Source organism: Anguilla anguilla, chromosome 17 (assembly GCF_013347855.1).
Source record: "Anguilla anguilla isolate fAngAng1 chromosome 17, fAngAng1.pri, whole genome shotgun sequence".
In the NCBI taxonomy this organism is placed as follows: Eukaryota; Metazoa; Chordata; class Actinopteri; order Anguilliformes; family Anguillidae; genus Anguilla; species Anguilla anguilla.
Genome location: NC_049217.1, coordinates 5,919,924 through 6,064,102, shown reverse-complemented (window position 1 = coordinate 6,064,102; position 144,179 = coordinate 5,919,924). Strand labels below are relative to the sequence as shown.

At 43.9% G+C, this 144,179-nt stretch overlaps 6 protein-coding genes across 9 annotated transcripts in view; 4 read left to right on the top strand and 2 right to left on the bottom strand.

Moving 5' to 3' along the window:
* The window catches only part of LOC118216115 (interleukin-21 receptor-like), a 15,824-nt gene extending 11,526 nt beyond the window's left edge, over positions 1-4,298 (bottom strand). The window contains exons 1-5 of the mRNA XM_035397140.1: positions 4,186-4,298; positions 3,616-3,703; positions 2,970-3,106; positions 2,094-2,202; positions 769-953 (exon numbers count right to left, since the gene is read on the bottom strand). Coding sequence (XP_035253031.1) covers positions 769-953; positions 2,094-2,202; positions 2,970-3,027 — 352 coding nt within the window. The 5' untranslated portion in view covers positions 3,028-3,106; positions 3,616-3,703; positions 4,186-4,298. The remainder of the gene's footprint in view (positions 1-768; positions 954-2,093; positions 2,203-2,969; positions 3,107-3,615; positions 3,704-4,185) is intronic.
* An 11,724-nt stretch (positions 4,299-16,022) lies between these two features.
* LOC118217317 (ubiquitin carboxyl-terminal hydrolase 31-like) lies at positions 16,023-46,699 on the top strand. Of its 2 annotated transcripts, none has more exons than XM_035399219.1 (16): positions 16,023-17,940; positions 25,256-25,387; positions 26,000-26,091; positions 26,207-26,299; positions 30,527-30,662; positions 31,257-31,404; positions 31,853-32,021; positions 33,543-33,654; positions 34,191-34,285; positions 35,232-35,309; positions 35,442-35,571; positions 37,075-37,194; positions 40,038-40,263; positions 40,689-40,847; positions 41,671-41,823; positions 42,346-46,699. In XM_035399219.1, the coding sequence occupies exons 1-16, from the start codon at positions 17,422-17,424 to the stop codon at positions 43,926-43,928; spliced, it is 3,945 nt and encodes a 1,314-aa protein (XP_035255110.1). In that variant the 5' UTR covers positions 16,023-17,421; the 3' UTR covers positions 43,929-46,699. The 2 variants fall into 2 exon arrangements, with proteins under 2 accessions (XP_035255110.1, XP_035255111.1); XM_035399220.1 differs by having other exon boundaries at positions 17,422-17,940; positions 42,349-46,699.
* A 5,952-nt stretch (positions 46,700-52,651) lies between these two features.
* LOC118217319 (pentraxin fusion protein-like) lies at positions 52,652-54,575 on the top strand. The gene is made up of 3 exons (XM_035399223.1): positions 52,652-52,715; positions 53,065-53,137; positions 53,560-54,575. Exons 1-3 carry the CDS (start codon positions 52,713-52,715, stop codon positions 54,180-54,182), a joined length of 699 nt encoding a protein of 232 aa, XP_035255114.1. The 5' UTR covers positions 52,652-52,712; the 3' UTR covers positions 54,183-54,575.
* A 5,124-nt stretch (positions 54,576-59,699) lies between these two features.
* LOC118217318 (pentraxin fusion protein-like) lies at positions 59,700-61,580 on the top strand. Of its 2 annotated transcripts, none has more exons than XM_035399222.1 (3): positions 59,700-59,746; positions 60,072-60,144; positions 60,570-61,580. In XM_035399222.1, exons 1-3 carry the CDS (start codon positions 59,744-59,746, stop codon positions 61,187-61,189), a joined length of 696 nt encoding a protein of 231 aa, XP_035255113.1. In that variant the 5' UTR covers positions 59,700-59,743; the 3' UTR covers positions 61,190-61,580. The 2 variants fall into 2 exon arrangements, with proteins under 2 accessions (XP_035255113.1, XP_035255112.1); XM_035399221.1 differs by having other exon boundaries at positions 60,567-61,580.
* A 7,601-nt stretch (positions 61,581-69,181) lies between these two features.
* LOC118217051 (protein phosphatase 1 regulatory subunit 1B-like) lies at positions 69,182-94,240 on the bottom strand. Of its 2 annotated transcripts, none has more exons than XM_035398824.1 (5): positions 93,749-94,240; positions 73,534-73,617; positions 72,880-72,955; positions 72,102-72,212; positions 69,182-70,524 (listed from the first exon to the last, which is right to left on the bottom strand). In XM_035398824.1, exons 1-5 carry the CDS (start codon positions 93,860-93,862, stop codon positions 70,415-70,417), a joined length of 495 nt encoding a protein of 164 aa, XP_035254715.1. In that variant the 5' UTR covers positions 93,863-94,240; the 3' UTR covers positions 69,182-70,414. The 2 variants fall into 2 exon arrangements, with proteins under 2 accessions (XP_035254715.1, XP_035254716.1); XM_035398825.1 differs by lacking the exon at positions 93,749-94,240 and adding an exon at positions 84,715-84,993.
* A 14,545-nt stretch (positions 94,241-108,785) lies between these two features.
* LOC118216065 (neurogenic differentiation factor 2-like) lies at positions 108,786-117,010 on the top strand. Its single transcript, XM_035397077.1, has 2 exons — positions 108,786-108,941; positions 111,682-117,010. The coding sequence occupies exon 2, from the start codon at positions 111,689-111,691 to the stop codon at positions 112,769-112,771; it is 1,083 nt and encodes a 360-aa protein (XP_035252968.1). The 5' UTR covers positions 108,786-108,941; positions 111,682-111,688; the 3' UTR covers positions 112,772-117,010.
* The last annotated feature ends 27,169 nt before the right edge of the window (positions 117,011-144,179 follow it).

Sequence of the window (144,179 nt, the reverse complement as noted above, 5' to 3'; positions counted from 1 at the left end):
TGTACTCACTGTGCTGGTACAGTTTCAGGTATATGTACTCACTGTGCTGGTACAGTTTCAGGTGTGTGTACTCACTGAGCTGGTGCAGTTTCAGGTGTATGTACTCACTGTGCTGGTACAGTTTCAGGTGTGTGTACTCACTGCGCTGGTACAGTTTCAGGTGTGTGTACTCACTGCGCTGGTGCAGTTTCAGGTGTGTGTACTCACTGTGCTGGTGCAGTTTAAGGTGTGTGTACTCACTGTGCTGGTACAGTTTCAGGTGTGTGTACTCACTTTGCTGGTACAGTTTCAGGTATATGTACTCACTGCGCTGGTACAGTTTCAGGTTTGTGTACTCACTGTGCTGGTACAGTTTCAGGTGTATGTACTCACTGTGCTGGTACAGTTTCAGGTATATGTACTTACTGTGCTGGTACAGTTTCAGGTGTATGTACTCACTGCGCTGGTGCAGTTTCAAGTGTGTGTACTCACTGCGCTGGTACAGTTTCAGGTGTATGTACTCACTGCGCTGGTACAGTTTCAGATGTGTGTACTCACTGTGCTGGTACAGTTTCAGGTATATGTACTCACTGCGCTGGTACAGTTTCAGGTGTATGTACTCACTGTGCTGGTACAGTTTCAGGTGTATGTACTCACTGCGCTGGTACAGTTTCAGGTATGTGTACTCACTGTGCTGGTACAGTTTTAGGTATATGTACTCACTGTGCTGGTACAGTTTCAGGTATGTATGCTCACTGTGCTGGTACAGTTTCAGGTATATGTACTCACTGTGCTGGTACAGTTTCATATGTGTGTAGTCTTCCCGCTCATTTTTCTCCTCGTTGGGGTACTTCACTCTTGCTGTGCAATTGGTGCCAATGGAAATGATGTCACCGAAATCTTCGGGTTCCATTTGGCACCACGTTTGCGGAGGACTGATTTCACAGCTTCCATTCACGTAATCCACAGTATCCCTGTAACCATTCAATCATAACCAAATACATAAACCTAATCACTGTAACCAGTCCAATCAAATTCATAAACCTCATCACTGTGGCCCGTTCAATCAAATTCATAAACCTCATTACTGTAACCAGTCCAATCAAATTCATAAACCTCATCACTGTGGCCAGTTCAATCAAATACCGATATACATATATCAGCATCATGCATCTGACCAGTCATACTAATCATAGCAAATATGCAAATGAGAACAGTGTGGTATGACAGGAGATTGGTTTCCCTGCTTCCTTTCACGTGAATTAAATAAAACATATATTCTTATTATAGTTGTGTTGTTTGTAAAAGTTGTACGTTTGTATTTGAACTATATAATCAGAACATTAATCCTTGATACTCTTATCTACTATTACTTGAAAGTAATAATCCTTGGTAGTTCAGATAAAATATCTCATAGTCCATTATCGTATCTCATTAAATCTGAACTACATTCTTCCCTGTCCAGTGCCATAACTAATTAAATCTGGGCTATATTTTTTCCTGTCCAGTGCCGTAACTAATTAAATCTGGACTACATTCCTGCCTGTCCAGTGCTATAACTAATTAAATCTGGACTTAATTCCTCCCTGTCCAGTACTATAACTAATTAAATCTGGACTACATTCCTGCCTGTCCAGTGCCATAGCTAATTAAATCTGGACTACATTCCTGCCTGTCCAGTGCTATAACTAATTAAATCTGGACTTAATTCCTCCCTGTCCAGTATTATAACTAATTAAATCTGGACTACATTCCTGCCTGTCCAGTGCCATAGCTAATTAAATCTGGACTACATTCCTGCCTGTCCAGTACTATAACTAATTAAATCTGGACTACATTCCTGCCTGTCCAGTGCCATAGCTAATTAAATCTGGACTACATTCCTGCCTGTCCAGTACTATAGCTAATTAAATCTGGACTACATTCCTGCCTGTCCAGTGCTATAACTAATTAAATCTGGACTTAATTCCTCCCTGTCCAGTACTATAACTAATTAAATCTGAACTGAATTCCTCCCTGTCCAGTGCTGTAACTAATTAAATCTTGACTACATTCCTGCCTGGCCAGTGCCATAGCTAATTCATTCTGGACTACATTCCTGAAAGTGTACCCACCAGCATTCTGCCTCCACCCTGCAGGGTACCACGGGCCCAGGAGCTGAACAGGAGCAGTTTAACAGGGCTATGAAGTCCGTGGAGCAGGTCACATTACAGACACATGCGCCTGCAGACGAAGCAGAAGAGGACATGCTGTTAGCGTGGACTGCTTTCACTGGAATTATTAGAAGTATCAAAAATAATAATAATTCCGCACACTGTTACTTTTGCATAAATTCACTTATTTTGTTGTCACAGTGGCAATGCTTTGGCCTGAAGACCTTCAGCGAAGCATGTGCTTCTTTGAGAACACTGGTTACCTGGTGGGCAAACCATGTCCCTATTAGTGTGGAGGTCAATGTAATGTAATTCAAACACGTACGAAGCAGAGTTGGTCCTTAGCCACTCGTTCGAGTGTAGCCTCTCAGAGTGGCTTTCGAAGCCTGTATCAGGGCTTGGCATGAGCAGGAATACACGCCAAGCAGGCGTGCCAAGGACAACGGCCGCACTGCAACAAACGACGTTTGAAATGATGTGGCCCCTCTTTAGGCCTCTACCAGGACTGCACCCGTCACGGCCAGCGTGAACAGAACACAGAACGACAAACGCCCACCCCCTTACTTTCGCCTAATACAGGTTCCTGTCCTCAGTGTCCTGTGGTTTACACCCCTGCATCATGTGCTTAGCAGACAACAGCTCGGCCATTTTGTTTGCACTCGCTCATGCCCTCAGCCTTAGGGAGAGCCATGCTCCCCGCTGATTTTGGAACAACAAACTCGTCTAACATCAGCCGTAGTCTGACAGAAACTGACCGAATACAGGAACATTTGGCTTCGACAAAAATTTTATCTGGGAAATGATGAAAGCAGATTTATATGAAATAAATGAACCTACAGTGTTGGAACATGACCAAAAGCCCCAGGGAAATCAAGCCGGCCTGTTGGACACTCATAGTGCGGATTGGGGTCCAGATGCATTGATTCCTTTGGGAAGCCGATATATCACAGGTGACTCCAGACACAACTTAAGACCTGGAGAAATAAAAGAGAAATACATTATCCACTTCCGTCTGCTATCTTTCTCACAGGCTGTGTGGTCAATGTAATCAAAACTGTTATATTATTTATAGTATTATAAACCACTGCAATAATATAGTGCTATTTCCTTATCTGTACCAAACGCCTCTAAAATTGATGATGATGGTTATTTAGGATACTTTTGCTGTGCATTTACTCAAGCATAATTCCCATAATCATTTTCTGTAAAAAAAAAAAAAAAGAAAAAGAGAGACATTTTATATATGTACATAATTTGCTTAGAAAATACAGGTTGATAATATTTTGCTATTCAATTTACATCTTTTGTTTTAAGGTTATACACATTTTGTTATTTGTTAAACATATACATTTTGGAACTTGTACTTATGCGTACATTTTTAGCAATCAGAATTCATAATTACTTAACCTTATTTTTTTTAACCTCATTTTTTCCTATATGTGTTTCCAATAATAGATCATAAAAATAGTCCATTATCACTCACACAGATCCAAAGAATCCTCTAAAATGTTCATGCTTTATCCATCGGCTCCATCTTTTTCAAAGTTTGAATTCATCATCCATGATTGACACTACAACAAATGATTATTTAGGAAGGGTTTTAAAGACAAGCAAACTCAACCGCCTCTAACTACTGCGTAACTGAATACAAAACCACCGTCATTCTTGTTTCATTCTTGTCTGACATTTTCGAAAAATTCCTACTTGTCATAACACATTCAACACATTACTCATTCCAGGCAGGTCTATTTTTAAAGACGCATCTTCAATAAACAATACATTTTTTTTTCTTTTTTCGCTGCACTTTATCAGATCGTACCCGCCGATATACATTGTTCTATTTCAGTTTGCTTAAAAAGACAAATGAATACAATCACGATCACATGCCGCTATGCATTATTGATAAGTAACGGCAGAATGTATGGTGTTATCAGCTTAAATCATTAAACCACATGGAAAATACACTGAAGGTACCATGTAGTTATACAGAGTCATAAATTGAACATACATACATTCTCGTCTCACCAGAGTTATTAAAATGTAGTGCACATACCTTTATATCCTCATCAGATTGTTATATATAATTTTAGATATTGACAGGTATTGTGATGAGTAAAGCCGAAGCACTCCAAGCCATGGTCTGTTTCACTCACAGTTTGGCGCCCGTACTGTTGGGCTGTCTGCGACATCGGAGCAAATTGGGTACCACGTCACAAGGATGTGGCTTTGTGGTTTCCATAGAAATGTCCCTCAAACACGTTCCTGTTTTGCAGCATAATGTAAACTCTGTACTCGCGAAAACGATGAGTGATATAGCACTTTTAAATGTCAACAGAAAGAGTACTGTGGCTTTAAAACCATCAAGGCTTTCTTTAGTGGTATAAATCATCATGAAAGAGCAGTAAAATTTACACAATGAAATTATATTTATATATATATTGTACAAATATACTGTAATACATTGAATGATACATTTAAATATGTGGAGGCCGGTTTCACAGATACAGCAGTGCTACATCTTCACTGAAGCTGGTTCCACCGATTCAACAGTGGTACGTCTTCATTGAAGCTGGTTTCACAGATTTAACAGCGCCATGTCTTCACTGAAGCTGGTTTCACAGATTCAAAAGTGTTACATCTTCACTGAAGCTGGTGTCACAGAGTCAACAGCACTATGTCTTTACTGAAGCCGATTTCACAGATTCAGCAGCTGTATGTCTTCACTGAAGCTGATTTCACAGATTCGAAAGTGTTACATCTTCACTGAAGCCGGTTTCACAGAATCAACAGCGCTATGTCTTTACTGAAGCCGATTTCACAGATTCAGCAGCTGTACGTCTTCACTGAAGCTGGTTTCACAGATTCAACAGTGCTACATTTTCACTGAAGCTGGTTTCACAGATTCAGAAATGGTACGTCTTCACTGAAGCTGGTTTCACTGATTCAACAGTGCTACGCCTTCACTGAAGCTGATTTCACAGATTCAAGATTCAAAAATGTTACATCTTCACTGAAGCTGGTTTCACAGAGTCAACAGCACCATGTCTTCACTGAAGCTGGTTTCACAGATTCAACAGTGCTACGCCTTCACTGAAGCTGATTTCACAGATTCAAAAATATTACATCTTCACTGAAGCTGGTTTCACAGAGTCAACAGCGCCATGTCTTCACTGAAGCTGGTTTCACAGATTCAGATTCAGCAGTGGTACGTCTTTACTGAAGATGATTTCACAGATTCAGCATCTTTATGTCTTCACTGAAGCTGGTTTCAGATTCAACAGCGCTATGTATTTACTGAAGCCGATTTCACAGATTCAGCAGCTTTATGTCTTCACTGAAGTTGGTTTCACAGATTCAAAAGGGTTACATCTTCACTGAAGCTGGTTTCACAGATTCAACAGTGCTATGTCTGCCACTGAGCCCACAAGGCCTTCATATCTGTAGCATAAAGGGTTTATAAAGCTTTAGGGCTGTGTAACAAATGTAATAAAACCCTATGACACATATGGCATCTTGTTTTAATGTAGACCATTATGAAAGCCCCGTTATGACAGTTTGAAACTGGATATTATCATCATTTGGTGCGTTATAACTTATATTACAATATGCAGCAATGTATGGCAGTCTTGGTTTTGACCCAATTAAGGGACCAATCATTGTGTTAGGCTAAGAAACGGTTGATCAGTGTATTATGTACACCGGATACAAGATGGCTATCGAAGCACACCAGCATATGGATGCTCCAGTTTTTTAGGGCAGTTTTAACCGACGCAATTCACACGATGCGCAGAGTAAGAGTGTTCCTGGGTAGGAGGCTCTCTGAGGTCTACTTATGAATTTGCTGACTGCATGGTTGCAGTAAGGAAACGATGCATGTCGCAAGCGCACCATTGGTACGGAGGCTTTTCGGAAGCACCTGAAATATTAATGATGCATCTTATAACGGCTCTTGGAGCTAAAATTTGGAAACAGAGTCCTGGTTGTGTTTTGATCACACGCTTGAATTTGAAAGAGAAACGATACTGATGTCATCAATGGTTCCTCATATTCTAAGCAGATGGTGAGACTGTAATTTGTATTTATTAATGTGAGTAAGACATCTTGAAACGTTAAGGACAGACCTTGATCATATCTTGGTTTCAAAGTAATCAACAAAAATGAATACAACACTAATAGAACATTGTGTGGCTGTTAGAATATTGCTATTGTTGTGTTTAATTGTATGCCTGCTATGCCTTGAAGGTAAACAAACACACTGACCGTTGGCCTTTTGTGGGAATTTCTATTAAAAACATTCACATCCTCTCTTTTAGCTGCAGAGCCTTGTTCTTACAGCTTACAAAACCACAAGTTCCTCATCATAAACAAGGCTATGAGATTAGCTAGGGGATCCCCTTGCTGATAAGACTTACAGTTTTCTTTTTCACAGTTAGGGTTTCCCCTTGCTGACAGGCTAAAAGGGTCAGTTGCAGTGGGCTTAACCGAAGTTAATAGTTTAAACCTCAGGTTGACACCGGTGGTTCCCAAACTCAGTCCTGGGGGACCCCTGTGTGTATGCTAGTTTTCAGTCCAACCACGGTCGTAATCTCAGAACTGTTATTATTATTTCCCCTCAATTTTGGTTGGAACAAAAACCAGCGTACACAGTGGTACCCTGAGATCGAGATCCAGAACCACTGGCATAGACTACAGGACTGCATTGCAACTGGAACAACAATCTGAATCTGTGAAATAAAGATTAGCCATTCCAATTGTAATGCAGTTCTGCAGTGTAGAGATTAAAGCCTGAGGTTTTAACGACAGCCAATAATAGGATCAAATGCTGCAGTGTCCCTGCAAAACTGCAGGTAGGAACCTCTTTGGGTCATACAGTAGGACCCCCACCTGGTGACAGCTACCCTGTCTGATATTTATGTGCATCTCCTGTTCTTGTCCAGCCTTTCAGGGCTCAACTGGAGGCTAACATTTTAGCATCGCTCAGATCTGAATTACATGCTAACATACCCACCCAGCAGGTCCCCTTACTGAGCATGCACAAAAGAACAATGCAAAATGGAACAGAACATGATTCAAGGTTTTACATGAATATTTGATTTTTAAATTAACCCTCCCCCCTCCCCCTTCACAATTCTCTCTGCTCTCTGCCTCAGCTGTCTTACAAGAAATCGGCAACTTCTGCTGCAACATGGAAAGTACGAGTTCACACTTCTGCAAACGACTCTGCATGCAAACATCAGCCTTTATTAGTACCTGCCAATGTTAGCATCAAGCTCACACCAACTGAGGCATAACAATGCCAGACGTACGGTGAACGCTGGATGTAGCAGCTGGTCGTATGACCAACCTTAATGCAAACTGAGCCCTGGACGACTACATCTGCACAATCTCTTTATGTTGAGCCCTTTGATTTGACATTTGCTTCCAAATAACATGTTTTATTGACTGAAACTATTCTGGCGAACCTTGCATCAAGAATCACTGGTTTGGTGAATTGACAACTTAAATAAATGCATGGTAATGGATGGTGACTTCTCCCTGGGATTTCCGAACTGGTCACAAGCAATATCTTAAAAAGAGTTATCAATCAGTAACACAAGGATTTTTACTTCAGGTCACTTATAATGTTTCTTTTGGGCAACATCTAAGAAATTCACAATACTTGATTATTAAGTGCTGATAAATGTTCAACATATTAGTTAGATAGCTAGTTAGTTAGTTGGCAGTAGCAGTGGAGGCAAAATGCCTTCACAACAGTATAAATATAGTTTACACAATATAGCGTGGCAATATAGCCATTAGTAAGCACATCATTAGTGCTTATTAGTGTAACCACAATAAATGTGGTCACACAAAAAAAAAACTGGATTACCAATAATAATACACACGTGCATTTTTTTCCTTTATTTTGATGTACAACTCTGGTAAAACTTACACACAAAACCAAACCTCACTTTGTTTTGAAAAAAATCATGCAGCGTATTTGTCTGTTTTCTAAGGTGAGCTTCTCGTCTCCTCGGAGCCGTCGCGCCTGAACGTGCGGCTTTGTGGTCACATCGCCGAACGCCTCCCCGCCACTTTTTTCAAAGAACTGCTGCACTTCTCAGATTTTCAAGTAAACGCTGCAAAAAACCGCCTCGACGGGCAAGACATTGCGCTGTGTCAGGACTGTGAGTAACAAAAAAAAACGTACCAAATATGCACCCTATATGAAATTAGCCAAACGCATTGCATTATAGGCCCAGGACATCATAGACTGAGCAAACGCAGTAATAATGCACAGATTCTGGGACAGGACTTACACATGCCCAGTCAGTAGAAACTCAGGATCCAGGGAGTGATGGGACATGAAGTCCATGTCAAAGAAAAGAGACGAACTTATCGCATCAGCTAATACAGCTGGAAAAAAAACTCAGGCTTCTTCATTCCCCACTCCCCTCCCTTTTGATCTATGCACTGTGGGTTCTGTGAGTAGCAAGCTGCTCTGGTCAAATTCTGCTCACATACGTATGTAGCAGGGCTCGGTTTGTTGGAGATGTTCAGGGCAATCGAAGGATCATGCCTACTGGGAAGAGAGCACACTTTAAATACCTGGATTAATTGGTAATGCAGTCCAGGTGCGTGTGCCTACTTAACCAGTAGGCGTGGTCCTTTGATTGCCCTACAAATCTCCCACAAACCAGGCCCTGCCACAACGTATTTCTGAAGCACTATGTTGTAGAAACGAGGAAGAACGTATTTTAAGCAGACGGAACAGTCATCAGTAAACCAACTGGCATAAACATGAAAGTAAACACATGCGGGTGAATGCAAACCACAGAAAGATCGATGATGCAGGTGCACTGTGTATCTATGGCACACATTGTGCAGTATGCTCACAGGAGGACACAAAGTGCTGAACTAAAGGTTTATCTAGAACACAAAATAACCCACATTTGGGCCACAGAGCTGGTGTGTGGATTACACCAGATCGGGTGGTACGGAGTTTAATGTTCCGTGAGGGGTGAGAGTCTGTGGTCAGTGTAGTCATTCTGTGCGAAACCCTAAAAACCACAAAGCAGGGACCCACCCTGTTAAACTCTCAGTGCTGTATGGGTATGGGACCCACCCAGCAGCAGATTCCACAGTTAACTCTCACCTCTCTAAAGCAGCTGATTACACAAGTTTATTTAGCCTGAAATGCTTTTTGATTTTTAAGGTGGACATCAGTTTGAATGAGATAATCCTCACAGAACAGCTGCTATTCATTTGGCACTACGCTGCAGCATCCAGGTGCAGACCATAGAGGGTGCTAAAACCCAGGTATTTTTTGGTATTACAAGATGCTACATTTCTGACTTCAGTTTTGAGCACAATTTAAATCAGAATCAATTCAAGTAGAAAACCAGATCTGCGCATGCACATTACAGAGAATGCTCGTGGATCAAATCTCCACGTTTTAAAGGGTGCCTAAAGACTCACCTCCCGACAGAACTTATAACCTGAGCTGACAAACCGTGGTCCAGCACGGCTGCAGCCGGGAAGGTTTTGAGGCATTTTTAAAAATGTATTAAACCCCAGTAGCTTGGTTTCTTGATGCTGGTAAAGTTTAGCTGATAGGGTGTATTATTGGAATGTTAATGGCAGCAGGTCAGCACACTGAGCATTGAAGACCCGTCTGTCAGGTTTTACAGCTGCATCCACAAGCAGGTGTTAGTACACAGGAAGCACTGTCTGAACAAGACCTTCGCTTTGAGCCTGACCTTTCAGGGCTAAATTAAGTCTCGGGAGGGGAGGGGGGGGGGGGGGGCTGGGGTGCGATTTACAAAGCACCCACAATGGGTGTTAGGCCCAGGGAACTGCACTACCTGCGATGACAGATTGCACTGTCAGGGTCATGCATATTTAAACTGTGCTAAAATATGCATACATTTCAGTGCCAAAATGACTCGCTTCATCCAAATGGCGCTCAATACAGGACACAATCCGCAACGGTTGTTGTAAATTACCGGTAGTGATGAGCATGTGTTTCTCGCAGAAACTTGGGGGTGACGCAGCATCGGTCTGGCCACGGGCAGCAGTCAGAGCAGCAGGAAGAACACACCACTAACCTGTTCAGTGTGCAGCACAGCAGACCTGATTAAACGATTTTCATTACAGGCCTGCATGCAATACTAGATTCGCTTGATGACAAAGATGCAATTGAACCTGCCTTTTAAAAAAAAAAATTTTGCTTTAATTCAAATAGCCTAATTCATTATATGGACAAATATGCAGTCGATTAAGTTATTTTATTAAAAATGGTCCAAGTCTATATGAATTCAGATAGTAAGCTTTTCCAAGCATTCTGGTCATTCAGATGATCCTGTCTGTGGCTTCATGAGTCATTATTAATCCCAGTCATTATTAATCCCACGCCATTAGATGTGTGCAAAATTAATCCCTGATAAAATGACAGACGTTATAATTAATGCTATTAAGCCAGTTCTTGTTCAACTTTAAAAATAGCTCTGATCGGTACCAGCCTTTGACTGCATCAGTGCATTTGGATATAAACTGACTGACTCGTCTGTTAGTTACAAACTGTGCTCAGACAACTGAGATCAGGTTCAGCCTCCAATGCAAACTGTTGCAGATCAAACTTGTCGTCACCCTCGCTCAAAAACTCACCAATGCAGATCCGATTGCCGAAATGCAATGTTTTATGTGAAAATGTGATGTATCGTAGTCTAAATTCAAATCAAATCAAATCAAATTTTATTTGTATAGCGTATTTTACAGCAGTTGTCACAATACGCTCTACAGACAACCCTGGCCTAAACCTCCACAGGAGCAAGCCTAAGGCAACAGTGGCAAGAAAAAACTCCCTGTGGCAGATGGGAGGAAACCTCGGAAAGAACCAGGCTCAAGGGGGAAACCCATTGCCCGTAGTTATGAGTGTGTAAGTGAATGGTGTGTGTGCCCTATGATGGATTGGTGACCTTTTCTAGCATGTATTTCTGTCTCTCGCCCAATGCACGCTGGGATACGCTTTGACCCCCCGACAAGCCTGACCAGGAATAAGTGCGTTAGATAATGGTTGGGTGGATGGATGGATGGATGCATGAGCGCAAAATGATTGGGAGTGCTCATCTGATAACACGCAAATCTCAGAAAAACGCTCGTAGATTTCTCAAGACGAATAAGCCACTACGTCATCAGAAACAAGCCATAAATTAGCTTTCACCATGTGACCACGAATGAGAAAAAATCGGTCGCTTCCTATGCTTTAAAATAAGTGACTGGATTTTTAAAACAAGCCCAAAAAAGCTGCAACCCGTGACTTCGGAAAAAAGAAGCCCAAAGTCGCGTTTTATGAGTGGTCATGGCAACGCTAGCGTGCAGCTCTGTGACTTGATTTTTTAAAATTCCATATTACTTCCTTCTTGTCACTGCTGCACGCACGTGACACAGTGTGTGTTGTGGTAACAAGACATTTGCTAATTGCACCCCAACCGGCTAAAGCTTGAATGACACACATGTTCAGGCAAGAGAATAATTGAATATGGCGTGGACGTCGTTTTCTGCTGTCGCGCAATAAACAACGCTAACTGCCCTCGGTATTTCATTCGGTGGATTTACCCATCAGCCTCAGTGCGGCAATCCGTGCCAGCAGGGATTTTTCACCAGCTGTCACAGGCATGAACAACGGCAGAATATCTCATAGGATCCCGATCTGAAATCTTTATCACCTTCCGACGAACCTACAACAAAGCATCCATCACGCTGCCCGTTTTTCGAGAAATGAAACGCGGCCTGTGTGGTATTGGATTTAGGCTCTGTTTCACCTGGATCTCGTCCCTTCTCACAGACCTCACTCAACAGTGAAATTATTTACTGGCCTGATGATGCTCAGTCTGGATTCACCTTCCTGTTAGGAATGAGAAGTTAATGCGAGCAGGGATAAGAGCCATTTTTCAGGCTGTGCTGGTACCTTCTTCAACCGGAGGACAGGTGTTTAGACTGTTTTGTTTAACGGTGTTGAATCTACGGAGTCACCGAATCAAGCTCCTCCCTGCTTGTGTGCGGCAGGCCCAGTGGCCTTTGCTTGGAACTGAAAGACTAGTGGCAGACTATTCTGAGATTATCCTGACATAGCTCTCCTGTGATATGATTGGAGCTAGCTAGTTGTAGCCCGAACGGCGTGGTATGGGATTGCAGTGTTCCTGAACAGTGCTGTCTGGGATTGTGGTCCGGGATTGCGGCATTCATGAATGACACGTTGTGGGATCACGGAAATCCTGAACAGCTCTTTCTGGGATGATGGCGTTCCTGAATAGCACAGTCTTGAAACAAAGCATTCCTGAAATGTGCATCGTGGGATCACAACATTCCTGAAGAGCATAGTTTGGGATCCCGGGGTTCCTGAATAACGCATTCCAGGATTGCGGCATTCCTGAACAGAAATTTCTGGAATCATGGAACTCCTAAACAGTGCAGTCTGGGACTGCTCTGTTCTTGAACAGTGCAGTCTAGGATTGAGGCAGTCCCGTACAGTGCAGATTGTGGGACTCCTGAACAATGGTGCAGAAGAAGGAGGCTTTGATGAAGAAGAGGAAAAATAGAACTATCTTTGCCAGGAAACTCATCCCAGGAGGTCCACTTAGGTTGTACACTGCACAGACACACTGTTCTGTAATTTAAAGGTCAACTAATCTGATTGGCAGTCTGTGATGGGCGTGATAAAATATTTACCTGTGTGGTTTGTCTTCCTTGTGGATCTGAAGGAGAGATGTGAAATGGAGAGAGAGGCACAGGGAGGAGAAGAGAAGAGGAGGAGATCGGCCTGATCAGACAGTTATGCTGGCTTCTCAGGTCAGACTTCACTTGAGACAGAAAAGCAACAGTATGATCTTGATTTGCTAAAATCTCCATCAGATCGCTCTGTCTCCTCCTGATGCCAAAACTGCTATTAGCAAATTTCTATTTTCAGAAATTCAAGGTCAGTCTCAATATGCTTTGGCTAACAAATTGTTGAGTGTTCAGTGTTGATATTTTGTTGTTACACATTTTGCAGAGGTCTACTTAAAAAAAAGAAACATAAAAAATGTGAATGTTACTTGTTAAGAAAATGATAACAGAATGCATTATTCAAGCTTAAGAACAGAGTGCATTGCAATAGGGTCAAATCCAGGCCTGACTGTTTGCTCTCGTTCATTGCTTGTCATTGGGGAAACTGTGCTTCCTTGACATTGCGTCTTATTTTTCTTTGCCTCCAGGTGGCAGTGTGTGAAACCCCTACTCTTAGGGCTGAGGGAGGGGGGTGTAGGTTTTACCGAGGGAGGCGTGGGTTGGTGACATCATACTGAAGGTGAGGAGAGGATGTTGGTCATCTGAAGAGGATCTCACAGCCTCATCACCAACCCAGTGCAGCCACACCCCATCTCCCACGGGGTAGCTCTACAGGAATGAGAGATCGTGTGGAGCTTTGAGGAAAGCAGGTCAATGGCTTCACATCTGAGGATTTGTTCTTCACTCTACAACAACCTTCAACCTTCAAGATCTGTCTCTTCTGTCTCATGCTGCTGCTTTGCAAAGTTAAATAATTTTGACTGGATGCTTTAAGCCAAGCAGAGATAACTGTCTTGGCCATAAAATACTTTCAACTGACGCAAAGTGTTTTATGGGTAATTCGGTCTCTGACCGAAACGTCAGTAATAAAGTTTTGCAAGTGTTGCAAGTAAGCAGTGTGGCAGCACATATTTTTTTCACTTCATGGGTATATCATAGACCCATGAAATTATGGCTTAGCTGTTCTGTTGTGTACTGAAATTTGTGGAGTGCAGGACCAAATCACAATAAACAATTGTCTTTGTTCCAAACAGCATGGGTCCCACTGTTAATAATTTCAGCTAAATCTCAGTGTCTTTTCTTCTGTGGAGATGTGTGTGTGTGTGTGTGTGTGTGTGTGTGTGTATGGGTGTGTGCGTGTGTGTCTGTGTGTGTGGGTGTGTGCATGTGTGTGTATGTGCATGTGTGTGTGGGTGTGTGCATGTGTGTGTACGTGCATGTGTGTGTGGGTGTGTGCATGTGTGTGTGTACGTGCATGTGTGTGTGGGTGTGTGCATGTGTGTCTGTGTGTACGTGCATCTGTGTGTGGGTGTGTGCATGTGTGTGTGTGTGTGTACGTGCATGTGTGTGTGGGCGTGTGCATGTGTGTACGTGCATGTGTGTGTGGGTGTGTGCATGTGTGTACGTGCATGTGTGTGTGGGCGTGTGCATGTGTGTACATGCATGTGTATGTGGGTGTGTGCATGTATGTGCATACGCCTGCATGCATGTGGGCGTGTTTCAGGTTTTTAACTAACATGTCAATGTAATTGTTTAAGTATTGTCTCAATTTCACGGCTTCTTTTCTATCTGTAATTCCACATGTCAGAAGACAAAGAGGAGACGTACAGTTCTCTGCTGTCATACCCTCTCATTACTGAGGTACGGTTTGCAGGTGTTAGTTGTAATTGCTGCCTGGCTGGTGCAGAAAATTGATGCTCTCGTAGTGGATAAACAGGTTAGATGTGATCCATGTCTGCATGCAGAAGAATGATGGTGTTTATCCTCCGCAGATACATAACTTCATCAGTCCCCCATTGATAAGATTCCCCCTCATCCCTGTAAATACACAGACCCCCTCCACAAGATGCCCTGTCTGGTCTTAGACACCTGAAGCTGCAAGAGCACGCAGCTGTTTGCAAGCCAGATAAAGCACAGCACAGCGAAACCAGTTTCAGAAACCTTATGGTACTGGACCAGAAGACCACCGTTATGTTGACAGAACTGGAATAGTTTCTTCTAACTATCCACTGCTAAGGCTTCTAAAAGAACATGCAAAAACAACGGCACATTTTCAGGGAGTTGTGCTGGATGTCTGTCACTGTTTTCAACTATTGCCATTTGTATTGTGTATCATTGGTGAGTGTTGTTGTGTAATTCTAGTATTTATTTAAGTTCTGCCCTCATGAGCTACTTCCGAAGTGAAAGAGATGATATGTTTCACATTTCATTTTCTAGTTAAATGAAGGTAAAACAAATTATTCCCATTAATCTTGGTAATCATCAGACTTGCCACACATCCAATTATGAGTCAGAGTTCAGGACAGATGTTGAGGGAATCCACGCATCTTCTTTTACCAGTTTTTTTAAATGGTCATTGAATAATAAAATAAAATAATATTAATAATAATAATAATAATAATTATTATTATTATTATTATTATTAATACACTTTATTGGTAGAGAATCCGCCCCACTACCTTAATTCAAACTGAACTGCATGTCGTAAACTAGGCCCAGAATGAACCAATCAATCAATCATTACATAAATAAATGAATGAATGAATGAATGAAAGGTTTGCAGAGGTCATAAACTGCATTTAACTCTCATGTTCTCCCTTTAAAAGGCCAGCACAGACATTCTCCTGCACCCTGGTGTGAAACACTTTGTGTTGTTTGTTGGGATTGATAGGGTTACATCAGAACTTGTCCTTTTCACAGGCCTACGTGTCCGAGACACAAATGAACCGATAACTGTTTTGTACAGACATGTACAAGGCTTTGATGCCAATTAAATCACAAAATGCACAACTATTATACAAGCAGTGAATACTAGCTGATTTGATTGAAAGTTGAAATTAAGTTCATAAAGGTGCGCCAAATAGTTTGCATACACAAGTATGTTTTGGATGCATTTGTGAAGTATCCATCAAGAAAAAGGCCATTCTTCAGTAACACCAAGGTCATGCATGCCAGGATTTATTTCCAAAACAACCTTCCCGTAAATCTTCCCTCATTCATTTCAACTGCAGTAAAGATTGGTTCCAGAGTACCATATTATTAGGTTTCCCGGGTCGTTTGCGCTACCTGAAATGCACCCTGACTGACGCTAAAATGCACTGTATGAAGTTAGAAGGCTGTCGCGCTCATGTTGCTGACAACTAGGCTAGATGTATTTCAGTTAAGTTGCAACACGCAGAATTTCACATGACGTGAGAAAACACACTCGCTGCGGGTTTCAACGCAAGATCCTCTGCTATAAATCCGCATCTGCACCCGACACATAAGCCAATACAGGATACCTGCATCCTCATTGTCGGACTCTGACGTCAAACGTTACCACCGCCCTGCAGTGCCAGGGGTTCTAGTTGATGGAGAGGAGAGAAGCGGCCCTCGTTACAATGGACCAGGATTTGGAAACTAAATTCCTGCTTTGAGAGAGGGAAAAAAACATGAACGAAAGAGACCTCTCTCGGAAGCTATGCTTATTCGAAACCTGGAATACCACCGGAGTGTTCTACCGAAAGGAAGCAGCGCTTATAGCGTCTCATGTGGAATTTCAGGGGGCTTTCCTGCAAGAGCGGCGAGACCGGGGGAAATCTGCAGGAACATTTCATTTGCAAAACAGCAAAGTGATTGGCAGTCACCTTGTTCTGAAATGACTGCAAGAGCATTACGAGCTGAGGTGGTTAGCTACTAGTAATGACATTTCGGGGTGCAGCTTCAGTTTTTTTAATCATATACTTGAGCTCATTGGAAAAATAATATAACTGATATTTTGACTTTGCTGACATCAGCTGTTTAGCTAGCTAGCCCGCTAGCTGTTGTTTTGCAATGAAGGAATGTTAGTGGCTGCACGCTTGTGAATTCTGCGACATGGCCTGCTTTTTGCTGGGAAAACCCTTTCTTGCTGGCTTGTTTGTTATAGACACCTTGCAGTCGCCTAGCGTGCATGCTAATAATACAGTGCTGTAGCTTAGCTAGCTAACTACATACGAATAACATGGGAAGTATTTCAGTAGGAGATAAATTGTTGTTTTGACTGGCCAGCTATTTAAAATCTTTGCTTGAGTTAATCAGTCGGTGCAATGTCTATTAGGACCGTTGAGCCCAGCTAGCAGTGCGAACCGGCAAGCCTGGGCTGGAATATGCCTAAGAAGGACAGTGGCAGCTCGATGCTGAATGTCGTGTCCTGGCTGGCTTTTTCAGGGACGCGCACTAGCGAGAAAGGGAAAGGGGGCTATTACGTTGGTTTGACAGGTAGCCTGGCTGGGCTAGATGGATATCTTGCTATGGCTTATTTTTATTCAAAAATTACCATAAAAAGAGAACTTGCCTCCGACAAAATGAGCAAGGAATTTCACAGTAAACATCCAGATTCCATGATAAGGCACTGAAAATGTTCGAGCGTTAGACTGTCCGCTTATTCAAGCTAACTTACGAACATCTTGCGCTATTTTGTAATTTACAGCCTATTTGTCGTGGGTCTCCGATAATCGCAGTGATGTCTAAATCGGCGACTAAAGAAAAGAAATCTTTCAGCAAGAAGCTGTTCCGCAGGGGCTCCGTGCGCTCCGTGGGGAGTTTCATGAGCAGGGTGCTGAGGACTCTCTCTACCCTGTCTCACTTCGGCACGGAGGAACACGCCGCCGAACACGAGAAAGACGACGGGGGCTTCACTTTATTTAAGACTGGTGCCAAAGGTTCCGTCCCCTCAGCTGAAAGCGACTGCTTTCTGGCCGGAGACAAGATCCCCGGAGTGTCCGGGCTCAAGAATCATGGGAACACTTGTTACATGAATGCAATTCTGCAGTGCCTGAGTAACACTGAGCTCTTTGCGGAGTATTTGGCGTTAGAGCACTACCGGGGGGAGGACGCGGAGGAGGACAAATCCAGGTCCAGCAGCGTCTTTTCGTACAGAAAGGGTGTACACGAGAGGGGGGAGGTCACGGAACAGCTGTCCAGTCTGGTTCGAGCTTTATGGACCTTTGAATACACTCCGCAGCATAGCCGGGAATTCAAGGTATGTTGCTTGCTAGATGACACATCTGACAAATCTGTCTCCCTGCTGCAACGTTTCTTCAGTTGAACCGCGCGCGCGCGCGCGCACGCACGTTATAACGCTTGTGGTTGGGCGTTCGTTGAACATCATTTTCGTGTTGCTGACAGGCGCAATATTTAAGTGTTTTTGGAACTCATTTCTGCAGTTTTGTGCCAGCAACCATCTCTCCCGTGGTGCTAAATTTAAAACTGAATTTAAATGTGCTATGAGAACATTAGTGCTTTTCGGATGGCCCAAGTCTTCCTGCGGGGTCCCCTCATACAGTAAATCTAGCCTAATAATAAATAGGCTTATTAACCTTTTTCTAAACATTTTACATTATGCTTTATGTCACAGGTAATTATAAAATGAATTCTTTTTTTCAGAGAATGACCCCACGTGACCTGTAGATTCTCTTCATCATCTTATTGCACAGCTGCATAGAACAGATGTTCTATGCGACAGCTGTTGCCGTGGACCTGTCTGTTGACCTCCACAAGACCTGCACACAAACACAATTGTACTACTACTACTACTACTACTACTACTACTAATAATAATAATAATAATAATAACTGAATGTCACATGGGTCAAAGTACTCAATTCTTAAACAAGGTGTCCTTGCTTAAGACAAAAAAAAAATAGTTGCCTGTCACCTGAGGAAAAAGGGAGCAGCTTTCACTGCTGTTCCTTTTTAAAACATAGCAGCGCTGAATTAGGTTAGGAAAAGGACATTCCCAGACAATGTAGCCTAATGTAAGCTTTCCCTTGGACTCCTGCAGTATTGACTTAGTGTATGTGTGACCTTTTGTCATTGTTTTATGCCCACACAGTGAAGCAAGTTCAAAGACACTGAAAAGTATTAGCAGGCGTGTGTGTGTGTGTGTGGGGGGGGGGGGGGGGGGGCAGGTGCTTGAGGGCACCTGTCCCTTTTGCCCCAAGTGCCCAGTGTGTCCCATTGATTTGATAATAAAAATGTATATTTGTATTATTACTGTTGTTGTGATTAAATTTTTTTTTTTACTTCATTGACAAAATATATTTCGTACAATATCTGGGTGTCATAGACCAGTTTTTCTAGGTTGACGAGGCCTTTTTTTCTCACTTTGAGATTCTGCCCCTCAAAATGTTTCTGTACGGACCCGCTAATTAAATGCTCTTAATCCAGGGAAGTTGTTAATTTTTGATAGGACCTGGAGGCGGTATTCTCTTCCTTTCCTCCAATTATATTTTTAGTCATAAGTCTGAATTATTGAATTGAAAGAAGGAGAGTTTGTGATAGATTGCCTGAAAGATGCATGGAGTTCACATGATTTCTTTTTCACAATGTGACCAGTAAAGGGCTAGTCACATGTTGTACTTTTGGAGATGATGAGGTTGTTATTGTTAAAGTGAGGATGGGTATGTGGTAGGGTTTTCTGCCCAATAGCATTAGACTCCTCTTGTACACCAGTGCATCTCTGGGTTTTTATTGGTCTGTGAACTGTAACTCTGAGGATGCCGGTAGATTCAGCTGTGAAATTTCTGTCTACCATCTCACAGTGGTTGATCTTCCTGTTCAGCTGAGCCCTGCATGATGCAACCAAAATCTAACATTAGGATAAATAAATCCTGTTTAATTTAGCTGAATTTAGTAATTACTTGGGGCCTAGCATAATTGTTTAATGTCTTCCAGTGAGTTGAACCTTCATAGTCTCACTGTTCTCTGGATCACTACTGGAGTCTTTGCTTTTGTTTGAGGTCATTCACAAAAGTGAGTCATTTCTCTCCATGATTGTCCCCAACTGCACTTCCTCCTCCAGTCCAGGGAAATTTGACAAAGATGGCTGCCGCTCTAAATATTTTGGATTCCACCTGCAGGCTTGCTTCATAAGGCTGGTGCACACCATCCAAATAAGAAATTCAAGAGTCCGCCTCACATCTCAGGTCTTGGAGGTCCTTTAATTCCGTAATTGGATCAATAATGTTGCAAACTTGAGTCTTCAGTTTTGATATATGTTTTTGCCATTTTAATAATTGGGGTAATTTTTGTGTTTGATTTTTTGCTGGTTGCAGCATTTCAGAGGTTTATGCCTCACTCTCCTTTTGTGTTTATGATGCTTAAACATTGAAACTGATCATGCAGGTGTCCCATATTTGAAGTCTGGAATGTTCTGTGAAAGCATGCAACCAAAATAATACGGCAAGACAGTAAAGCACAGAATCTTGGAAACGGTGACTTGTCAATGCTAACACTAATCTTGATTCCCACTGTATCTTCCTCTGTAATCTTTGAGTAGTCCTTTGCTTTTGCTCCAGAAACTTTAGCATTGAGCTAACAAATGAGTGTTTTTAACTGTGATTCCAGCAGACTAGAAATAGATCTTTTTCAGCGTTCTGCAGGATTCATTACCATGTCCGCTCTACAGGTCCAGTGGCCACACCAACTCCTGCATGTTTTACTGTTAAACATGTGTAAAAACGTTAAAGGTGCACACAGTATGTAAGTTTGGAGAAATGAGTGAGAGAGAGCTAGATTTTGAAAAAACAAAAACATTCCTCTCCCTATAACATTTCCTGTACCAATTCGCCAGTGTGCGAAACTAATCAAAGCTATTAACTCACCGGTTAATAGAGCTTTTAGTGGAGATGTTGGAAACTCACCTGTCTATTACAGGTTGAGCATGGTCACATGATTGATTACTCATCTTCTCGTAGACAGCCTATGTTCTGCTCAGCTTAGTGTCAGTAACCAACCACTTACTACCCAACAGGGTCTGGATGAGATGCACAGGTGCACTGCTGCTTACAGACACCGAGCACAGATTCCATTTATCCAGCCCCTGATTTATACTGGCCCAAAATGAGACAGCAGGCACCTGAAGGACAGGCTTATTTATTAAGTTGCCTTCCTACACTGTAAAATATAGCATAGTACTGACCATTTTTCATTCTTTATATTTCTGTGCTCTTATTGATTGTAATGAAACACTAGGGGTAATGGTGAGGTTTGCAAACATCTGCAAGTGTTGGCACTCCTTCATCTATCCCACAAGGCTTTGTGCAAGCTATAAGTCATTGGGTGTAACTGAACTTTCATATAATACAGACTTGGCTAATGTTTACTCAATTAAAATGTAGTCAGAAGTCAATGAATGAAAGAGAGTATGTGTCGAAAAGGTTTATCCTGTGCTGTATAAGTGTCCAAAGTTTGAGGTGAAATAATATTGCGTCATATCATAATGGGTGAACAAAGGCATATCTAAAACTCATCTACGATATTGAAAGATTCTTTCCTGGGTTTAGAGAAAACCATTTGAAATGAATTAAGGAAGTGGGTGCTTGCTGGAGTCAGGTGGCACCTGCTTGGCATTCCTCTGCATCAGCCTCCGAAATGTCATAAAATATGATTTCAGTTTGCATCTAAGCTTCTATTTCAGGTACAGGAAGTAACTGCCTCTCTAGCGTTGACCAGCTACTTGTGTGTGGTTCTCTCACAAAGGGCCTCTCATCTCAGAGTGGGTGGAGTCAGAGTGAGCAGAGCTCATCTTAAAAGAGCCACGATGCATTTCATTACGTTACATTTATTTGGCAGACGCTTTTATCCAAAGCGACGTACAATAAGTGCATACCAAAGGTCACTGGAACAACTACAACGCAGGTCCGATAAGGTACAATGCTCTTTATGTAACAGTTATTCATAGCCATGAACATGTTAAGTCCAGTCCTCACAGTAAACAGTTACTCTGACCTAACCTATGCATTTCAGAATGGCCACAATGCATTGCAGAATGACCATACCTGAATTATATGAAAGGATACTACAGTACATTGTATATGATATACTTTACATGTTACTTCTGGAATGGGCCAATGAGCGAAGTCATGTGATTTCAATCGGCCAATGTCTTATTGAATTTGATTTCACCTGCACAGCTGGTGTTAGGCAGGGCTAGAAAAGTCAGCAGATTTGTGCTGTTAAAAAGATTGATGGATTAGTTCTGGTAAGTTTGAATAAAGAGGTGCAGTCTTCAGGAATACCTGCTATCCTTCTACCTCTAATGGAAAAGTAGTGCATGTGAAGGAGGTTATGTGGTTAGGGCACTGCAGAGAACCAGAGTCTTCAGCTGCCTAGCATGACAAGACATGACTGTCACTGTGGAAATGAAAATATACCCGAGAAAGCGTTCGAATGAAAGTGTGAAAACAGTGAGATATTTATTCTCACAGTCAAACGAGGGGAGATAAACGTGCTAAGTATATTCAGTCACGTAGAAACAGAGTCAAGCAGCCCAAAGAGCCTCACAGATGCTGAGCTGCACCTGAAGGAGTATTCAGACAGCTTGCCTGGGTGGCCTCTGTTGGGTGCATTTCGATGACTTGAGAGATATTGTCTGTGTGTAAAGCAGTGGGAAAGGGTGGATTGGCTGCATGTTGGACATGCACACACCCCCACTAGCTTCCTCCAAACTAAGTCCAAAGCAACTCAGTTCTACAAGTAGCACGCATCCAGCTTTGATATCTGTTGTCATGTTGTCGTTTGTTTTCATTAGAACATCACCGCAGTGGTGGAAGTACCACAGTACAAGGTGGAATTATTTAAAGTAGTGATATCCGTCTATTTGAGAATGACAGCAATTATACTGGGGCTTGTAAAACTAAGATGATCAGCAGTTGTGTGAGTGGATGGGTGCTTAGCAACAAACATGCAAAAAAAAACCCCAAAAAAAACAAAATAGGCTACTAGCTCAGCCACTTCCTGGAAGGTAATGTCCCCATATGACCTTTGGGCCTGAATTTACTGAGTGCCTGATTGGGCCTGAAGGAGACAGGTCCCTCCGCATAAGAGGTGACTTCAGGTGACCGTCTCCGTGGGGAGATCCTCCCCGCAGCCGGCCGTTTTTAACTTGCCCTGCTGCATCCTTTCTAATGAAAGCGTCTGCCAGATAAATGTAATGTAATGTAAGCTGGCCCGTGCAGATGTTCTGTTCTGGAGTTCCCTGCTGTATCCTAGTGAAGCTGGCCCGTGCAGATGTTCTGTTCTGGAGTTCCCTGCTGTATCCTAGTGAAGCTGGCCCATGCAGATGTTCTGTTCTGGAGTTCCCTGCTGTATCCTAGTGAAGCTGGCCCGTGCAGATGTTCTGTTCTGGAGTTCCCTGCTGTATCCTAGTGAAGCTGGCCTATGCAGATGTTCTGTTCTGGAGTTCCCTGCTGTATCCTAGTGAAGCTGGCCCGTGCAGATGTTCTGTTCTGGAGTTCCCTGCTGTATCCTAGTGAAGCTGGCCCGTGCAGATGTTCTGTTCTGGAGTTCCCTGCTGTATCCTAGTGAAGCTGGCCTATGCAGATCCTCTGTTATGGAGTTCCCTGCTGTATCCTAGTGAAGCTGGCCTATGCAGATGTTCTGTTATGGAGTTCCCTGCTGTATCCTAGTGAAGCTGGCCTATGCAGATGTTCTGTTACGGACGCCTCTGTGCCCTAGGGTTTGGGCTCAGCGAGACCCGCCTGTTTGGTAGGTTTCCACAGTGTGCGTAACGACAACAGGATGGACAGAGTCCCGCACTGTTGCCATGACAGAAGAGAACGTAATCTCCGGTATTGGTGGAAGGGCGCGTGCATTGGGTGATGCCGCCTGGTAGCTGCAGCTCAGGCTGTGTGCAATTTATCTGGCTGTAATTCAATATCTGACGCTCTACCCGACTTTTACGAGATGGATTGAATGCGCAGTTTTCTCCTCCGTCACGTGGAGAAGAATAACGATGCTGAAAACAAAGTGTTCACCCCCACAGGGGATGTGGGGATGCTATTGTAGCTTTATCTCATGGTATGTCATCACAAAACATAAAACATAAAACTGCGGAATCAGGATTTTCGTTTGCGTGTGCTGTTCTTCGAAATTGAGGTGCGTAGACCTGTAGAAACAGCAGCATTCATAAAAGATCCATACTGAACTATGAGGCTACCAAACATATTAACTTCCTCGTTAAAATGGCTGTGCGCGCTCATGGCAGCCTTATATACTCAACTCTATTGCCACAGGTGTACTAGATAATTTGAGAGAAGTACCAATCCAAAGCTGTGTTTTCCAGTTTGGCTTCTTGTGGCAGTAAATTAAAAAAGTAATACACGTTTAAATGTGCTGTGCTCTGATGTTAGCCCGTTGGTTTAAAAACAGAGGAGTGTAGATTTAAGGAATTCAGTTCGTAGGGTTATGTTTGTAAAAGGATCAGCATTCTTCATTTAAGATGAGGCTAGAAGTTTCAAATATTTAACCTTCATCAGTGTAATTGTGTTACCATATGGAGCTTTTTGTTTTCTGTACTACATTGAAGCTTGTAGTGCTTGTGCCCAACATAGATATATAAATTCTCACAGGAAAATGGGAATTAACATACGCCATAGATATGCTTTTACTTATTTTGAAATGCAGCCTACTTTTTAAGGCATTTATATTCTGCGATTTTCTTTCATATGACAATACAAGCTATGTTGCATCAATTTTATTCACCCAAAAACACCAAAACAATAGAAGTATTCTAGAACAAAAGAATGGCCAATCTGGCAATCAAAACTTCAAAGAAAAAGGAAACCAAAACCAGAAAAACCAGCCACACATCCTCCACACAGTGCGTTCCCCAGCTCCAAAATCCCTCCCTTCTAGGCCTGGGAGCCAGACCTCTTATACAGCCCATAATTAGGTAATAGGCCACAGCTGATGTGATTACAACAAATCTGGTGCACAGCACTCCCAGATAGCACCACCTAATGGAGAGATATTGAAATTATTTATCTATGCATGGTAAGCAGGATATGCTCAGTGCAGATTGCAGTTGAGCTCATAGAAATCCAGTGTTACTCCATTTTAATGCCAGTGCTACTCCAATGTAACACCAATGTTACTCCAGTGTAACTCTAGTGTTACTTTAGTATTACTCCAGTGTAACTTCAGTGTTACTTTAGTATTACTCCATTGTAACTCCGGTGTTACTTTAATATTTCTCCAGTGTAACTCCAGTGTTACTTTAGTATTACTCCAGTGTAACTCCAGTGTTACTTTAGTATTACTACGGTGTAACTCCAGTGTTGCTTTAGTATTACTCCAGCGTAACTCCAATGCAATGTTGCTATCATGGTTTTTCACTGGTGTATAGCATTCAACATGCTGCCCAAGAGGTTGGGAAACACTTTAAAAAAAAAAAATTTAATTCCAGATTGTAGTGACAGTTGGTGCTTGACACTGGTGCGCTGGCCAGGTGGCCGCGGTGTTTCCCCCGTCAGGCAGAGTGTGACCGGGCGCCGTGTGTGTGCTCTGTGTTGCAGAACGCCGTGTCCAAGAATGCCCTGCAGTACCGTGGCAACGCCCAGCACGACGCCCAGGAGTTCCTCCTCTGGCTCCTGGACCGGGTCCACGAGGACCTCCACAGCCATCCCAGCAGCAGGCCTTGCATGAAGGTACCGTCCGGTTCCGCCTGTGACAGAGACGCAACGGCGTGCCTCCAAGAAGCGCACGTGTTCAAAACACGTGCTGCAGCGCATTGCGTTTCCAGAGGGGTTTGAGATCTCCAGGGTTTCGTTATGCTGCAGCTTCATTCACATACCCCCCAACACTGCTCTTTTCTGTGAGCAAAGACCCTCTTCCAGCTAAATGCATGCATTGGGTTTTGCAGTTTTGGACGTGCAGCAAAGTGTGTTTTTTTTTGTGCCATTCATATTTGTACCATGGTGTATCAAAGAGCCCTATTTTATTTAAAGTTCAGAATTACTGTGTTCCTCCTGTTAGTCAAACACAGTCCTGCATAGGGCACCTGTCTGAGGTGGTGTGAGCGTCACGTTCCGCCCTCAGGGGGCGCCAGTAAGACAAAGGGGACCGGTGCTTAATTATGTCTCGGTTGAGCAGAAAAAGTTAACGGTGAACGTAACCGAGCAGAAGGTCAGTTCCGTGGTCAGGAGCCAGACCACAACCGTTCCTGTGTGTAGTTACGTGGTTACACTGTGTATTGCAGTAGAGCTTCTGTACGCCATAGCAGTCTGACTGATCTGAGATCTGTTGTTTCTGCTCTCCAGCCGCCCATAGAAGACTGCGGAGCGTCAGAAGGACCGCCCTTCCCCCTGACGGCCGGCTCCTTTGTGCAGGAGCTCTTCCAGGCTCAGTACAAGTACGGTCCTGGTCGGCGTGGGGATTCAGGCCATCGTGGGGCGACCGGGGCACGTGTATGTGTGTGTGTGTGTGTGTGTGTGTGTGTGTGACCGTCCCTGTTCTTCCACCCGCAGGTCCTCCCTCACCTGCCCCCACTGTCAGAAACAGAGCAACACCTTTGACCCGTTCCGCTGCATCTCCCTGCCCATCCCCCTCCCCCACACGCGGTAAGTCACCCCGCTGCCCATCCCCCTCCCCCACACGCGGTAAGTCACCCCACTCTCCACCCCCTCCCCCACACGCGGTAAGTCACCCCGCTGCCCATCCCCCTCCCTCACACACGGTAAGTCACCCCACTCTCCACCCCCTCCCTCACACACGGTAAGTCACCCCGCCCATCCCCCTCCCCCACACGCGGTGAGTCACCCCGCTGCCCATCCCCCTCCCTCACGCACGGTAAGTCACCAAGTTCCAGAACTGACTGAATTTAAGTATAATGGACCCCAGTGCTAGAATGTGGCAGTCCTAGATCAAATATGTCTTTGAAATAACTTTAACACTGAATATTCCGGCACAGTTTAAAAACAATTCTGCAGATCCCTGAGAATTTTCAGACACATCTTATAGACTGAACTGCACAGTCATGTGAAACAATATATTTTGTTCTGCGTATTGATGAATATTGTGTATTTTTAATGTGCGTGTTAAACCTATCAGCAACATGGCGGTATTTTGCTGGCCTCTAAAGAATTGAAGCATTTTGAGTAACTGTGTGGCCCCGGCCTGATCTGCAGTTCACTCGATGGCTGTGATGTCACTCTGTCCCTCTGCGCTCGCTGTCACAGCCTGGCTGCCGCAACATGGTGTCCTGTTCCCTCTGACGCGCGGCAGCAAATCTCCACAGCCTGGCACCGTAGAGCCCATCAGTCTGGGTCCCCCAGCAGGACGCTCTGCCTGCTCGCCGTGCCAACGCGCTCGCGCTCCGTCCCGTAACTCCTCTGACTAATAACCCCCCGTGCGCCCGCCATTCTCCCTGCCCTCGGACATTCCCCCGAACTGAAGCCGAATCGAGCCGCTAGCGCGGGCGCTATCTATTATTCATGCGGCCTGCGTCCGCTGCGCGCGCGCTCTCAAGGACATCCCGGCTGCGCTTGTCATACCGCGCGCGTTCTCCGCCGCTAGCTGCTCAAGCGTAAGCAAGGGAGGGGGTAAGAGGGGCACGTCCGGGCGAGACTTTTCTCACTCCCGCTGTGGGGCTGGAGCAGTTAGCCCGCGGCTGCTTGCACAGAGAAGCTGTTTCAGGCCTGAAGGACAGAGCATCTGTGGGGTATGGAGTCCCAGTTCATATCTCAGTCCATTATCGCAATGATAAATTCTAAACTTTTTGTGTGACTAACAGGTCAGCAGATGCAGGCTCAGGCAGAGGGACTGGGAATGTGTCTTCAGGGTCAGTAATCTGCCGCTAGCTATCCAACATTTGCTGTTATTGGACCACAGCGCTGCTCAAGCTCATTGGTCTGTTTTATGCAGCCTTGGCTTTTCTCTGCCTTTAATTGGCTGTGGGGACCTTATTTAATTGGGCTTATTTAAAGGCCTGAATCCGCTAGCCTTTTTCATTCAGTGAGTATTAATCTTCGACCTCTGACCCCTGACCCTGGGCCACTGTCGCTGATGCTGTTCTTTTTTAATTGAGAGTAGCATGTCCTGACCAGAGAATACATGCAATGAATATGGAAGAGAACATTCATGACGCATGATTATAAAGTGTAAATGTGAAAAAACAGGGCACTATGGGTACCAGAGAGCACTATGGGTACCAGAGCTGCGCTCACTTCCTAGCAAGGTGCAATTCCTAATAAAGAGATATCAATGGAACAGACAGACATCACAGTGTATACTACAGGTTAGGGAAGGTTACTGGAAACATTTGCAGAAACTGCTGCGCTTCTCCTGAAGCTGAGCTTAGTTGTTCAACCGTAAAATGGAAAGCGTGTCAGAGGTAAGCCTTATTGTGTGACTAGGGTTTTGTAAACAAAAATAAAATACATCAATAAACGCTGAACTTTCGTGTAAAGGTGATGACGTGAGCAGTGATTAATCTTGATCTTGTGGTTTTCATCAGGTAGAAAACCTTTGTGCTGTTACCGGCAAAATCAGGCACGTCATCAGAGTCAGCGTTATTTCCTGTGTACGTGGGTTTGAACAGAAGCGGTCCCAGCACACTCATACAGCCTGCACACGCGCTCTGTCCGTGGAGGTGGATTCGGGAGCTTGCCTCGGTTTCACAAGGCTGTGGTTTTGAGTTCCATGCAGGGCTCTGCTCTTGATCCCTCAGATCGTGGGGGCTCGCCTACGTTACTACCGGAAGTATTTAGCTGTGCAAAGGCCTGACAGAACAGGGAAAATGCACAGTATCCTCAGAGAACGCTATGTTATTACTGAACCTCAACACCACCCTTAACACCACCAGCCCCACTCAACATACCGTCAGAGAACGCTATGTTATTACTGAACCTCAGCACCACCCTTAACACCACCAGCCCCACTCAACGTACCGTCAGAGAACGCTATGTTATTACTGAACCTCAACACCACCCTTAACACCACCAGCCCCACTCAACATACCCTCAGAGAACCTGTTATTACTGAACCTCAACACCACCCTTAACACCACCAGCCCCACTCAACATACCCTCAGAGAACGCTATGTTATTACTGAACCTCAACACCACTCTTAACACCACCAGCCCCACTCAACATACCCTCAGAGAACCTGTTATTACTGAACCTCAACACCACCCTTAACACCACCAGCCCCACTCAACATACCCTCAGAGAACCTATGTTATTACTGAACCTCAACACCACCCTTAACACCACCAGCCCCACTCAACATATCCTCAGAGAACGCTGTTATCACTGAGCCTCAACACCACCAGCGCCACCCAACATATCCTCAGAGAACGCTATGTTATCACTGAGCCTCAACACCACCAGCGCCACGCAACATATCCTCAGAGAACGCTATGTTATCACTGAGCCTCAACACCACCAGCCCCACTCAACATATCCTCAGAGAAGCTGTGCTATTACTGAACCTCAACACCACCAGTGCTACTCAACATATCCTCAGAGAAGCTGTGCTATTACTGAACCTCAACACCACCAGTGCTACTCAACATATCCTCAGAGAAGCTGTGCTATTACTGAACCTCAACACCACCAGTGCCATGCAACATATCCTCAGAGAAGCTATGCTATTACTGAGCCTCAACACCACCAGCCCCACTCAACATATCCTCACAGAACACTATGCTATTACTGAGCTTTAACACCATCCTTAACACCACCAGCCCCACTCAACATATCCTCAGAGAAGCTGTGCTATTACTGAACCCCAACACCACCAGTGCCACACAAGATGTCCTCAGCTGTTAATTAAATTCCACAGTTAAATGCAATAGAGGGGGATATTTTCTTCAATAAGTTCAGTTATCACTAAAGTGATACCGCCAAACTGTGTTTGTAAAGGAAAAAAGAAATGCTTGGAGATATTTGTAGGTCAGCCGAGGACAATATCGATTGAACGCAGACCATTATAAAGCTGATGTGCGCAGGGAACTATTAGGGGAATTAATCATAAATTAGCCGGTTGTATGATGCTTCTGGTATCCTGGAAACGGTTGCCACTGTGGGGCTGGTTGCCGGGCAGAGACAGCCATTAAGTCTGCTGTAATTAACACGACAATAAAACCAACAGCAGCCAGGTATTTATCTGCATTTCCCAGAATCTTCCAGAAACTGCAGCTTGGGCCTGGACTTGGGAACCCTGATCCAGACTGCCACTGCCTGCTTAGTAAGATTTAGCGTAATTATTTATACATTAATATTAATATGACAAGTTGCTGAACACAAAAAACTGTAGCCGGTGTCTGTGTGGTTAGTAGCTTTTGAGTAATTTAGATTCCTTCCTGTCCTGCTTCCCTGGGCTAAAGGGGGGGTTCTTTGGTGCTGTGTCACTGGAGTTTGCGAAAGCAGAACATTTTGCAGATCGGGCCGCTGCCCATGTCTCTGACCCGACCTCCTCACTGTCCCAGCCACTACCCTTTAATGGAAGAGGAGACAAAGCGCTCACAGCTATGGCTCAGATTCTATGGAATTAACTGCCAGATTGTTATCAGGGCCTCCAACTCCATTTTTTTCTGCACTCTAAGAAACTTATGTTCTCTTTGAAACATTTCTGTACTGTTGTGACACATTTCTGTACTCTGAGGCACATTTCTGTACTCTGAGAAACATTTCTGTACTCTGATGCACATTTCTGTACTCTTGAGACCCATTTCTGTTCTTTGCAAGACACTACTGTACGCTAAGGCACATTTCTGAACTCTGGGGCACATTTCATGGCCATACACTGCTAAAGTAGGCTGTGTTGTTCTGTGTGTCCTCTGCAGGCCCCTGTACATCACCGTGGTCTACCAGGGGAAGTGCTCCCACTGTATGAGGGTTGGAGTGGCCGTTCCACTGTCCAGCACCGTGTCCCGGCTCAGAGAGGCTGTTTCCCTGGAAACCAAGATCCCCCCTGACCAGGTGCTACGCCCCCCACCCCCCACTCCTGACCCTGTCCATAGGGGTCACAACATAATGTCAATCTCAGAATGTCTGAGGCCAAAGCCGGTGGATTTAAGGCGGACATGGAAAACTTCCTATGTCGTACATTAAAATAACAAATAAAAAAATGACAGGTTTTTCCTTAAATCCAGGAACCCAGAGCTGCATCACTCAAACTCCTTTTTCCAACCGCTGGCTAAAGGCCTTTTCTCACACCAACTGAGAATGGTTTTTTTAAAAGTTTTTTGGTTGTCTTCTCAGACTATAATTTTGCACCACAAAAATATGGAGTCAACCTAACCTCTTCAAGTAGTGAAGCAACAAATAGCTCATATTTTCTCATTCAGCAGTGGTGTTGATGCAACTGCTGTGTATTTTAGCAGTGGTGTTAATGTTGATGCTATTGCTTTGTATTTTAGCAGTGATTACCGTTTATGTGCCAGACTTTATTGCCTATTTCTGTTTAAGTTTAGTGGTTGCTTTTACTTGCCATGGTCTCTGAGTAATTTATTTTAATTTATTATTATTTATAATTCATTTAATTATGAGTCCTTGCTGTCCTTCTCTGTGCAGATCGTTTTGACTGAAATGTATTACGATGGCTTCCACCGCTCCTTTTGCAACGACCATGATGACCTCAGCATCATCCAGGAGAGCGACTCAATCTTTGCGTTCGAAACCCCAGAGACATTTCGACTGGAAAGTATCCGCGCTCAAAGAGGTATTTCAATTTTTAAACTGTTTAATTTAGCTTGCTTCGTATGTAGACCAAATATATAACATTTACACAGGTCAGACTTCCGTGGACTTTGACATAGAAAAGAATAACATAAAATTGGGGATGCTCTGATGGATCAGGCACTGATTAATATCAGCTGATATTCATGCTAAAGTGTGGGATCGGTGACCTCAAATTGGATCCAAACAACTATGATACATGACTCAAAAAATGACCAACTTCTCAGCAGTGAGAAGTGCAAAGATGTCAGAAGAATGCTTTAAAGGCTAATAATGAGAGTTAAATTCTTTTGGTTAGCTTGGTTAGCTAACTTACTTAATTTTACTATACAATCCTCGGGCTAGCAGTTGTAGTTTCTGCACGCCAAAAATAGCAGCGGTTAAAGCTGAGAATCACCTGGACAGTGCCTGAAGCTCCAGGTTCATTACAGGAAGCCTGCTGGTCAACCTAAATCAGAACAACCTGAAGTACGGGGCAGAGAACGCCAGGACCTCGTCATTCATGCAGGGGGCGATGCTGCCGGCCAATAAGAACACGGGATCCGAAAAGATGATCCTGCTAGTGTGCAACCGGGCCTGCTCCGGGCACCAAGGACGCAGGTACAGCACAGGGGCCGCTGGAGAGCTCTGGCCCTTCACCTCATCTTACCTGTACAGCACACCTTTGACTGATTCACCAGGGTCTCTGTGCAGCACACACTGATTCAGCAGGGTCTCTGTACAGCACACCTTTGACTGATTCAGCAGGGTCTCTGTACAGCACAGCTTTGACTGATTCAGCAGGGTCTCTGTGCAGCACACACTGATTCAGCAGGGTCTCTGTACAGCACACCTTTGACTGATTCAGCAGGGTCTCTGTACAGCACAGCTTTGACTGATTCAGCAGGGTCTCTGTGCAGCACACACTGATTCAGCAGGGTCTCTGTACAGCACACCTTTGACTGATTCAGCAGGGTCTCTGTACAGCACAGCTTTGACTGATTCAGCAGGGTCTCTGTGCAGCACACACTGATTCAGCAGGGTCTCTGTAGTGCACACACTGATTCAGCAGGGTCTCTACAGCACACCTTTGACTGATTCAGCAGGGTCTCTGTACAGCACAGCTTTGACTGATTCAGCAGGATCTCTGTGCAGCACACACTGATTCAGCAGGGTCTCTGTAGAGCACAGCTTTGACTGATTCAGCAGGGTCTCTGTGCAGCACACACTGATTCTGCAGGGTCTCTGTACAGCACACCTTTGACTGATTCAGCAGGGTCAGTACAGCACACCTTAAACTGATTCAGCTGGGTCTCTGTACAGCAAGATCAGCACCTATCAGGAAACTTTTAGGGAATGACCCTGTGTGTTTAGGGAATGAGCCTGTGATGGATGCATGATTGTTAAACAGAGTTTAGTTCAAATAAATATTTAATTGGGCCAGGTCTGGCACATCTAATGAATAGAACACAAGGAAGGAGAATATATGATGATGAGAAAAGGCTGTTTGGGACCTGCTGAGCTAGCTAAACAGAACTCGCCCTGGAGAGCTCTAGGTTCTGCTGCATTTAAGTGCTACTCAACATTTAATTCAATCGATTCAATTAATCAATTCATGAATCAATACAGATTACTAACTCAGGTAACTCATCTGACCTGGTTTCTTTGGGTTTACATTAATAGCTGATTTTAAGGTGGAAAGAGCAGCAGGCCCTGTGGCTCTCCAGGACCAGGGTTGAGGACCACTGCTGTGGACAGACTCCAGCACTGCGTCACCCATAGAGGCTCTACTGTACATGGCCTGCAGAGCTGTTTCCTCTCTGTGTGAATATCAAGCCTGGCAAGGCCTGTGGGACCAGGCATGATAAAACAAGAATAAGGTCATTGTGATGTCACCTTGCTGATACATAGCAGAGAGGAGCTCCACCAGTCACTGGGTAGGTTGGTGACAAACGAAAGAGCAAAACGGATGGTGATTGGTGGATACTACTTCCTCTTTCTCCTGTTACCCACTGAGAGCCAGGAAGATTAGTCTGGACACATCCACCCGTCACCGTCAGTATTGTTCTATTAGTTTGTTCCGAGGTACTGTGTGATAACTCGGGTCTGACCTCAGTCAAAACTGTGTACGTTTTCTCTCAGGTTCGGCAATCCGTTTGTGCTTTACCTGGAGCGAACTGTGACCTGGGACGTTCTTCAGAAAGAGATTCTGGAGAAGATGCGACACCTGCTCAGGCCGGGGGTCTTCGTTCAGGTGGGCAAGACTTGGTAAAGGACTGAGACTGTGGATACCTGTAGTCTGTGTGCAGGTGTAGCTGGTGGTGAAGGACTGAGACTGTGGATAACTGTAGTCTGTGAGCAGGTGTAGCTGGTGGTGAAGGACTGAGACTGTGGATACCTGCAGTCTGTGTGCAGGTGTAGCTGGTGTTAAAGGACTGAGACTGTGGATAACTGTAGTCTGTGAGCAGGTGTAGCTGGTGTTAAAGGACTGAGACTGTGGATACCTGTAGTCTGTGAGCAGGTGTAGCTGGTGGTGAAGGACTGAGACTGTGGATACCTGCAGTCTGTGTGCAGGTGTAGCTGGTGGTGAAGGACTGAGACTGTGGATACCTGTAGTCTGTGTGCAGGTGTAGCTGGTGGTGAAGGACTGAGACTGTGGATACCTGTAGTCTGTGTGCAGGTGTAGCTGGTGTTAAAGGACTGAGACTGTGGATAACTGTAGTCTGTGAGCAGGTGTAGCTGATGGTGAAGGACTGAGACTTGATCACTAAAGTCTGTGTCTGTGTGCAGGTGGGTCCCTTCAGTCTACGGGTGGTGGGTCTGGTTGGAATCACGTACCTTTTACCTCAAGAGGAGCAGCCCCTGTGTCACCCCACAGTAGAGAGGTACGGCCACACCCTGTCAGTCATCCTGGCAGTCAGTCTTCTTAGGTGGAGCAGCCCAAAGATTATTCCTTCAAAGGTTCTGTTCATCTTCAGTTGGAACTCTTAAGTTTGAGTCTTTTTTTACTTTTAATTATTTTTCATTGAGCTCTGCAGTTATATTTGTATCTGACTCAGGCTTGGAATGGTAATGTGCTCATGTTCCTCTCACTGTTCTGGCTTTATGTAGTCAGCTTTAATGGCACAGTAAGGCATGCAGGAACAGGTTTAATGACAGGTTAAAAACACGAGAGAACTGGCTAGTAAACTCTGCGAGCGCAAGAGAGCAGAACACCAATTTTCAGCCTGGAACAAAGGAACAAGCGGGCTATATATACCAAAGAAACGAGACGCAGGTGCAGATAAATTAACCAAAAGAACAGAGCAATGGCGGCCTCTAGTGGCCGGTAGTAGGAGTCATGCCATTTGCATTGTGCAATCTGACAATCTAAAATGTCTCACTGAAGAAGCTACTAAACTGCTGTTTTAAATAGATGCCCACTCAAGGCTTTCTCTAAAATGGGATTTTTCTAATCGAGGTCATAAAGGTCAGTGTTGCTCTCTGTCTCACTGAATGTCAAGAAGGCAATTAACAGCAAGCACGCTGCGGACAGGGGGGCAGTAAGGCCATACCCAGTGAGACACTATAGAAGAGGTGTAACAGCAGGGTGAGCATGTGTGTGTGTGTCTGTGTGTGCGTGCATATGTGTGTGTGTGTGTGTGTTTGTGTGTGCTGAGGTATATGTGTGTGTCTGCGTGTTCGTACACACACGTATGAGTGCGTGTATGTGCTTGTGTGCCCGTGTGCATGTATGTGTGTGTGTGCGTTTGCCGTTAGCCTGATTGACGGTGCATCCTGAGCTGAGACTGAAAGGCTCTGTTGCTGAATCCTTTAGCCTCTCCTCTGCAGGGCGTACAGGTCCTGTGGGCAGGGAGGTCCTCCGCATGTGAAGATTGTGGTGGAGTGGGACAAGGAGACCAAGGATTAGTAAGTGACTCTGTTTCTCTGTTTTTTTTGTTGCAATAAGAGCCCTGATATCATGACATCACTCATAGCGCAGTGTGTGGTGAGCTGAGTTTCCTGTTCTGTGATTGGCTGATGCCGTGTTCCTTGCCGCAGTCTGTTTGGCCACACGGAGGAAGAGTACATCCCCGATGCTGAGAGTGTTCGGATCCATAGGGAACAGCACCACCACCCCCAGGCCTGCACTCTGGCCCAGTGCTTCCAGCTATACACCAAAGAGGAGCAGGTACTGTAACCTTACACACACCAACCAATCAGGAGCAGGTACACACCTTACACGCACTAACCAAACAGGAGCAGGTACACACTCCTTACACACACTAACCAATCAGGAGCAGGTACTGTAACCTTACACACACCAACCAATCAGGAGCAGGTACACACACCTTACCCACACTAACCAATCAGGAGCAGGTACTGTAACCTTACACACACCAACCAAACAGGAGCAGGTACACACACCTTACCCACACTAACCAATCAGGAGCAGGTACTGTAACCTTACACACAAACCAAACAGGAGCAGGTACACACTCCTTACACACACTAACCAAACAGGAGCAGCTACTGTAACCTTACACACACAAACCAAACAGGAGCAGGTACACACTCCTTACTCACACTGACCAAACAGGAGCAGACACTGTAACCTTACACACACTAACCAAACAGGACCTGGTACACACCTTACATGCACTAACCAAACAGGAGCAGGTACACACTCCTTACACACACTAACCAAACAGGAGCAGGCACTATAACCTTACACACACTAACCAAACAGGACCTGGTACACTCCTTACACACACTAACCAAACAGGAGCAGCTACTGTAACCTTACACACACTAACCAAACAGGAGCAGACACTGTAACCTTACACACCCTAACCAAACAGGAGCAGGTACACACACCTTACACACACTAACCAAACAGGACCTGGTACACTCCTTAGACACACTAACCAAACAGGAGCAGCTACTGTAACCTTACACACAAACCAAACAGGAGCAGGTACACACTCCTTACACACACTAACCAAACAGGAGCAGACACTGTAACCTTACACACACTAACCAAACAGGACCTGGTACACTCCTTAGACACACTAACCAAACAGGAGCAGCTACTGTAACCTTACACACAAACCAAACAGGAGCAGGTACACACTCCTTACACACACTAACCAAACAGGAGCAGACACTGTAACCTTACACACACTAACCAAACAGGACCTGGTACACACCTTACACACACTAACCAAACAGGAGCAGCTACTGTAACCTTACACACACTAACCAAACAGGAGCAGGCACTGTAACCTTACACACACTAACCAAACAGGAGCAGCTACTGTAACCTTACACACACTAACCAAACAGGACCTGGTACACACCTTACACACACTAACCAAACAGGAGCAGGTACACACTCTTTACACACACTAACCAAACAGGAGCAGCTACTGTAACCTTACACACACTAACCAAACAGGAGCAGGCACTGTAACCTTACACACACTAACCAAACAGGAGCAGGTGCACATGCTCAGATAAAAGGGTGTGGTAACATGAAGAAATATAAGTATGTGATATTGCACGCAGATTAAGGAGTATGTGGTGACACGCCAGTGATAAAAGTGCGATGCAGTCTGCTCCATCAGAAGTGATGTTAAAAGTGTTGCGGTCCGTTTGTTCGACTGGGACCGACCTGGGTTGTGCTGTGTTCCAGCTCGCCCTGGACGACGCCTGGCGCTGTCCCCACTGCAGGCAGCTGCAGCAGGGCCGCATCAAACTCAGCCTGTGGACCCTGCCTGACATCCTCATACTGCACCTGAAGAGATTCAGACAGGTAACGCCCAAAATCATACTGCACCTGAAGAGGTTCAGAGAAGTACCGCCCAAAATCATACTGCACCTGAAGAGATTCAGACAGGTAACGCCCAAAATCATACTGCACCTGAAGAGGTTCAGGCAGGTAACACCCAAAATCATACTGCACCTGAAGAGATTCAGACAAGTACCACCCAAAATCATACTGCACCTGAAGAGATTCAGACAGGTACCACCCAAAATCATACTGCACCTGAAGAGGTTCAGACAGGTACCACCCAAAATCATACTGCACCTGAAGAGATTCAGACAGGTACTGCTCAAAATCATACTGCACCTGAAGAGGTTCAGAGAAGTACCGCCCAAAATCATACTGCACCTGAAGAGATTCAGACAGGTACCACCCAAAATCATACTGCACCTGAAGAGATTCAGACAGGTACCGCCCAAAATCATACTGCAACTGAAGAGATTCAGAGAGGTACCGCCCAAAATCATACTGCACCTGAAGAGGTTCAGAGAGGTACTGCCCAAAATCATACTGCACCTGAAGAGATTCAGACAGGTACCGCCCAAAATCATACTGCACCTGAAGAGATTCAGAGAGGTACCGCCCAAAATCATACTGCACCTGAAGAGGTTCAGAGAGGTACCGCCAAAAATCATACTGCACCTGAAGAGATTCAGAGAGGTACCGCCCAAAATCATACTGCACCTGAAGAGATTCAGAGAGGTACCGCCCAAAATCATACTGCACTTGAAGAGGTTCAGAGAGGTACTGCCCAAAATCATACTGCACCTGAAGAGATTCAGACAGGTACTGCCCAAAATCATACTGCACCTGAAGAGATTCAGAGAGGTACCGCCCAAAATCATACTGCACCTGAAGAGGTTCAGAGAGGTACTGCCCAAAATCATACTGCACCTGAAGAGATTCAGACAGGTACTGCCCAAAATCATACTGCACCTGAAGAGATTCAGACAGGTACTGCTCAAAATCATACTGCACCTGAAGAGGTTCAGAGAGGTACTGCCCAAAATCATACTGCACCTGAAGAGGTTCAGAGAGGTACTGCCCAAAATCATACTGCACCTGAAGAGATTCAGACAGGTACTGCTCAAAATCATACTGTACCTGAAGAGGTTCAGACTGTATTTCAGTTTTCCATGATTTTTAATGACTGTGCCGTGACTGCTCCGCGACTTTAGCCAGTATTTTCTGTGACAAACACCCAGCTTTAATTATCGCATGGCTGCTTAGCCTGTACCATCTGATGATTTCTTGTAGCATTAAATAGCGTGAATCTTGTTGCATGGATTCTCTCAGTGCATCTTCGAGACCTACACCTGTGTCTGCGTCTTGCTTGTGCCTTTAGAGGCAGAAATATTTAATGCAAAAATTTACCCGTGACCTGCAAAAATTTACCCTTGTTAATTCTGTGAAGCTTATTAAATTTAACAGAATACATATTCAGCCACTTGTAATATCCCGGCTCATTATTTGTGTGATCCTCCCTTAAATGCATATACATTAAGGAGAGAAGTATGACTCATGTAGCTGCATACTGCAGTTAGCGCATCGTGCACCTGTTTGATTCATAACTGGGTCAGAATGTGTCATATCTGAACCTGAAACTAGTCGCAAAAGGCTTAGTAAATCTGCCCATAATGTTCAAGCACAGAGCACTGTTCAGGCACAGAGTAGGACAGGACTGTATTTTGCACCTGCTCACTACCCTCCACTGGCTGCCTGTTATAGCTCGCATCAAATTTGAAACATTGGTCCTAGCATACCAGGCAGTCAAGGGATCAGCCCCAGCATACCTCCACAAGATATTCAAACCCTACATGCCAGCCAGACCCCTCCGTTCTGCTACCTCAGGATGCCTGGCACCTCCCCCTCTTCGCACCTGCGCTTCCCGAACACGTCTCCTGTCTGTTCTGGCCCCACGATGGTGGAATGACCTCCCCATGGAGGTCAGAACAGCTGAGACACTGACCCACTTCAAGCGACGACTGAAGACTCACCTCTTCAGGCTGCACCTCTCCCCATCCCTCCCTACCTCCCTGTAAATGACTGTAAGCTTAGGGTTGTAACTAGGTAGCTGTTTTGTAGATGTCTTAGTTAATGCACCTGTCTTAACTACTGCTTGTATTTTTGCATAGACTGCGTTGTTGCTGTTCTTGTTTGTGTTAGTGTTAAACAGTTTAACCTTCAGGGTCCAAGTTGAACTATGCGGTTGTTCCCTGCACTTGGACCGGTACTTCTCTCTAGGGTTTTCGTCATACTTGTTCCTGGTTATGGTTATACACTTTGTTGTACGTCGCTCTGGATAAGAGCGTCTGCCAAATGCCTGTAATGTAACGTAATGTAATGTGGTCTGCTCTATGGTGCCCCCTGCTGGAGATGGACAGTAATGGACAGTAGGGTGAAGTTACAGTAGAGTGGGGCCGGGCTGTGTATGCAGTTGGCTTTATGCTGCCCCCTGCAGGATATGGATAGTAGGGTGAAGTTTTAATTGTGTGGGACAGTTATGTATGCTGCCCTCTATTGGAGATGGACAGTAATGGACAGTAGGGTGAAGTTATAGTAGAGTGGGAAAAGGTTGTGTGTGCTCCCCCTGATGGAGATAGATGGCAGGGTGAAGTTTTAGTAGAGTGGGACAGGGCTGCGTTTGTACTCTGTGCTGCCCCCTGCTGGAGATGGGCAGTAATGGACAGTAGAGTGAAGTTTTAATAGCGTGGGAAAGGGTTATGTGTGCTTCCCCCTGCAGAAGATGGACAGTAATTGAGAGTAGGGTGCAGTTATATTAGAGTGGGACGGGGCTGTGTTTGTAGTCGGCTCTCTGCTGCCCCCTGCAGGAGATGGACAGGAGAGTGAAGATGCAGAACATGGTGCGGTTCCCCCTGCTTGGGTTGGACATGGCGCCCCACGTGGTGAAGAGAAGCCAGAGCAGCTGGAGCCTGCCCTCTCACTGGTCACCGTGGAGACGCCCCTACGGCCTGGGCCGCGACCCCCAGGACTACCTGTACGACCTGTACGCCGTGTGCAACCACCACGGGACCATGCACGGCGGCCATTACACAGGTGACCACACCTGGCTCTCAAAGACAGAGGCCCCACAGACAGACCAGACTGAGACCTGGAAGGAATTATCTACATTAACGCACATTAAAATTTAATTTATCCTTCTCGGACTCATATAATCTCTGATAAAATTTCACTGAACAATCAAAATTAAGTTTATTGAACAACTTGTTGTGTCATAAATTTCACTGGATTAAATTTTTGCTTTACGTATATTTTTTTATGAGGTAGTCAGCACACTTGCTGAGCTGGGAAGCAGGGAGAGAGCCCTAGAAATGAGCAGACAGCTACCATAAGACACGTAGCGGTCTGTCCGCCGGTTTTGGCCACATGCAAATGCACGCGGTTGAACAGAACGGAGAAACGCAGCGCGTGTGAAAGCGAGAGACGCTGTTGAGGAACAGCCGTTTGCCTCTGGTCCGCAGCGTTCTGTAAGAACTCGGTCGACGGGCAGTGGTACTGCTTCGACGACAGCGACGTCCAGCCCATAGCCGACGAAGAGGTCTGCAAGCCCACGGCCTACATCCTGTTCTACCAGCGCAGGACCACCATTCCTTCCTGGTCGGCTAACAGCTCAGTCGCAGGTGAGTGTTTTAATCGCATGAGTTGAAAAGTCAACCCACACTATTTTTACAATACATAACTCAACAGCCACGTAGTCTACTCAAACTAGTGTTGTGTTTACAGTAATTGTTGTTTCTGAAATCTTATGTTATCTAAAGCTCAGGTTTTCATGTTTGCCAGCTTGCTAAAAATGTTAATGTAATGCCAGCTGGCTGATATTTCATGAGTAATAGAAATGCAAATGTCTGATATGACTGTGTGTGTGTGTGTGTATGTGTATATCTGTATGTATATGTTTGTGTGTGTATATGTATGTGTGTACTGTGTATATCTGTATGTGTATATATGTGTGTGTGTGTGTATATGTGTGTGTATATGTATGTGTGTGTGTATATATATGTATATGTGTATATGTATATGTGTGTGTATGTGTGTGCGTATATGTATATGTGTGTGTGTATGTGTGTGTATATATATGTATATGTGTATATGTGTGTGTGTGTGTGTGTGTATGTGTGCGTATATGTATGAGTGTATATGTGTATGTGTGTGTATATATATGTATATGTGTGTGTGTGTGTGTATATGTGTGTGCGTATATGTATGAGTGTATATGTGTGTGTGTGTGTATATATATGTATATGTGTATATATGTGTGTGTGTGTGTGTGTGTGTGCGTATATGTGTATGTGTGTGTATATATGTGTGTGTGTGTGTGTGTGTGTGCGTATATGTGTATGTGTGTGTATATATGTGTGTGTGTGTGTGTGTGTGTGTGTGTGTATATGTATATGTGTATATGTGTGTGTGTGTGTATATATGTATATGTGTGTATGTGTGCAGGCTCCACCAGCTCCTCTCTCTGTGAGCACTGGGTGAACAGGCTCCCCGGCAGCAGGCAGCCCAGCGTGGCGTCTGGCTCCTCCTCCCGCCGCACCTCCCTGGCCTCCCTGGCCGAGTCGGTGGAGTTCACCGGGGAGCTGAGCGGAGACGATGGTGAGGGACCTGCCCATCAATAACCCTGCATATGGGGAGGGGGTCACTCTATTACTGATCAATAACCCTGCATATGGGGAGGGGGGTCACTATATTACTGATCAATAACCCTGAATGTGGGGAGGGGGGTCACTATATTACTGATCACTAACCCTGAATGTGGGGAGGGGGGTCACTATATTACTGATCACTAACCCTGAATGTGGGGAGGGGGGTCACTATATTACTGATCAATAACCTTGAATGTGGGGAGGGGGTCACTACATTACTGATCAATAACCCTGAATGTGGGGAGGGGGGTCACTATATTACTGATCAATAACCCTGAATGTGGGGAGGGGGTCACTCTATTACTGATCAGTAACCCTATATGTAATAAACCTCCATGTTTTAGATTTAGTCATTTGTGCTAGCCTGTTCCTCACTGTTTGGCACATTGATTGTGAGGTAGGCTATCTCTGCTGCTCGCGCCTGGGTCTCGTTCAGCCGCGTCAGTTAGAACCTTTCTGTCTTTCTGTCAAGGAGGATTCTCAACCCGTCCGTTCGTGCGTAGCGTCCAGCGTCCGAGCTCTTCCAGGTCGTCCATGGCCAGCCCACTGGCCCTGTGCGAGAACGGCATCAAGCCGTCCTGGTCGCTGTCGGCCAAGCTCCACCTGCGCTCGAGCTCGCCCTCGCGCTTCTCCCTCGACTCCTTCTCCTCCTCCGGGCTGGAGCGGATCGGCGAGGCCTCCTCCTCTGCCGCCGCCGACGACAAGGTGTCCACCTCCTGCTTCGGCCGCTCGTCCAGCGGCAGGGCGCCGCTGGCCATGACGGAGAGCGTCACCAGCGACGACGGGAGCAGCAGGAAGTCGCTGGACGAGCCCTACCGCAGGGCCCCGCCCCCGGCCGAGAGGAGGGCCGCCAAAGCCGAGCTGCTCGACAACAACAACCGGGCCCCGCCCGGCGACTCCGGGGCCCCCTCCGGCAAGCAGAAGGCCGGGGCGGGGACCGGCGACTCCGGGGCCCCCTCCGGCAAGCAGAAGGCCGGGGCGGGGACCGGCTCCACCCAGAAGCCGGAGGGGGTGTCGGCCAAGAGGAGCTCCAGCAAGACTCAGGCGGATTCGGAGAAGAGCTCCAAGAAAAAGCAGGCGTCGTCCTCCACCCAGAGCCCACCCACCCCCCAGGCGTCCAGCACCCAAACATCCAACCCCCAGGTGTCCAACGTTAAGACGTCTAACACTAAAGTGTCCAACACTAAGATGTCCAGCGCTAAGGCGTCCAACCCTAAAGTGTCCAACACTAAGGTTTCCAACGCCAAGTCTAAAGGGGACTCCAAGACCAGCAAGGCGTCTTCGTCCTCTTCCGGGACGCCATCCAAGAAGGAGGCGCCCCCGAGCCAGGAGGGGGCGCCGGCGGCTGTGGGCACTCCCAGGAAGCAACGGGTCCCGTCGGGGGCGCAGTCGTCGGCCTCGCCCTCGCCGGCTGGCAGGAGGGCCCCGGGGGGGGAGCGGGGCTCGGCGGGCGGGCGGAGGAAGCCGGGGGAGCGGGGCAGCCCCCTGACGGACAGGCCCCGGTCGGGCAGGTCGGGCGAGGGAGGGCGCCCCGAGCGGAGGCTGGTCAGGAGCTCCAGCAGCAGCTCCTCCGTCACCAGCCTCCGCTCGCCCGCCGGCCCCTCCTCCTCCTCCTCCCGCGACCTCCGCAGAGGCAGCCGGTCCGAGGACAAGGGGCTGTCCTTCCTCAAGTCGGCGCTCCGGCAGAAGGAGACGCGGCGCTCGGCGGACCTCGGCAAGTCCGCCCTGCTGGCCAAGAGGGCGGCGGAGGCGTCCGGCAGGGCGGGCGGGCAGCCGAAGGGCATCGGGACCCCGGGGGGCGGCGAGGGGTCGGGGAAGAGCTCACGACAGGGCTCCCCGGAGCCCCGCTCGGGCAAGGCCGGGGTCAAGGCGAAGGAGGCCGCCAAATCCACCCCCGCCAAGAACTCGCCCTCCGGCAAGACCAAGTCTTCCGGCACGGAGCCCGGCTCCCGGTCCCCGGAAAGCGGGACGGCGTCGCTCGAGAGGACGCCGCCCAGCAGGAAGCTTTCTCCCAGCATGCAATCCTCCGCGCCGCCCACGGCCCAGCCTCAGTGATGTCGGGACTGCACTTTCATTTCTCCTGTAACGCAGCTATTTTTGTATGTGCCTACTATATATTAAGATATATATGATATATATATTTTTCTTTTTAAAGAAAACCTATTGTACATTACGAAACAGCCTTTGTCCCTAATCCTGCCGTGAGCCAGATAACGGCCATTGGCTGGATCTGGTACTAGAATCCACTACTGTACACTAAACCGAATAGCTATCTTGGGAATGTGTTTTCGAAAGAAGACGTATATCGTGTGTAAATTGAGTTTATTCTTGTTTTTCCCCAGAGGTGCAACAGTTTAATGGGTGACGTAAACACTTTGTTGCCGGGTTACTCATAGCTCCTTTTTCTGTAGCATGCTTTGAAGAAGCTAATTTACGGCAGCTTGACACCGGACTCCTGGACGAGGAACTCGGATGGTAAGAATGCTGATTGTGCACATTCGAAATGTTTAGACCTTCCTTAGGGCTATTTTAAGGGCGATACCCCGCAATGAGGTCAGGAGAGGACAGAAATGTTTGGCGCTTCACAGACAGAGGCCCAACTCTTGCGCGAAAGAGCCTATTTTGGAGACATCAGAGGGGATGGTGGGGTTGTGAGACATAACTCCACTTTTATCTGGATTATGTCTGTTGAACCAGTTTGAAAGTGGAAGGCTTTCACACCAGGTGTGGCAATTGACGTGGGATTTAAAAATCAGTCAACATCTACAATTTGGCCACTTTTATTTTTTTTGAGTGAAACCCTGACTTGCTGTGAATATGACTGCTGGCTCAGGCAAGTGCTACTGCCTCTTTTTTTTTTTTAGAAATAAGAGGATACATATTTGATACTGAATGATTTACCTCTTGGTGCAATTTAGACTTTATTTAAGGGGCATTATTTTTGATGATTGAATATTAAATTGCAATCTGCATGTTCTTGTTTACCAGCTACTGAAGAGATGTACCTGTAACTGAACAGATATTCTCTCTTGCCCATTTGCGCCTCTGTATGTGCGGCTTTCTCTGGTGGATATGTCTGGAAAGACAGAATGTAAGCCAGAGACTGTCTGATCCTCCTGAGACATGCATTTGAATTGATAATCCAGTTTGTGCACTATTCTTTGATGCAGTCTGGTGACTCCATAACTCCTAACTCCATGAGGTGGCAGCAGAGGTAGGATGCGGCAAGGATGTGCTCTCACAACTGATGGGGCACATATAGTACTTCAGGAAGTTGCAGAACACATAAATCCAATTATTGGGTGTCCATCAAACACTCATAAAAACCAAAAAAAAAGCCAGTTCCCATAGGCAAAATAATCACAAAATAACAACCATAACGTTTTAGTATACCTGGCCATATTAATTCACAACAGTCCGACAGTCCAGTCTGCCAAGAGAACAGACATTTTTATTCGTGTTCTGTTGGGGTTGTATCTGGGTTATTTTCTTCACAAGCTTATATTTGAAAGTATAATGTTAAATACTATAATAAAGTTTAATTTGCCCCAAAGACCTCTGGTTAAAGGTTAGCTGTTCTGCATCAGAAGTCAAAATTGGGGTCTCTGTATAACATTTTCAATTCATTGAGAACATTTTTGTCAATTTACCGATTTAGCTAAATTTAAATGGAACTGAGTCAAATCCTGGGAGAGGCGGTTGGCATTTTAAAAATAATAATATTCCCTGCATAGGCTCTAGCACCTCCCCGCAACCCTGCCCAGGATAAGCGGGTACAGGTAATGGATGGACCCTGACCAGGATAAATGGGTATAGATAATGGATAGACCCTGTCCAGGATAAGTGGGTATAGATAATGGATGGATAGACATTCCCTGGTCAGCTTTGAATGAGAAAAGATTCACTGCTTCTCATGGTTATAAGGACTGTAGTGTTGATATCAGCTGTAGAATCCTGAAACTCAGCATAAAGAATGAATTCTGTAAGAATTCTTAGACATTTTTCTCTGCAGATTCAGAATAGGACTTGCACCATGTTTGTTGCGATTGACTGAAAGTCTGGACTCGCGTTGCATTGTGGGGCATTGCCCTTTGGGTCGCTCCAAGGCCAGGGCTGGCGTTTCACGACCACACCGCTTCAGCTTATAGGTCACAGGTGGCCGTGTGACCTGGTCACCTGTTCACAGTCACGAACATTCTGACAAGACTGAGCAGCACACAGGACAGCCCGTTATTTCAAAAAAAAGATGGCAGTGATCCCCACGCATAAGACGAGCGGAGGCTGAGTTTAAGCTACACACATCGCCATATAACCAGAACAGGAGAAACACATCGCGCTACGTGTACCGGCGTAACGACCGACCGAAAGCAAGACGCGGGGTTGCGAGTCCACTGAACGGTTATGGTTTTTATTTTCCCCCCGGTGCTGTTTATTGGAATAATGCATCGCTACCCCTCGTAAAGGCCTTGTAGGTTTTCCCTGCATAAAGGGCAAAGCAATCAGCTTTTTAACACGCTAATGCACAGATTAATAAAATATATCAAAAATTAATGGAAATAATTATGGGTGAAAATTTGCATGATATTGCCCGTGCATGCGTGTAAGCTATTTAGCAAAGCAGCTAACTGTTGCCATATTGGCTGCGTAAAGTGAAAACGCTACTGTTTAAGACTGGAATATATATTTTTACCGTATCCTTCCACATGCTGGCAAAGAAACGCATGGACAGCGTCTTACATGGTTCTCATCTTACATCATTTCCTGTGCACACATTCATTACCATCGCTTGTTATTAGAGATGCTGTGCCACACGGTGCAAAAAAAAACAAAAAAACCGTGAGTCAGCAAACAGTATTTCTACATTTTTTATTTTTTACTTTTTGTATACTAACCTTTTTAAAGTAACAGACTAGTGTATTTGTATCAAACATGTGTGTGCATTTCTGTTATTAAAACATAAAAGAATGAAATCCAAAACATAAGGAATATATTTAAGCAATCTTAAAATAGACTCTATATATTTTAACAAGAATTGTTGCCATTTTTGTGCTTCTCAAGATATAGTGATGCTCGAAAATGATTTTTTTTTTTCAGTATATGCAAAAATATAGTAGTAGCAAATATTTTACATGCATACACACACATACACAGAAATGCTGCATAATTGTATACTGGATAATAATGTTTTTTTGAATTGCCATCTGTATTTCATATATTTTGGATTTCATGTTTAACATATATTTTATTTACTATATATTGGCCTTTATTTTCATAAGGAATGTATGTTTGAACATTTCAGGACTGCTTGGTGCAACATTCACCCTGTTCACATAATGTGTGCACTCTTAGCGCTTTGCACAATGTTCAGCTCAACACTGTTCAGTTACAGCACTTCACACAGGATCAGTGTACTGAGCATTACCTGGGCTAGGCCCAGTCAGCATCACCCATCTCACCATAGAGCTAACAACTTATTACCCTATTTTAGCTGCTAGCGTCTCCTTTCTCCTGTACTCTATGGTGGATGACATCATCATCGGCAAGATGTGTGTAGCGTGGAGGATGTTTGCTACCCACCAGTCTAATTCACGGTCAGCCATTTGCTTACTCTCTCAGTCCGTGTTACTATAAAGGCCGCGGGCACAGTGTTTTGGTCACCAGTGGTTATAACGCACATATCGAGATGCCGTCCTCATTAAATGAACCACTTCTGCCTGACCGCTCATTTGAAACTCTCTTGTGACACTACATCCATTTTTCTTTTAGGAACAATGTAAAAGAGATAACAGATGCAGTGAGCTGTAAAGTATTAGGTTTGTTTCATCCAAGAAATGCATTATACAGAAGGGAGAGCACACTTCGCTCAGCATTTTACCTTTGGTTAACACACTGGGCTGGCGTAGACTTGATACAGCATAATGTGCACTACATGACTGAGTTTATTGTTTGTCAGAGGAGTTTTATGTCCTGTTTCAGTGTGCTTCTGAGCAGGAGGAAACAGTCTTCTGGAAGTTTGTTCATGACTGAGTATGGGAAAAATGTTTAAGTAAATACTATGTAAATGTAACTTATTTTGGGCAAGTGCATGAGATTGTGTCAATGCCCTTTTCTGTTATTTGTATGTTTTACTATTTAAAGAGTATGCAATTTTAATAGACATATTTTTATCATTTTTTATGTTTGAAAGAATGCTTTTCTTTGAAAGAATACTAAAATGTTTATATATGACATTGGTTTAACCAAACAAGAACAAAAAATGCAATGTAATAAAAATGGACGAAAATGGAGATTTTTCAGTTTTATTTGTTGCTATATTCTTTTGTATATGCTTTTGATTTGACTTCACCTGCTTCAGGGGCTGTCTCAGGCGTTATTTGAGCTGAATTCATTCATTCATGGGTGGAGGTTCAGCGATCTTAAAGTGAGACAGGAGGAGGATCAGCGAGATCTCAGTGATATGGAGGAGGTGCAGTGAGATCTCACAATGAAACAGGAGAAGTTGCTGTAATCTCACAGTAAGACAGGAGGAGGTGTAGTGAGGCCTCAGTGAGAGAAGGAGGTGCAGCGATCTCACAGTGAGAGAGGAGGTGCACAGTGATCTCACAGTAAGACATGGGGAGGTGCAGTGATCTGACAGTGAGACAGGAGGAGGTGCAGTGAGGTCTCATAGTGAGAGAAGGAGGTGCGGAGATCTCACAGTGAGACAAGAGGAGGTGCACTGCGATCTCACAGTAAGACATGGGGAGATGCAGTGATCTGCCAGTGAGACAGGAGGAGGTTCAGTGATTTGACAGTGAGACAGGGGGAGGTGCAGTGATCTGCCAGTGAGACAGGAGGAGGTTCAGTGATTTGACAGTGAGACAGGGGGAGGTGCAATGATCTCACAGTGAAACAGGAAGAGGAGCAGTGAAATCCCACATTGGGACAGTAGGAGGTGCAGCAATCTCAAGGTGGCTTCTAGTCTGATTAGTCATCCACTAACCCCGGCCACAATGCTAATTGGTGAATGTAAATGGTCACATAAGCAACATGGTCTCTGAAAAACCAATACCAAAACCTGTTGTGGGCAGTACAAGAACCTTTTTGCTTTCGAGGTAAAAAAAATGTCAAATCTCAAATGAATAACATAGGCTTAATCTCACAGTATTTGTTCATTTGTTCTTTTTGTATAGTGTAGCTAATAAAATAGGTATATTTTTAAATGATAAATGATTCTCTGATAGTAAATGATCTAAATGATTAAAAAACGCACAATATTGATATGGCTTTCCAGTTCAAGGCACTGACAAGAGGACCAGTGGCCACTGGGTGGCAGTGTGGTGCAGACCCAGATATCTGGGCAGAACAATGCCACAGTATCTTCAAGCCAAGGTGCTATTTCTGGCTTTTTATTGGCTCAGTAAATATCCTGCTTTAGGAACGGATATCACTGGTGCACAATATTATCATGCATTAGTGCTGTCACATTAACATTCGAAAATTCAAATCAAATTTGAATAGGTACATTGAGGGTAATTTTCAAATGTCAAAAAAAAGACATCCAGGAAGTTGACTTCATGCACGATGTACTGCGAGGCATACCGCCGTTATTGGAGGATAACCCACTTAAGGGAGTCTACAAGTAAATATTTGTTTCCCAATGAAAACTTGCACTCTACTATCTGTCTACATAGATGTGTACTAATTACCAGCTGGTAAATTACCTAAACTTATTAGCCAGCTTCTCAGACAAGTCATTAGGATTTGTCATTAAACCATACCAACTAACAGCTGAACAAGTCGGAGTTTCATAGAACTGGAAACCATTCTGTGGATTGCTGCACATGCAGAGTCAAAATGACATAAGAGCTGAAGCTAAGGATTTTTTAACTTTGATGTTAAACGATCTGGTATTACGATACAAGAATTTTAGTTTGTAAGCTGTTTCCTTTAGTATTCCCGCAACAATCAGTTCACAAGAGACTTACTGATCCAGACGCACCCCAAGATACAGCATGTAACACTGGTCTTTAATTCAATGGAATTTACTTTGCAGTTTATACTTATTTTGTCAACCTTTAGTAGTTTTCAGTAGTCCAAACAATATAACCACCGTTTTTCCCAAATTTAAGGAAAGACTTATCAACAAACCAGCTTTTCAAAGAGTCCAACTCCTTACTCAATGTGTTTTAATATCATCAGGGTGTCTCCCTGAATCGTCAGCATAGAGGAGAAGTTTGCAGTTCACTGCTACTGCCATATTTATATGTATGATAAATTAAAGAGGTCCTAGTATAGACCCCTGTGGCACTCCACAGTTTAGCTCTCTTGCTTCTGGTATGACATGACCTACAATTCACACCTGTGCTCTTCTAGTTAGACAGCTTACTGCTACCTCATTTAGGGCCATGTACTTAAGTTTCCTCAGCAAAATAGTGTGGTCTACAGTGGTCTTTTGTGCACATCCTCTTGGTGCTTGTGCCCTGCAATGGATTGGCAACCTGTCCAGGGTGTATTCTTGCCTCCCACCCAATGCACACTGGGATAGCAAACTAAGCTACTGGTTACTGTTTCTAAAAGCAACTTAACACTAAAAGCTACACTAGTACATGTTACTTAAAGGTTCTAGCTGCAATTAAGCTCCTTTTTTTAGTCACTAAAAAGATCACTGCTTAATCACTGACTTGTTAAATTTAAAGAAACCCTTTATAAATCCACAAAAATGTGTCAGATCAATAGTGAAGAGCCAATAACTAAATGTGAAGGGGAGCCAGCTAGTTAGATAACATTGTTTTAAGAATAACGAACAGCTAGCTATCATCTCCTATTTATTTATATAGCTTGCTAGATCTAGTTAGTTCATTTAAGATACGTGGTTAATTTAAAACTAAAACTAAATACTCTATCAACCTGTTTTTTGAATTGATGGTTAGCTGTTCTACTATACCTCGAGTAAGTTTTAAGGAGGGTGATTATCCCAGCTATTTTTGTCATTTTTACCTTTTCAGGGTTTCTGGTCAAGAGGTCTACACTATCTGTCTCTAGGTTTGTATAATATTTGTGTATTGCCTGTAGAAATTAACAAGAATACTTTTGCTGGCCTTAAGAATAGGTTGAGTTGACTTTTAGATAGATATATACAATATTCAAATTTGGAAAGATTCAGTGCCATTTATAAAGGTTTTAGGGAAATTTGGATCCACCTTTGAGAAAACGCATGTCAAGTTTTACTGCTTTATTCCATCCACTCCAAACATTTATACTGCCATTGTATACATCCTGTGGTATGATTGGAAAAATAAATCTGGTGTCCTCCAGTATCAGAAGTACATATAATCACAGAATAAAAAAATACAAAAAAGATTTTTGGATTTTGTTGTTGTTTTTCCACTATATATATATATATATATATATATATATGTCCTGTATGGTTACAGAGTGAGACTGCCTGATCATTCTTTCAAAAAGGCCTGTTTTTCAGTGTGGATTAAGGGGTTAACCAAACTGAACTGAGAGATTGGATTTGTTGGATTTGACCCAGCGTTACCAGTACCTTCAGAAAAAAATAGTTAACATTTGGATTGAAATTCATAATTTTCAATCATAGAATTAAAAACCATATTACTGTCCCTCCAAAGCAGAAGGGCATGCAGAATAGCCCAGTGGCAGAAAGAGCCAGCACAATCTTCCACAAGGAGCTGACTTCATTTTGGCCCACAAAACGTGATGTTCTATAAACGCATGCACAACTGTGCTATGAAATGTGATTATGTGAAATTTGGTAACATAAAAACAACCGCTTGCTAACATTGGGCATGTTCTGGAGCTGCACGCTCCAAATTCGCGGCACACATTCCATCGTGACATGAGGTACCGGGCAGGTATTAGACAGACATGCACATTGGCTAGCTGGCTAGCTAGCTACTATCTTACTTGACCACACATCAATTATTCAGCTAGAATACTTTAACTAGCATAGCAGAACTAGCTACACTACATGACCAAAAGTATCTGGACACCCCTTGGTCTGGGGCTGTTTTTCATGGCTTGGGCTAGGCCCCTTAGTTCCTGTGAAGGCTAATTTTAATGCTAAAGCATACAATGACATTCTAGACAATTCTGTGCTTCCCCAACAGCTTGTGAAAGGTCCTTTCCTGTTTTCAACAAGACAATGCCCCCGAGCCACAGCGAGGTCCATTTAGAAATGGTTTTGTCGACAACGGTGTCGCAGAACTTGGCTGGCCTGCGTAGAGCCTTGACCTGAACCCCATCCAACACCTTTGGGATCAACTAGAAAGTCAATTGCAGGCCAGGTGTAATCGCCAAATCAGTGCCCGACCTCACTAATGCTCTTCTGGCTGAATAGAAGCAAAACCCTACAGCAATGCTCCAACATTCAGTGTAATGCCTTCCCAGAAGAGTGGAGGTTGTTGAAGCAGCAAAGGGTGGACCAACTCCATATTTTGGATGAGATCACAGCACGTATCATTTATGGATGAAGTGCATGCATCAATAGCACTGTCACATGGACTTGGATGGTTTTACATTGACATTTACGCTGTAGATTTTGCAGACCAAACAGTGACCCTCCCGTGGATCCGGTACTGAATTGTTTACCAGCCAAAAATGTTCCCTTTGAAAACACGGATGCCACACGGATGCAATGCCATAATACTGGGAATGGGTTCCCAAGAATTCCAGTGCAAATTATTTCCCATTTCCAGAGAAATTTATGAATGCGTACGCCTGCTGATTAAAATGTAATGTAAACACAAAGGGGAGATAAGGGGTTAGTTATATTGCTTTAGCAGCAGGAGTAGTGTTACTCCGTTTTCAGCTGCCGGTCAAATCAGACATAAGATGGTATGGGGAAACTCTTTCTGTGCCTTCAGTATATCCTGCAGTCTGCTGTAATTTTGTCTGTGTATATTTGTGTAACTTGAAAGCTTGGAGAAACTGCAGCATCTGCTTTTCTCACTGCAAAATTAACCAATTTTAGTATTCTTTTGCACAAACTACTGTAATCGATTTTTTATGTAAGTTGACAGCTGAAAACTCAGCATTTTATGTTTAAATGTTTATTTCATTCAATCAGAATGATTCATACTTTGGTCTCAATAACTGTAGTTGGTTATGGTTTGTACTGCATACATGAGAAACTGCTTGTGTAAGGCTGGGGATGGATCTGTGTGTTCTCTCGCTGTCTTTCCAGTTTCCACGCGGTGAACTGTGGGTGTTGGTGGCCACCATCCTGCTCAGTGGTGTCGCTCTCTCAGCTGCTGATGGTAAAGCCCCGTCACAATCTTCACTACTGTTTCTACTGATGGGAAATAACTTGGTGGTAGACTGTAAATTCACTCATTTTGAGTGATTAGCATTATGGAAAATCATTAGTGTCAGAACTAGTCAAGATAAAAGTGATTACACAGATTGCATATCACACAGGTCCTGAGTCATCCCCTCTTTCACAATTTACACAGTGTATCCTATAGTTTCACAGTCTTACATACTGTTAATGCAAGTATTCATACAAATGCAGTGAGATGTTTTCACATCGCGGAAGAGTCTGACAAACTTTAACATTCTAATTTTGTGTGTTTCCTGGACTATAGATTTGTAAATGGCATCAGACAGTATATTTACAGAAATGGTGGACTTAACCTAGTAGTTTAATGTATTGTTTACCCTTTGATTTGCACCTGTGCAGAAGGTCTGCTTGGGAAAGCCCTGGTGTTTCCCTATGAGACAGTTGACAGCTACGCCAAACTGACACCCCAGAAGCCCCTGAAGCTCAAAGCCTTTACGCTCTGCATGAACCTGGCCACGGAGCTGAAAGGCAGGAGAGATGTCATCCTGTTTGCGTACCGCACTCGAGACACTGACGAACTGAATGTCTGGCGAGAGGCGGATGGGCGATTTTCCCTCTACCTGAGTGGACAGCCGGTGCTTTTTGACTTACCACCACTGACCACGTTGAAGACCCAGATGTGCATCACTTGGGAATCCACCACAGGTCTGTCTGCTTTCTGGGTGGATGGCAAGCGAAGCGTTAGGAAGGTGCACAAACCTGGACACACGACTAATCCCAACGGAGTCGCCATTATTGGACAGGACTTTGACAGTTTTGATGGGAACTTTGACCCTCGTCAGAGTTTTGTTGGTGAAATTTCTGATGTTAACATGTGGGACTATGTCCTGCCTGAAAGTCAGATTGTGGCATTGCGTTCGTCTTGTGACAGCGTTCCCAAAGGTAATATTTTTGACTGGGACACCATTCAGTACCAGATCTATGGGAGAGTAATTGTTGCATCTGACGAATCTACAGTGTAAATGTCAAGGCAACATCGTCCAAGTCTGTGACAGTGCTCCTGAAAAATATACTTAATCAGTGACGTGTTGTGATTCACAGTTTAAATTTGATTGAATTAAAATGTCTATAATGGTTTCAGTGTAAGCAGATTCCATTAACTTACACTTTTGAATTACAAGGGGTTTCTGTATTCTTACTGTTCTTTTGCTTTCGTGTCACAGGTCTGTAAGATCATAAATTACATTTCTCAGCCAAAAAGTCTTCTCTGCACTTCTATGAATTAGACGCCATTTGTGTGTTGAAATATTTTCATAACAGATTCCCAACTTTGTAGGCATTCAGTGTAAAACTATTTCAATCAATGCATGTCTGCTTGTCTTTCTAAAACCAATTAAAACATTTTGCTGTCTAGTTGTGTCTTTTGTGATGTGATTCAGAAACTCAAAAAAGGTATGATAAATTGCATTCTTTGATTCCAGGAATATCTCATCACTACATTTAGCGATAGTTTTAAGAGAAATCAGTGTGTTACCCTGAAAATAAAATATGCGTTTATTACACACGTTGTATGGTCATAGGTACACATGCTACTAAAGAAAATTTTGGCTCATTCAAAATCATTAACAAACCCATGTTCTAACCTTTCTTCAAGCTGCTGAACACAACTGCAAACTTGCCTCAACCCTCAGAGTTACCGTTTTCCAAACCCTAACCCTAATTTGCACCATAAAACCTGTGTGTTATTTACAAAAACTGATTCCCATTAATTCCCGAATTAAAAAAAAAAAAGCACAGGGGATATGAATTTGGAAGCCTAAAAACGTGGTTCAATGTTATTATTGCTCAGTTCACTCTGCAAAAATCACATCTTTACAGATCCAGAAAACAGAACAACAAAAAAAGTGATATGAAGAAAAATGAAAAAGGGAAGCGTTCAGTTCCACCGCAGCAGTATACACACGAGCGAGCGAGCGAGAGAGAGAGCGATCCACCCATTCCAATGTCAGTTTGAGAGTCGCTACATGGGTTCCCCAAAAAACACCGCCCTGTTCCACGTGGCACTGCCAACCGTCAGGGCGAGAGCCCAAGCAGAGATCAACACCATCACTCTCCCCTTTAAAAAGCTTTTTAAAGTAACAGACTAGTATATTTGTATCAAACATGTGGGCATTTCTGTTGTTAAAGCATGAAAGAATGAAATCCAAAACATAAGGAATATATTTAAGCAATTTAAAAATAGATTGTATATATTTTAACAAGAATTGTTGACATTTGTGTGCTTCTTAAGATATATTGATGCTCAAAAATGATTTTTTTTCAGTATATGCAAATATATAGTAGAAAATATTTTATATACACACACACATACACACAGAAATGCTGCATAATTGTATACTGGATAATAACTATTTTCTTTTCATTGCCATCTGTATTTCATATATTTTGGATTTCATATTTAACATATATTTTTATTTACCATATACTGGCCTTTATTTTCATAAGGAATGTATGTTTGAACATTCCAGGACTGCTTGGTGCAATATTCACCCTGTTCACATAATGTGTGCACTCTTAGCGCTTTGCACAATGTTCAGCTCAACACTGTTCAGTTACAGCACTTCACACAGGTTCAGTGTACTGAGCATTACCTGGGCTAGGCCAAGTCAGCATCACCCATTTCACCATAGAGCTAACAACTTATTACCCTATTTTAGCTGCTAGCGTCTCCTTTCTCCTGTACTCTATGGTGGATGACATCGTCATCGGCAAGATGTGTGTAGCGTGGAGGATGTTTGCTACCCACCAGTCAGTTTAATTCACGGTCAGTCATTTGCTTACTCTTTCAGTCCGTGTTGTTATAAAGGCCGCGGGCACAGTGTTTTGGTCACCAGTGGTTATAACGCACATATCTGTAATGGTGGGGGGTGTCGGAGAACCAGAAGCGACTAATACAGGGGAACGAAAAGCTAACGCTACAGGAAGCGTTAGCCACCAAGTCTCGAACGACAAAGGAAAGGGAACACCGGGAACTAAAACACAAAATAAGATCCTTGGGAGAACAAATCCCGTACACAAAGTATCAGACACCAAAAGAAAACACGGTGTAAAAACAAACGTTAAAAACAAACAAAGGACAAACCTGTCCAGCCACAAAACTGGCTAGAGAAACCAAAAACAACCCTTTACAAACCAGGGCGAAAAGAAAAACCTGAGACGCAACTCAGAAAGAAACAAACAAAATACAATACCAGGGACAACGTCCCAATACCCAACAGCTCACACGAGCTCAAAATAAAAGTATAAATACCCTAAGGCGTCAGAATGTGCTCACTGCGCTAAGAGACTGAACGCCTTCTAAATGAGGACACAGAATCACACGCAAACAAAATTCTGTACCGAGTCCACTGAGCACCTATACCTTACCGGCTTTGTGTAAGAGGTTTGACACAGAAGCGCAGATTGCTGGTCATTCAACGCTTATAAAGGCACTTCCCCAGGTGAAAACAATAGGAAATCAACCACCTGAAACAAATAAAGCATTTCCCAGATGCTGGGTAGCCCTCTAGTGGCAGCACAAGGCCATTGCACCCCAGACCCATGACAATATCAGTATGCCGTCCTCATTAAATTAACCACTTCTGTCCGACTTCTCATTTGAAACTCTCTTGTGAAATTGCATCCATTTCTAACTTAGGAACAATATAAAAGAGATAACAGATGCAATGGGGTGTAAAGTATTAGGTTTGTTTAATCCAAAAATGCATTATACAGAAGGGAGAGTTCTTTTCGTTCAGCATTTTACCTTTGGTTAACACACTGGGCTGGTGTAGACTTGATACAGCATAATGTGCACTACATGACTGAGTTTATTGTTCTTCAGAGGAGTTTTATGTCCTGTTTCAGTGTGCTTCTGAGCAGGAGAAAACAGTCTTCTGGAAGTTTGTTCATGACTGAGTATGGGAAAAATGTTTAAGAAAATATGAAGTAAATGTGACTTATTTTGGGCAAGTGCATGAGATTGTGTCAGTGCCTTTCTCTGTTATTTGTATGTTTTGCTATTTCAAGAGTATACTATTTCACGTGTCATTTCATTTACGGATGAAGTGCATGTTTCAATAGCACTGTCACAAAGCCTGGGATGATTTTATATTGACATTAACGCTGTAGATTTTGCAGACCCAACAATTGCCCTCCCAAAAATGTCCCCTTACAGACACGGATGCCACACAGATACAATGCCTTAATAATGAGAACAGGTTCCCAGGAATTCCAGTGCAAACCAGTTTCCAGAGAAATATAACAATGTGTGTGTCTGCCAAGTAAGTGTAATGTGAACACAAGGGGAGATAAGAGGTTTTTTGAATTTCTTTAGCAGCAGGAGCAGTATCACGCTCCATTTCCAGCTACCAGTCAAATCAAACACAGGATGGTACGGGGAAACTCTTTCAGTGCCTTCAGTGCCTGAACACATTGTGATATTGTTTCTGTGTATGCAGTTTCCATTAACTTAAATGTTTGAATTAGAATGGGTTTTGTGTTCTTGCTATTCTTTTGATTTCAAGTCACAGTTCTATAAGATCATAAATTACATTTATCAGGCAAAAAAGTTATTCTCTGCACTTCCATGAATTAGACGCCATTTGTCTATTGAAATATTTTCATAACATATTCCAAAAGTCAGTATTCAGTGTAAAACTATTTCAATCAATGCATTTCTGGGTGGATGGCAAGGTTTGTATAGGCTAATATTTGTAGAAATTAGCAAGAATACTTTTGCTGGCCTTAAGAATAGGCTGAGTTGACTTTTAGATAGATATATACAATATTCAAATTTGGAAAGATTCAGTGCCATTTATAAAGGTTTTAGGGAAATTTGGATCCACCTTTGAGAAAACGCATGTCAAGTTTTACTGCTTTATTCCATCCACTCCAAACATTTATACTGCCATTGTATACATCCTGTGGTATGATTGGAAAAATAAATCTGGTTTCCCCCAGTATCAGAAGTACATATAATCACAGAATAAAAAAATACAAAAACGATTTTTGGATTTTGTTGTTGTTTTTCCACTATATATATATATATATATATATATATATATATATATATATCCTGCATGGTTACAGAGTGAGACTGCCTGTGATCATTCTTTCAAAAAGGCCTGTTTTTCAGTGTGGATTAAGGGGTTAACCAAACTGAACTGAGAGATTGGATTTGTTGGATTTGACCCAGCGTTACCAGTACCTTCAGAAAAAAATAGTTAACATTTGGATTGAAATTCACAATTTTCAATCATAGAATTAAAAACCATATTACTGTCCCTCCAAAGCAGAAGGGCATGCAGAATAGCCCAGTGGCAGAAGGAGCCAGCACAATCTTCCACAAGGAGCTGACTTCATTTTGGCCCACAAAACGTGATGTTCTATAAACGCATGCACAGCTGTGCTATGAAATGTGATTATGTGAAATTTGGTAACATAAAAACAACCGCTTGCTAACATTGGGCATGTTCTGGAGCTGCACGCTCCAGATTCGCGGCACACATTCCATCGTTACATGAGGTACCGGGCAGGCACTAGACAGACATGCACATTGGCTAGCTGGCTAGCTAACTACTATCTTACTTGACCACACATCAATTATTCAGCTAGAATACTTTAACTAGCATAGCAGAACTAGCTACACTACATGACTAAATGTATCTCGACACCCCTTGGTCTGGGGCTGTTTTTCATGGCTTGGGCTAGGCCCCTTAGTTCCTGTGAAGGCTAATTTTAATGCTAAAGCATACAATGACATTCTAGACAATTCTGTGCTTCCCCAACAGCTTGTGAAAGGTCCTTTCCTGTTTTCAACAAGACAATGCCCCCGAGCCACAGCGAGGTCCATTTAGAAATGGTTTTGTTGACAACGGTGTCGCAGAACTTGGCTGGCCTGTACAGAGCCTTGACCTGAACCCCATCCAACACCTTTGAAATCAACTAGAAAGTCAATTGCAGGCCAGGTGTAATCAAACCAATCAGTGCCCAACCTCACTAATGCTCTTCTGGCTGAATAGAAGCAAAACCCTACAGCAATGCTCCAACATCCAGTATAGTGCCTTTCCAGAAGAGTGAAGGTTGTTGTAGCAGCAAAGGGTGGACCAACTCCATATTTTGAATGAGATCACAGCACATATCATTTATGGATGAAGTGCATGCATCAATAGCACTGTCACATGGACTTGGATGGTTTTACATTGACATTTACGCTGTAGATTTTGCAGACCAAACAGTGACCCTCCCGTGGATCTGGTACTGAATTGTTTACCAGCCAAAAATGTTCCCTTTGAAAACATGGATGCCACACGGATGCAATGCCTTAATACTGGGAACGGGTTCCCAGGAATTCCAAATTGCTAATTATTTCCCGTTTCCAGAGAAATTTATTTTCCCGTTTCCAGAGAAATTTATTTCTCTGGAAACGGGAAATAATTAAAATGTAATGTAAACACAAAGGGGAGATGGGGGTTAGTTAAATTGCTTTAGCAGCAGGAGCAGTGTCACTCCGTTTTCAGCTGCCGGTCAAATCAGACATAAGATGGTATGGGGAAACTCTTTCTGTGCCTTCAGTATATCCTGCAGTCTGCTGTAATTTTGTCTGTGTATATTTGTGTAACTTGAAAGCTTGGAGAAACTGCAGCATCTGCTTTTCTCACTGCAAAATTAACCAATTTTAGTATTCTTTTGCACAAACTACTGTAATCGATTTTTATGTAAGTTCACAGCTGAAAACTCAGCATTTTATGTTTAAACGTTTATTTCATTGTCTCAATAACTGTAGTTGGTTATGGTTTGTACTGCATACATGAGAAACTGCTTGTGTAAGGCTGGGGATGGATCTGTGTGTTCTCTCGCTGTCTTTCCAGTTTCCACGCGGTGAACTGTGGGTGTTGGTGGCCACCATCCTGCTCAGTGGTGTCGCTCTCTCAGCTGCTGATGGTAAAGCCCCGTCACAATCTTCACTACTGTTTCTACTGATGCGAAATAACTTGGTGGTAGACTGTAAATTCACTAATTTTGAGTGATTAGCATTATGGAAAATTATTAGTGTCAGAACTAGTCAAGATAAAAGTGATTACACAGATTGCATATCACACAGGTCCTGAGTCATCCCCTCTTTCACAATTTACACAGTGTATCCTATAGTTTCACAGTCTTACATACTGTTAATGCAAGTATTCATACAAATGCAGTGAGATGTTTTCACATCGCGGAAGAGTCTGACAAACTTTAACATTCTAATTTTGTGTGTTTCCTGGACTATAGATTTGTAAATGACATCAGACAGTATATTTACAGAAATGGTGGACTTAACCTAGTAGTTTAATGTATCGTTTACCCTTTGATTTGCACCTGTGCAGAAGGTCTGCTTGGGAAAGCCCTGGTGTTTCCCTATGAGACAGCTGACAGCTACGCCAAACTGACCCCCCAGAAGCCCCTGGGGCTCAAAGCCTTTACGCTCTGCATGAACCTGGCGACGGAGCTGAAAGGCAGGAGAGATGTCATCCTGTTTGCGTACCGCACTCGAGAGGCTGACGAACTGAACGTCTGGCGAGAGGCGGATGGGCGATTTTCCCTCTACCTGAGTGGACAGCCGGTGCTTTTTGACTTACTGCCACTGAACACATTCAAGACCCAGATGTGCGTCACTTGGGAATCCACCACAGGTCTGTCTGCTTTCTGGGTGGATGGCAAGCGAAGCGTTAGGAAGGTGCACAAACCTGGACACACGACTAATCCCAACGGAGTCGCCATTATTGGACAGGACTTTGACAGTTTTGACGGGAGATTTGAGGCTCGTCAGAGTTTTGTTGGTGAAATTTCTGATGTTAACATGTGGGACTATGTCCTGCCTGAAAGTCAGATTGTGGCATTGCGTTCGTCTTGTGACAGCGTTCCCAAAGGTAATATTTTTGACTGGGACACCATTCAGTACCAGATCTATGGGAGAGTAATTGTTGCATCTGACGAATCTACAGTGTAAATGTCAAGGCAACATCGTCCAAGTCTGTGACAGTGCTCCTGAAACATATACTTAATCAGTGGCGTGTTGTGATTCACAGTTTAAATTTGATTGAATTAAAATGTCTATAATGGTTCCAGTGTAAGCAGATTCCATTAACTTACACTTTTGAATTACAAGGGGTTTCTGTATTCTTACTGTTCTTTTGCTTTCATGTCACAGGTCTGTAAGATCATAAATTACATTTCTCAGCCAAAAAGTCTTCTCTGCACTTCTATGAATTAGACGCCATTTGTGAGTTGAAATATTTTCATAACAGATTCCCAACTTTGTAGGCATTCAGTGTAAAACTATTTCAATCAATGCATGTCTGCTTGTCTTTCTAAAACCAATTAAAACATTTTGCTGTCTAGTTGTGTCTTTTGTGATGTGATTCAGAAACTCAAAAAAGGTATGATAAATTGCATTCTTTGATTCCAGGAATATCTCATCACTACATTTAGCGATAGTTTTAAGAGAAATCAGTGTGTTACCCTGAAAATAAAATATGCGTTTATTACACACGTTGTATGGTCATAGGTACACATGCTACTAAAGAAAATTTTGGCTCATTCAAAATCATTAACAAACCCATGTTCTAACCTTTCTTCAAGCTGCTGAACACAACTGCAAACTTGCCTCAACCCTCAGAGTTACCGTTTTCCAAACCCTAACCCTAATTTGCACCATAAAACCTGTGTGTTATTTACAAAAACTGATTCCCATTAATTCCCGAATTAAAAAAAAAAAAGCACAGGGGATATGAATTTGGAAGCCTAAAAACGTGGTTCAATGTTATTATTGCTCAGTTCACTCTGCAAAAATCACATCTTTACAGATCCAGAAAACAGAACAACAAAAAAAGTGATATGAAGAAAAATGAAAGGAAGTGAAGCGTTCAGTTCCACCGCAGCAGTATACACACGAGCGAGCGAGCGAGAGAGAGAGCGAATTTGTGTAGAGATTCCAATTAGAATTTGGCTTAAAATCTTTGGAGCTGTAATCGAACCAATTGCTCTTTATGGCAGTGAAGTGTGGGGTCCACTCATCAGTCAAGAATTTGGCAAATGGGACAAACATCCAATTGAAACCCTGCATGCAGAATTCTGTAAACATATCCTGAAATTACATAGAAACACAACAAACAATGCATGCAGGGCAGAATTAGGCCAATACCCATTACTTATCAAAATACAAAAAAGGTCAATCAAATTTTGGAAGCACCTAAAACAAAGTGACCCCCACTCACATCAATACAAAGCCCTGCAATACCAAGAGTTGAGCAAAGCAAACAATCCCCTCACTCAGCTGGTCCTGAGCCTTAGTTCCCCACATACACTAACACACACTAACACCTCACCTGCTCAGGATCAGAACAAAACTACAAACATAATTAGAATAAACCAAATTGCAACACAGCTGAAACAGAATTATATAACCTACTGGGAAACTAAAACAAAATTGCAAAGTAAAATGAAATGTTATTTGGCCCTAAAAAGACAGTATGCTGTAGCGAACTACCTGACCACAGTTACTGACAAAAAACTGAGAACCACCTTGACGAGGTACAGACTCAGCGAGCACCACTTAGCCATAGAAACTGGCAGGCACAGACAATCATGGTTGCCAGAAGAAAATAGATTGTGCCAACAATGCAAAGGCAACCAAATTGAAACGGAAAAACACTTCCTAATTGAATGCACAAAATTTGACCAAATTCGCCAAAAATTCTACCAAAAAATAATACAGAAATGTCCCCAATTCAATGATATACCCAATGACGATAGATTACCCTACCTATTAGGAGAAGAAAAAGGCTGCTGCATATTAGCAGCACAATTTGTGTTCTCTTGCCATACTCTGAGGGACAATGTGTGACCACCTCATGCACACATTTACACACAGCATACACACGTACAAGCAGACACATAATATTCACTCATGCACATAACACACAGATAGTCAGACACACACACACACACCTAACATCACTTACTTACATTTTTTTATTTATTTTTTATTTTTTTTTTTTTTTTTTATATAATGGATTAATTGTATATAGTTGTATGTTATAACCATTGCTTTGGCAACACAAGTGCCTATATTTGTCATGCCAATAAAGCACTTTGAAATTGAACTGAAATTGAGAGAGAGAGAGAGAGAGAGAGAGATCCACCCATTCCAATGTCAGTTTGAGAGTCGCTACATGGGTTCCCCAAAAAACACCGCCCTGTTCTGCGTGGCACTGCCAACCGTTGTTGCTACGTCCCCTATCCTTTTAAATGTCCAATTTCTCAGCAGGTGGCAACGTTGAATCACGGTTCTAGTTACTGGCTTCATTTAGGGATGCCAACCATCCCACAAAATACGGAATCGTCCCTTATTTGGACAGTAGAATATCATGGCTACGGGACGCATTTTCATCCGTATCTTTGTGAACGATTCTGTTTGTAGTAACCGCTGTTTTGAATAAAATTCAATAGTTAGCTAGCTAGCTAGCCGGGACAACAAGCATGCTGAGACCATTCTGACCTAAAACCCAGAATTTTAATATTGGCTAGGTGACAAGTGACGGCGAACCTATCATAAAACTACCTGGCATTCAAGCCCGGTTTCAGAGTGTCTTGGAAAAACGCAATGTCTACACTGTAAGACGGACGGCAACGTTTTAAAAAGCAAGACAGAGTTAGGGAGATTAATTTGATTGAGTTATGGTTTCATGCAGTTTTCTTAAATAATGTAATGACAAAAAAGGTCACAATTGGTGCTAACTGCATGGTATAAAACAAGAAGAAACTAGTTTTTCTTGATAGAATCGTTGGTTTCATAGAATTAATGACGAGAGGTTTTTGAACTACCAACCAGTTTTGGTGCAGCACACTTGTAGCTATTTCTCAAAATTATGTTGTAGGTTATTCCCCAAACACCTGAATAGTCTTTCCAATTTTCCCTAATGAATTTAAGGTGGGAGTAACTGACGTTAACACTAGCTATTTATTAAATTAGCGAACGTTACTATCGTCCAAAGTAAGCTAGTAGCCTACACTCTGCTCCAACTGTAACTACTACGCAATAGATAAACTATTCATTCATCACATTACCTCTGTCTTTTTCCCGTTTTTCCTCCTCTTCTCTTCTTCTTTTTCTTCCCTGGGCACCAGAGGGCTTTGGTCTTTTGACATGATATATAGGCCTACGGTCCACGGTCAGTGTCACTCACTAGTTCAGATAACTCGCCCACCCCCCACAATCAGGTACGTCTAACTAAGGGCGCGCGGGGTGGGCGGGCTTATTTAATAGGCTATGTAGTTATGTTGTTGTGGGCTTTTTTTTTTTTTGTAATATTCCGAAATAATAGTATTAAAATAGTATTAGTAAAAAACTGTAAAAGTTTAAAATTTTGATTTTTTTTTCTTCCCTGATTTGGGGCGCCCCTAGCATTCGCCTATACCGCCTGTGCCACGGGCCAGGTCTGCACACACACATAGAAGGCACATGCGCACACACAAGGAATGGGGCTAATACAAGTGCGCGCTCAACAAGTGAGGGTGTAAGACACCTCCAACGGGGGTAAACTACACATTTATTTGGGCTAGAAACAAAGCTTTAAAACCGTTATTTCCTGTTAGCTTACATCACCATCTTGTGGCCTCACATAGTGCAGCAGTTTAGAAATCTGTGAGTAATGTCTTCCTTCACTGTACCGGCATTCCTCGGTGTTTGTTTCAGCATTGTGGTTTGTACACCTGTGACGACGCCATGAAGTTGGGTACATAAGATTGCCAAACATACAACCCCGTTTCACTGAAGAAATGTTTGAGTACTTCAGCCTCATCTTAACTAAAAACATTGAGTGTGGTTCTTTACTTAATGGCATTGCTGAATTCCTTAGATATACACACATCTGAAACATAATCCAATTTGTACTTATAACTTCAATAAATGAAACTTTGACTATTTATATAATGTGACAGGGGGTGCTCGTGCTTGTGCTCATTCTCATTCTCTCTCTCTCACACACACACACACACAATATTTGCTGATGTAACATGCAGGCATTTCCCTTCCATAACAGGATAAAGACGCGACTCACCCTAAGGGAGCATAAGCAGTTGTGGAGATCGGGGAATTGGAAAGAAAGATGAGAATGAAGTGTAGTGTCATATAAAAGTAGGTAAAACATGTTTTATGCAGGATTGAATTGCAGATCACACTTTAACATGTTCCTTGGTTGAAACCAAATTTACAGGGCATTTACTTTATGATAATGAAGGGATGGATTATTATCCACTTGGCCAGAGAGCCGTGCCCCTTTAATAAACCCTAGTTTCTGGGAGATGAAGCTGCAGAAAGATGCCTGGTTGCACTACCTATCCAAATCGCTGTCTTTTTTCTCACTTTATTTTATTAGAAAGCCATTCTCTGAGCCAGCAAAGTATATCAGTGAAATGGCAGGCCAGTCCAATGGCCTGAAGACAGACTTGGTGGGCCAGGACAGTTTCTTACAGCTGGGACGGGTCCATCTTGTTCCCTGTTTAGATTGCGGAAGATTCCTTACCTGTGTTTTCATTTTGGTTCTCCTCACACAAACATTTATGAGCCCTGTCCCTTTTGGACTTATCATACACCCTTTTGGGGTTGAAAGGGAGGGAGGAGCAACTGTTTACACAATCACATGATAATAACCGAAGAGTAGGTTTTCTGGAATTATTATTATTTTTTTTTTTCAGATTTTCAAGTGAGTGTTCTTGAACTCCATTGCTTTCAGTCACCTGTAGTGACTGTCACACCAGCATTAGAATGTTCAGTTAACATTCTAATTACACCTGAACTGACCTCGCAGGGAATGTAGGTGATGCTTGTTTTGGCCGCATTTTTGCAGTGGCAAACATTTTTTTAAGTACTTTTCAGAACCTAAAATGTTGCACTGTTTATTTTCATCATTAGAAGTGGCAACATTCTCACTGGTCTGAAACCTTTGGAATTCGCAGCAGATATTTAAGTTATGGATTGGGCCTACACATACAATTGGGAATTCTAATTAGGGAATTACAAAACATTGTAATTCCCTAATAGGAAAAAAAGCACAAGGGATATGAATTTGGAAGCCCTAAAAACGTGGTCATAATCACAACACGACACCTGACATAATCACACGACAGCAGTTTATAGCCAATGCCATAACACATAACAATGTCATAATTTATGCAAATAAATTTTTAAAATTTGATTCTAAATAACTTTTAGAATAACCACTGCATACATTATATGAATCGTGCTCTCATGACTTATGTCATGCTTATGAAAGAATTATATAAGCTTTTTTTCTAGTTCAAGTAAAGTGTTATCTATGAAAAAAACTTTCCTATGAAAGAATTGTGTTGAATAATTGTACTGAACTGAAAATCTGTTTTCAGAGACAAATATAAACCTCAGTGCAAGCAAATTAAGTTGAGAAGAAGTTCAGTGGTTACACAAAATGAAATCCAGTGATGTGGTCATAAATTGGTTTCCAATTGGTTTATCTAGACTTCTGCCTGAGGCTGTACTCTAAGAACCAGATCTTCTTGAAGGACAGATTTATTACTAGACTGGAGTCAGGATTAAACTCAATTAGTCAGTAACAGCCAATGCAATATTTATGTCAAGAATCACCCAGAATGAAATACTTCAAAAACTTGAAAATAGGATGAAGCTCACAATGCACACTTGAATCCACAGAGAACACGTGATATTAAAATAAAAACAGGAAAGGCGCCTTCGTTTGGTTCAATGTATTTATTGCTCAGTTCACTCTGCAAAAATCACATCTTTACAGATCCAGAAAACAGAATAACAAAAGAAAGTGACATGAAGAAAAATGAAAAAGGGAAGCGTTCAGTTCCACCACAGCAGTATACACACGAGCGAGAGAGAGAAAGAGAGAGAGAGAGATCCACCCATTCCAATGTCAGTTTGAGATTCGCTACATGGGTTCCCCAAAAAACACTGCCCTGTTCTGCGCGGCACTGCCAACCGTCAGGGCGAGAGCCCAAGCAGAGATCAACACCATCGCTCTCCCCTTTAAAAAGCTTTATTGGCACGGCCTACACTTGTGACACAGCCAAAAATCTATGGTGCAGTAAGCTTCGTACAGAACAGCAACTTAACGGAAGGGCAGCTTTTAAAACAATTTCCCCCCATTATTATCCACCCATGTGCTGAGTCTCAAATTTCGCTCATTTGCGCTGTGCCACTCGTACTCTGAAAAAGAAGTACTGGAAACGGAGGTAGTCGCCTCACCCGCAAACCAGAATCGGTTACGTCCTACTCTTCACACAGCACTACAGGAGAGAGGCAGCGCCGGTCTGAGGAGAACTACGTCGCTCAGTGATTACAGCTCTGAGTGTGGTTGTGATGCGATGGTGTCTGGTGTGATGTTGGGAGGGACTAATGCAGTGGAACCCTGGCTGACTTAAAAGCCCACCCTATCCCTGGATGTAGCCAATTGCGTCCCACCACTCTGACCTTCTGGTCACAGTCGGCCAATCACCCGAACTAGAACTATAAGCTGTGGCTGTAGGGCCCAAACCGTCATTCAAACATCCACAGGTTCCGTGATCTGGTCTGAAATCCTGCATACACATCTTTCCAGGGTCTTTAATACTGATACAAATTATAAGCCATCAAATTAATCGATTATTGCAGTCTAATTGCATCGGTGTTTGACTGCCCAGTCTGATCGCTGGGACACAATGATAGCATCCGCGTTTAGATTGCGGTTTCCGAAATGTCAATATTACAGTTAGCTCCTCAACGCGAGCGCACGATTTGAGCAGTTGGTGAGCCACACTGAAAACACTGCGGCATTGTCATCGACTGGACTCAGCTCTCGTTTGATATGAAAACCAAACACAAAAAATAAAAAATGTGGCCACACAATAGTGTTTCCCAACACCCCTCGATTTACTGCATAGCATGGCTTCCTGCTGATTTGACATGGCAGTGATGTGACAATTTTGCTGACTTAAAATATGACTGAACCTTTGTCAAAACTGCATCAGAGAAATAGCTGCAGGAATGATGAGAAACAAATCCGGTGCTGGTCTCAGTAGCATGATTCATCACTGTATATATAATGCTAAAGTAAAGATTGTTCGACCATAATATTTACAGTGGAAAATATATACTAATATACTGGCTACGGACGGAACAGCGAGAAAGTTAACAGCTGGTCATGTCCACTTGCCTTGGTCAAACCTCTTCCCAATTATCAAAACAGGAAGAATCTGTCCTAGTTTTTGTGTTTAATTACCATTGCGACTTCATATAGTCACCTGATACTTGCAGGATTGGACAGACCTTAATAGCTTGCGCATACTAAAAAAAAAAAGGAAAGAATTTTTGATTTTATTTAAAAACAGTCTTTGATTAAGCCACCTATTTAAATACTTGAAACATCTTGGAAACTGAGGCTGACAAATTAGGCAGAAACAAAGACCCTCACACACAAGTGCGCGGATGTGGAAATATCAGACAAAATGTCTTCCGTGCTGACTGAATGTTAGGCTCTTCTTCTTTAGTTTCTGCTGCTTACTGCAGGTGCTCTACAGCCAGCCCAGGGTAGGCTCTTTGTGTCTGGTTGTGGCTGGAAAAAGCATCACTGCATGCAATTATAAAGCAGAGCTCATTAGGGTCAGGTCTTCATTGGGTGCACAGGTCAGGTGTGAAATAGGACCTCTCTGACCTCTCATGCTGCAAACACACACACGCACGTTCACACAGATGTGCATGCACACACACACACACGCACACGCACATGTACACACACACACACACATGCACGCACACACACACACACAGACACACATGGATGCATGCACACATGCACACACAAGCGCACACACACACACAGATTTATGCACAAAGAATCACGCACACACACACACACACACGCAGGTGCACACACACACACACCAACTTGGCATTGGTTGCATTTTCCACATTTTAGAAATTTAGAAGCGGAATTGCTTCCAGCATATGGCATTAGACCCGACTAACGCAGTCAGCAAGCCGGCGCAATCAAATTAATGCCCCGATGCAGTTCTGGATACCTGCCAAGAGATGGCGATATTTAGAGGACACCGCACACGGAGTTAAGGACAGTGCACGTAGAGCCAGATCCAGGCCATCACGACACGGCCCTGTAACGGAGTGAAATGTGTACCCAGAGGACAAGCCGCAGCACAGTTCTGCTTACCGCACAGCGGGTGAGGTACGCAGAGCTGGCTTCAGTGGGTGTACATATCGGAGCACATATTCCATCCTGGACAACCTCACACATCTCTCGTTTTTTGTCTCTGCCACCGCACGCTTGAAAATATAAGGAATTAGGGGGGTAAAGCTGTATTGTTTTTTTATCATTTGGGACAAGCTGACACAAAATGTCCGCGCAATGTTGCCGGAATGTTGTGTTAACGTTATAACATCGCAACTGCATGGCAGCTACATTGAAAGAGCATTTTGTGGTAGCTGGTGGAGGATTCTGCCTCAGGTCCATTGCAAACACGGCAAATCAATCCTGCCTGTATCTGTATGTGTGTGTGTGTGTGTGTGTGTGTGTGTGTATGAGAGTGCACGTGTGTGAGTGCATATCTGACAGCATGCTCGTGTGTGTGTGTGTGTGTGTGTGTGTGTGTGAGAGAGTATGTCACACAGAAGCACTTGTTTGAGTGAATGTAGATGCACCTGCTAATGAAACGGGCGCTCAGAGACAGAAGAAGAGAGCTGTGTGGTGGTGATTGGCGGGTGGGTGATTGGCTGGCTGCAGCCTTGCTGACCCGAGTGACCTCGCCCTCACCTGGCTCATCAGAGACTCAGAGACACAGGGTCTGCAGTCTGACATCACTCCTCACCTCCTTATAGGGCTCAGTATCAGAGCACACCAGCACAGGGCCCCCTCCCACCGCCACCGCCACACACACACACACACACACACACACATGTGCGTGCACACACACACACACACACACAGACACACACACATATACACACACACATGCACTCACACACACATTCTCACACACACACACACACACACACACACACACACACACACACACACACATACACACTGTGTTTTCTGTCAGCATCCCAATCCCCGTACATCTTTTCTTTCCACCTCCCTCTCTTCACGGACTCCCCCTCTTTCCCCCCTCGGCCTCCCTCTCACTCCCCTCTCCCTCTCCCCTCCCCTCCCTCCTCATCCTCCTTCTCATCTTCTCCTAGGGCCTCTGGCCTCTGCGGAGCTTCTGATTGGCTGCCCAGCACCTGGGAATCTGTGGAAGACAGGAAGTGATGTCAAGGACATCAGATTCCCACAAGCACACATAATGATTAAGGCCAGTGAAATGTTGTGCAAGGCATGTCAACATGAGGGACTGGGTTTGCTTAACGCAAAAAGTAGCACGATAGCATTTGTCATTTTCGCCAATTGGACTTGTGACCCAGTCAGATGTGACTTTTTGCGAGGAGCTGTGTGGCACAGAGGTTGGGCTCAGCTCGTATGCTTTGTCGCACAAGTGCTGGTCGACAAAAATGACGTACCGCATTTTCTACTTTAAAAAGTGTCGCTTGAAAAAAAGTCACAGAATTTCTTGAATTTTGTTACGTCGCGTACGCTGTCGTACTTTATCCCACAATGTGATTCGACAGCCAGTGGAAATGCTGACACTGGCTGCAGATGAATTTTTGTTTGCTTGTTTGTTTTATTTTTTGCTTGTTTGCAGGGGCAAAGGGAAAAACTACAGGAAGAGATAACGCACCATCTGAATGATTCTTCTGCTTACCTTTGACATATTCCCCCTGGTTTTCCCTTGTTTGGTTTATGGGGAGGGAAAAACCACTTTTTTCCGTTTACGTTGTTTTTCTTTTTTGAATAAAAGCTGATTTAGCATTTCTTAATCTATCATTTCATTGAGTGCCACCATTTCATCACGAATGCAAACAAACAGTCAGGGGGTTTGGTGTCTTGTTACTATGGAGACAACAGAAATGCCAAATATTATGTGGCACCTTAATTTTTGTTGAGCGACACTTTTTGAAAGTGGTGTGCAATGAAGTATAAATTAGCCTTCGGTGTGAGAGTGTGCCTCAGTGCTGTCAGAACCCTATCAGCACCAGTGTGTCTCTCTGTCAGGTTCAGTGTGTTAGTTACTGTAATGTTAACTGTACTGTAATGTACAGTTACATGTTACTGTACATGACTGGGCGTGATGGGAGTGAAAGGTTGCTGGGTGTGTTAGTCCATGTCAGTGCGTAGTATTAAGTGTGTATTGTGCGTACTTGTGCGTATCAGTGTGTAGTGACTGGATGCGTCAAAGGGAATATCCATGCGCGGTGTCAGTGCGAATTAGAACACAGGGAATGGGTGTGTCAGTGTGCAGTGGCTGGGTGTGTCAGTGCATGGCATCAGTGCGTAGATGTTGGGTGTGTCAGTGCGTAGATGCCGGGTGTGTCAGTGCGTAGATGTCGGGTGTGTCAGTGCGTAGTGGCTGGGTGTGTCAGTGCGTAGATGCCGGGTGTGTCAGTGCGTAGTGGCTGGGTGTGTCAGTGCGTGGATGTTGGGTGTGTCAGTGCGTGGATGTCGGGTGTGTCAGTGCGTAGTGGCTGGGTGTGTCAGTGCGTAGATGCCGGGTGTGTCAGTGCGTAGTGGCTGGGTGTGTCAGTGCGTGGATGTTGGGTGTGTCAGTGCGTAGATGTCGGGTGTGTCAGTGCGTAGTGGCTGGGTGTGTCAGTGCGTAGATGCCGGGTGTGTCAGTGCGTAGTGGCTGGGTGTGTCGGTGGATGTTGTCAGTGCGTTCAGTGGGTGTCATCAGTGCGTAGTGGCCAGGTTTTGGCCCTCCTCTCTCCTCACCATCCGGTCCCATTGCGAGCTCGTCCTCGTATTCCTCCCCCTCGGGGGGGTCCTCCAGGGTTGGGTAGGCACCCAGCGTCTGCATGTGTGCTTGAGCCATCCTCTGCACAGCTGCAGTCAGACAGACAGACAGACAGACAGACACAGGGTCTTCACCAGGCATTATGAACATGCTGTCGGACACTTTAGCGTGCTTTATAGTAAAAGCATCTCAGCCGGACAGACAGACAGACAATGTGGGGGGGGGGGGGGGGGGGTGGGTGGTTGGTAGAAAGGTAGCTGTACTGATCTCTACCCTTTTTGTGTGTCTTTGTGGTAATTTTCCAGAAATGTTTTTGTTTTTTTATTCATTGAGAATAAAGGGCAGACATTTACTGCAATTAGTGCAATTTAAAATCAACTTACACACACACACACACACGCGCACACGTGCACAGGCACACACACGCACACGCACTCACGCACACGCACAGACACAGGCACTCACGCACACGCGCACACACACACGCACACGCACACGCACACGCACACGCACACGCACACGCACACGCACACGCACACGCACGCACGCGCACGCACGCACGCACGCACGCACGCACGCACGCACACACACACACACACACACACACGAGCACACGCACACGCACACGCACACACACACACGCACACACACACACACACACACACACAGGCACAGGCACTCACGCACACACACACACAAACACACACACACACACACACACACACACACACACACACACACACACACACACCCAACCTTTCAGTGATGGAGGCTGATAAACGCTTTGATTGACACGCTTCGGCTTCAGGATTCCATTCTCCCCAACAGCCGACTGAGAACAGAACACCGGGACAGGCAGAACACGACTCAGCGTCTTATGAGCAACAATATGAAAATAAAAACATAGTACATACTCTATGAGCTGCATGATACCGATATCAAACTAGTAATATACTAGTAATAGTATTTCTAGTCATTATTGCTTATTATTGTTTCTTCTTGACATTTCAGTTAGGATTAACACATTTTTGTTAGCATTAACAGCATTTAACAGCTATCGTCTCTAATTGTGACACAGCTTGACAAGAAAACATATTTTACAGAAAATGTGCAAATAAAATAATTTTATCAAGATATACCTAACTGGGCTGGTTCATTGTGTTAAACATTACATATGCAATTTTTTTTAAGTGTAATGTAAATACATCTCCTTCACAACTCAGAACATTTTAATGTAATATTTAATTGGTCCTAATCTGTACATTAAGTACATGCTCAGAATACCGGTGCATATTCAATGTAAAAGTTGCAGTCATGTTGAACCAAATCACAGCACAAGACTATGTTTAAAACTGGATATGAGAGCAAGTTGTAGTTATTCATCCCAGGCAGTGCGGGGCACTGTCTGACCTGATAGGGTGCACTGTCGTCGTCAGGGGATGACGGGTCAGCCACTCTGAATAATGTGGCGGGTGTAGGCCTCCGGCGTCGGATCTACAAGACAGAATGAAATAAGAAACGGACACACATTGGGTTGGAAACTTACCACAAATCAGATGTGGATACAGAAGTCACGAGTCAAGTCTCACGTCAAGTTTTATGTCAAGATAGTAAAGATAAGTTGCAAAGTCTTATCGCCAAATCCGGAGCCTTCCGTGGTTGTGCAAGTCTCACAAGCTACAAAAACTCTTCATTTCATTCAATTTTCTAATGAACACAGAATATCCAACATATGAGTGTATTCATTTTACCAAACCCTTCGCTAAAAACTCAGATCATAAGCAGAAGGTCCCCAAGGTTTATCAAGCCAGATTCTTCCTATTAAAGCAGTCGCTAATACTATTGCATTACCGATAATGCAGTTACCAGTAATACATTCAGTCCATCTGCGTAAATCAGAAATCTCTTTGGTCATAGTCAGGGAGGAGAAGGCCAGTTTAATAGATTAACTGGTGGGGACATTTGATTGGACAAAAACAGAAAGGACTGTGGGATGTAGGTAACCTGGGTTACAGCGCAGTGTGGGAGTGTCCCGGGGCGCCCCGTACCCCGCGTTATTGGGACACACGGGGGGTCCATCCTGGAGTGATCTCGCTCCTGTACTGGGGCTCTGCTGTTGACGAGGCACTTGCCCGTCACTCAATGGAAAGCTACCGAGGTGGCGGCGGCGGCGGCGGCGGCAGCGGGGGTTAACTGAGCGCGCTCAGTGCGCCGCCCTTATTTACGGATCCTGGGACGCGGCGTAATTCCATTACCGCCAGGCTTCCGCTCCTCCGCTCTCGCTTCCCCCTTTCCTTCAATCCTGCCCTTTAATTCTGCCCTTTCAGTCTATTTACTGTCCTATTATCATCTCATCATGCGGGTCTCTCCCTCCCTCTCCCTGCCTCTCCCTCCCTCTCTCTTTCTCAGCAGACTGTGCTCTGTATGTGATCTCATTATAGATCAGAGCTGACACCTCTCCCTCTCTGAGTGACATCAGCCATCAGTCTCCGCCCCCCTCCGCCTGTCTCCACCCTTCTCCATCAGGCTCGCCCCCCTCCGCCTGTCTCCACCCTTCTCCCTCAGTCTCCTCCCCCCTCTGCCTGTCTCCACCCTTCTCCATCAGTCTCCTCCCCACTTTGCCTGTCTCCACCCTTCTCCCTCAGTCTCCTCCCCACTTTGCCTGTCTCCACCCTTCTCCCTCAGTCTCCACCCTTCTCCCTCAGTCTCCTCCCCCCTCTGCCTGTCTCCACCCTTCTCCCTCAGTCTCCTCCCCCCTCCGCCTGTCTCCACCCTTCTCCCTCAGTCTCCGCCCCCCTCCGCCTGTCTCCACCCTTCTCCCTCAGTCTCCTCCCCCCTCCGCCTGTCTCCACCCTTCTCCATCTGTCTCCGCCCCTCTCCAACTACCCTGCCGGTGACACCTGCTCCTGCCAACTCTGCTGTCCCCAAAAGTGCAATAATCATCTGAGAGAAAAACGCTGAGGGGGCAATCTGGCAAACCTGGAGTGTGTGTGCCTGCATGCACAGTGTGTATGTGTGTGAGTTTTGTGTGTGTGTGTGTGTGCGGTCACCCAAAGTCAGGTTCCAGGACGTAGCTGAGCACGCTTAGCTGTGATAAAGCACGCACTCTGGTTAATGAAGAGCCACCACACTCTGATGGGACACACAGTCGCACACGAGCACATGTAACGCAAGCACGCACACACACACACACACACACACACACACACACAGATCAGTAACTCAGGAGGACGTGCTACAAGACAGGGCTAACTCTTTGGGTGACTGCGACAAGTGAAGAAGAAGACAGACTGCAGATGACACGGCAGCTCATACTCTCACAGCCCAAATCGTCCCCTCGTCAGAGCCACACGGGTTCAGCCGTGCCTTGCGGGGGCCGCTCGCGCCGCTCTCTTTTCTCATGGCGCCCGCGAAGCAGGTCAACCGCCCGGGGGGGGGCTGTTTGTGCCTGACTCCTGCTGGTCTCAGACGATCTGCTGCACGTGGTTCTGGAGGCGTTGGCAAGGACTGTCATCGATCCAGCCACAGCTGTTCACACATTATGGTTACAGGTCAGCTGGTCTGCGCACATGTCGGTGCTCTGTTGAATAACTGCGGTGTAGTGTAGTGCGCTGATCTGCAGCTCTGCATAGAGTCGGCACTAATAATAATATTAATGCTAATGATAATTAATTATTAGTATTATTTAAAAGTGTTTTATATAATTAAATTATAGATAAAATACATAAATGAAACTGAATAAATACAATAAACATCAAACAAAACAGTAATACGGTTAAAATAGTTGAAAGCAAGTTTAAAAAATTTGTCTTTATATGTTATTTTAAGAGACGATACAGTCATAGACTGTGTCTTTACTCTTGTATTATATTGCATTATATAATGTCCTATATCGGCCTCTGATACGGATGTAGGGTTATATATATGAAATAGTTATGAACTGTAATTGCTCTAACACAGCGACAGGATATTACATACAGGAAGTGAGAAGGCGTTTACTCCTAAAGTCCCCCTAAATCCCTCACTCCTCACTCCTCTCCCTTCCCTGAAAGTTAGCTGTATAGTGGTATTTACTTTCATTTAGAAGACTGACTGTTTGTTTTTCCATTAACTTTAGACTTTACTAAATTAACTTTGTACTATACTCATGCTATATTTATTAGAAATGATCCTTCTGTTCCTTTTTGGTGATATTTCACATTTTTAGTTCCGAGATTAATATTGACATTCTCCCCTTTTGTAAGTCGCTCTGGAGAAGAGCGTCTGCTAAGTGAATTTAATGTAATGCAGTTCTAGGAGCGGTGGCAGGGGAGAGATTGATTTGATCACAGCTCTGGAAAAAAAAAAAAAAAACGTGTAGATTTATAACTCCTCTCTGCTTCTTCCGTGGGTCTCTCGCTCCTTCTGTGTCTCTCTCTGGCCATCACGCGCAGCAGAGATTGATCCGAGACGTGTGTGTGTGTGTGTGTGTGTGTGAGGCGACTTGCTAATACAGCTCGAATCGACGGAGGGGCGGTGATTTAGAGAGCGCAGGTGGCGGGAGCTCTGAACTGAATGTGTGTGTGTGTGTGTGTGTGTGTGTGGGGCGTCATGGCTACGGTTCAGCAAAGGATTCTGGGCTGTCCTCCAGAGGCCCAGCTAGTGTCTACCCCCTGAGCGGCTGAACCAGAATGACTTGTGTGTGTGTGCGTGTGTGTGTGTGTGTGTGTGTGTGTGTGTGTGTGTGTGTGCGCGTGTGTGTGTGTGTGTATGTATGTGTGTGTGTGTGTGTGTGCGCGTGTGTGTGTGCGTGTGTGTGTGTGTGTGTATGTATGTGTGTGTGTGTGTGTGTGCGCGTGTGTGTGTGCGTGTGTATGTATGTGTGTGTGTGTGTGTGTGTGTGTGTGTGTGTGTGCATGTATATGTACGTGTGTGTGTGTGATTTGAGTGTGTATTGTATGAGTTTGAGTGTGTGTGTACAGTATGTCTGTGTGTGTGTATGTATGTGTGCGTGTATATGTATATGTGTGTGTGTGTGTGTGTGTATTTGCATGTGTGTGTGCGTGCGCATGTGTATGCGTGCGTGTGTGTGTGTATGTGTGTGTATGTATGTATATGTGTGTGAGTGTGTGTGTATGTATGTATATGTGTGTGTGTGTATATGTGCGTGTGTATGTATGTATATGTGTGTGTGTGTATGTACGTATATGTGTGAGTGTGTGTGTATGTATGTATATGTGTGTGAGTGTGTGTGTGTGTGTGAGTGCGTGAGTGTGTGAGTGCGTGAGTGTGTGTGTATGTATGTATATGTGTGTGAGTGAGTGTGTGTGTGTGTGCGTGAGTGCGTGTGTGTGTATGTATGTATATGTATGTGTGTGAGTGTGTGTGTATGTGTGTGTGTATGTATGTATATGTGTGTGAGTGTGTGTGTGTGTGTGTGTGTGTGTGAGTGCGTGAGTGTGCCTGCTTTCTGATGTGGGTCTCTCCTCCTGGGATGGCCCCTGCAGGTCCTCTGCTCGCACCTCAGCCCTATTAGCAGAAGTGTGCGCAGCTCCTAAAGTAGCCCAGCGGCGTCGGGGGAACAGCAGAGCGACGGGTTCTACCTGCTCCCTGCTCTAAATACGGCACTGCCTCACACCAGAGCACACAGGCCTGCCGACCGCACGCTGGGGCACTGCCTCACACCAGGGCACACAGGCCTGCCAACCGCACACTGCCGCACACCAGGGCACACAGGCCTGCCAACCGCACACTGCCGCACTGCCGCACACCAGGGCACACAGGCCTGCCAACCACACACTGCCGCACTGCCGCACACCAGGGCACACAGGCCTGCCGACCGCACACTGGGGCACTGCCGCACACCAGGGCACACAGGCCTGCCGACCGCACACTGCCTCACACCAGGGCACACAGGCCTGCCAACCGCACACTGCCGCACTGCCGCACACCAGGGAACACAGGCCTGCCAACCGCACACTGCCGCACTGCCGCACACCAGGGCACACAGGCCTGCCAACCACACACTGCCGCACTGCCGCACACCAGGGCACACAGGCCTGCCAACCGCACACTGCCGCACTGCCTCACACCAGGGCACACAGGCCTGCCGACCGCACACTGCCGCACACCAGGGCACACAGGCCTGCCGACCGTACACTGCCGCACACCAGGGCACACAGGCCTGCCAACCGCACACTGCCGCACACCAGGGCACACAGGCCTGCCGACCGCACACTGCCGCACACCAGGGCACACAGGCCTGCCGACCGCACACTGCCACACTGCCTTAATCAGCCGTGCGGTAACACGGTCTCCACTTTGCCAAAACGTTTCTACTTTAACCGTCCTGCTAATGCACAAGCAATTATCGTAACTACTTTAACCTTTCAGAGCCCAGTACAAGTCTTGTCTACAAACAAATAATTACAAACCATTCTAAAATAGCTCAATCTATAGTAGCCTATGTATTGATTTGGACAGCGACGGGTTTCACGGAAAATGCTCAGAGATCTGCGGGAGTGTTTTCGGACGTGACCAGCTGAGGAGTGAGCCTGACCCGTGTGTGTCTGTGAGCAGTTCACCCTCGGCTTTGGACAAAGAGCTCTCTCTGACTGACGCTGAGCTCTCACCTGCCCACACGGTCCCCAGCTGCATACACTCACTCACACACACATATACAAACATACACACATACAGATACACACACACACACATACAAACATACACACACACATACAAACAGACACACATACAGATACACACACACATATGTACACACACCTGTACACACCCACACATGCATATGCACACACAAAAATTGCACACGCAGAGGTACACACTTACACACACATAGTGTATATGCACTAACAGATGCACACACTCACACACACACACATATACACACACTCGCACTCACAAGCACACACATACACACACATTGACAACAGTCTCCACTTCTCCACCTGATTCACTTTTTTATGACCAGCTATATTCATTATATTAATTCACCTGCTAGAAGGTAGCTGAGCTGCGTGCTGCATATTCTCTAGTGCAGAACATGCCAACAAGTAAACGGAAAATTGCTTGATACAAAATGAAATGACAAATGACCAGCAAGTAGGAAATAATCACCCTAAAGAGCTGAATCTCTCTCTCTCTCTCTCTCTCTCACACACACTCATTCTGTCACCTTCTCTTGAACCTTCCCAATAAAGTCACATGGCAGCACAGAAAAGCACACAATGTTGCAGGCATTTAGCAGATGCTCTTATCCAGAGCGACTTACACAATGTGCCTGAGTTTAGGATCACAGCAGGGCAGCTTCCACACTCCCCCACAACACTTTGCACTTTCCGCGTACACAAGGGCAGTGAACACAACCCTGGAAGGGACAGCGTGCGAACGACAGCACGACCGAGCCACACTGCTGCTTAGCCTGCGACAGAGCACCCGAAAACACGGGGTCTCTGGTCTGCTGCAGCAGCCGCCAAGCGGAGACTTCCTGGAGAGTATAAGACACGCGGATTTGCCTCGTGGAGATGAAACCGCGTTCCTTTCCTGCGCCTTCTCCGGTGTAACGTGAGCTCTTGTCACGCAGAACTCGACGGAACTGAACTGAGCTGAACTGCTGGAGCGTGTGCCTGGCTTGCTCTCACGCCGGATGTCAACGAGACCGAGGTGGAGCGGCATTTGACCTCCTAGCCGTCCGCTAAAACGTTAAGAGGCGGGGTGGGGGGTGGGGGGGGCCTCCGAACAATTCCGAAGGAATGGTAATTGCATTTTGCTGACAGTTAAATACCAAACGTACCCCCCGCTGCCCCTCCACGACACCCCGCTGCTTAATTAATAAGCTGCGTGGATGTCGGCAGCACAGCTGTTTGCGGGAATAACGGTCTGGGGAAAAACAGTGTAGGAAAGTGTAACGATCGGTTGTGAGTGACAGGCCCTCGGCGGGCTCGGTTTGCCTGGAAACGCCGGGGACCGAGAGACGTCCGTCTGCCTGTCAGGCTGGCTGATCCCCGGGGCACGCGGGGCCCGGGGCCCGTCGCCCCGCGGCACGGATCACTGCGCCCTCCTCGCTGACCGCGGGGCCGTGAGCGCAGACGCAGTCTCTCACAGCGCTCCCGGGGATCACGGAGGAGGCTGGGGGTCACTGAGGAAGCCCGTCCACAGGAGCGTGCACGCGCTCTCTTAGTCAAAGACACTCGCATACCCGCCTGCACACAAGCATGCACGCGAGCACACATGCATGAGTGCATCGCACTTACACCCCTGTGCTTGCAAAATGCATGCATGCGCACATGCATGTGCACGTTACACTCACATAACCACATGCACACAAACATGCGTGCATGCATGTGCACATTATACTCACATCCCTGTGCATGTAAACATGCATACATATATGCATTCACATGTGTTACACTGACATATCAACATGCACACAAACATGCACGCATGCATACACTTACACACCCATGTGCATAAAACATGCATGCATCCACACATGCATTATATTCACACACATATGCACACAACAATGCACTCATGCATACGTGCATCACACACACAAGCAGTGTATGCACACGTGCATTAAAATCACATACCCATGTGCATAAACACATGCATGCATCCACACATGCATTGCACTCACATACCCACATACCCACATGCACACAAAAACCCACGCATGCATACATGCATTACACTCACACACATGCAGTGCACACAGACATGCACATACCGTATGCACACACACATCAAACATGCGTACAAAAACATAAAACTGACTAAAGTTTTGCTGTCAATGTGTTTTGTAGTTAAACGCATCAGAGGCTATAAAGACTTCACTGAATATTTTTTGCATGCATTTGTTTTACAGTATTAACATTTCTTTTTAGATGAAACAGTGTGCTCAGTCAAAAAAACATATTCAAAATACACTGCAGGTGTGTATAACCACAAATGGCTGAAAAAGTGGGTGGACACCAAGGTGTTTTGCATTGTGCTCATCAGGCTAATTACTTTCTAGGTAAAGCCAATAGACCCAAATGAACTTTTCCCTCTTGAATTTTTTGACTTCTCCATCCTTCAGCACTGAGTGTATCAAAATGTCACACATGGTCATAGTTTTGTGGACCAATGACTTTTTCCCACCCAATTTGATGTATAGTACACTTGCACCGTTTGAACTGTGATGCATGTGATTTCCCATCGCGGTGGATTGATAATGTACACATTGGTCTATTCTGATATTACAGGTCTACACCCTGACACTCTCACCCTTTTTGGATCTGTCTCATGTCATGTGTCTACCATGCAATTAAGCTGGTCTGACTAATGATCACGAGAGATTCAATTTCTTGCCACAATTTGTGCTATTATCAGTCATTGTCACTAAACAATACCAAATAATCAAAAGGCGGCTGCAGGCTTGTGTGTACCGGCATTGTGCTCACCTGGTTGATAATCGCCCTCTAGGTAAAGCCGACGGACTGAACTCGCTGAACTTACCCTCTCTAACGCTTGTGACTCACACAGACCATACTGATGAGTCAGCACTGATGATGGTCTGACTGACTGAAATTTGTATATTTGTTTTGTCAGTGTGCGAGCTTAAATAAACTGATGTTGTGTCAGTGCAGACTGCTTTTTTTCTTTATTGCAGTGTTCGGTTAGCTTTTCATTTTTGTGTTTTACAGTGTTGAGTTAGCTTTCATTTTTTTCAGCGTGAAAACAACTCATTAATCAACAATAAAATAATCAATTGCTCTTTACAGCAAGATGCCCGAGGACACTGAACAGCTAAAAACAAACCAGCAAGGTCCAAAGCAAGGCACAACTCAGTCGGCTACATACGATTGGTTTTAAAGGTAGGCTAGAGGTAGATAGATAGATCTCAGCGTTCATTCTAATTGTTCATTTTATACGTCCTCGTCTACTCGGTCTTCCCATGGCCGGGAAACTGAGGTCCGCCATCTTCAAGGACACTCCATTCTGTTCATTGCTCCTTGGAGCAGCGAGGAGGCTCCTGGAGGATGCTTCAGCAAGGATGCAGTAGCGCAGTCTTCACAGAAGTTTTTTTTTTTTCCCAGAACGCGTGTCATGTAAATGACCCACCAGTGGATCCACCGATCCTCATCTGCCACGTCTGTAATTCATTCGGCTTCAGATTGACACTTGACGGAGAAAGGAGGTTCTATTTGCCCCATACACGTTGCTTCCAGTCCTCTGTCCTCGTATCTCGTCCTTGCATCTCTTCCTCCCGTCCTCTGTTGGGTGAAACTAAGGAACGAGCAAAGGATGCAAGGAAGAGTTGCAAGGAGTGAAAATAAGCGATTGGAATGAACTCTACTGGCTCATTGCAGTCACTTATTTTCGCTCCTTGTTTCCTTTTCTTGAATCCTTTCTTAGCTCCTAGCTCCACCCATCGAAGGACGCAAGGAAAGGACACAAGGATAGAGGAATCAAAGAAACATCTATTAGACAAATGGAAAGTCCTTGCCCTTTCAAGTGTCAGTTTGATGCCACGTCAATTACAGACGTGGCAGTTGTGGAGAGGTGGGTCCACAGGTCAATCATTATACGTCACACGTTCCGAAAAAAATACTTCCGCGAAGGATGCACTTTCCTTGCACAACCATCCTTCGGGAGCCTCCTAGCTCCTTGAAGGAGCATCTAACGGATTGGAATGTCCTTGAAGATGGCGAACCTCGATCGATTTCTGAGTCAGTCAAGGACCGAGGAGACAAGGATGGATGAAAAAGCGATTGGAATGAGCCTTACATACGTTTGTTATTAAAAGCAGGGGGCAGTTTAGTGAAGCGCACCTGTGTTACGTCATAAAAGGCCCCCATGTCACGCAGCATGCTCCTGCGAGAGAGCCGAGTCATGTGCTGACTGTTTAAAGTGTCATCAGGACTCAGTGACACGCAGCCTTCTGAAAATATTTGTGGTTGACCTGTTTACCAAAAAACACTGGATGCTGGATGGCCTTTCTCCGACTACCCTAGCTCAATATCCCTGTCCTTTCTATTGCGATCACACACAAACGGGCACGCATACACACACACACACACACACACACACACACACACACAAACACTATGAGAATGCAACATAAAGCTGCCTCAAACAGAACAGGCCCTTGGCCTTAATACATTCAAAGCTCCACATTGGAAAGGAATCAAGACAACAACAAAATCCACCAGCAAAAATGTCATTGAGGGGGTGATCTTTGTACCGTGTAATAATTAACCGATTTAGACATATTTCCTAGCGCTGGTTATAAGCTTTTCAATTACCTTTGCCTCTCTTGTTTGTACTGGATTTTTTACACGAATTATTATTCCGATTGTGTACACCGCACCAGGCCGGTCTGCTGAGCCTCATTCCTATCCTGAGTCAACAGGGGAGATCTTTAAACCGATGGCTCTTGGGAAACGGAGGGGTGCGTGAGGTTCCGTTGTGTGTTTGAACTGTGAGCTCGCGGTCATTTCCGTGCACAACAGAAAAAAGGCATTTTCTTATCTACCACCATCTTATCTGATCTTATCTTTCACATGCTGTCACACAGAGAACATGCACAATGCAACACTTGAGGAGGGGAGAGGCTAATGGAACACTGAGAGCTCAGGCACATGACAATACAGGAGAGAGAGAGAATAAGAGAGAGAGAGAGAGAGAGAGAGAGAGAGAGAATAAGAGAGAAAGAGAGAGAGATAACACACCTAATGAAGATTGCTTCATGCTAACAGCACAATTGGTGTTCTCTTGTCATACACTGAGGGACAATGAGGGACCACGTCATGCACACATGCACACGCAGCATTCACAGTTACTGACACTACAGCTACTGGATACAAAGGTTAAGTAACTGTAAGGTTAACAAACACAGAGATGGACTGTAGAACATACTGACAGTGAAGTTCCAGGACACGAACTGACATGCTACAGGACACTGAGAGTAAAGTTAAACGATAGTAAGAGAGATGGCTACAGATTGCTGAGAGAAGAGGTACAACACACTGAGAAAGGGAGAGAGAGACTAAAGAACACAAAGCAAAGTTACAGGGCATTGCTCTGGCATTCGATGTTTGCATTCTTAAAAAATAGATATGGCTCCAATTTTTCCAATCCTGTTTTGCAGGTAATTTGGGCCAGAATCATTAATGTCCAATCTGAATATAAATCCTCCAGAATGTGTCTCCACTAAGCAGAACAACCAGTAAAAATGCAAACTCAGCCTAAACATACTGGATCGGATGTGCAACATATTCAAAATCGGACAAACCGGCAACCACTATAATGGGATGCATAGAACTTCCACAGAAATGCCTGTAACTTACAAGTCTACAGGACCTAATAGACAGGCCAGTAAACATTGAGAGAAAGGTTACAGAATCAACTGCACCATTATCAGCACCGATCCAAGTCATTCAATTGTTTCCCAGCTAGCCAAGCAGGTCATACATGATAATTATCGTACGCATAAACCAGAAACGTTACTGAATGCTTGAAAGGAAAATTTCAAAATGTATATTGAACTCAGAGGGAGAGAGACGTGTTTTTCAGCACACGCTGTTTTTTCAAAGTGGCACTGTACCATACCTGTGGTTTCGTTTCAAAACAAATTATGCTCAGTACTCTGCAGGACTCTGAGGATTCAAACATTCCCTTGTGTGTCCTGAAACTTTATCTTCCGGAGAATGGCATACATAAGCCTCGCTTGTTCACCGCAAAATCCAAACAATGCGCCTTATTCACAAATCTTTTCTTAAACTATTCTTACTTTTGTTCTTAAAAATCTTCCCTACGAAAAAAAAAACAATATGAGATTCATGACACATGCAGCATTTGTTTTTGTGCATATCCCAGATGTATGAGATGATGAAAGCTGGCTTTTTGCACATTTTATGTGCAATCCTGTCCCTGTTATTTGCATAAGGCAACAGCCACAAACAAAAACAGATAAGAAAATAATCACGACTGCCAAAATGTTCTTGGAAACGTTTTTACACGCAGTTTACGATCAAATGTGATCACATGCTCTGTGAACGAGGCCAAATAAGTCTGAAGTATTTTAGTCTTTAGTCTAAATATTTAGATATTTAGACTCAAAATCTTACTTCATTTTAAATTAAATCACAGTTTTATAGTGCCTTTCCTGCTAGATTTCAAGACAAAGTGCTTCACATAGTAAAGATAAAAAGATCTATTAAAGAGCTACAGCAACATTGAAAACAGTAAAAAAATAAAAATAAATAATACAACCATCAATAATAACAACAATTCTAGCAATAAAGTAGCAATAAAAAACAAGTAAAATAAAGCAGAAGCAATGCATGTAAAATTAGGTAAATAAAAGAAATAGAAGTGAGGTAAAAAATAAAAAATAAATACAAAATTAAAGGCAATGACAGTGAAGTAAAATAAGTGAAATAATAAAAGTTAAATAAACGATGTGAAAGCTGAACGGAAATGTTATGTCTTAAGATGTCGTTTTAAAATGGCGCTGCGTGCTCTCCTTCTGGTCTTGGTCAGTACACGTGCTGCTGCGTTTTGAATGATCTACAGTTTAGCTAGGGTTTTCTTAGGTGGTCCAGAAAGGACAGCTTTACAGTAATCAAGTCTGCTAGTGATGAAAGCATGCATTAACCTCTCCGTGTCTGCATGGGAGAGAAACGGCTCTACTTCTGCAATGTTCCTAGATGATATAAACCAATTTTGATGATCTTTCAGATGATAAAACTTAAAATCTGGTTACTAGCTTGGGACTTGATATTTTGTGCTGGGATTCTGATTTAATGCAGCTTCTATCTCAGTGCCTTTGCTCCAAAAATTAAAACCTCTGTCCTGTCTTTGTTCAGTAGCAGGAAATTGTGTGACATCCACAAGTTGATATGATCAATGTGCTTAGCCAGTTTATCAATGGGGCTGATGTCAGTGGGTGATATAGATATGTACAATTGTGTATCATCTGCGTAGCTATGAAAATCAATCCTGTGTTCCCTGATAATATCACCCAGTGGCAGCATGTAGAGGCTAAACAACATAGAACCCAGTATGGAGCATTGGGGGACCCCACATACCAGAGTTATACCAGAGTTAGCTGAGGATTAGTCACCAATGGAGACAGTGCAGTCCCTGCCAGTCAGATAGGTCCTAAACCAATTTAATATTGTGACAGAAAGGCCAAAATACCTATGTAGTCTGTTTAGAAGTATATCATGATCAAGAATGTCAAAAGCAGCGCTTAAAACTAAAAGGTCTTAAACTGAGAGTTTCTTATTATCCATGTACATTCTGAGGTCATTTTCAACTTTAACTAGAGCTGTCTCAGTGCTATGGTGAGCATGAAAGCCAGATTGAAATTTCTATCAAATACAGTTATATTTTAGGTAAAACATTAGCTGATTAAAACTAGATTTTCAATGTCTTTGTTTAAAATAGAAAGATTGGAAATTGGCAGAAAATTGTTGAGCTCTAAATGATCTAGGTTGCTTTACTTTAGAAGAGGTTTCATGATGGCAGTTTTTACTGCCATGGGGAAGATACTAGTGAACAGGAAATGATTTACAATCACTATAACTTCCTCTTCCTCTTCTTCTTTACGCCATGGGCCCCCAAGAGGTTCACACACATCATTCTTTATATCTTGGTTTATACTCAACCTGTTATTTGTTATCTTATCTATGAAACATACTGCAAATTCATCGCATCTTGATGTAGCCGTCAAGTCAGAGGGACTTTTTGGAGCTGGATGTATAAGGCTGATGAATTGAAAAGAGCACATGAGGGTTGTTCTGATTTTCATTACCAATTTTGAAAAAAAGCATGTCTGGCATTTCTAATTGTCTTATTAAAAATTGCGAGGCACCCTTTGAAAATTTCTTAGTAGACTTTTTTTTCCCAATTACGTTCAGCTTTCCTACAGTTTTTCTTATGATTAACAATATCCTCAGTTTTGAATGGTGATGACTTTTCTGAAGTAATCTTCGTGAGTTGGGCTGGTGCTGTAATGTCAATGGCAGCTTTCAGCTTACCACTAAAATAGTTAACTAAAGCATCACAGGAAGAAGGAAGCATTAATGGTGTATTATTAATATGCTTAATATGCTAACGTTTCAGCTACTTCAGAGATAATGTATCTTAAAGGGTTCATTCACATTAAGGGGTTAGTTCTAGACCCAGGTCCGCTGAGCTACTCATCACAAATTATATGATGAATTGGGCGACTAAAGCTCTCCCAACTAACTCACTTTCACAGGTCAGTTTGACTCATTTCAAGATTTGCCAATTTGCCAATTTCTAAGATTGGCTTTTAGCACAAACAAAATTCTATTGGATGCCCACCCACACCAAAAACATCCAACCAAATAGTTGCGGAAACACATTTATCCGCAATTATCCAATCATCTCCCCCACAGCTATTTATGATGAAAAATAGAATAACTAGCAGGCCTGGTTTGCACGACATTGGGCTGAACACAGACCGGTACAGACACTACACAGCACAGACACTACACAGTACAGACACTGTTCAGCACAGACATAGCACAGTACAGACACCACACAGCACAGACACTACACAACACAGACACCACACAGTACAGACACCACACAGCACAGACACCACACAGCACAGACATTACACTGCACAGACACCACACACCACACACTATTAGTGAGTCATGCTTAGAAAGACTCTTAGAGGTCAGTCTAAATGACCGTGAACCTGTGTTACCTGCTAACTGCTTAGGGAAGGCACAGCATGTATGTATACAAAGAGATTTATTGTATATGCAATAAGATGTATGCACACTCACACAAACACACATCTGCACACACAGTCAGTCACACACAGACACAGATGCACACACACACAAACACACACACACACACACACACACACACACACATACATACTCACACACACAAACACACATTCACTCACACACACACACACACACACACACACACACACACACACTCACACAGACACACGTGCGCACAAACACACAAGCACTGACTCACACAGACACAAATGCACACACACACACACACACACACACACAGTAGAGAGTGACACCGCTGACACAGGGACACCTCTAACCTAGCAGGCCTGGTCTCCCTCCCCCCCCCCCCCCCAGATGTCCCTCTGATAGGAGCCAGTGTTTACATTCCCCTAGTCCCTCAGTCGCTCCGTGTTTACCCACAAACTCGAGCCGCCCGAAAAGGTCGCCTGCCTGACGTCCGACCCGCCTCTGGGGCATGGCTCCGCCCCCAGAGAGCCTGTCTGACGCTCGACCCCTCCTCTGGAGCACGGCTCCGCCCCCCCGGGAGCCGGTGCCTCCTTAATCGGGTGAAATACAACAGAGCGGTACTATTCGTGCCCCGGAAGAGGGGGGAGAACGCCGGGCCTACAATTGATTTACTGACGCGCCGTTTTACAATTAAATACAGACCGCAGTCGCCGCAAATCACAGTAACATTTAAGTCAAATTAAATCAACTCAACTCAGCTGTAAACAAGTGCACAGTCCCCTGAGGGGAGGACTAAAAATGCACCTACTGATTTCACACAGACATCCTGCCTGTCGCTTATAAAAGTTGGAATCATAATAAGTTTTAAAGAGGCTCTGAAGCGTAAACATGGGCGGGGGTCCGGCGTGATTACGAGGCGGTAAAGCCGCTGATGAGGGCCCGGCGGGAGCTAGCGGTGGAGGCGTGTCTATGGTAACGCTGTTACCATAACTGCCGTCTATGGTAACGCTGTCACCATAACTGCCACGGGCCCACACTCTCCTTCAGACTGAGCGGCTCTCCATCTCACACACTGAGGGTCTGGACCAATGGCTCTTTAACCCTGGAGTCCCCAGCTCTCTGGCCCTGGAGAACCACAGGGTCTGCTGGGGTCCCCAACCCTGGTCCTGGGGAACCACCAATGGCTCTTTAACCCTGGGGTCCCCAACCCTGATCCTGTAGAGGGGGTTTTGGCTTTCACCTTAAAATCAGTGTTTTAATTTATCAATTACGGAAACTAACAAGGAAAACAAGCTGACCTAGTGTTATGCCAGGGCCAGGGCTGGGGACCCCAGCAGACGCTGCGGCTTTCCAAGACCAGGTTTGGGTACTCCAGCAAGTGTAACAATGTTGATTTAAAAAAAGGCATTAACTAATCCGATATTTAATATTTACATTAGGCAAACACATTTTTAAATTTCTCTGCAGTGTTTTACTTTTAATGTAAGAGGTAACTCACGGATACCTTTTCCAGCTTTTAAAAGTTCTTCAAACTGTTTTTAAAACAATGACAGTTTTAGGCGTCCATTCAGCCTCGTTGATAGTGTGGTTCATGCGACCCCTTATACACCACTATGTATTTTGCATTATAATGGTTAAAAAGCAACATGTAAAGACAAGGGCGTGGGATGTGGCAGCTACTGTGTCCTTATCAATGGCAACAGACCACGGAACCAGACAGATGGGTATCCAAATGCGATGTGGAATTTTTGCATGCTGTGGCTGTTCTCTTCGATATCTCTGTGACAGACATGTACAGTTCACGTCCTCAGACTGCCGTTCCTCTTCAGTTCATAATCTAGGTCCCTCGTGGTGCATGATATACATTATTTAATCCAGATTATTGATATTGTATGCATTTTTTTTAGCATTATATAGTGGCTTATTCCTGGAGGCCAAATCCTTTCTTAAAATGTAAAATGGAGCTCACGGGACATTTTCTTACTTGACATGGGTGTAAACAAATGAGATGCCTTTTTAAAATATGCATAGATATTATTCATCATCTTTTGCACAAACTAGCATGAGCGGCCCTTTTGGTTTGTTATGTTTTGTTTTTGTTTGTTTTTTTTTTGGAAGAAGCCATATTTCTTCTGCCGCTTCATATCATGGATAATAAACACAGGGATATGGCACTGGTGTCCTTGGCTTTCGCATAGAAACCAGACAGCAGCTCAACCAATCACAGAGTACATTAGTAACAAAACATACTGTAAAACAACTTCAGTAATTGGTGGATACCTTCTGTGCAACCTGCTTAGATACTGTGAGGTACCCTTGAAGCATAACCAGAAGATGCCTTCCAATCACTGTCAGTGTTGTTCTTTTTCCTTTTAGCAACCTACTCTTATATTGGTGGATCTCCTGCCATGTTCTATGTGAAAAGTGAGACCATCTTATCTGTTTAGTTATTCCCTCCTGTACATAAGGAATTTGAAACCAAACTGCTGAAAAGATTCTATTTTGAGCCAGAGGCAGCTGGTGAGCTGGAAAAAGGAAAAAACTGATTCTTTTAAATCAATCATTACTCTCAACCTGATTCCATTAACGTCTTTGATTGACAATGAAGCAATTCATTTGCTGACTGTTTAGATAATTAGCTAAAACTTCACAATGTCTTGTTTTGCTCATTACTGCGGTTTATACCTTTTAGTTATTATCGGTACATTTATGTTAGCATCACTTCAAAAAATGAAAAAAAAGAGAGCTTATGAGCAATAAAAACGTACAGATAAATTATGCCAAAAAACTACAATAGACGTTAGATGGTGGAACGATGAGAGTGTTAGGGTTAGGGTTAGGGTTAGGGTTTTAATGCTAGGGTACATAAAGTACACCATAGAGTTTCAGATGTTCAGAAACTAACATAGGTATCAGTGATTAATTTATATGTTAATGTGATATAAACTGTGCAACTCATTCTGCAGTGTGTTAGAAAGCATTCACATTTGAGGTAAAAATCACACAATATGCTGCTGTGAGTGTTACATCTGTCTACAGTGGCATGACTGGGTGGAATTGTGGGTAACGACCTCCAAATGGGGGGAAGGTCCTTGTGTTTACATTTATATCCAGGCATTTAGCAGATAATCGTATCCCGAGAGTCACACACAATTTGTTTATTTATCTTTTTTAACAAACAATCCATTCACACAGCTAGATATTTACTGAAATGACGCAGGTTAATGTCCTTGCTTTACAGCATTACAGCTGTCTCAGCTGGGAATCAAACCTGCAAACTCTGAGTTACAAGCCCAGTTTCCAAAACATAGCACAACACAGGTTCTGTTTCACAGCAGACCACATCCGTCAATAAGGGTCCACCCCACCACGCTCTCTCCAGCCGTCCTGCACTTCCTGCTGCTTAGATCATATCTCTGCCCTCCCTCCCTCCCTCCCTCCCTCCCTCGCTTTCCCATTTAAAACTTTTCCTCTCAGTCTATTTTTTTGCATTTAAAAAAAAACTACCTTGTTAGCTCTGGCTCCTCTACTCTGCTCTGTGTCCTAAATTAATCTCACTCCCTCCCTCTCTCTCTCTCTCCCTCCCTCCCTCCCTCCCCTCTTCTCTTCTCTTCCCCACACTACCTCTCCCCCTCACTTATTCTCAATGGCCCTCATTCACAGTAAATTTGCTTACTAATGGTGTAGTTTTGTGTAAACGGGCTTTTGCGTGCGCTGCCCAGGTGGAAACGTAAAGACTTTGCGATGGCTGGGTTGTTTACCGTGGCTGTGATAATGCTCAGGGACTCTTTGGAGAATAGGCCTTTTCGGAATGTTTTTCAACATTCTAAGTCAGTGTTCTAGAACTCCATTGCTTTCAATTACCAGTACCGATTGTTACATCAGCACTCAAATGTTCATTTGAAAAAATTCTAATCACATATTTGTGATCTTACACCTTAACCCTTTTAAGAGTGGGTTTTTTCTGAAATGTTTTTTTCAAAATTCTAAGTTAGTGTTCCAGAACTCCATTGCTTTCAACTACCAGCAGCGACAAGTTAAGAACATTCTATAATATATTTCTTATCTTACACCTTAAAGGGTTAAAACGTTAAAATCACACCAAGAATTGAGGCGTGAAAACCACCAGGAGCAACGTTGTACTATCGCCCCACCCCTCATTCAAGGTTAGCGTAGATGAATCTTTAACGTGTCGGCTATTCTGCTCGCTCATAAATGTTAGCACTCGACCAACGTCGGCGTCAAACGGCTGGATGTCATCAGGCGGCCGACCCGCCCGGCAGGAGAGAGGCTCGACGGGAAGATGAAAGAGCCGCATGAATGCCGGGCCGTGGCGGTGGCGGCGGCGGCGGCGGCGTTGGGCGTACCGGAGAACGGGAGCGGCGTGAGCGGCTCGCGCCCAGCGTGCGCGTTTCGATGCCTCGCCGCGGAAAAGCTGCGCAGTTCAGCACTGGTTCCACTGTGTTAACCCACACTTAACACAGTGATACACTGAGCTTCCACTTTCCTCAGAAAGACCATCCTTCAGGTTCTCCAGCGCTCCCCTACCCCGGGCCCGAGGGGTTCATAACCCTGTGTACCTCCCTCTCTCCCTCCGTCCTTTTCCTTCTTCTCTTCCCTATAACACCTCCCCCCCCCCCCCCAAATCTCTTTGTCCTCAGAAATCCTGTACTCCCCCAATCTCTCCTCCATTCCACCGCTTTCCCCTAACTCACTACATGCAGGGACGGGCAAAAGACACAACAGTGTATCTATTTTCAAAACACAAAATACCTCCCCTCAGTAAAAGTATTTATAAAACTACAATCAAAATGGCGGAGTTGTAGGCTAAATTGCCGGGGGCTCAGAGGTGTAAACCATAAAAGGGGGAAACTGCATTCCGTATGACAGACCTCCATGAAAGCGCATGGCGACACACCCAGGCATGTGAAACGCGGTCCGTCCCGGGTCACATGGTTTAAAGGAGTGCGGTTGTGGGACGGGTCACCCGTTCCCCCGCTGCCTGGGCTCGGGGGGGGGGGGCGCTGGCGTGTGGAGTGAACTGAAGAGCCCCAAACACTCTGACCCAGATTTCAAACGCGCACAAGGCCGGGAGAAGGACCCGAACGCGCCCCCTGTCTCGGCCCCTGGACCGAACCGCTCGGAAAAGGGGGAGCGATGGGTAAAAAAGGGGGAAGAGGCAGGAGAAAGAGAGAGACAGGAGTTTTCGCAATCGCGCGCATAATCATTAACCGTTTCCGACGGCGGTTTGGAAACGCTCTTTTGGAGACGGTTGGAAAGCGGCTTCACAAAAAGGCTGAAAATGAAGCTGAGGGGAGGCTGTGCTGAAGAGCGCCGCCCTGCTGGTGGAAAAGGGGGGGAAAACTGTGGTAAATCAGAACAGCGAGGGACTGGAAGACTCTCAACAGCCAAGTCTGCTGAACACAGGGCCAGCAGGAGGGATGGACAGCAATTCAAACACACACATACATGAAACGTGTTTACCTGTGCGCATTTCATACACAATACAGGCTGCTCTCCTATTCTATTTAAAGATTATACCTCTATGCTACCTGTAGAGCAATCCCACAAGCCCACCATTTTGATTGTAGTTTATAGATTTTTTTTGTTTGAGAAGCATATTGTATTTTCTTCAAAGAAATACATCTGTGTGTACTTTTGCCCGTCCGTGGCACCCCGAGGTTTGGAACGATGCCGTTAACCTCCACGTGTTTGGCAGAAACGCTTCACGAGACCAAACGGTCAAGCGGTCAGGGGTTAGGAAGTGTTTTGTTCTAAGCACCCTTGCCGGGGTGCAAATAAACAGGGTGTGGTAGTTAGGAACGCGGTACGACCGACACCCCCCCCCCCCCTCCATCGCCCCCCCCTTCCAAACTCACCATTTCCACCTGCCGGGCGTCCAGCTGGCTGGACACTATCGCCGGGACGGAGAACTTGATCTTCCTCCTCTCCTTGGTTTCCCCGGCGACCTCGGCCGCTGGCGAGGGATCCATGGGAGCCGCGAGACAGCCCGTTACCGGCTGGAGCCTGCGGACGCTAACGACGCGCGCTCTGGGCCCGCTTCAACTTTCCTGTCCCGGACTCCTTCTGCCGCTCTCTCACTCACTCACTCACTCTCTCTCTCTCTCTCACTCGCTCTCTGCCGGTGAAGGGCTTTTCTTTCCCCTCTTTTTCCTGTCTCCCTCCCCTTTCCTTTCTTATTCTCTTTGCTGTTTCCTTTCTTTTTTTCTTTTACCTGGCCTCTATTTCTGCTCTCCCTTCTCTCTTGTTTCTTGGCGTGTTTGCAGCCCGTCTTCTGTTTTGCAGCGCGAGTGGTTTGTGTTTATCTCTCTCTCTCTCTCTCTCTCTCTCTCTCACACACACAACCTGTACTGCAGAAGTGAATGAGGGATGTCCTTAGAGTGAGTGGAGAGAGGGAGGGGATAGAGGAAAAGGGGCGGAGATAGATAGATAGGGAAGGGGGAGGGACGGCAGGGAGGAGGGAAAGGTTTCATGCATGTGTACGTACCTTATGCGCGTGTGCATGTGCGAGAGTGTTTTTGAAGCTGAAGTTGATTTGTCATCAGAAAAAAAAGTTAGATAATCTTGTCCCTTCGGTTGAACCTTCCTCGGCCTCTCTGCGAACAAGAGATTTGCGCAGCGAAAGACGGAGAGAAACAGAAGAGTGGTTTGTGTGCGAGTTGGTCACAGGAGTGCGAGAGAGTGGGACAGATTGTGGAGCGGCAGAGAGAGAGAGAGAGAGAGAGACAGAGAGAGAGAGAGAGATAGCAGAGTGGGGTGAAGACAAAACAAAACATTGGTCAATGAATTATGGGGGAAAAAAACACAGATGTACACAGAGGTTAAACAACACACATACCATCATCGACATGTGACACTGTTTCACGATTCAGGGTATTTTACATACAGTAAATTATAACCTGGGAGAAATTCTTTAGCTATACCTAGTAACGATTAGCAACCTCAATGTAATGCATGGTATGAATAGTAACGCATTCTAACATGAACCATCACAGCATACGATACGGCCTCAAGCAACATTTGTCCTTAACTTTGACTTTTGAGTAAATTGAAGAGCGCTTTTTCTTCACAGGCCTGACTTTTATTGCTCGCTGAATGCGCAAAACTGTGCTTGTGATGGAGAATTATTGTTTTGTTTTGAATCCAATGGGCCAGTGAGAACTGAGCCGAACCAACAACAAAAATTGTGTCACTGTCTCACATGCGTGCACACACAAACACACACGCAGACACACACACGCACACACACACACACACACACACACATGCACACACACACACACACACACACGTGCACACACACACACACACGCATATATATAGAAAGAGAGAGAGACCCACTGATAAACTCCAGGAAAATAAGGACAGCAGCTGTGAAAATATGAGCACAGCAGACAGAGAGCACCCTGCCTGCCTCTCTGCCTGCTTCTCTGTCTGTTCCTCCAGCAGGGCTCCTCCTGCTCGGAGCAGTGCGGAGCTGCAGCTGGCAGCAGCGAGAGAGCGAGGGGGCGCCTCTCTGCTTCATGGTCATATGGTTGGTCTGCGGTCACAGAGAGAGACGGTGGAGGAACTGGGGCTTCGGGTCCTTGGAGGGCAGCTTTTCTGACTGCTGGAGGAGGTGAGGGGGAGGAGCCGGGGGGGAGGAGGGAGTCACAGGAGATGGGAGGAGTCATGGAGGGGAGAAGTCACAGGGAGAGATCAGTTGTGGGGTTAGGGGTAGGGGTGTAAAAGAAGTGAGGGGTCAGGCCTGTAGTAACTGTTCACACTGTGCACACTGGCAATGTCATTTATAAAATAAAATATAAAATAAAAACAGCAAAAATAATTTGCCATTTTGATGTGGGTCAACAGATTTGGTTCATGGACATATATTATTACATGCATGCATACACACACATACACACACGCATGCATGTGACCACACACACACACACACACACACACAACACAGCTCTAATAACAAACTGTAAAAAGGCCGCCCCTCTCTGGGTAGAATGACCGTAACCCTAACCTTTCCAAAATTGGGCTCCTTTCCGCATGACTGCCTATAGAGGTCAGAGGATCCCAGATCCGGTTTCCAGGATTTTATGATCTCCCAGCTCTCTGCACAACCGCAGGTCCTCAGAAGAAAGGGTTCAAGGACAGGCCCAGACAAAGGGCACTGCCTGACCCAAACATTAGGCGGTAGACAGGCAGACCCTTGTGAGCAGACAGACAGACTCTTGTGAGTAGACAGACAGACTCTTATGAGCAGACACACAGACTCTTGTGAGCAGACAGACAGACTCTTATGAGCAGACACACAGACTCTTGTGAGCAGACACACAGACCCTTGTGAGCAGACAGAGAGACTCCTGTGAGTAGACAGACAGACTCTTGTTAGCAGGCACACAGGCTCTTGTGAGCAGACACACAGGCTCTTGTGAGCAGACAGACAGACTCTTGTGAGCAGACACACAGGCTCTTGTGAGCAGACAGACAGACTCTTGTGAGCAGGCAGACAGACCCTTGTGAGTAGACAGACAGACTCTTGTGAGCAGGCAGACAGGCTCTTGTGAGCAGACAGACAGACCTTTGTGAGCAGACAGGCAGACTCTCGTGAGCAGACAGGTAGACTCTTGTGAGCAAACAGACAGACTCTTGTGAGCAGACAGACAGACTCTTGTGAGCAGACAGACTCTTGTGAGCAGACAGACAGACTCTTGTGAGCAGACAGACAGGCTCTTGTGAGCAGACAGAGAGATCGTGTTCTTCTTCTGAAGCTGGGCTAATGCCCCCTTTCCTCCAGGTCCGTGTGCAGCAGGCTCTGCAGAAAAGCACAAAATCATCCCTTGTAAAACGAGCGAGACTGTTCATTAGGAATACAGAGAGGGCTCTTCAGTCCCTGTGCACCTGTGTTCCCCCTGTGACCAGGGGCCTTAATCTGTGCAGGTTCAATCATTTTGGGATGGGTGAGTGAGGGTATTGTGCACCTACAGGCCAGACATATGCAGCAGGGAGGGAGTTGAAAGAACGTTGCCCCCAACAGTTGATCAAGGATCAGTTTACCCAACTCCAACCATGGACAGGACCAGGAGCTCGTCAGAAGGTAGGGGATCTTGTGCTTAGACCTGTAGCCATGTCGCTAGCAAGCTAGCATGGACAACAGGGCCTGGAAATGGTCATTTGAACTCATTGCATCAACTACGAAGGAGTTGGCCTTTTGTATTGAACAAAACATCACCCTTGAACATAGCTCTTGTCTTTCTTGCAGGACTAAGACTAGTCTGTCATAAATCTAGTCAGACAGGTCTGCCCCCCCAGACAAAAAAACTTCTGTCGCAGGTTAGCCAATCAGTGCCTGTGAACAGTTTTGGGGCAGATATTGCAGTTTAAAATTGGTTTCAATGAGCAATAAGTAAATAAATGCTAACATAGAACAGGTCTGAGTCCCAGGCTACAGTGAGCCATCGGAGGAGTTTCTCTCATTGTCCTGTGGAATATGGTAGAGCTTGAGCAGATGGGCAGGCTGCCCTCTGCTGGCCGGCTCCTGTATTGACAAGCGAGCAACTGAAAACAGGCAATTCTCCTGCCATCCCAAAGATTATCGCTCACAGTCCTGAGATTAACACATACCATTATCATCACCATGGCGACGGGCATGACTCCAGGCCCACAGTGTGAGGACTCCTGCGAGGCATCCAAAAAAGGAGATCATAACCCCAGATTCCAGGCACGGGGGGGGGGGAGGAACCTGTCCAAACATCCTCATGCTCCTCTGGTCAGAAATCCAGACAAATAAGCAACTGCAGCGGCAGTAAGAAACATTTGTGGAGACCATAAAAAAATGATGAAACTTTGGATGTTCTTAAACGTTCAACAAAAACTCCTTAACGAGGCTTAATGTATCTAAACAATTGAAATTAGAACAGAGTTAGAAACCACAAAATTTGCACAGATGAAGCTTAACATGAGTACTAACAGAGTACAAAAGAACAAGAATATTAGTTTAAGAAAAATACAATTTATGTTCATTAAAAAATTATCCTACAGATGGAATGTTCATTGCAAGATGCAGATCAGTAATGACATTTTTACATTAAATGGAAAAATCAGCAATGTGTTGTTTTCCGTTTAATGTTTAATTTACTTTAATCTTCTTGTTCTTTTGCAAATAGTTAGTTCTCAAGCTAATCTATTCTAGCTCATTGTTTAGGTGCATTAAGTCTTGTTAAGCAGCAAATTAAATAAGGAAAATCAGTGCTTAAAATAATTTTCAAATATTTTGCATTGATTACACACATTTCATTGACTGAAGGGATTCTGGGAACATTATACGTTTTTTCTGTCTCCATGTTCTTGTACAACAGGCTGTCAAACACTAGACACAAACACATGGGAAAGCAGGAGCCAGAAAGGGGACATTTGTGTGGGGCATCAAAAAAAAAGTTAAAATCAGTAAAGGCTAAAGTATAACTCCTCCCCTTTCCCGACTGTGGAGAATGGATGCTGAAAATTTAGTGGAGCCTGCATTGCACATGAAACTAAAACAGGACTCCAAACCTTCGGTTGTGTCTGAAATATTGTGATTATGACTTCAAAAATATGGAGAAAACAATTGGTTTGTTAACCAGTTATTACAGTGTTCTCCCTTTCAAAAGACACTCCCATTCTTATACACTCCCCACTAAGATAAGGACAGGAGAAGTTAAATCCCAATTACATCCGCACTTAAAATTGACTGTTTCCGATGCAAACAAATGACTTGGCTTTGAGATACCTCCCATGCCAATTATTCTCAGCGTAAGAGAGAACATACATAATTAAGATTTTTGGGTGTGTGTCCTTCTTAAATCCTCTGACCTGATTAGGGAAAGGGGTCAGTCAAGGTTCCGGAGGAGTAGGGTTTAAGAAGATCATGTTCTCCTGAGTGCTTGTCCACTGAAGCCAATTTAACTATCACCATAACAACATGCGAGCCTAAGAATACTGCCATTTTGTTCATTTATTAAGGGATTATTTCTCATCTTAGTTTCAATTATCCTGTTTCTATTTTCAGAGAAGTATCATAGATATGCTCATAGGTAATATCATAGATATTGCAATAAGTATCATAGATATGTTCATAGATAATATCATAGATATTTCAGTAAGTATAATAAATATACTCATAGATAATATCATAGATATTTCAGTAAGTATCATAGATATGCTCATAGATAATATCATAGATATTTCAGTAAGTATCATAGATATGCTCATAGATAATATCATAGATATTTCAGTAAGTATCATAGATATTCTCATAGATAATATCATAGATATTTCAGTAAGTATCATAGATATGCTCATAGATAATATCATAGATATTTCAGTAAGTATCATAGATATGCTCATAGATAATATCATAGATATTTCAATAAGTATCAAAGATATGCTCATAAATAATATCATAGATATTTCAGTAAGTATCATAGATATGCTCATAGATAATATCATAGATATTTCAGTAAGTATCATAGATATGCAATATCACATCAGTCTCTGCAGTTGGCCCATTTTCTGCACAGTTCCTTTCAAATCCGTTGAGATCAAAAGCCGTGAAAGACAGACTGATAGACGACCACAAGGACAAATAAACAGACCATTATTACTGTCATAGAATTGTATGATTTATTATTTTGTCCTGAACTTGAGTGAGTGGATTGGGATTCTATTAAATTCAGACTGGCCAATGCTGATAACTAAGATTAGCCAATACAGGCTATTTTTCCCAGTAAGCGCTAGAAATGGTGCTTGTAAATACAACAGACACTCAATTTTTCGCTAAAAGCAGTGGATTGTAATGGAAATTTTCAGATGCATTTTCTGATTTTTTTTCCCTTTGAAGTTATAACCTAGCAAAATATACTTAATTGCAAATTACATAAGTAAGTGAAAATTAATCTTCATGAAAAAACAAGAATATTTCCAGGCGTTAAGATATAATTGCTAAAATACTAATTAAGTCTTAAAAGATCCTTTTTGTGTTTAAAAAGCCAGATGTGCTGATCCCAGCAAGTCAAAAACACTGGTGTAATAGTCTGTGGTTACCCTCTGCAAACAGCAGGTGTCACTGCTGCCCAGTATTTGCTGATGTCCTTGTAAAAATAATTCCATTCTGAAGCATTGATATTGTGTACTGTTACAGTATGGTACTTATACATTATGCATATGAAAACTGGATGGTACAAATAACGTTAATAATATAAAAGAGAATGTCATCCAGCCTAATGGTATCTTTTGAGCAATTAGCTAAATCCAAAAATGAATATCAGGTCAGCAATTTCTATGATTCTTACCGTTAGTCATCTTAAGTAAGACAGTAACATACTGCCATGCATTGTGCTCCCTAAAACAGAATGGATTCCCCTAAAAGCATTTTAAACACCAATCCAGAAACATCCTTAATCCTAACCACAATTATTTTATTAATGACAAGCTCACTGACTCAGGGCCAGTGATTGGGTGCTGAATCTAAGCTGGCCTCCTAGCTCCGCCCCCCTCCCACGGAAGGCACCAGTGAGCGCAGAAGGAGGGGGGGAGTCTGAGCTCTGATTTAATTACCGGGTCTCTCCCAAGCCCCTCACTCAAACCTCGTTCATCAATAATGCATCGGCCCCTTGTTTCTCCCATCATAATTAATCCACCGTTACTATAATTAAAAGGCCAAAATCCCACAAGGTGGTTAGGCTGGGCCTGGTATAGCTGGCACAGGAACTGATGAAACCAGTAGGCCAAGACAGACAGACAGACAGATGGGTGGCTGGACAGTGACTCAGTGCCACAAAGACAAAAGTCAGCCTTAAGTGAATCAAACTAAGACTGACACATCCACTGATCAGTGATGAGCGAGAGACTAGAGTACAGGATCTTCATTTAGGGATGAGCTGTGAGCATGATTATGCCATTTCTAAAATAATATTTTAACCCAAACCCCCACATACACGCTCACGCGCAGATGTGCACCCACCCAGCACGCACGCATGCGCGCGCGCGCACACACGCACACACACACACACACACACACACACACACACACACGCACGCACACACACACACACACACACACACACACGCACGCACACACACACACACACACACACACACACACACACACGCACGCACGCACACACGCACACACACACACACACACACACACGCACGCACGCACACACACACACACACACACGCACACACAGTTATTGGCCACTCTCTGGACCTTCAATCTCAGCAGCATGGAGAGGCGGAGCTTTCTGAAGCCCCAATTAGGCAGCACCATCTCAGCGATCGCAAAGCGGATAAATATTTCAGACCGGAGATCTCCGCGGACACCTACGATGGGGGCCTGGCAAAGCTACAGGAACACACACGCACACAAACAAGCAGCTGCCAGCTCTGTCACTGAGCTTCTCATTTATGAGTACTGTCATTAACATATAACAGCTATCATTGATGCCTGAACCGATAGATTAAGAGCTGACATATTCACTCTGTCGCTGCTATTAATACTTATGGCGGTATCTGCCAAATCTCAAACGTTCAGAAATAAATAGCGGCATGAGCGTGAGAGCTTTGGTTAAGTAATGACTGTTTTGGTGATGATTTTTTAGAAACATAACATGTCTACTAGAATAAGGGCAGCCATGCAACAACTTAATTTTGCAACCCATACACACACACACACGCGCACACGCACACGCACACGCACACACACACACACACACACACACACACACGCACACGCACACGCACACGCACACGCACACACGCACACGCACACACACATGCACACGTGCAACAGGATAGGTAAACCCCTTTATTGATGGGGTACTCATCTCCTACCCCACTTCCATGTTCAGCCATGTTGGGAATAGATTCCACGAGCATAAAGCATATTCACCAGTCATTAATATTTCCTCTTTTTACAAGACTGTAATTTTGCCACCATTCCCTGTTCCACCAGATCACACAAAGGACCTTGCTACCATGTGCAGGGCAACCTGAAGTGGTTTGATTGCTTGAATATCTTGTCTTTACAAGTGAAAGACACACTGTCCAGGGGTCAGAAAGTAAAAGCCCTGCCCTGTGTTTCTTCACCCCATTAGCTCAGACAGCTGATTTCACGAGTTTGTTCCACCTCCTGGCTGAAAAATTGCACTGATTAGCAAATCCAGTTGATGGGAACATAATACTGGAGAGGACTTTTATTGTCTGAAGCTGGATTTTCCACCTGTCTACAGGTTGTGGAGATTTTACAGGTGGTAGATGTATCCAGGATTCCCTTTAGCAATTTAGCAACTCACAGGATACACAATAGTGAGCAAATTACACAAAAATGCACAAAGGAAGACTCCATCCTTTTAGGCCCACAACATAAGCACACACACACAACATAAAAATCCACACACACAACACATGAACACACGACCACACCCCACACATCCATCACACATGACCACACCAACAAAACTCAGTCAATAAAATGACAATTCACAACTCACAACACACAAAATGACAACTGCACACATTAAAACACTAATGTAATGTGCACTTTGTAAAAAGCCCAAACATAAAACTTTACATAAAAAGAATAAAACAACACCTTCACGGAAACACACAAACTTCCTCCTTCAGACACAGTAAGAACAGCATAACACTCACTCCTTCACGGAAACACACAAACTTCCTCCTTCAGAAACAGTAAGAACAGCATAACACTCACTCCTTCACAGAAACACACAGACCTTCTCCTTCACACAGTGAGAATAGCATAACACTCACTCTTTCACAGAAACACACAGACCTTCTCCTTCACACACAGTGAGAATAGCATAACACTCACTCTCACAGAAACACACAGACCTCCTCCTTCACACACAGTGTAAGTTGCTGCTCTCTGTCCGCAAGAATTTTGATGCCAAACATGGCCGCCTCGCCTTCTGTATCCTCAGCACCTCCACCTTCATTTGATTTATCGCTCACAAATAACACCGCACTAATTAGTCAAGTAATTAATTAATAGGCATTTGCATTTGTGCATGGGCAATTAGGAGTCTGGAGTGTAGATAGTACAGCTGGGTACTGGGCGGGAGGGGGGGGGGGTGACGGTGTGGGGAAGTAGAGTGGGGTGAGTGGGCAGATGTTGGGGGAGTGAGTGAGTGGTGAGAGAGAGTAGTCATATAAAGGTCATGTGACTTGAGCTCCTGGAGTTCTGTTGCCCTCTACTGAGAAGGGAGGAATTAAAAGCGGAAAGAGTGATAGATTATTTCTGGAGTCTAAAATACTGTGTAAATACCCTATCCAGCCCCATATAACAAATAATAACTTGCATGACCTAGCTGTCCTCATGTGGTTTCTGCACTGGTTTGCACAGCTTGAATTTATAGGAAGCAGCCACCACTAGAGGGTGCTAGTAATTACTAATCCTGTGCTGGCAGTGTTGGTAAACTTATTCAGAAAAACAGCTGGATAAAAACGCACAGACAAAAGCACATTGTCGTAAATACACATAGACACACTCACACACACACTAGCATATGTACAGTGCCATGAAAAAGTATATGCCCCTTCCTGATTTCCTCTATTATCATGTATCTGTCACGTGGGATGCTTTTGGATATTTAGACAAAATGTAGTACTAAACAAAGGGAAAACTGAGTAAACACAAAACACATTTCATCCCACATAACCCATGTGAGGAAGTAACTGCCCCCTTAGTTACTCAATCAACCAATTAACCAAATTTAATTGATAAGTAGATTCAGCTGATTGAACATAGCCAGGCTTGTTTGCAACAGCCCTGTTGAATTGAAACCTCACTCATATCTTCCAGAAGAGATGAGGAAAAAGTTGTTAAAATATACCCGTCTGGAAAGGCTCTGAGACTCCATTGAACCACAGTACAAGCCATTATCTCCAAATGGAAAACACTTGGAACAGCAGTGAACATTCCCAGGAGTGGCCGGCCTGGAATAGTTACAGTTATAGTTATAGTTTAAGTTTATTGTCATTCCTTATCCTTACAGGTTATGCAAAGAGTAGAATGAAATATAGAGCCCCCGGGGTCATAGTGCAATACTTAAAAACAGAAAAATTAAACAAGCAATAAAAACAATGCAATAAAAACAGAACGTACAACAATACAACATACAACGTAATCCAAAGCAATGCTGCTAGGTGTTTCCTAAATCATTTAATGTAAGTTGGTCCTATGTTTTTTCATCTGACCATCTCAGGAGAATGTGATCATTCAAAGTTTGTGTCTCACATTTAAGTGAAATGGCAATCATTTTTAACGGCAATAATAAGCTATTCAGCTGTTACACTTAAAATAGCAAAAATGACTGCACTATATGTTTGAACAATTGTCTGCATCCAGTACTTTGAGTGTTGCATGAAAAACACATGAATAAAATGCATTATTATTATTATTATTTTGTTCAGAAAATTGTGTACACCAATACATTTTTTCTTATTTTACGTAGTAAAATAAATGATACTATTGCAATTACTTGACTAGACTTTACAGTATGTGACCCACAAACATTAAATATACATACAATTACATACAAACATATGTCTGGATAGGATTTTAAGATTAAATATTTATTCAATAGGCCAATATATTTTTATCTGAATTTATTTACTCATCTCCCTCATGATGACAATACTCATGATTGTTTGCTTTTTGGAATAAATGTCTGTTTATAAATGTGGATGTTATATAATGGTAGAAAAATGTACCCATGGGGATAATAAAGTATTATGTCAGTCAATCAATCAATCAATCTATCTATCTATCTACCTACAATATCTATTTTACAATTGGTATTTATTTTAAGTTGGAAATATACTTCTACATTTTTGTATAAATACATTCCTTCTACAGTGTAAGTTTTCATCAGCTATTTAAAACAGCCATTTCAATGAAGACTTTTTCCATTTGACATTTTTTTGTCATTTGACGCTTTGATGTGACACAAACTTGGAATGACAACATTCTCTTCAGATGGCAAGATGAAAAAACACAGGGTCAATTTACATGAAATCATTTAGGAAACACTGGGCAGCATTGCTGTGGAATAGAGCTTGTTTAATTTGTGTGGTTAACATTTGTAATATTGTTTGTTGTAACTTGGCCTCATTTTGATATCAATACTTTAAATGGCAGGCCTACATTTTTGAAAGTTTTATTTAATGGCTTATAGGTGGTGCATAACATGGCATTTTTGTACCTTGAAAACTTAAATAAATGAAATAATAATTTTTAAAAATGTGTTTTGTTTTTAATTAGTTTCCCTTCATCTAATATTATATTTTGTCTAAAGATCTGAAACCATGCAATGTGACAAATATGCAATAATAGAGAAAATCAGGAAGGCGTAAATATTCTTTCACGGCATTGTACATACACACATACACCTTCATATACACATACAAATTGTATTTGGAATGAGACGATGAATATGAGGTTAAAGTGCAGACTGTCAGCTTTAATTAATTAAATTAAGGATATTTACATTAATATCCAGTGATCTGTTTAGGAATTGTAGCCCTTTTTATACAGTCGACCCATTTTAGTGGACTAAATATAATTGGACAAATTAACATGTTCTTCAATAACATTACCATATGTAGCACTTGGTTGCAAATCCTTTGCATTTGATGACTGCCTGACGTCTGTGACCCATAGACATCAACAGATGCTGGGTATGTTCCCTGGCAATGCTCTGCCAGGCCTGTACTGTAGCCACATCATCAATAAAGACATGTGAGCCAGTTCCAGTGGCAACCATAGATGGCCACGCCCATAACACTACCTCCACCATGTTCCACAGATGAGGCGGTATGCTTTGGGTCATGAGCAATTCCTTTCTCCACACTTTTTTGTTTCCATCACTTTGGGACTGCAGCATTTCCAACTGTGGTATTTTTTTTTCCAGAACTCAAATGTACTTTTTCGGAAAACTGTAACCTGACCATTCTGTTCTTGATGCCTATCAGTGGTTTGCGTCTTGTAGCGAATGTTCTTCTCTTTATTCTAGTCTTTGACACATCTATGGCAACATCCTGGAGAGTGTTCTTAAGCTATTTGACAGTTGAAAGGGGACTTTCTTCACAATTGAAAATATTCTTCATTCATCCACAAGAGTGATCTTCCGCAGTCTACCGGTTTGTTTGCTATTGCTGAGCGCACCAGTGCATTCTTGCTTCTTAACAATGTACTGAACAGTTGATTTTGACACACCCAATGTTTTGGCTATGTCTCTGATTAATTTATTCAGATTTGTCCATGCCATGATGGCCTGGTATGGTTAGACCCAACGGGGGTTTAAGAAACCCCAACTGGCATAGGTGTCAGGGTCTTTGACAACCTCAAGTCTCTCCACCATGGCAAGGTCATTATGGCAAAAGGAAAAGACTGTCTCACGGCAACACATTGTCTCATGTGTATGTGTGCCTGTGCACACATACACATAAACACACTCAAATATACTCACACATAAATATACACACATACAAAAACACTCACATACAGTATACTCACACATAACTATACACACATACACATAAACACACTCACATATACTCACACATAAACAAACACACACACACACATAAACACACTCAAATATACTCACACACAAATATACACAAATACACAAACACACTCATATATACTGACACATAAATACACACACACACACTCAAATATACTGACACATAAATACACACACACACACACATACACATAAACACATTCAAATATACTCAGACATAAATATACACACCTACACATAAACACACTCATATATACTCACACATAAATATACACACATACAAAAATACTCACATATGGTATACTCACACATAAATATACACATACACATAAACACACTCACATATACTCACACATAAATATACACACATACACATAAACACACTCAAATATACTCACACATAAATATACACACCTACACATAAACACACTCATATATACTCACACATAAATATGCACACATACAAAAACACACTCACACATAGATAGATACACATACAAAAACACTCACATGTACTCACACAAAGATACACATACACATAAACGCACTCACATATACTCACACACAAGAATACACACATACAAAGACACACTCACATATGCGCGCATGTGCGCGCGCACACACACCCTGCATGCTTAAGCACACCTGCATACACAGGCACACAAACAGTCGGAGAGGAACACCCACTGACTGTTGAATGTATTATACATGAATGCAAACACATACGTGTAGTCCCATTCATAAACGGCTAAATCCATTAAAGCAAGACAAAGTATAAAGCCTCTGTTCCATCACTGAGCAATCGCCCATGTTTCCGCTCACCGAACAATGGGAGCAGCCCCTGACCGCGCGAACACACGCTTGACCCCGGTTTAAACGGAGTTTCCGCTTGCATCGCCAGCGTCACCTTTCGCCCCGAGCCGTGCAGCCGGGTTAAATTATACTCTCCCCTGCCGGTTTTCCGTTGGCAAGGCGACCAAAGTGCGGTAAAGCACCCCACCGCGCGACCGAGGCACGGTGCAGACAGCAGATTAGCCGACGCCGGAGCCTTTGAGTCTGGCGGGATGTTGACGCAGTGCCATGGAAGAGGGCCCACCGCTGTCACTGGGGATTGCCGGATTATGGTCTCTGCTGGTGCGGTGTGGTAGCAGACGTGTCACGATCGTCGCAGCCGCGATACCACCGGTGGCATTGGGTTGTGTATCACAGGTCCAGCTGCCTACGGGTTGCTGCTATGGCCACAGCTTAGTGATACATGAGAGGCACACAGCCTTAGTTTAGCTGCCATTCTTTCTTGAAAGGGATATCTATGATGGCACCTTCAGTTTATCTGTGGGGAATGCACTGTCATGTGGTTGCTGTTATTTTGATGCCCAGATAAGAGCTGAAGTGGCCTAGCCTGGCCTGTTGGAACATCAGTAAGTACGCTACGTTCTACCATTCTGTGCGGCTCTGTTAGCACACAACGCTGCCCGCCACTGCCTAATAATGCACCGTCTAAGACTTTTTGGCACCGGTGCCAGCTCGTGCGCCGCCCCTCTGTGCCCCAGTGCTTCAGCGAGACCCGCAGCAACGTGCACCTGGGTCCCTCGCGCTCGCTGTGCAGGCAGGCTGGCGTCGCCTGCAAAACGCCCCCAGCGTCGCGCTCCGAAAACACCAGCGCCGCGACCCGCGCGCGAGCACCTCATTCATCTCCCAGCCTATCTGTCCGATCGATGCATTCATACACTAGTCTATTTAGCTACTTAATAATCTACCAATCTGTTCATCTGTTTATTTCTCTATCGAAATCACCTCGGCATTTCAGCGCCTTTATAGCTATCCCATAAATTCTGTTAAAATTCAATTGGTTTGCGTTGCTTCTCTCGTCACACACAACACAATATTTCTTTATTTAGTGAGATAAATAAGTAAATGAGGAAATAAATAAATAATGTTCGCTTGTTTTCTCGAGGCTTAAAGATGGCACAACACCATACTCCGTCCTCTTTTTATATCCCTACCCTTTTCCCAATTGCTTTCATGACCCTTCTGTGAAATGAAAAAAGAGTCTACATACAACGGCCACGTACAATAACTGTTTTTTTTTCTTTGAATGAAACCATTTTTGCCCTTCGTTTGCTTCTGTTTCTCTCTTTCCCTCGTATTCTTTCTCTTTCTCTCTTTCTGGCTGTGAGCGCGAGCGAAGTGACAGATGGCGAGTCCCTCTTCCCTCGGGAAGGCAATCTCTCCGAATGCAGGCGCATGTCAATCACCGGCTCTCATGTGATGGCTCTTGCCAGTGACGTGCCAACCATATGGCCTGGCATCATAGCTGGTATGTAACCCTGCCTGGTAGCGATGCCACACTGTCTCAGCGCGCGCGGATTGCACTCCCAAACAGACAGCCGCACCTATAGGAGTCTTCGCTCGAGGTCCCTGAAGATGGTTTAATCACTAACGCCTTCACCCCTGAAGAGCTCCCGCGGAGGTAAGTTGGATTATAAATAAATCGACAAATGATGAGGGAAAATCAGCAAAATCCGATAATGCAAATGCGATTTTAGACGAACTGTCCTCCAACATATTTGCATCTATATGCAAAGAATGAGCGCGTGTTTATTTGATTGCACCGAATGATTAATTTCTGGAAAGTATCGCTGATTTTACGTTTGGCTCCTTGTCTCGTTCCGTTATTTCCAATTCGCCCTTCAAGTTTTACACAGACAGGAGACGCGATTTGCATGCCCCGCACTGCCTTTCTTAACAGGCGTACAATCTAATATTTCATGCTTTCTTGGCTCAGGAAACTGATAGCCAGCAAAGACGAGGCGATTGATACCACCGGATGTCTGAAGATGAGGACATTTTAGCTCTGTCCTTTCTTTTTCTGGGTTTTTAAAAAATATTTTTTTTTATCTCACTCTATCGCAAGGTATAAGCAATTAGTACCTCTTTGGCAGAAATTATTAGATGTAACGGAGGAGCAACGAAACAAGCCCGCGTTTGGTCGGGCTGCTCAGTGCTAGAGAGAAAAGAGATTGATTAAATCGCTTCTTTCACTTCGGCATTAATTTCCCTGTTGGCGATTCTTGTTTTGGTACAGAATAACGATTTATTGATAACGGCATTTGCGCATATATCTTGGAGATACAATACACCGTGGATTCACTGCTGTTCCTATTAAGGAAAGGGGTATCTAATAGCGAAACGATTTGCTTGTTTATAAAGTACCGTGCGTTGTATATTTTTCTTTGACCGATAAGGCAATTCACTGGTCCTAATCCTGTCATTTCACAAGAGCTAAGCGGCACCTTTATAGTGGCGCTTTGAAGAAAAATTGCATTATTTTAATTATGTTTGATATGCATATTTAACGAGACATAAAGGATTTTCATATTATATTACTGAACTGAAAGCTTTCTGAAATTGCCAAGCGGTGCATAGTGAGCGTGTGCAATCAATTTGCTTGTAAAGTACATGGTTTGCTAATTAAAAGTTTTTTTTTCCGTTTCAACTGAGCAAACCTCATGTGCCCTAAATTTAAAAACTAGATTTTGCCCCTGGCATACCCCCGAGGCAAGGGGCGCTCTGTTCTGTACCACACTGATTTCGTTCTACAAACAAAACTCACAACCACCTTTGCATTTCAATGGAAATGTAACGGTTTACGTGGAATATATGCAGAAGGACATTCCAAATAATCTGTTCATTTATAAATTGTTACAGTATTACAATACTTGTTTGAACAAATGTTTCATTTATTAAATATCAATGGTGGTGCTCTATAAAGTATTAATACATGATACAAAATGTGTCTGCGAGTGTGTGTGTAAAGCATACACAAACTCATGCTGTGAATGGGAAACACTCAATTCACCACATCGTTCCCACGGATACCTTAAAATTATTGGGATTGCAAAGAATGAAAATCTATTTTAAATTTCGCGCAGCATTTTCCTGAGAACACGGTTATATACAATTATTATTTTTATATAAATTATATATTTTATTATTTGTTGTTGTTGTTGTTTATTACATCTTACAAAACATGGTTTGTAAAATAGTGGAATCATGGTGAATAATGACCTTTTAGAATTTTAGCAGATTTGTAGATTTACAAAATATAATATATAATGTATTAACCCTGACGCTGAATATTCAGACGTGCATTCCAAAAGTCCCTGAAGTATTCATGAAGTAAAGGATGAAGTTAAATATCACCTGGAGAGAGATATGTTGCCACAGCCGAGATTTGGCGGCATGAGGGGAAGTAGGCCTCGCGCTTCCTCAGGTGTTACTTGGGCGATTGCCTGGCGACTGCAGGTGCGTAGAGTACGTGAAATCAAAACAAACGCACTAGAAAATGGACGGCCACTATGCCATTTTTTCATTTTGTCCCTTTTCAACATAAACATCGCCAACCACCCATACGACTTTCACCAACACGAATATAACAGATTAACAAAATAACAAGACGTTTGTGGTATTTATAGCCGAATAATGTTTTATCTGTGTGGTGAACACAATGAGTAGTAGACGGTGGTTTAACTGAGGTGTACTGGAATGCAGCCAGGTTTGGGGGAGACGGTCGGAAGGCGTGTGCGTGAGTGCGTACGCGCGTGTGGGAAGGGGGGCAACTTCACACAGACCCCCACGGGATCTGTAATGGGGCGCGCGCCACGGAGACCCGCTGTGAGGGGGCACAGGAGGGCACGTGGCAGACAGCGGGGAATTAAGATGGGGACCCGTCTGGCTACGTCTGTCGCAATGCTACGAATAAAAAAAATTCTGTGTTCTTGATAGATTTTGTGTTTAAAACTATTTTAATTCAATCAACAATCACGTTCATCATGTACAGTGACACCATTCCCTTCCTCTTTAACCATCACGATGTGACTAATCAATTTGATCACAGCGTTTTTCCAATCTTGTTCACACATTTATATTTGATTTAATCACAGGCAAACTAGCTAAACAAGGCTATGAAAACATAAGGGATGCAATTTCGAAAAGTGATTATACAGTTATCTTCAGAATAATTTATCTGACCAAAATAAAGAGAGATATTATTGTTGTTATTTTTAAATAGGGAATTGTTCTGTATTGATGAAAACACGCAATAATTTCTGAATTAAAAAAAAAAAAAAACCACTGAAACTGTCATGAGACTGCAACCTCTGGGCGTATTAACAATTTCTTCTCTCATTTTTTTTGTGTGTGTATTCCAGAGCCGTTATGTTGACGAGGCTATTCAGCGACCCATCTCTCTTGCCTGACGTACAGAAATACGCAGGCTGGGCGGATGACAGTGAAAGTGAAGACTCCAAGACCAAGGACGATGAGCAGGACCACTGCCGCCTGGGCGAGGACGACTTGGAAGACGGGGAGCTAGGGGGGGTTAGCAGTCGCGCCCACTCAGAAACTGCTGCTGAGGACGACGAAGACGATGACGGCGAGGAAGAGGATGGGGAGGACGATATGGAAGGAGACAGACCCAAAAAGCGTGGTCCGAAGAAGCGTAAAATGACACCGGCGCGTTTGGAACGTTCCAAGGTGCGACGTCAGAAGGCCAACGCGCGAGAGAGAACGCGCATGCACGACTTAAACTCAGCGCTCGATAACCTGCGCAAAGTCGTTCCCTGCTATTCTAAAACCCAAAAGCTCTCCAAGATAGAGACTCTGCGATTGGCTAAGAACTACATATGGGCTCTCTCTGAGATCCTTCGCTCTGGGAAAAGACCAGACTTGGTAGCCTACGTGCAGACCCTATGTAAAGGCCTCTCCCAACCTACTACCAATCTCGTGGCTGGTTGTCTGCAGCTAAACTCCCGGAACTTCTTAACTGAACAGTGTCAAGATGGGGGCCGTTTCCACGGGCCCAACTCCTTCTCCATGCACCCCTATCCGTATCAGTGCCCGCGCCTGTCCAGCCCGCAGTGTCAGTCCGGCTCTAACTCGCATTCCTTAAGGACCCACGGGTACTGTTCCGCGTATGACTCGCTATACACAGGGAGTGCCTCACCCGAATACAACAGCCCAGAGTACGAGGGACCCCTAAGCCCGCCCGTGTGTATCAACGGAAACTTTTCTCTAAAACAGGACTCCGCCTCGCCGGACGCCGAGAAAAGCTATCATTACTCTATGCACTACTCGGCTCTGCCCAGTTCTCGACCGGCCGCTGCCCACAATCTCGTGTTCGGGTCGTCAGGAGTGCGAGGCGGCGTCCACTCCGAAAACGTCCTGCCTTACCACGACATGCACTTACAGCACGACAGGCCACCTGTGTACGAAGAACTGAATGCCTTTTTTCACAACTGAGAAACCAGCAGACCCCCATGCTATACCCCCTATTTGTCTCATTTCCAATAACGACCGGCCAGCGTGTGTTCTTATTATAGACCTGGTGCACTGTACTGTCATTCCAAACCCGTTAGGCTACTTGCACCACTGGACATTTAAAGCTGATATAACATATAACGATTGAGGGAGAAATCCCCCGCGATAAGATTCCGTTTTCTTTTCTTTTTTGGTTAAACAGTATTTTGTCAATCCCAAATAATAACAGTGTGAAAAAGTTGCATTGTGTCAACGACGATGTAGCGCCCTATATTCAAATGAGCGAAGCAGATATTTAAAACAGATTCAAATATTACGTTAAAATAACAGAAAACACGTATGAATTATTTTCTTCGTTTCTAATAATCACTCATTTTAAAATCTCGTGATGTTTATGAATAGCACGTGCCATTTCAACAGTGATTGGAGAACCAGTAGCAAGTTCATGACAAAAGGCGCATTCACCAAGACAACAAATAAAGCAATAATATAAATTACTGTTACATCTATGCAAGATATGTAAAAGGGTTTAAGTTGCTAAGAATCTACTGACGGACCAAGTACATGCTATTTTGCAATGTCAAATTTTCCCAAACCCTTTATCCAACAAGGAAAATCGCACACAACAAGGTATATCAATGTTTTGAAGAGGGAAAATACCCATTGAGTTCATGTTTGTCAATCCTAATCATTCCATGAAAATTAATGAATTGTACTGCACAGTGTGAGTACTTTTCCGCTTTTGATTCGAAGTCGTTGAAGTATTTCTTATAATTGCACACATCACGCAGTGATATTTGTTCGGTGGGGGGCCATAATTTACGGCCATAACATATCTTGCAATTTAGTTTTTTTTTAATCACGCAAAAACGTTACTGGGTGTGTTTGTTTTATGTAGGCTACTTCACCAATCTCATTGTACATATTTCAATGTAATTCAGATTTACATCTAAATATTTTATAAATGCCAACTTATGACACGGCGTTCTCTAACATATTGACTCTCAGCTGTAGCGTGGATAGGTTCGTGTCCTATTCACGTGTGTACACATGCCAATACACTTATGTTCACTTGGCGTTCAAATCTGGGATGATAGCTTACCGTCACAGACCGTCTGTCATTTACAACAGTGTTGGGTTCATGCGCTATTTTCTGTCGTCGGAATTTGACATCGAGTGTTAACATTTATATGATTGTGACACGAGACATGAGCATTACATCCCAAACTAGATGTATTGGCAAAGTGACCAAAAGAAAACGGCAAATCCTTAAAGCATGCTCTACAGAAAATTCAACCGTCGATAAAATGCATTTTGTCAGAGCAAATAAATTTTGAGATAAGTTCATTCTGTTTTATTACACGGGAATGTACAGATTGGCACACTAGCTGCGCGGTCCTATTTGAATAAAGACGGATTCTGATTATTGTAACGTCTTACCACGTTAATTCTTGCACAAATGAAACCCGATGGAGGAACCGACACCGCGAGGCAGGAGGACAACCAGCCAAAACTGTTATAAGACGCCCAAACGAAAGTTTTCCGAGTCCCCAAAATAGGATTATTATTATTATTATTATTATTATTATTATCACAAAATGTTTGTGTAAAACTTGCACGTTAGACATTAAATTATCAATAGTTATATAATTTATAAGTTGACACACACAGCTTTGTCTTAGTCGTTGGTACGAACTAAGAAGTCGATTTTACTTTTGTCAGTGAAGCAATCACGAAAACATTTCGAAACATATAGTCAATTCCATTTAATAACAACTGCACCTAGTCCATATTAAGTGTACTTCATACATTTCTCAAATAACAGGCAAAAAATAAAAGTATCTTTCAAAGCAAAGATTCCACATTCGACTGAATTGTAAATACCGTTTGATATTTCCCAAAAACATAAAATTGCTTTCAGCGTACTCTCTTTTAATCCCCTGTGTGTTCTCAGTGCCTGAAAAAAACGCGCCCGTGTCAGACCAGAAACGTTTCATGTCTTCATTTTTCGCCTTTTCAACTTTCATACGTCAGTTTGAAGGCCATTATTATTATTATTATTATTATTATTATTATTATTGACAATCAGACCTTGCATGCTAAATAATGTTGAGGAAGCCGTATATTATGATACAGTTGTCCAAGTGGGTCTCACTCAGTTAACAGGCCTACGCCAGGTGAGGAAGAAGAAACGCCGGAAGACTTTGCGTTGGATTCAGAGCATTGAGTGATGCCAAAGTAGGCTAATTACTCGTGTGACTGGATTACTGGTGCTGCAGTAAGGAAACATTATGGGAAAAAAAATAGGACAAAATACGTTTAGATTCATTGGACGGTGTGGTGAATCAATGTGTGAGCACCGTGGCTAGTGTTTACGATTTTTATTGTGCAGAGGAACGTGGTACTTCCAAAAGGAAACCAAACAAGCCTGAACTGACCCTGAAATGAAATGGACCACTCGGGGCTTCCGAACCGGCTAGAGCCCCGAAAGGTTTCTGCACCTGAATACGTTTGCCAGAATTGCTGGGAATTACCAAAGGGTCTTTGTGAAATTCGAAAAAAAAGAGAAACGATTTCGGCTCAGCTGTGTGGTTCTTATGAACAGACATTATGAAGATGAAGAACAAGAACAAGTGTTTTGGAATATATGTGTTTTTGTAAGGCTGAAGTTCAACCATCCAACATACCTGCACGTGCAGGTTCTGTTCCCATTCTGTGTGTTCAGCGCGCAGCAAGTTCACTGTACCTTTGAGCGCGTGCCAGAACATTCTTGGCTTCAAAGGTGGATTGGAATCAAACTAACACTCGGGTCGCTATACACGGGAGAGAAATTAATGGGCTTTGTAAATATATGCTGTTTTTTTGGGGGAAAAGAATGAAATATCGGCCAGTCTCTTTTTGATTGGGTATTTTTAGAAAAGTTCAGAATCACTGGGGCTTGAGTGCGGCAGTAAGACTGAATCATTATAGACATTGCACACGACATACATATGGATCCACAACGGAATGTCTCCAGCATTTATATAAAGGAAACAAAGAGCACCGCAAATATTTACATCAGACATTTATTCCTCGGAATATTCCGCCATGTTGACATAGGTGGACAATATATTGTGTGGACACAGATAAGAATTCAGTTGCCATTAAGAGTTTAAATATTTCTTGAAATTACTGCAAATAACCATTTATTAATCTGAATGTACTACAAGATTTTTGTGGTGCTGGGGTATTTCATATTTCAAACAACATTTTTATGTATTTGATTTGGTTAAATAGCACTTTAAAACCCCCAATATATTTCACTGCCGTTAACGACAGAGGGTGTTGGCAAAGACGAAGCCATCTCTTTCAGGATTGAATAATTTCTTTTTTTCATGCACAGTATTCTTTATATTTTAAATATTTGTCTCTGTCTCCGTAAATTTTGTTCGCATTTGTTTATTATTTTAATTTCCATATTCTCGCACAACGTAGGTTATGTGTAAATGTATTTCTTGCTAATTTAAAAAATGCACATGCACCAATCCAGCAAACAAGTATTTATTCCTCAACGACTTTTTCTGACAGCTTAAACTGTGAAAGATGTTTTTTGGGGGCTACAACTCTTTGTATGAAGGGAACATTTCTTTAGCATAAATGGTGTTTCAAAAAAAAAAATTGATTTAATGTTTGAGTATTTTGTGCTCCGTGTAAATGAATGCATTTCTTCAATAAATATCCATAATTTATATACACTTCGCAATATGCCGTCATTTCTTTTTCAGCAAATGAGAAAGGGGCAGAGTATCCAATTTGCCAAAACGTTGTGATCATGAATTATGAATATTGTTGAATGAAAAGCAATTTAAATATATTCAGTTTAATATCTGCGCATATTTAACTATTGCCACACCTATATCTATGTGGACTATTGATGCAGAGTCTGTGATTGTGTTAACCTGCATATGCGACCAAGCCAACAAAAGAAAAAAAAATATGTCGCAAATTTAATGTTTAACAATCGGATTATAATAAAGTTCGCAACGGTTTTAATGTTCGATGAATATTATTTTTTGCATGATAGCACTCTGGTTATGTTTAGTGAGCAATAAGACTGAAAATAAAAAAATAAAAAAACTGTATATGAAATGACTGTGTTGAAGAGCTCTGTCAGGTCCAAAAAAATTAGAAGTGAGCTCTCATGTAATTAAAAGCCACAAGTAATAAACAAATAATAATTTACCCAGGTAAGGACTTTGGTTGACTTTTGAGCTTGAATATTGACTAAAGAAATTATTATTTTTTAAATTCATATAAATGTATGGACTCAACTGTAGCTGAATGGTTTTTATTTTTTCCTATTTTCATTTTTGCGGCATTAAAAATCCAAGATAGTATCATTAAAGTTGTATAAATAACGTGGACCACACATCATGTAGCGTAAATGTCCACTTCAAATGACAAACGGCCCTGTATAGTTAAAAAAAACAAAACTCGATGAGTTCAGAGGAATGACGCAGCTGCGTTTTATATAAGGTCGTTGATTTTAGCAAGTTGGCACATTTTACGCCCACGGGTTAGTTAACGTGAGAAATCAGAAAAACAAATAAACACAAATAATTCAATGAATGACCTTGAAATATTTATTTAAGTAAAACAATTCTGATGCAGAAGGCCCACCTTTAAGCGAACAGGCCATATGTGCGATTAATGACAATATGACCGAAGATGATGAAGATGATGAAAAGGTTGTTTACAAAATGACTTTATTAAATCTAATTTTAAAGACAACACCAACATTTATTTTACAATTAAAATATACTGATGCATTCTTTAAGATAATTTAAGTAAATACGAATGGATCACTCGATAATAACAGCATTTAAAAAATGTACCTAAGTATCGGCTACAAAAATAAAGTAAAGCAAAGCAAAAATATATTTTGTAGAACCATAATTTCTATAAACTTCACAAAAAAAGAAGTGCTAATAATATTTGACATACCACGCCTTCTTTAAAATATAATTCGAACATTACAATCGCCCGCTATATAAACTCTACTGAGGTCCAATTTGTAAATTCCACTGACAAGTGTTATTTTTTCTACAAAACACAAACATAATTTTGATAAAAACACACTCATTCACACACGCACGTACACACACACACACACACACACACACACACACGTTTTAAGAGCCTTACGGACACTTACAACACGAAGGACAGCAGTTGTCCTCCACACGTCCCCAGAGCCCGGATGAACCGTTGCCACCTCGACTCGGTTTGGAGCGTTGCCCCGGGACCCATATGGTCTGCAAACTGCCCAGGGTGTTATTAGCAGCGGACTGTCCGGCAGGGGACGGAATTGTATTTATTTTTGCTTTGATTTGAAAAGATATCATTTCAATTTCACCACCAATAAGTGTCCAAATTCACGTTATTTGTTAACTGACAACATATCGTCTACTTGGTAACACAGAACTGCTATTTTAGTGCTAAATATTTATCTGTAAATGAAATCATAATTTGAACAACCGCTCAGAGAAATATCATACAATAGACGTGGGGAATATTGATGAATGCAAACATAATAAGGACTACTGCGTTTCGAAGTTAGACGCGACGTGTATACTCCTATATTAGACCCAAGCTATATTAGCTTGGGTCTATTATAGACTACAGTATAGATTACGTTAACAATTTTTTAGTAATGCAATTTGTAATTAGTACGAGGTTACAAGTAATCTGTCTAACATTGAGTATTTAAGTCTTGTTTTCCTGTTTGATTAAAATTAATGACTATCGAGTTTGAATTTACACCCTGTTGCAAAAGGTATCATCCTGGCCAAAGAGACCACAAAAGCGTCACCCCTGTAGAATAAACCGGTAGCCTATGTGATATGTGCATAGACTGTTTCCTCAACAATCCTTAAATTTCAATCGATCGTTTGGATTTGCACCTTCGTTCCAATAATTCAGCTCATTTCAAATATATAAAGCCATATTTAGTTGTCCGTTGCAACAGCATACATAACAGCATAGCCAATACAATCATATTTGTTTATTTTACTATTTTTATTTAATACAATTAAATGATGGTAAAATAAGTCAGAATGTAATGTAATAGAGTGCAACGCTGGAGGTAAGGCCCCCCTTCACTGGCGTTAAGACTGATTCTCAGAAGGCTCTAGAAGGCGCCAGCATCGAGACGGGGCTTGTGGCCCAGGCCCTGTGGACGGGCAGTGCGCGAGACTGCAGCGCTGCAGTGTGAAGTTCATAGTTTGGGGTTTTCTGTTGTGGCGTCCTTGTACACGCGCGTGAGACTTTGATTCGACAAAATGCCTGGAAAAAAAGTCGGTAACAGCTAACGTTCAGAAAATAATTTATAAATGTCTCTCCGAAACTTTTACAAGCGTCGTTAGGAAAAAAAAAAAAGTTTCAGACAGTAGTTGGGAATTGAAGCGCAGGAGGTGGGGCGGGGATAAAGCAAGTCTGTGGACAAGGCGAAGGCGCATCTATCAAAATATACCCCCATCCGGAATGAGGTGCGCGGTTTCCAGAGGCGGAAGTTGGCAGCGTTGGGTGGCGAACGTTGCCAAGTTGCTTAATGTCTCTGCACCAACACGCGCTCTGGAGCAGACACTGCGTGCCAGCTCACCCAGCCAAAGTGGCGCTGTTGGGAGGAGCCTGTATTTCTTTCCTAATTCAGGGGCATCTGTTCATTATCCTCCAGATTTAAAGGAGACGAGCTTCTGTGCCCCCCCCGCCCCAATTCACCAGAAAGCGTTCCTCACACGAGACGGACATAAGTGCAATATTTGTGATTTGGCTAAATTGCAGTGCGGAGCAAAACACAGTTATAGTATTGTCGGGGCCATCGCCCGTTTTCATAAATATTTGTATTATTGCTTGTCGAGATCACTTGTTATTAGTTATGATACTGCTATTATGGCAGTAAGTTATTGAATAATGAGGGCATGGACATCGCGTGAGTAAACATCGCATTTTCGGTCATTTATTGCAGAAAAGTAATTTATTGCAGAAGCAAAGAAAGAAAAGCTTCAGCTGACGTTTCAGAACCGTGGAGAGCTCCGTGTGGTCTCAAGCTGTCCTCTAACCCGCCAGACGCCGAAGACTCTCAAGTATTGTATACAGGCATCAACGGCCAATAACGTAATGTTTCATGCACAGTCCGTACGGTAACAGTGGTTGGCTGAATCACAAGGGCATTATACAAAGTGGCGACAATGAATCAACTGTGAGGTTTCAAGCGTAAAAGTCTGTCCATGTTTTACTAACACATAGCCTAACTATTCATATCTCAGACCAGAATAACTTTAACATGGAGTGAAGTGGGTAATTGTTCCATAATAGTATGCTACATTTATCTATTCATCCATTCTTTACTTATTTTAAGCATTTATGTAGCTATTCGTATATCTGCCCATTTGAGTAATAACTGTTATAATATAATGAATAATATGTAGCATCATCATGCAAAAAACGAAGCAGCACGATGGTTTAGGAGGAACCCAAAAGCTATTTTTATAAGGCTTCTTCTAATAATCACATGCTTTTGTACAACATTTAAGAGTTATTATATTTTAAAAGAACGTTACAAGACATACCCACCTTCTGCACTGTAGTAGCCTACGTACGGACAGAGAATCATTTGTAAGCATTGTCCTTCGTGTTAATAAGCAGGAGTACTTGCCGTGGAACTACTACAAATCCACTACCACTCGTAGGTTAATAGCAGTCAGAAACACAAGATTAATTTTAACATTGGAATGTTTTGAATGTTTCTGTAACTGAAGAAGTTTTCAAATCTCACACAAGTCCTTATATGTTCTCTCGTGTTTCAGAAAAAGGTGATAAATTGGTGAATGTATCTCGCTGTTTAAATTAGCGGGCCCACTCTTTTCTTAGCAAAGTAGCTCATATGAATGGATGGGAACAGTTCGTAGGAGGTAACAGTTATGAAAGTGCGATTGTGAAAATGTCAAGACTAAGTATTTTCCCACTTAACTGGTGTTAATTGCAGATTAAACGGCCATTAATTGTGGCATCAAATATTGGAAAGTATTAAACAACCAATGGAATATTAAATAATAATATTAAATCATAATAAACAGTTAAAAAGTAAGGATCTTCCAGACAGCATAGTCTACAGTTTGACAAGAGTAGGCATAATTCCAAATGTGGGATCTGCGTTTGTTCAGTCAACTAAATTAGAGCGTTTGCACTCGAAATACGATATATCATAATAGGCTACTACTAATAAGAAGCATCAGTAATTATAAAAGCAGTAATACCAACTGGGCGGTAAGCCTTAAAACGCAGTCCGTAGGGCAGTCACGTCTCCACCCAAATATAATTTCCTCCCCTGCCCTGCGGTCTTGGATTCGATTTCCCGCTATGGCCCTGGATGTACAGTGAGCCTCTGCATTACTTCGAGCTGAATAAAATACAGAGCAATTTAAGATATAATAATAAAAGCGGTGCCAAGATGATGACATACATTTGAAAATCATGCAACAATTAAGTTAATACTAATATTACAAAAGGCAAACTATTAACCTGTTGAGCAGCCATGTGCTTTTCTAGTTAATCTTGATGAGATTTTCTTATCTCGATATAGCTCTCTAAACACGCACGCGAAGCCTTTTGTTTTCATAAAACTAACGAAACGCACGCAGATGTAAACCTGAACAGGCAAGAAACGGCTCGTGGCCAGTGAATGACGGACAAGAACATAATTATGTATTGCTATTAAAACAATTTACTGGTTATATATATTGATTGCATGTTCAAAATATTAAGACACGTCCAATAAAACAGTTGACAGAATGTATTATCTTATGTTAAACTTCATAAACTGATAATATAATTCCCCCGCACGCAGCAGACCACCAAAGACCTCCCAAGACACAGCAATGTAACACACCCCAGCAAAAACAAACAAAATCTCTCTCTCTCAGTCTCTCTCTCTCTCTCCATAGTTTTACAGAGGTCGAAAATGAGAAATGGTTACTCATAGTACTAACCATCTTATAAGGTTCTTTCCTAGTAAATTGGCAAATAGTACATGAATAATAAAAATAAAACAAAGAAATTTTAAAAATAATTAAGTTAATACATATGCATTACAATAACAATAATAATAAGAATAATAATGATAATAATAATAATAGTAGTAGTATCATTATTATTATTATTATTATTATTATTATTATTATATTTAATGGTAAAGCAACTGTCCAAAAAAGAATTTTTTTAGGGGGGGGGGGGGGGAGGGCAGGTAAAATTTGGCAGGTTATTCTTTTAAATTGTCTTAGCGACAAATTCTTTGTCTCTTCCTGCTGAAACACTGAACGCATCTTGGCGCGTACCTGCTGGAGTGAATGCCTTTCAAACCTGCGGTTGGGCGGCGGGGGAAGCAGCCAGAGCTTGTGCAGGGTGTCGGCTCCTGTGCTGCGGGTTCTGGCTACTCCTGTACCACCCCCCTCCCCCCCCCCCGCCCCCCCACCCCCACAACCCACCCCCTCAGTCACTGTGCCAGACTGTACACTGGCACCCCGATGCCAGCCAAGGGGCAAGGCTGGCTCCGATTCACGATTCGGCTGAAATTCCACAACATCTGTTCATTATCGCGCGGCGCTGTGTCGCGGCGTGGGGCGGGAGGCGAGGTGGCTGAAACGGTGAATCTGCCGCTGATGCGGCCGAATGGCGCGACAGGGGGGAGCGGCGGGGGCCGGGGCAGAGAGGGGGCGCTCTCCGCACTGAGCCAGGGCATGGCGTGGCAGAGCACTGCCCTGCAGAAGCACAGCCCTCAATGTACAACATCACCCTGCAGGAGCACAGCCCTCAATGTACAACATCACCCTGCAGAAGCACAGCCCTCAATGTACAACATCACCCTACAGAAGCACATCCCTCAATGTACAACATCACCCTGCAGAAGCACAGCCCTCTGTACAACATCACCCTGCAGAAGCACAGCCCTCTGTACAACATCACCCTGCAGAAGCACAGCCCTCAATGTACAACATCACCTGCAGAAGCACAGCCCTCTGTACAACATCACCCTGCAGAAGCACAGCCCTCGATGTACAACATCACCCTGCAGAAGCACAGCCCTCTGTACATCACCAGAGCAGAATATACTGCACACATAAAATTGAACCCTGACTGATGTTCCTTTTTTACACCGCCCGTTTCTACGGAGACAAAAAAGCAGCGTAGCCTTTGTAGTCCCGTCAGCCTCACGGCGAATCGGATTTTGCGGCGAATCGGAGTGTAAATTGGTGACCATATGTCAAGCATACATTGTTTCATTTGTCCTATTAAGGGAAAGTTTGGCCGAGCGAGGGCTGCTTCGGTGGCTCTTACAGACAGCTGTCGGCGGGAGCGGAGGCATTTATGTAAATGCCAGGCCGGAGAGTCCTGCGCTCTGACACGGGCCCGGTTTATGAGGTTAAGTGCGTGCGTGTGCAGAGGGGGTGTAGAGGTTGTTGCCGGTCTGCACAGATGGTGCGTGTGAATTGGAGGGTATGCGTGTGTGTGGCGGGGGAGGGGGGGGGGGGGGGGTTGGGGGCTCCGATGACATCACGGTCACATGGTAGAGGTAGCAGAGGTAACTGGACCCGTATTGGCCGGTTTGCGGCGCGGCGGGGCGGGCGGGGTCCCAGCTGGACCTGTCAGATGGCATCGAGTCCGGCTCCCCGCTCGTCCTCGCCAATCGCTTCATCCACCCCTCCCTTTCTTCCCCTGTTTCCTCAATCGCTATACTGCTGGTCTGCTACAGCCGGTAGATCACACTGGGCCCAAAACACCACCCAGATCACATGACCATACTAGGAATAAAAGAACACCCTGATCACATGATCGCACTTGGAATGAAAGATCACCCAGATCACATGATCACGCTGGGAACAAAACACCAGCCAGAACACATGATCATACTTGGAATGAAAGAACACCCAGATCACATGATCACACTGGGAAGAAAACACCAGCCAGATCACATGGCCACACTGGGCACAGTGCAACATTTTCAGTACCACATCAAAGTTTTTCACCTGACTCACATGGTTTTACCTGCAAGACACAAACAGGAACCAGACATGTGCATTCGGAAAGGAGGGTACTTTCCCCTGTGACTAACCTGGCACGGAAAAGTGTTGAATAAATGATAAAGTCACATGATCTTGGCCTGTGTTCTGTGCAACTATGATCACAGATCCAAAATACCAGTTTTATCAAATATATACACAGAGAGACATAGAGACTGCACCTGCATATAAATATAGAGACACTCCACTTGTATATACACAGAGAGACAGACTATTACGGCATAGACACAGAGACTGCACCTGTATATACAAACATTGACAGACAGACTACACCTGTATATACACACAGAGTCAGACTACACCTACATATACACAGAGTCTACACCTGCATATACAGTGACAGAGAGACTATACCTATATATGCACACAGAGAGACTACACCTGTATATACACACAGAGACAGACTACACCTGCATATACACACAGAGACAGAGAGGCTACACCTGTATATACACACAGAGACAGACTACACCTGCATATACACACAGAGACAGAGACTACACCTGTATATACACACAGAGACAGACTACACCTGCATATACACACAGAGACAGACTACACCTGCATATACACACAGACAGACTACACCTGCATATACACACAGAGACAGACAGACTACACCTGTATATACACACAGAGACAGACTACACCTGTATATACACACAGAGACAGACTACACCTGTATATACACACAGAGACAGACTACACCTGCATATACACAGAGACAGACTACACCTGTATATACACACAGAGACAGACTACACCTGCATATACACACAGAGACAGACAGACTACGCCTGTATATACACACAGAGACAGACTACACCTGCATATACACACAGAGACAGACTACACCTGTATATACACACAGAGACAGACAGACTACACCTGTATATACACACAGAGACAGACTACACCTGTATATACACACAGAGACCACACCTGAACATTTAATGGAGTATATTGAAATCACTCTGGTTAAAAGATTAGAAGCAACATGTATTACATATGAAATGCATGCATGCAAATACATATTTCAACTACACGCATTTTAAACACGTCCATTCATGTCAAATGCCCCATTCTTTCCAGCAGTCTCCAGGGCAGAGCAGACTGAGCTGGCAGCACAACCAGAGCATATGCCAAGCAAGGGGACACGTAGAAGTGTGTGTGTGTGTGTGTGTGCGGGGGGGGGGGAGGCTGGGGGGACGTGTGTGTGTGTGTGTGTGTGCGGGGGGGTGGGGGCTGGGGGGACGTGTGTGTGTGTGTGTGTGTGCGGGGGGGGGGGGGCTGGGGGGACGTGTGTGTGTGTGTGTGTGCGGGGGGGTGGGGCTGGGGGGACGTGTGTGTGTGTGTGCGGGGGGGGGGGTATGGGTGCGTGTGTGCATGTGTTCATGTACTTACTGTACTAACTCATGTGTATGGTACACATTTGTAAGTGCAGGTAGATGTGTGTGTGCGTGTGTGAGCATCTGTGTGTGTGTGTGTGTGTGTGTGCATGTACTTACTGTGCTAACTCGTGTACTGTACACATTTGTACATGTAGGCAGATGTGTGTGTGTGTGTTCCATGTTTATAGGTGCAAAATCGAAGGAACAGGCAGGGATATGCTTGTGTGTGTGTGTGTGTGTGTGTGTGTGTGTGCATGTACTTACTGTGCTAACTCGTGTATTGTACACATTTGTACATGTAGACAAATATGTGTGTGTGTGTGTTCTATGTTCATAGGTGTGAATTTGAAGGCATAGGCAGGGATATGCTTGTGTGTGTGTGTGCATGTACTTGTGATTTGCTGCTGGCTGTATCTTTGCGCCATGTGTATGTGTGTGTGAAGGAGGGAAGGGGGAGACGTGTGTGTGTGTGTGTGTGTGTGTGTGTGTGTGTGTGGGGGGGGGGGGGGTGTTTAGTGTGCGTTTAAATTCAGTGACATCTGCTCATTACAACTGGAATATGTTTATTTTTATACAGCCAGCAACAACCAGAGATAAAGTAGCATCACTGGGACACATATCAGCCTATCTGAGGCAGTACACCAAATTAAATATTTAAAGCAAGGGAAAGAAAGAGAGAATGAGAGAAAGAAAGAAATAAAGTATACTGTATGTGGAAAAACAAGCAAAGCCAAAGGAATATTGACTTGAATAGAGAGTAAGCCAAGTGAATAGGAAAAAATAGGTGCACAATTGATTAAAAGGAGAAAGTGCATCCAAAACCAAAGAGAACAGAAATAAATTATTACTGAAAGAACATACATATGTTTGATACACCTGGACGGGGGAATACGCAATCTGTACATTGCAGTCTGCATTACATTACATCACAAGCCACATGTCTGACTCTTCATACGCTCCCTCTCTTCCTCACACACAAACACTGACATATACACACACACCAGACATACTTTCATTTGCGTAAATGCAATAACACAGTGATGCATTAATTTGATGAGCAAAATTAAAAAGATAAGAACCAAAAACAAACACACACACACACACACACAATGCCATTCACTTTTATGATTCTGTTGCTTTTCCCTGGTTTACACACATTCTGTTATGCAGTTTTAGACAAGTGCAAGTGCAAGACAGGAAATCAGTAAAGGTCATCTCGAGAAACTGATCACATGATCATGATCAATGGTGATAACACCGAATCCTGATGTCGCACAAACAGGCTTGGACTTGGACTAAAAACATTTAAAATATCACATTACATTACATTTATTTGGCAGACGCTTTTATCCAAAGCGACGTACAAAAAGTGCATTTCATGGTCATAGACAACTGCTAAACACAGGTTCAGTAAGATACAGTACTTATTCTGTACTGATGTGTGCTGCTGTTACTGAGGGCCAAGCTTGCATTTCAGACGGGTTCCACTGGGCTTCTAATCACTTGGGTAGAGACGGATCTGATTGGATAAAGCCAGGCTGCTGCAGGTGCTTGGCTGGTACGCCCCCTCAGGTTGCCATGGCGCACGTGTCTGGCTACCGCCCAGCCCTGTTAATCCCACCGCCGCTGCCGGAACAGACCAGCGAGAGAGAGAGAGAGAGAGAGAGAGAGAGAGAGAGAGAGGGGGGAGAGAGAGAAAGAGAGAGAGGGGGGAGAGGGAGAGAGAGAAAGAGAGAGAGGGGGGAGAGAGAGAGGGAGAGAGAGAAAGACGTCCCCTGGGCCCAGGACTCTGTCTCTCTCCCCTCCCTCCTTCTACCCCTTCCTCCCACGCTCTCTCTCTCTCTCGCTGTCCTTCTTTCTAACAAGCGCAAAACCCCCCCCCGCCCCCCCCCAAAAAAAAACATCTCCATCCGCCCACCCCCTTGTCCTACTCCCCGCTTCCCCTGGGACCACCTCCCTGCTCTGGAATCTCCCTCGGGAGGAAGAATCTCGCTGCAGGCATTCAATATGTCACCTGCATCTGACTGCAACGCTAACAGGGGAGTGTGTGTGTGTGAGAAAGAGTGTGCGTGTGTGTGTGTGTGTGTGTGTGTGTGAGAAAGAGTGCGCGTGTGTGTGTGTGAGAAAGAGTGTGCGTGTGTGTGTGTGTGTGTGTGTGTGTGAGTGTCGGGGGGGGGGGGGTGGATCGGTATGTACATTTTACTAAAAGACAAGAGAGGACATATAAATGTTTATAAATTTATATTTATAAACACATAGATATAGCCGAACTTACTAACACAACAGGAAACGGCAAATGCAAGTCGTCCGGGAAGAAAGGACAGGTGTGCTATAACACAAAGCTCCCTGCCGGTCTGGGAGATGGCTCTAACCCTGTTAATTCAATTAGATTTTACTGCTATTATTATTTTTATATTACTCTTTTATAAATAATATTGCCTCCATGTGAACAATGTCTTATTGCTTCTTTTTTTTTTTAAACAGTTATGGCAATGTAACTTCAATGATAACTACAGTACACAAGCCTATCCTGTATAATTCATGCAAGTAAAGCATATAAAATTGAAATTACAAGGCAGGAGCATGTTCAGAAAAATGACTGTAGATAAAGAAAACATGTCTAAATTTAAATATGTCTAAATAATAAAATAGGTTCTTTCCAATTAGCGCTATTTTGCAACCATAAATTCCTCTGTCATCTAGCGGAAGAGTTTCATTAAGCTCAATTACCGCAGAAACCCAGAATACGATTTAAAAGCAAGCGTTTCCTGAACAAACAATGCACATTTCGGCATTTAGCAGATGCTCCTAACCCAAGTGACAGTTTAGATTTTACATACAATCCATTTCGGGAAGCAGGATATTTACTCGAGAAATTTAGGTTCAGCACCCTGCTCAAGTGGCAGTCCCCAGTTTTGGTGACCTCAAAACCATCGACCTAATGAGTCCAAAACTACAGTGTAACCCATATTAAATAAAGGAAGTCAAATAACTTTCCAACACTCCGTTTTCTTTGAAGGAATTTGACAGGCAGTGTCAAGGCATCAACGGAGAGACGTGACAACAGATCCGAGCCACCACATAAACAGGCCCGTTACACAGAGGCATGAATACCGTTCTCCGGAAAATGGATGGCACTCACTCGGGGAACCGAAGTTGAAGCAAAGCTTTTAATTCGACGGATTTAGAACATTTTTAAACGCAATTAAATGCTGCCGTTTGTTTTTATCGTCGTAAGCACAGTTTGGGGAGTTCAGGAAAAACTCAATAAAATCACCTCACTGGCGATTGCGAAGAAAAAAATAACACGCGTTTCTCTTGAATTGCGAGTTCGAGTTTATCGAAGACCGGGCATTTTTCTAGTAATGAAGGTTGAGAAGGAAAGCAAACAGCTCCAAGAGGGCCCCGCTGTGCCGTTCAACAGCTTGGAAGAAGCAGAGGATCCGCACAGAAGGCCAAACCCCTCTCACTCAATTGGTGAGATTAAGAGATTACAGACCAAAGCGAGAAAATAAAGCTGGCTAATTCTCACCCAAAACAGGCGCTCACACACCTCCCTAGACTTTACACCGTAGGGATGATCCTGCTGGACCCGGAGGGCCACAGTAGGCCCCGCCCACTCAGTATCCTCATCCAGTCAGCATTCGGCATGATCACCCTCATGGAAAAACGTCACACGGCAGACCCAGTCTGTAGAATGATATGAAAAGACAGGATGTCGAACAGTTAAAAGATACCAAATAAATTACTGACATTAATAATTACCAGGATCCTAAAATGCATAAAACATGAATGAACACATTTGATATTGCTTTTGCAGTGCGCATATTTTCATACTTATTCTCAATAATAATATCAATAATGAGAATATTAAAATATAATGACAGCAGAAATATTAACAATAATATTGCCATCATCATCATAATAGCAGCAGTAGTGATTGCAGTACAAGTAATACACGAATACAGCTGAATTTAAAATCAAGCAATGAAAAATATGGTAAGTAATCAAGAAATCTAGACTAGAACAGTTCCACCTTACAAAACTGCAATACACTTGTTAACCTCAAGTACAGGAACATTTTAATGAATTAATCCAAGAACACTGATGAACTGCACCACTGGATACATTGTCAGATGCATAGTCTATAGATTATCACTTTATATAGACAGTACAGTATAACTTCATATGGAGAGCCATTGGAATGTCATGTTTCGCTCTTCTCGCCCCCCCAAAAAATAGAAGGAAACATACTTTGGGCAATTAAAAGTCACGCCGCAGGTCTCTCCTCTGTACAAAAACTTGGGGTGTCCAGGACTCTTCTCTCCTTGAACGTTGTATTTCTTTCTGCAGAAACACAGCAAACCAGAACCATTGGAGCTCAGTGACTCATGGGTTCCTTTCAGACTTTGAATCGTTTGAATGACAATCTGTGACCCTGAATTTAAATCATCAATTGATAGTCTCAATGTCTATGTAGGTTGTTGAGGCCTGCCAGTTGTAATTTACATTTTTACAAGCAGTTCCAGTTTCTGGCGGAAACCAGATTTGGTTTCGCTACACGGAAAATATTTTGCCTGAAGGTATAGACTGCTACCAGCTGGATTTAACAATTATTTGTCCACAGCTATGGGCTCTGTTGTTAGAAGTAGAAGTAAAGCTCCATTTTTGTAGAAGTATTCAATAGCTGAGATTACCTCCTAAAATATTAATCATAGTGCTTAACCCTGCTTAACCCCAACATGTATAAGGCAACTTTAACAAATAAATTTATCAGTTTTTAGATAAATAATTTCTTGCCTGGCCCCTCCTCTGCACCTCCGCCTCTTTAAACTCCATAAAATGATAGCCTCTCTACACTTTCTGTGGTTGAACATCAGCCATTTAACATCTGCTGTGTAACATCTGTGAGTGGACATTAAGAGTTCAACTGCTGTTTTTTGTCTGGGGAATCTGAACCTTTCATGAAGCTGTCTCTTGGTGTTAGGTGTGTGCTGGATCTGACATTCTTGGTCTTACAGCTCATCTGGCATTTTTACATTCTTATTCCTGGATTTTTTTTTGTAATATTCTGCTTGTGGTTTTTTAACTTTGATCTTGGTTTCTTGGGACAACTTAGGAGGAACAAGCTCTGGACTGGTATTTTCCTTCATTCATTTTTTTGCACCCCAATGCATTTCCATGTATAGCAAGATAAAATCAGTGCTCCCTTGAAACGTTATGAAACATTTTAAAATGCAAGTCGAACAAGCATTTAAAATGTGTGCACATCGGCATTACACCATTAATATGACTGACATCTCAGTAGACCAATGAAAAATACCTTTATGACAGAACTGAATATTCATTTAGCCCACATTATGTACAGCTGGTATCGAAACGATACATTTCAATATTACAGTATATAGTTTTCATACGAGATGTGCCACATGTTTCTATGTCAAGGGTACGGATTGAACATCTTTGTAATCATCAACCAAACAACTGATAACCACATATGTGAGACAAGACCTTGTGCACATGTTTATAGTGAAGTACAGGTTATGGCAAAATACAAACAAAAAAAAGTACAAAGAGAGCTATTTGTGGTATATTAAAAACAGTACACCAGGGAAAAAAAAGCAAGAAGACGACCTCGCTGCATTTGAACTTGAGTTTAATGATGAGCTCAAATGCTAACAACGCTATCCGCTAGCGCTTCACCGGGTTCGCTCACACGCACACAGGCGCTGGCTTGCGGTGGCTGGCTTTGTGCGAGCGCAAGTTGTGGAAAAAGAGAGGGAGAGAGGGAGGGAGGGAGGGAGGGAGGGAGGGTTTAGGAGTTTGGGTGGGTTTCCAGTCGGCAGGGGAAGACAATGCGAAGCTGGCGGGGCGCGCGCGAGGTGCCAGGGGGGAATGGCGTGCCACATGGTGCCCCCCTGAGCGGAGGCTAGCCGGGGGAGGGGGGGAGGTGTGTAAAGAGGGGGGTGGGGTGGGGGGGGGGTGGGGGTTAGGGGGGTGGTGGTGAGAAGAAGGGGGGAGTGGGGGGGGGGAGACGCGTTTGCATCTTAAATTCCACAACATCTGTTCGGCGGCGCGCGCGCACACACACACACACACAGACACACACAGACACACACAGACACACACACGCACACACACACACACACACACACACACACACACGCACACACACACAGACCGCGGTGTGCGGCGGGCGCTTTAATTAGGAATAGATTGAGGCTCGTTTTTAACAATAACTCAGGTGCTCCGCCCGGCCTTAACGACGGACGGCGCAGGAAGTGCCCTCGGCCCTCCAGCCAATTACGCCCAAATAAGGACGCGGGGCGACTGTCCGGTGGAGACGTACCCGCGCCCGGCCGCAATTTGGACCCCGCCGCGCTCGAGCCGAGCCAAATCTCAGCTTGGGCCGGCGCTGGAGGTTTTTTTTTTTTTTGCGCTCGCTCGAATGCGATGCGAGCCGACGTGACCCGATCCAGAAACGGCTCTATTTAATTCCTGGTTGCTGGCGCGATTATGATCGGACCGTGGAGCCAGCAGAAGTCAACAATGGCCACTGGAAATGCATCAAGAGGACGTGCCAGCGCACCACAGACGAATGCAAGCAGCCCGGTCGACAAATAAAATCCATAAAACTAAACTGTTCAGCTAATGGTACCATGACAAAGAGAATACAGACCTCTGCACATTAAATATATGGGAATATTTCTGCCTGATTAATATTGAATCTTTATTTGGCATGATTAGGCCCTATTCAGATACATTCAAATGCACGACGGCCATATAGCTAAACACACAGCAAACATGTCACACTAGTAAAATCCATCCATGATCATTTAGAGCTTACGTCCATCAATGCTGCCTCGATTGGAGGAAAAAACACCAGCATCAGAAGTAAAGTCTGCTCCTAGAAGTTCATCATGTTTAAATCCATCTAAAAAGCCAGTGGTACCTAAATGGTGTTGGGTATGGCCTGGGTTTCATGAGGCAAATGGACTATAATGCAAAATCCGGTCAAGCTGCACCGATCCAGCTTGGATCTACTCAGGTGGAACATGGCTTGGCTCAGATCTGCCAGTACAAAAGGGGGAATTAAAAGACCAGTCTGGGCCTGAATCTAAAGCCTTGAGATGGGCCTGTCTCTGTCGCTAGGCTTGAACAAGCTTTCTTTCCCACACTGAACCACACCTAACATCACTCACTACCTCCACCCTGAACCACACCTAACATCACACACTGCCTGTTCCCTGAACCACAACCAACATCACTCACTACCTCCACCCTGAACCACACCCAACATCACTCATTACCTCCACCCTGAACTACACCCAACACCACTCATTACCTCCACCCTGAACCACACCCAACATCACTCAATACCTCTACCGTGGGTCATACCCAACACCACCCAAAACCTCCACCGAGACGTACACCTAAAACTATCCACCCCTCCTGCAACTCTGAACGGCACTGAATGCAGCACGATGCTTCAAGCCAGCACAAGGTTCTCCCGGAGTAGGACTGACCTGAAACCGGCTCTCCTGTCCTCATACTGCATTCGAAACACAGAGCCATTACATGCTGTGCTGCAGACCAAACCTCCACACACTGAGCTGCATCCAAATGTACCTCCACCCAACCTCCCACATTGCTTCAAAACTCTCTTTATAGACTGATCAAAGATGATCATATAACATACTACTCCCTGATCAACCCTGTCAGCAGGATATGGGTGATAACATCGGTACAATTAAAATATTCAAAATAACTGAGTTTATACATCTGAAACATTACATTCACAGCCTCAGAGGCTGATATTCCATAAACCTGGGCTCAATCTGCATCTGTCCTTAGTCCGGATTTACAAAACCTAACTTTGGTAATTGGTGAATTGCAAATAAAAACAATCCTGTCTTTAATATCATTGTGTGCCAAAGTCAGGGATTCTGGCAGAAAGCAGCAGCTCAATGCAGCCAGTTTCATTCTATGCACGTCTTGTCCTCCGTATAACGGCACTGATAGAAAGATGTGACATTTAGCTCGCCTGCACGCAAAGTTATTTACTCAGCATGTTTCCTAAATGCGTAAAGGGAGATTAAAATGAATGATACGCATTCCAAACAGCTCTGCATCCTGCCCATTAGCATGGCTGCTGCACACATCTAAACATTCATGCAGACAGCTCATACCCGTGTCGAAGCCTGCTTTAAGATCACATTTACAAAAGGTGTGTTAGCATGTAGACATGGTTAGAGCCACCCAAGCCAATATTTCCACCAATTTCATTTGCAAAGACATTGATTTGCCTGTATAGAGACCTTTTGTGAGTGCTAAAAGCTTTAGAAAAGCAAAAGCTTGCTTGGGTCAACATGTAAAAAACAGCCAAGTCAGCCAGCCCAGTATTGATAAGAAACCATGCCTTAATACCACTAAAACAGGGTCATAAAACAAGATTCTGGCATAGTAACATTTCTTGATCCAGTCAAATTAAGCCAAGTTATGAAAGCACATTAATTGTCCACAATTTCTAGATATCAACCAAGAACATAAGCCCCACCCCTAATGACTGCTAAGACAGCATCTACCATAAGCCACGCCTCTATGGTCTGCTAAGACAGCATTTACCATAAGCCACACCCCTAATGGCTAATAAGACAGCATTTACCATAAGCCACACCCTAATGGCTAATGAGACAGCATTTACCATAAGCCACACCCCTAATGGCTAATAAGACAGCATTTACCATAAGCCACACCCCTAATGGCTAATAAGACAGCATTTACCATGAGCCACGCATGAGCACAGACTGTTGCTCATTGCTTACGCACCGTATAAAGAGAAACAGTAAGTAATGCGGTAAGAACAACATAGAATGTGTAAAAATCTTTGGTTAAGATCAGATAACACAGAAACTGACATAAAGTAACATGATATTAAGAAGCGTGGATTCCAAAGCAATATCAGTGTTAGTTTTGCATCCCAGTGCTGCTTTTCATACTGCTGATCTCTCAATTTTAATTAGACATCTAAGAGACTGTGGGGGACTGTCTGGAAATTAGGAGAACATTTGAAGTCTCAGCCAGGGAATTTGTGTGTTCCTCAGCATATATTACCTGTGGTGTGCCCCAGGGATCAGTTTTGGGTCTTGAATTATTTTTTTATGTTGATGCTTCTTCTTGGCCATATAATTTGTTAGCATGAAATTAACTATTCTCATTTAGATCTTACTTATTTTAATAATGCAACTCAAAGACAACCGTTATTTTGCAAGAATATAGACTTAATACAAACAACAATGCGAAAATTATTTTGCCCAGCCTCACTGGCCTAGAACTATGTTCTGATTAGAACCAGTGTGAAAACAAGTGGAATAATTATGCTGGTTCTGCTTATTATGGATCACTTATAATATTTACATTTATAAGCACTTCATTATGTTATGGAAGAGCTCTGTGCCTACAAACCTAAACGCTACAGCTAATGGTTTCCAGTCCACTCCAAGTCTAATCTAAACAGCAACCTCTATAAATTTCACACAACTTGCCTTGTTGTTCCCTTTATTTAAGAAGTTCCAAAATACTCTAATTCTCCCTTTATTCCTAAATTTGTTGAAATCGTACAGCTTTAACATGTAAATATAAAAAATTGGACACAGTCTTAAATTAAAATAATGCAGGTGCTCTGCGATGTTACACATCACACTTAATTTCCTTTTAAAATGTGTACTGAACAAGAATGTCTGAGAGGCAAGTAAGAAATGAATGAAGCAATGAATGATTAAATAAATAAATATAAATATGGACAGTATGCTGATGATGGTGATTATCATTATTTTTTCCACATTATTTGTAACAGTTTGATGCTTCTCTTTCTGTGGTGTTGGGAGTAAGCAGACAGGCTACAGCAGAGCTGCAGCTCAGTCTGTGGGGGATGGGCTAGTCCAGGAATCCTGGAGCACGGCTACGCGGGGTCACTGAAGCCTTACCAATCTCACAAAGAGGATTTGGGCCCCCGTCCGTCCCCCCCTCACTCTCCCTATCTTACGATGCCTGCTGACACTCTGGGAGAGGTGCCCCCACAGTCTCCGTGCCCACCCCCCACCCCCACCCCCACCCCCCCTACCCCCCCGAATGCCAGCCCACAGTGTGGCACGCCATCTGCTGCCACCTCAGACAGCTACCCAGAATGCACCTCTCTCCCACAGCCCTGCACTGCGCCGAACAGGAGGCTTTGGTGCGGATCACTTCACCCCCGATACCCCCCCAGATACAGGGGCAGAGACAGAGGGGCGAGGGGGGGGGGGGGGGCAGCGCTGTCACACACATACGTGTGCACGTGCCGCGTATCCCATGTGCCGTCATGTCATCCCGTGTCATTGGGCTGCCCAAAGGTCACGATCATCTGAACAGAACTATAGGTGGCGGGTTAGTGATCTGCAACTGACCACAGAATTTAAATACGCATATAAAAAAACTATTCCTACACTCGCTGGCCAATTTACCGAGCATAATTCTGCAACTCAGTTTAAACATACATACAGATGGACAACTGGACACATGCACTCACATACATGTATGCACACATAAATGTATGCATGCACACGCACATACATACACACACACACTCACACTCACACTGATACACCACTGGTACCCCCACACAAGCACACGCAGAGACAGACAGACAGACACACACACACATATACTAAGTTCTATTCTAGAACTCGCTTCTAGACCCTCAAATGACGGTCCTTTCTGAGTGAAACTGAGCCGGGCCTGTGCAGTATAGTCTTTTCTAATGTGAGACATAAATGGTGATGGAGGACAGGTGGGTGAGAGAGGTGGAGGGCAGGTGGGTGAGAGAGGTGGAGGGCGGGTGGAGGCCCGGAGAGGGGAGCAGGGTGGAGCGGGTGATGGATCGGCAGCGCGGGACGGGAGGGAGAGGGAACGCTGTTCCCCAATCCATCTTCCCCAGGTCTGGAGGCTCACAGCCAGCGCTCTATCAATCAGGCTTCGCCATGACAACTCTCTGGATCCCTACCAAGAAGCTCAGGATCCATCTCTACATCTCTCTCACTCTCTCTCTCTACAACTCTCTCAATCGCTCTGCCCCACTCCCTCTCCCACTCCCTCTCACCCCCACTTTCTCTCCCCCAGTCTAGCTCTCTCACTTCTGCTCCCACTCTCTCTCTCTCTTCCCCACTGTCCTACAGTATCCCCTCCTCTCTCTCTCTCTCTCTCTCTCTCTCACACACACACACTCTCCTACGGTGTCTCTCTCCCCCCCACAATATCCCTATCTCCTACAGTATTCCCTATCCCTCTCTCCCATTGTATCCCACCCCAACAACGTGTCCTCTGATTGGAGGACAAAGGGGCTCCACTGGAGAGGGGCCCAATGGGGAACCTCGCTGGTCGTGATCACATTTTTCCCCTCCGCTAGGCTGGCATCGCATTAGCATCTCGGCTCTAAAACTGGCACCAGCGCGAGGGGGGGAGGGGGAGGGGAGAGAGAGACAGAGAGAGAGAGAGACTGGAAAACAGATGCCAAGGAAAATAAACATCCGTACAACATCTCTTTCATTTCAGGCCCTCCCTCTCTCCTGAGATACCCATCCAATGCCTCCATTCACATATCAATACTGGAGAATGACGGCAGCAGCGCTAGTAAGAGTAATGGGAATGGGAATGAGAAGCTAGGCTAACGCAGCCCATGCGAGCTGCACAATGGAGAGGCTCATTAAACGCAGGGCAAAGAGGTGCAGTCCAGCCTGGGTGTGAGTCATCAGTCTCACCTCTCTCAGACCCGAGACCTCACCGCTGATCTCTGCTAAACACAGCTGCCAGAACCCTACTGCCCTGCTCACACACACCCACACACACACCTACACACACACGCACACACACCTACACACACACACATACACATACATACATACGCACACACACTCTCTCTCGCTCTCTCTCACTCACACACACACACGCACGCACACACACACACGCACACACACACATACACATACATACGCACACACACCTACATACGCACACACACTCTCTCTCGCTCTCTCTCACTCACACACACACACACACACACACACACACACACACACACATACATACGCACGCACACACACTCTCTCTCGCTCTCTCTCACTCACACACACACACGTAAACATGAACACATAAACGCATGAGTGCACAGTGCACACACACATACACACACACACACACACACAAACACACACACACACACACAGTCTCTCTCGCTCTCTCTCTCTCACTCACACACACACACACACACTCTCTCTCACTCTCTCTCACTCACACACACACACACACACGTAAACATGAACACATGAACGCATGAGCGCACAGTGCACACTCACACACACACACACACACTCTCTCTCACTCACACACACATGTAAACATGAACACATAAACGCATGAGCGCACAGTGGACACACACAGCCCATACACATGCACAGATGCATTTGCCAGCCCACACATGCTTACGCAAACATTTACACATGCTTAACACAATTCATTTGCACAATATTCCTTTTCATTTGCTGCAGATTATGCAGCCCGCTGCTCAGGCCAAGCATGCGCACGTGCACGGTGACTGAACTCTTCAGAAGTGAAAAGGCTAAGTGTTAGGACCAATCATAAGTGAACAAGCTGAGTCTGGGCCACTAAGAAGAGAGCAAACTAAGTGTTTGGACCAATTAGAAAGAACAAATGGAAAATTCCACACCTAGACCTTTTGTTAGACACAGCAGGGAAAGAGACAGCTGAACAGCCAATTGTCCAATTACTTTTGCTCCCCTAAAATGTGGGGACTATATATTAAAGGGTTGCAATTCCTTCATGGGTACCCTCAAAGGAAAGCTAATAGTCTGCATCTCATGTATACATAAACCACACTTTAATCTCATGTATACATAAACCACACTTTAATCTCACGTAAATAAATACTTCTTACATTTTATATACAGTACCCTCTAGAAGAGTTACACCCATTGGTAAAGATGAGAAAATGAAAAAAGGCAATGAAAAAAAATCAATTGTTACCAGCTGGATCTTGCATTAAAAATACGAGAGAAAGCTAAACTTCAGCTGAGGTAAAAATTGTTCAAAGAACAAAAAGTTTTCATCAAGAAAGAAATATTTTGCTATGAACGTCTCACAATTATTAGCATCCCTAGAAATTCTTATGAACAAAGTGTAACAGAATCTTTAATGCCATTTATAATTTACTTTATATATTTCATATATTTACTGAGTCTTTAATAACTTAAGTGGTCATCCATGGTTTCCCGTTTCATTGGGGTGAAAATATTGCCCTGACACTCATGCTAACTCCATTAGTCCTCCATCAACATGGGGAAGGTCAGAGGTCACGCAAATGAGACAACAGGTTGACTGTCTCAATAAATCAGGCTACGACTACAAAAAATAGCCTGAAAAAATCCATCTTCTCCACCATTAGGGAAATAATAAAGATGTACACATTTTAAGTTTAAGTTTAGGACACAAGAGTATTCTGCCCCCGCGCGCAATTGTGGAGGACGGTTCGAGAGGCGATAAATTCTTCAGGAGTCACGATTTCCGGAATTGCACAAGCTGGTCGTGGTCTTCGGGTCACCAAGTCTCCAGAACTACAATTAGATGCCAACTCCTTGCCAACAAGCAATCTGGAAGGCCTGCCAGAAGAAAGCCTCGGCTCTCATCAAACCACAAACGTAGGTGCCAGACATTCAGTAAACATAATTGGAACTGGGTTCTATGGTTCAGAGCTTTTTTTTGTTGGCCATAACACCAAAGGTGGGCATATGAAGAGGGACGGTCAGGAAGAAAAGAACCCAATCCCTACTGTCAAGTATGGTGGCGGATATGATGTTGCAGAGCTGTTTTGCATCCCAAGGCCCTGGGAACCTTGTTAAGTCACATGGCACCATAGACACTATCGTGTACCAGGAGATTTAAGACGAAAAAAAAACGGCTGCCTCTGCCAGGAGGCTAAAACCGGGTTGCCTCTTCCAGGAGGACATTGATCCAAATCACTCCTCCAATTCCACAAAATCAAGCTTTTGCAAATGGCCATTCCACTCTCCTGACCTGAACCCCATTGACAGCCTGTCGGGTGAGCTGAATGGGGACAGCCGCCAAGTAAAGACAGATCTGAAGAGATTCAGCACGGAGGAATTTTCTTGGCGCCTTTGTTGCGTGCTCTCTGGCCTCATCAAACATTACAGGAGAAGACTCGGTTCTCAGAAGACATGGCAAAGGGAGGAAGCACAAAGTGCTTAAACACAGGGGTGCCAATAGTTGTGAGACAGAATAAATAATGATTTTGGGTTGTAGAATTCTTTTTTTCTCTGAGAAATAGAGACACAATAAGATTATATAATTTATCAGGAAATATTTTATGAACAATAAAATTAATTGAATCCAGTATTTTTGTTATTAATTGAGGGTGCCAATTCTGGAGGGCCCTGTAAATATAGAAAATGCTTTCTGTCAAATTTAAATTTATTTTCTTTTTTTCTACTCTCTTTTAAGTAACTGTACAATTTCAGAGTAAAGTACAATATTTAGATGTCTTCATGAAATGGGGGAAATGTTCAGAGGTCAACAATCATTGCAACTTCCATTTGGAAGAGTGGCTAATTGCAATCCACTTCTGAGAAAGTCCAACATTAAGTCATGCTGGAGTCATGCGTCATAAATACTGAATACTTCTATTAATAAGAAATTCTTCCACATTTGGGGGGGAAAAAAGTGCACCACAAATGTGCTAAATTTATTGTGTTTGAATATATTTCAGTGCAAGGAAATCTTAAGGTGCAACAGAACAACTTGAAAAAGCTCAAGGAGTTTTTTGTATGCAAAAAACTGCATAGGCTACCTAAAACAATGACTAATACACATCACTATCCACTATCCACCATCGACAGTCATGTAATTTCTGGTTACACTAACTGAGGTTCACCATGTAAAAAGAAAAAAAAAATATTAACAGGTAACATTCTGTCACGCTTTGACCTTGAAAACAAATGGATGAAATGTACATGTGTTTTTCAACTAAAGCATAGCATGGAAATGTAATATTAATTCATTTAATATACAATACTTAAGAGTGATTCACTCAATTTTTTGCATAATTGAATTAATTGGTTTACATTGGTTTACAAGCCATATCTTTGCACATGGGTACCCTCATCTGACGTGGTACAAAATGATGTGCTCTTACTGACTGTGCTGAATGAAATCTGTGATACTCAAAAACACTGACACGTGAATTTGAAGCAAATCTATTTCTATATATCATTTCTTAAGCATATTGCAGTGAATAGATATAAATCATTTACCATCACTGGTAAACCATTAATCATTTTTGCACTTGTTGCTGAAATGTAGAAGTTGCTGAAATTATCATCAGCCAAACTGAACATTTTTGTGGTTCATGAAAGGAGAAAGAGTTACAGTACAGTTATATAACATAACACACATTTATATCCATTTTTGTTAGTTGCTCTTTTTGGAAAATATCGCAAATACAAATCTGACATTAACCGACCGATTCCTTCACCCGTCATAAAGCTGAGAGGACGTATCGATGGCGCTCTTCTCTGAGGTCGCCGTTTGGCTGCTTCCACAGCACGCGGCCGCTGACGCTCCCGCAAAGCTGAAACCACCTCACGCGCGATCAGAGCCAGCAGCATTGAATACGATAACAGGTTTGAACCTTAATGTGTCAGACGTGTATTTCACAAATTCCGTTTTTTTTTCTTATACCGTCAATCTATGCGTTTCCTTTATTTAATATCAATCATAACCCTAATGTTCTGTTGCGTGGTGAATGTGGGCAAACGATTAAGAAAATTAAAAGGAGCCAATTTTCGTATTTTCCCGTAATTTTGACAGAAACGCGTAATACCGTATGACAACAGAGAATAACCTGAGGGAGCGGAGAGAAAATGTAAATTAGATTAATCTCGCCGTGGGAGGAACCCCAGCCTGTGGATCGGTGTATGTAATTAGCGGACGCCACACGCTGAAACTCCATATCGATGCCAGCCATCAGTCAAACTGACGATGGGGTATCAAAGTCACACTGGTAACCTGCAAAAAAACCCATTAAGCGCATCTACTGCCGCGTTCTATATGGTGCACCGAATTTTCAACAAATTATTTTCTTTCCTGATAGTGTGTGAAAGGACGGAAATAGCTTACAATTTAGTAAATTAATTGTGAAATGCCCATAATATTCTGCTGGCATTTTTTCAATTGATAAATTGAACTTTATTAGCTCATTTCCTGAATTTACTGAATTCAAAAGGAAATGGCCCCATATGCCTATGTTTGGGCAGGCACAGGGAGACACGTCACCCCCAATATTTTTATATTAATTAATTGCTCGTCTAGCTTGCTTGAGAGACTTGATGGTTGACTATGCAAGATGTAGATTTGATCTATCCACTTGCTTGTGGTTGATCAGATTTAGCGAATTCTTTTTTCGTCTATGAGGCCGTGCGCATGTGAAAGCAACAGCTTTGAGTCTCAGCACCACGGAGACAATAACATACATCTGAGTCACCGCACCCCTAAACGATTAACTTCGAAATCAGGGCAGACGACAGTGAGTGCTGAGCCTTCGTCTGACAGCAGGTTGTCTAATCTCTCCCCTCTTAAGTGTAATGCTGCGGCATAGCTTTTATCTTCAGGAGAAACGGCACATTTTAGCTTTCCTTTCATGTGGGGATAGGGCTCTATTTAAAATGCTCGATGTCAGATCAGCACAGAAAGCACACTTGCGCCAATAGAGCACATCTGAAAACTCGTACAAGCTCTGCTAGAGGTAAAGCAGCATTTTAATGTGTATACTTACAGGTATTTTCATTTCAGTCTTTATTTTCTTTCTCTTTCAGGGTTTCTGTATATATCTTTTTTCCTTATTAACACTTCTTTTTACACATAGATGATATCGTTTTACGGCAACACTTGTTGCTATGTTCATGGACGGTTTACCGATTGATTTTTTTTACCTTCGCCATACCGTTTCTGACTGCGGCCTGCCTGTTTCTGTTCCGCAGGTGTGAAGGAGCTAATTCGCCCCTTTTATCGCACTCTTACAGTCAAGCAATGTCTGCAAGAAGGTGCTCTTACAGTCAAGCAATATCCGCCATTTGTGATGTGGCTGTTCTTGAACGTGGCGCTTAAAGGCACTTTGACCGGCGCTGAAAAACATCACGGCTGTCTGGAACTTTCTCTGGGCCTGAGAATCAGCGACAACTTTGCGAGGGAACGTCGGTTTGGTTAAAAAGGACACGATCTGTCGCTCCTTCCCTCTCTCGCCCCCGCAGGGTGCCAAAAACGCGCCCATGGGCTGGCGATGGCGGCACTGCCAGTCCTCGGCTCTCCGGGGGGTTCCAGCGCTGAGTAACCCCGCCCACGCGCGGGCTGAGCCGCCAGACCGGCGCCGAGCCGCTCCCACGCACCAACACCCCCCCCCCCCCCCCGCCTGCCCGCCAGCCCAGCCCCTGGCCACTGATCTGGGAACAGCTCTCGCTGCCCACTCCGCATCCCAAACCCAGCAGCATTCGAAGGCGGGCACCGCACCAGGGTCAGGTCGCGGGGTTAGGGTTAGGGTCCGAGGCAGAGTAGTCCTCCGCCCCCCCCTCGTCCGGCCCTCGCGCTCGCGCGCCGAGAGAGAAGGCCGCGGCGGCGCGGACTCATCGGCAGCGTTAGCGTTAGCCGCCGTTAGCAGGTGGCTAATGGCTATGGGGCGCCAGGCAGAGACGGAAACCCAATGAGTCCGGCTTTGCTCATTTCGCCGTCTGACCGCTGCTGTTAATAGCACTGCGGCCAGACACTCAGCGACTGTCCTCCACAGTGACCACAGAACAATGAGTCATACTGATTGAATAAAAAAATGTAAAAAAAAAAAAGGAACAGACTCGTTATTATTTTAAGAAATAAAAACAGAAACAGATTAAGAGAGAGGTAATGATTCAGTTCTTTCGTCCTGCTTGTCTGAGAACGGCGAAAGGGCCGCGATTTAATAATAGAAGATGAAAACGCCGGCGGAGGCTGAAGAGGCAGAGAGGACCGGGCTGCAGACGCAGCTCTGCTGAACCGCACGACAGACAGTCCCTAATGAGGGAGCGCCGGGCCAGGAGCACGTCTGATACTCGTCCTGCCAGCAGAACCAGCGCGCGGTGCCAGGGGTTGGCAGTGCGATATTACTGTAAAGCCTTTTATAACACACAGCCCGCCCTGCGCCAGGGGGGTACCTGCGTAAGAGCACACGGCACATAGACACGCCCACGTGGCACATAGACACGCCCACGTGGCACATAGACACGCCCACGCGGCACACAGACACGCCCACGTGGCACATAGCCACGCCCACACTGCACACAGCCACGCTCACACACTGCACACGTCCATACCGCACACAGACACACCCACAACCACACACTACACAGACACACCCACACACTGAACACAGACACATCCACACACTGCACAGACACACCCACACTGTACACAGCATGCACACACACTGCACACAGACACGCACACACAATGCACACAGATACACACACCCACACACTGCACAGACACACCCACACACTACACAGACACACCCACACACTGAACACAGACACATCCACAAACCCACACTGCACACAGCATGCACACACACTGCACACAGACATGCTCATTTATATGCATGTGCAGGTGTGCATATATGTGAATATGCATGTCTGGTGCCAGATGTGCATGTACTTAAGGGGCTGTCACCAGTATTGGCAGGTGGCTTCAGTAAAGAGTAGGTCCCCAAGGTCTGTCAGTGTCTGAGGGAGGGAG

Excerpts from the sequence above, each read along its gene's own strand:
- LOC118217317 (XM_035399219.1), top strand. The coding sequence starts at position 17,422 with ATGTCTAAATCGGCGACTAAAGAAAAGAAATCTTTCAGCAAGAAGCTG. Across the intron at positions 17,941-25,255 it reads AGCATAGCCGGGAATTCAAG|AACGCCGTGTCCAAGAATGC; the intron begins GTATGTTGCTTG and ends TCTGTGTTGCAG. Across the intron at positions 31,405-31,852 it reads AAGTATCCGCGCTCAAAGAG|GAAGCCTGCTGGTCAACCTA; the intron begins GTATTTCAATTT and ends GGTTCATTACAG.
- LOC118217318 (XM_035399221.1), top strand. Across the intron at positions 60,145-60,566 it reads CGCTCTCTCAGCTGCTGATG|AAGGTCTGCTTGGGAAAGCC; the intron begins GTAAAGCCCCGT and ends GCACCTGTGCAG.
- LOC118217051 (XM_035398824.1), bottom strand. The coding sequence starts at position 93,862 with ATGGATCCCTCGCCAGCGGCCGAGGTCGCCGGGGAAACCAAGGAGAGG. Across the intron at positions 73,618-93,748 it reads ACGCCCGGCAGGTGGAAATG|ATCCGACGCCGGAGGCCTAC; the intron begins GTGAGTTTGGAA and ends TCTGTCTTGTAG. Across the intron at positions 72,956-73,533 it reads ACGACAGTGCACCCTATCAG|TCGGCTGTTGGGGAGAATGG; the intron begins GTCAGACAGTGC and ends TTCTGTTCTCAG.
- LOC118217319 (XM_035399223.1), top strand. Across the intron at positions 53,138-53,559 it reads CGCTCTCTCAGCTGCTGATG|AAGGTCTGCTTGGGAAAGCC; the intron begins GTAAAGCCCCGT and ends GCACCTGTGCAG.
- LOC118216065 (XM_035397077.1), top strand. The coding sequence starts at position 111,689 with ATGTTGACGAGGCTATTCAGCGACCCATCTCTCTTGCCTGACGTACAG.